The sequence below is a fragment of the Ursus maritimus genome, unplaced genomic scaffold, assembly GCF_017311325.1.
Source record: "Ursus maritimus isolate PB19 unplaced genomic scaffold, ASM1731132v1 scaffold_32, whole genome shotgun sequence".
NCBI lineage: Eukaryota > Metazoa > Chordata > Mammalia > Carnivora > Ursidae > Ursus > Ursus maritimus.
This window is the reverse complement of record NW_024425786.1, coordinates 20,118,612-20,261,387: the sequence shown is the minus strand read 5'-3', so window position 1 is coordinate 20,261,387 and position 142,776 is coordinate 20,118,612. Positions and strand designations below refer to the sequence as shown.

Genomic DNA, 142,776 nt, shown 5'->3' with positions numbered 1-142,776 from the left:
CAGGCTACTCTCCCTTTTCCTCCTGTGGGGTGGGCATCAAAGTAAAAGCAGAGCCAGGATTCAAACCCTGGGGTGGAGGTGGCTGGACGGTTTGCCCCCCTCCGTCCACCTGCAGCTCCCCATTGTACTAGGGTGCCCGAGGAACCCGGGGCCGAGGAGCCCACGTCCCCCGAGGAGAGTTCTGGGCTCAGCCTGCTGCACCAGGAGAGCAAGCGCCAGGCCATGCTGGCCGCCGTGCTGGAGCAGGAGCGGCGCGCGCTGGCGGACGGTCTGTGCCCCAAGCAGGAGCAGGTGGGTGTGCCCGCCGCAGCGCCCCCTGGCGGCGAAGCCTGGACCGGAAGCCGGCGGATGGCTGCCCCACGCCTCCACCCCCACCCGCAACTCTCTTGACTCAGGTGGGAACCCACCCACTGCCAACCCCTCTTCCTCCTCAGGGGCCCCATCTGGGCAGGAATCATGTGGAACAGCTACTGCGCTGCCTCGGGGCGCACATCCACACTCCCAACCGCCGGCGGCTGGCCCAGGAGCTGCGGGCGCTGCAGGGGCAGCTGCGGGCCCAAGGCCTAGGGCCTGCGCTTCTGCACGGACCGCTCTTCGCCTTCCCAGATGCGGTGAGGGAGCTTTCTTACGGTTCGGGCAGCCCAATAAGAGGTAGTGAGCTCCCTGTGCCTGGGAATGTGCAAGGACTTGATATTGCAAGGTTGCATGTCTTCCCTGTAAAGATACAGCCATCAGAAAAGGGACATCTACCCAATCCTAGTTTCCCAGCTCCTCCCTCTGCCCCAAGCCCGCCTACCCGACTTGCCTCTGGCACAAGGCTTTCTAGGCCTTTCCAACTTGAGCCCCACCTCTGAGGCCGCCTCGCCCTTTCTCCCTCTCCAGGTGAAGCAGATCCTCCGACGGCGCCAGATCCGCCCACACTGGATGTTCGTGCTGGACTCGCTGCTCAGTCGAGCTGTGCGGGTAGCCCTGGCTGTGCTGGGCCCAGGTAAACCCGAGAGCGAAGTTGTCCTGCCCGCCGGCCAGGCTGTAACCCCGTTGGGGGCGTGACGTGCACGCGTGGGGCCGGTAGGGGGCGTGGTTAGTGGGGGTTAGGCTTGACCAGGGCAGGAGGGAACAGCTGGGCATCCAGAGCCTTGCGCCCTCTGCCGGGTGTCTGGGGGTGTCCCAAATGGGCGTCCTTTCCCTGCCGGAGCTCACCCCAATCCCTTGGATTGGCAGAGGTGGAGACGGAGGAGGTCCCACCGAGGTCAGAGGAGTCGAGTAAAGAAGAGGAACCCCACTCCAAGCAGCAGGAGACCTTGGTCCAGCTCAGCCGACTCCCGGGGGAACCAGAGCAGGCACCCCCGCCCCCGGTGGTGCAGCTGGGCCTCTTGCGAGCAGAGACTGACAGGTATGGGACGCGTGTGCCCCTGGCCTCCGGGCCAGCTTCACCCTCCCTCCCCATTGCATTCTACTGGCCCAGCCTCTGCGCTCTCCAACAGGCTCCGAGATGTCCTGGCTGAGAAAGAACGGGAGTGCCAGGCCCTGGTGCAACAGGCGCTACAGTGGGTGAACGGGGAGGCCAGGACCTGCACCCTGGCCACAGAGCCCCCAGGTGAGGGGACCTGGCTGGGCAACATTCACAGCAAGTGTGAGGCAGCTTCTGCCAGGAGGTACCCCTGGATTGACCACCTGACTTCTCCTCGACAGCTGCTCTTACGGTGGACCAGGGCCTGGTGCAGTGGCTACAGGAACTGAACGTGGATTCAGGCACCATCCAGATGGTGAGGGGGAGAGTGCCGACCATCCTTGACCCCCACCCACCAAAGACTCCATCTCTGCCCATCTTTCAGCTCTTCTCACGCTTTCCCTCATGCACAGAATCTCAGTACTGGAAGAGCACTTAGTGTACCCCCCATGGTACAGATGAGAAAACAGGCCCCAGAGGGCTGTCACCTGCCCTATCCATACTGGTAGCAGAACAGAGCTAGTACTTGGGTCTCTGCACACATCTTCCTCTGATTTTCTTTTCCACTGTTTCTGCATCTGGGTCTTTGTCCACAACCAGCTGCTGAACCACAGCTTCAACCTCCGTACCCTACTGACCTGTGCCACTCGAGATGACCTCATCTATACCCGCATCAGGTATGTCCTGAGCCCTCCAGGAATGCCCCACGCATATGGCTTCATGGTGGCCAGATCCTGACCCCCGGCTACATGCCTGCCTTGGTTCCTCCCTGGAAATTACAGGGACACCAGGGTCCCCCTGGGGGCAGAGGGGGCATCAGGCAGACAGTGGGGTAACAGAGAGAGCCCAGGGCCTTATTCTGGCTGAGCCACACCGAGCCCGCTCTCCCCAGGGGAGGGATGGTATGCCGCATCTGGAGAGCCATCTTGGCACAGCGAGCGGGACCCACGCCAGTTACCTCTGGCCGACAGGAGGCCGAATGAGAGCTCTGAGACAGGAGGCGGGACCCAAGGACGGATGAATGCAGAAGACACAAGCAGCTTCTGAAACACCTATCCCAAGTCTCAGGGCCAACTGGAGGAGGCCAGGTGGATGGGGGCAGGGTAGGGCCCAGGCCTACCCCAGTGGGGGGAATCATCCATAGAGATGTCCCAAGCATATCAAGTACCACCAGGCAAAGACTATTAAACAGAACACCTTTGTACGCTTGGGCCGTGGCAACTTCTGAGGTATGGGGAGTGGGCGGCCTGGGACCAGCTTTCTGGTCTTTCTGTCTGAGTCTAAAGTTCCTTCACCTGTTCCTCTTCAGTTCCCTCACCCTTTCCTGCCATCACCCTCGCTGCCCAAAACCAGACATCAGCCCTTGCTGCCCTTAGAACAGACTTTATTGGTTTTAGCCAAGGGCAGGCCCTGAGCTGGGGGACCAGAGAGGAGCTGGGTGGAGCTCAGAGGGCAGCTATGTCCTGGGGGTCAGGTTGGTTCTGAGGGGCAGAAGGCCATGCACCCACTCACACGGTCGCTGCAGGAGTGTTTGCCACAGCTGCTTCTCCTCTGGTGTGGAGTCCATCCAGGGCACCTGGAGCCCATAGCTGCTGCCTGGATACGTGCAGAGGGGGGTGAAGGACATGGTCACACTGGACACCCTAGGTCCCAAGGAGCACCTGCCGGGTTCCAGATTAGGCACTGCCACTCCCAGTTCTCAGTGGACACCAAAGCTCAGGAAAGGGTGGAGAAGTACCCAAGGCCACACGCTGAGCCCGTGTCCCTCAGCATCAGGTCTCCCCAGGGCCCTGCCCCACTCACCAGTGCCCAGGCTGAGGCGTGTGCCCCCCAGCTGGCGGCTGGCCAGGGCCCCATGTTCCCAGACGGAGAGCTCAGCACAGGCCTGGCATAGGTCAGCAGGCCCGAAGCCATCATAAACCATGGTGTGGTTGAACACAGGGCTGAGGCTGCGTCGTACCACCCTTGTCCGTTGGCGGCTGGCCCGGCTGTCATCAGGCAGCACTGAACTGTGGGGGAGGTGGGCTGCCGATCAAGTGGCTATCCCCTCACGCTCCCCAGAACCACCCAGTCACCACATCCTACCCATTCTCCCTCACAATGTCCATGTCCTCTGGCTCTTGCCTGGGACCTGGCCTCTAACTTCACTACTCATGGACTCTTGGGCCAGCCACCTCCCAGGACCCCAGAGTAATGTCTCTGAAATACAGTTCTGCTACTTCCCTGCACAGGGACCTTCATTGGCTCCCTGTTGCCCCCAGAAGTGGTTTCCAAACTTTTTGAAGCCTCAGAACCCTTTCTTCGAGATAAAATATTACTCAGCAGTAAAAGCAAAACAACGTCTGTGTGGAATCAGGGCTGGGAACTTACAACCTGATCCACCTAACTTCATCCCACTCTCTGAGTGGGGGGTAGCCCCTGCAGGCACTGAACCGCAAGTTCAGGGCCAAGCCCCACAGCCTGGCCTTCCAGGTCTTTTCACGGAAGAGCCCCTGTGACCTCACAGGTCCCAGCCTCAGCTCTCCAAGTCCTAAGGGTGCCAGTCACTCTGAAATGCAGCTCCTCAAGGATGTCTTTAACTTTCCTGATTCCAGGCTTTTGCTCAAGTTGTCCCCTTCACCCCTGCACAGCGGTCAAAGATCAGACTGGGGCGGGGGACCAAGGGTGGTTGATTAGGGGTTTGTCTGAGGTGGGGAGCTCCAGAGCGCGTTGGGGGGAGGGGCGGTGGCGGTGGAGGAAGGGAAGCCGGGAGGTCCCGATGCCCCTCACCACTGTACGTAGGTATCCAGGGTGCCTGAGCGCAGCGGCACGAGGTCCTGAGCTTCCTTCACCCAGAAGTGCAGCTCCCCGCTGGGGGGCAGTCCCGCGCCTGCCGAGAGGCTCAGCTCAGGCCCCGCCGCCCCACGCCCTCGCGGGACCGTAGGCCCCCTCCTGCCGGGGCCGGTCCAGCGTGGCCCTTCGCGGGGCGGTCACTCACCCTCGGAGCCGGCGGGGACGTACTTGAGGGACAGGGAGAGCAGCCCGCGGCTGGGGAGGTCGTCGGGGGAGAGCGGGACCTGCGAGAGGCGAGAGGCGGTCGGGTCAGGGGCGGGAGCGGGCCCCAGCGAAAGGCGCCGTCAAGGGGTGGGGTCGCCAGACCCGGATGGGCCGCGGCCGGCGGGGAGGACCGAACCGGCCGCCGGGGGCGGTTGAGGTTGCGAGGCCGGGGGAGGCTCGGCGGAAGGCGGAGGCTGAGGGCGCTGGGGGAAAGCGCGGTGGGGTCTCCCCACCCGTGCCGGCTGCCTCACCCGGGGCTGCAGGGGGAGCCACGTGGGCTCAGAGTCCCAGTCCCACGTGTCGAGGGGCACTTCGACTTCGCCCAGAAAGATGTTGCGACCCAGGCTTTCGCGGTGCCACACGGACAGGCTCAGCACGCGGCCCCGGAGCTCGGCCTGCGGGACGGAGTACTGGGGACAGGAGGTGCGCTTTAACGGACCACGGCGGCTGGCCCCGGCTTCAGCGCTGCGGGAGTGTGGGCCGGGGCTAGTCCTACCGCGCTCCTCGCACGAGGGAATCCGGGGGAGCCCCGAAGGGCCTTAATGGGGTTCCGGACTGGCGCCACGCCCACCGCTAGACTGACCCACTGGAGAACGCCCGGACCGAGGGCCTCCCTGCGGTTCCTGCCGCACAGCGGAGGATCCGAGCGACGGGCTACGACCGTACTCTGGTACCCGTGCCACCCGGCCCCCGCATGAAGGGGCGTCCTGTTCATTAATGGGTGGCCGCCCGGTCATCGCAGCCTCACCCTCAGAGTCTCGTTGAAGACCGGGTTCAGATTCCGTTTCTTCACCGCCGTCTTGCGCTTGCTCTGCTTATCCGGGAGGAGGTAGCCTTTGACATAGCTGGAACGTGGGAGGGGAGGGGAGGACCGGAGCTTAATGGGGGGCCCTCCCAGCTCCTACCCTCCTACCCAGGGGGCCTCCCCAGTCCCAGCCCAGAGGATAGGTTCCCGTTATGAAGCGCTTTCCAGGAGTTATCTCATTCGACCCCCATGACTCCCGAGGACGTTGATACTCCCATTCAGAAGACGAGGAAGCCAGGCCAAGAGGAGTGGTGGGGTGGGGCGGTGAGAGCGGGTCTGGCACTCACGGGTCGGAGCGGTGGCGTCGCGCGGCCGCCAGGCCCTGGCACTGGATCACGTGCACGCGCAGCTCGGCGGTGCCCGGCTCGTAGCGCAGCGCGAAGTGCACAGAGCCGCGCACCTGCACCGCGCCCGCCTCGGCCTCCCCGGACAGGCTCAGCTGGCTGCCGCTCAGCTGCGGGCGGGGGTGGAGGTCAGGGCGGGGGTGCAGGGCTCAGGTCCGGGCGGGGGGAGGGTGGCGGGGGGCTCAGATCAGGGGGCGAGGGAGGGGTCAGGCCGGGGCTACGCGTGGGGATATGGGGGAAAGGCGTCCCCCACCCGTCTCCTCCGTCCCCAGGCCCTCGCCCTCACCCCTCACCGTGGAGGAGTTGAGGCTGGACACGGAGGAGCTGCTGCTGAGCATGCGGTCGAGTGAGAGGCCGGGCCCCGGAGCCTCCTCCCCGTTCTCCAGGATCTCGGGCGCCGGCTGGGTCTGGGTCTGGGGGCGGGAAGTGACTGGGCGTCTTCTCTTTTCCAGCCCCTCCTCCGACGGCTCTCAGCCTGGGGCAGGGGCACTCCCCGCCCAGAATCCGCTCCGGGTCTTGGGAGCAGCCGCGGGCCGCGCCCGCCTACCTGGGCTGGGGGTGGCGGCGACTCCGCTCCCCGCGACCGCGGCTCCGGCTCCAGGTCCGCCTCCTTCGCAAAGACCTGCGGATCTCGGGGGCCCGGGGCTGGGGTGGGGCATAAACTGAGCGTGGCCCTCTCCTGCCCGCCCCTAAGCAGATTTGGAGCGACTGGTTTGCCACCCCCTGGTGACCTGCAGATTCAGGCCCCAGTGCTGCGGGAAGCCCCTGAGACCACACACCACACACACACCAACGAGAGAGCGGGAAGGGGAAGGAAGGTGAACACAGGTGGTTGGGGTCACTTAGAGCCCCCTCTGGTCCCTGAGACCTCTCTGTACTCCCCAACACACACCCTCCCACTCACCTTCCTGGGCATGGGGCTCTTCCTCGTGATCGGAAGCCTTTAGGGGGACACATGGTGAGGGGATCTCAGGTTTCTGAAAGAAGCAAGGGGTAGAGGTCACAGTGGGGACTTTTGATGAAAGTCAAAGGTCACGATGGGGTCAGAGGCCGGAGGCTCCAGCTGGCTACCCCAGGTCGATTTAGCACAGCCCTGCAGGCAGGGCTGGCAACCAGCTGCAGGGCCAATCAGTCGGGTCTGTGCTTCACACCCCCTGAGTCTGGGCCTGCCCTGCCTGCCTCCCAGGGTCCCACTGGTGGCAGACAGTAGTATCAGAGTCCTGAACCTCACCCAGCTCAGTCCCCCACCACCCTGAATAGCCGGATTCTGAGATTCCCTTAGAGGCCAGGTCCGTGTCCCCATTGGAGAGAGGAGGATGACAGCAGCGCAGACCAGGGTGTCCAGTCCCCACCACTACTCCAGGGGCATGGCAGGCTCATTCCTTAGCTCATTCAGCCACTTCTTACCTCAGCCTTGCCGAGCGTCTCTTCGGGTGCCTTGTCCATGGGGAGCCTAGGAGAAGGGAGAGGTGGTTGTCAGGGGAGAGGCCCCAGGGGACTGGTGGACACCCTCCCCTCCCTGCCAGGCCTGCCAGGCCTCCTCACCTGGGCTCCAGCTCCTCTTCCGCTTCTTTCTCAGCAGCTTCAGCCTCCCCATGGCTGCCTGGAGCCCGGTGTCCTGGTTGGGGTGCGGGTGGGGGGAGAGTTCTGTGAACCCTCAGTCTCAGGAAGTCTGGCCTTTGGAGATGCTCGCTCACCTCCCGGAGCTCGTGGAGGGGCAGTGCCCGCCCCAAAACACACAGTACCAGGGGCCCTCTCTTCCTGTGCCCTGGGCTGTATGAAGCCCGCCTGACCCCAGGGAACTCCTCTCACCCATGGAGCTCTTCTTTCTGCGGATAGAGGCTCGGACAAGATCAGAGCCAAGGTGGGTGTGGTGGTGCCGTTGTGAGCGTGCTTCCTGGAACCAGTCTCCTGTCAGGATCTTCAGCTGCCCAGGGTCTGCCAGCGAGGCCCGGAGCTTGCTGGAGGATGGGGGAGGGCGTGGCTGTCACCCAACCAACAGTCCTGCCACCTACTCTGTGTCAGGCCCTGTACCTGGGGCCACAGACACAACAGCAAATCAGACTCAATCCTAACTCTGGATCAAGGAGCTCAGGTTGATGGGGAGACTGGATCCAGAGTAGACAAGTACACTATAATGAGGTGTGTACCATGATGGATGTGAGAAGGGCCAGCTTTGCCTGTGGGAATCCGGGAGGGCTTCCCAGAGTAGGTGACATTTGAATTGCTTCTTGAAGGACAAATTGGAGTTCTCCAGGCAGAGAAGGAGAATAATTATTATTCATTAAGTGACTATTGTGCATAATCCCTCCTCCTGATTCTAGGAGGTAGTGCTCCTTAGCCCCATTTTACAGATGAGGAGTGGTGCTGGGGCGGTCAGGTGAGTTGCCCAAGGTTACACAGCTAAGAGGTGTCTTTCTGTCCCCAAACACTACTTGTAAGTCTCATGTTCCTCTGTCACTGCGCTCTTCCAGGAAGAAGGAACAGCATAGAAGTGAAGGGTGTGTTCAGGGACTCAGAAGCCCTGGAGTGGCTCTAGCTGACACTCTGGGTATGTGTGTCAGGGGTGGGGGGTTACTGGTGGAGGATGGAACTGGGGAGTCTGGCAGGGACTACTCAGGGAGGCTTTGCGGAGCACCCTTAGGGGCCTGCCCCGGACACGAGGTGCTGAGGAGCCATGGGCGGCTTCAGCAGTGGTATTAAGGACAGATCTGGGGAGCTCCAGCTGCTGCATGACCAGCGGGTCAAAGAGGGCAAGGCTGGAGGCAGGAAGGCTGGTCAGGGAGCTGGTGCAGCCACCTTGGGGGAGGTGGAGGGCTGTGCTGGTTAAGGGCGGGGGTGACCAATGGGCAAAAACAGGAACCAGCCAGCTATGACAGGCCACACATCGGGAGGCAGCAGGGGCGCACTTGGGCTCCCAGCGCCCGAGACTCGGACTTCCCGGGCTCCCCACCCTGCCTCACCTGACCCGGCCCTCCTCCAACTGGCGAAGGTGGGCGTCTCGCTTCAGAACATCGGCGATGGCCTCCTGCTCCTCCTCTGTCAGGAAGCTGAGGTCCAACAGTCCCTCAGCCTCAGGCTCTGGCTCGTGCGCCATGTGGAGGCTGGGCAGGGCCCAGAGCCCCTCTTGAGATGGGTGGCCCCTCTGGGGCATCAGCTGGGGCAGTGCCCCAGCTGGGCACACGTGGCGACCTGGGGGCAGATCAAGGGGGCAGGTCAAGCCCTGCCCCAACACAGGGCACATCCTGGAGCTGACTGCTCTTTGCCCACATACATGCCCAGGTGGCGGGCACGGTACGGCTCCTGGAAGGCTGAGCTCAAGGTGGCACGAGATACACCCATGGGCCCACGGACCTGCACGCACTGGCTCGCGGACATACGGACACCCTTGAAGATATGCAGAGCCATCCAGGCACACGCACTGACACGTGTAGACACACCCACCCGCAGTGAGATGTCCACCTGGTCACACGGGAGCCTGGATACACCTGCATAGACAGGCGCATGCGAACCCGTCCTCCACCAAGGACCCTAGGCGGTCTTAGTCCCAGACCCATGGCCACACCAGGGGATGGGCCTGGCATATTCTGAAACCTGCACGCGAGGCCCCACAGAATGTACAACTCGGGACAAAAACATGACCCGAGATACACACAAATCACACTGACTTTGGCACACACATTGCCCCTCCACCAACTGGATTGTGAGCTCCTTGAAGACAGGGACAGGGCCTCACCCCAGAAGCCCATACGTTGCCCACAACAGACGGTTGGTAAAAGTTTGATTAACTGAAGGCAGAAAGACACCTGCACACACATGGGGAAGGCACACACACAAACATACACCAGACACACAGGCACACACACACCTATCTGCTCACCGCCCCCCTCCCTCCCTGGGAACCTCCCAATATGGGCTCCCTCCCTCCACCCTTCACCTCCGCCCTGCCCTGGCCCATTTGGCCTTCCTGTCTGAGGCAACCTCCTCCCCAGCCCACACCCGCACTTCCTCCCCCCTGAGGTAACCGTCGTACCCACTCCCACTGAGGCCTCCAGCCAGGGATGCCCCTGCTACCAGCCCTGCCCTCTTGCCTGGAGCCCCTGGGCCCCTCTGCTCGGGCCACATGGGTTCTCCCCCTTCCCCTGAGCCAGGACCTGGCCGGGGTCCCAGCGGTGGAGGCCAAGTGCTGCAAAGCAGCTCAGGCCGCTCAGGTACCATGGTGACCCCGGAAGGAAAACATTTGCCCAGCTCCGAGGGGCATGTGGACGTGGCAAGGAGCCCACGACTGAGCCGTGGGCAGAGCGGAGGCAGGGCCTGAGCCCACTGGGCGCTCTCTCCTCCCCTGCTGCCCCTCCCATCCCCTCCCATGCCAGCTCAGGGCACCAGGCAGGGGAAGAGGGTTCTCTGGCAGGCAAGTCCTGGCTTGTGCCCTCCCGGCTGAGTCAGTTCGTGAGCCCGAGAGCACCTTCTCCCTCTGCTGCCCTCCCCTCGCCCGGGGGCTGGGGTTGCTGTCTCTACAGAGCACCGCGTAGAATCCTGCGTGAACGCCTGTGTGCCCCGTATTAACAGTATTTCCTGAACATCTGCTGTGTTCAAAGTGCTGGGGCCGCGCATGGCCGGGGGCTCTTCTGTGGCCTGGGGCCCAAGGCTGCGTGACATCGTGCCCTGGCGAGAGGCTTGGTAAGGCGCACAGCTCCGCACACCTTGGCGGCTGTGAGGCTGTTTGTTTTGTGGGTGTGAATATTGTGTCACTGCCTGTGTGTCGGTGCATCATGTCACAATGTGACGCCGCGTGGGTGACTGTTGTCTGCGTTCAGTGACTTTCTGCGTGACAGCACGGTGGGGTACACGCCGCGTACTTTACCCTCTGCTGCATGTGGCTCTGGGCTGTCGTGCTGCGTGCTCTGGGGCCCCGGGGACCACCGGGGTGTGTGTGTGTAGAAGTGTGGAGGTGGGGGATGTCCTGCAGGTCCGCCTGGGCTGGGCTGGGGGCAACTGAGCCTAGAGTCCCCAGTAGCACCCCCCGCCCCGTAGTTCCTTCTCCTTCTAGAGGCAGAGTACAGTGTCCGGTCCTCCCCACCCAGGTTCAACACTATGGGACAGACCCATTGGTCAATATGTTCCAGTCCCAGACCCACTCCCACCTCCCCCGACCCCCAAGGCCCCAGAAGGTACCCAGCATACCAGGTGGCAATGTCTGCCCCTTGGGACACTGGCAGGGAACGCTGGCCCTGAGGTGTGTTACCTGTAGGGGTCCAGTATGGATGAGACACCGTCGCAGGGTGACCTGGGCTCTCCTGCACTCCTGGCAGCCGAGTTTCAGAGCTGAACTTGGGGAGCAGAGCAGAGAGGGACTAAGGCTGACTCAACCAGCGGCCCAGCCCCACGAGCTGCCCCGGAGGAGGAGGAAACACCTTCTGAGCAGGGCCTGATGCAAAACCGGGCCTGGACTCCTGGCACCCTGGGGGTGCACCCACTCCTTGGCTTTCAGAGAACCCAGAGCTGATTTGGTGGGTAGGAGACACCTGGGGCTTGGCCCCAGCTCCTTTGCAGACTCACTGTAACTCCTGTGAGCAGCGCAGAAACCAACCCCTCAGAGCCTGGGGGGGACTCATCTGTAGGATGGGCGGCGTCCCACCCCACCTGCTGAGTTGCTGATAGGAACTTGCTTTGAAAGCAAGGTTAGAAATCTTTCTAAGAAGCAGGGTCAAGGAAGGACTGTAGACTTCAGTGAGATGACCGAGTAGAGTTCCTCCTCTGCCACTGTGTGACCTTAGGCAGGTGTCTCAACCATGCTGAGCTGCAATTTCCTCCTATGCAACTATGGGTGGAGGTGTGAAGAGCCTATTCCCAGGGACCAGAAAGTGACTGGCCAGCGTATAGAAGGAAACTGGTGGCCCCTCTCCATCCATCCATTTTGACAACCACTGCTCTTCCCTGTTCACATGCACCTCCGGGGAAGCGCTGGCCACAGCCCAGCCGTGCTGTCCCCTAACTCTGTATCCTCCACCCCCAACCAAATCTTCTCTTAGTTCCAAGTTTCCACTGCTGTGAACAGCCCCCGGCCTCCTGCTGCCTGCTGCCAGTGCCCAGACCGCCCCCCTCCTGTCCCCATCTGTCCCCCATTGCTGGTGCTCCCCTACTGCCCAGGTGTCTGTACTGGGCCAGCCTCTTCTGAAACCCTCCTCCTCCCCGTCTCCTGGCCTCCATTCAGCCCCTCCAGTCTTGCCAGCGCAAGGCTGTCAGAGGGACCTTTCAGTGCCCTACTTTTATCTGTCATTCCTTAGCTCTGGAAGGTGCCGCAGACAACCAGGGTGACCCTCTGGCTCGTTCACAAAAGTGCTCCCAACCAGCCCAGCCTCCCTTAGACACTTCGACTAACTCTTGGGCTGCCCTACTCCTCAGCCTGACCCCCAGATGCCCCCACCCCATAAGTGAAGCTCTGATGTCCTTGTCTCCCACATCATTATAGGCCTACCCAAAGACTCTGCTTCTGCTGGTGCTCCCTAATCCCCAGCTGCAGGAGTGCTCTCCCTACTTGCCCTCCTGGGACTCCCCTGCCTCCGTGCACTGCACTGCGCTTAGGTGAAGAGGCAGGCGCCTGGAGGCCAACAGGTCTGGCTTAAACTTCTGGCTCTGCCACATGGTTCCCCCGTGGACTTGGATCAGTGACAATCTCTGTAAGCCTCACTCTCTGCCTTCATAAACCAAGGGCAGTGACAGCAGCCATCTCCTGGGACTGCTCTAAGGAGTGTCCCCTGGCTTGCTTCCAGCATCCATTGTCCTTCTCTTTGGTCACAGCAGCCAGGCCTTTGGAGAACAGCCCCTCCCCGCTTTACCCCTTGTGCTCCGGCCACAAGCTGGTTCTGAGTGGAGCTCTGGAAGTGGGCTACTGGGCTTGAACACGCTTGCACTCTTCCAAGTTCTGTGCCCTTGAGCAAATCACTTTACCTCTCTGTGCTTACTTTATCGGTAAAATGGGGACGATAGCATCGACCTCCCTGGGCTGTGGTGAGGATAAATGACACTTATTACAAGGCCTAGCACACAGTAAGCACTCAGGAGTCCGGGGATTTTTATGTCACCTCCTGATATCCTGTCTCGCCCAGGCTAAAGTTCTGCCGGGTGGGAGCAGCCCTTACTGCTTTCGTCTATCCGTTTCGCTGTGGTTGTCCTCCACACTGGACCTCTTTCTCCCCGCAGCCAACTCTCAGATGGATCCCGACATGCAAAACGGATTTTTGAAAATGGAATTACTACAAAGAACGGAGGGGGCACCTGTCTTGCCCTGGAGAAACCTCAGCACTGCAGGGTCTGGGATGAGCTGACAGACCCCTCCAGGGCCCTGGGGGCCAGCAGCTAGGGCTGTCCTCAAGGCTGCCATCAGGAGGAACACAAGAGCCTCAGGATTCAGAGACCAAATCCTTTGCTAGTTCAACTAAAATGACACATGCCATAGAGCAAGGTTAGGAAAGACGTCACCAAGGAAGCAGCCAAGCCTTTTAAGCCAAGCCTTGGAAAGGAGGGCCACAATTTCAAAAGGTGGAAAGCTAAGGACCAGAAACGAGCAGTTCTGCTGTCTTGCTGGGGAGCAGGGCAGTGACATGATCACTGGGGGTCAGCACGAGGAATGTGGCAATATGACCGATGGATATGGCACAGGCCAGGGGCTGGGGTGAGCCTCTTGGCCTACCCCAGACTCTGCACCCCTCGTTAAGGGGACAGGTCCAGGGTGCTGGTCTGCACAGCCCCACCTCCCAATGTTGCCACCAGTTCTTCCCAATGGAGTATGAGAGGGTTTCATACTCACTTGCCTTGAGAAAGCTCTGGGATGGTGGATCTGGAAGGGTGGGGAGCTCCCACAGCCTGGGGCGGGGCAGGAGGTACCCAGGGCAGGCGGACGTCCCTGTAAGCTGACTCAGGTAGGCACTGGACGAGGACTCACCCATGGCCCTGGCAACCAGAGCCCTCCCAAGGGGCAGAGGTACTCAAGGGCGGCAAGAAGAAACAAGCTGAAGGGGCGAGGGGCCGCTGAAGGAAGAAAACAAGGACAAGACGCTGTCTGGAGTCAAACTCTTTATTGCCCTGCCCAGGGAGCCCTGTGCAAGGAATCCGCCGAGCAGGGGTGAGGGGCCGCACACGCCCTTCCCACAACTTGAGGTTAAGGGGAGCTGTGGCAGGTGGGAGGAAACAGCTCCCCTCCAGCTCCCTGACGGCGCTGGCTGCTCTGATGGCCCCCGGCATCCTGGACCCACGGGGCGCCGTCACCAGTGTGCCCATGCGAGGCCCATACCTGGGGCTGGAGCCAAGCACTGTTTACATTGCTCTGGTCTACAGGGGGTCACTCTGGGCATGTCAGCATCACTCATCTCCCCAGGCTGGCTGGGGAAGCCCCGGCCCCCAACTACAGGGGAAGATGGGCTCACGTGTTGGGAAGCCGAGGGAGAGGAGGAAGCAGGGGCTGCATGGGCTGGAGGACACCAGGAGATGGGGTGCAAACTGCCCCTAGTGCAGCTTCCGGCAGACATGTGACTGGGGGCTCATCCAGCCCTACTAGACCATTCTAGAGGCTAGTGGTGAAGGTCCCAGGGCAGCTCAGCTTCTGGAGACTTCTTAGTGTACTCCACCCACCCTGGGACCAGAGCCCTGGCAGGCGGATGCGCTCCAAATCCAGCTCTGGCCCCTGTGCTGCCTTGTCCGGTGGTCCAAATGTGCTCCCCTTCCCCACCGGGCACTGGGCTGAGGCAGAGGGAGCCCAGCAGGCAGTGGCAGGAGCAGCTCTACAGAGGGAAGCTAAGGCCTTTCCAACAGATGAACAAAGAGGGTGCCTCAAGGGCAGGGGTCACAAGCCTGGGAAGGAGGGGACAGGGAGCTTCTTAGTGACCGGTGAGACACAACAAGCACACCCCCCGCCCCACACTCATCTTCAGCCCTTGTTCCACCGCATCTAGCCCAGACCCCGGCATCAAAACCAGCAAAGCCATCCCTGCCTTTTGGGGTGAGAAGAAAGAATCTGGAACCAAAAGGGGTGGCGACTGCCTCCTCAGGAACCTGGTGGGTTCAGGGCCATGAGGCGGCCATCACCGGAGGTTGAAGACGAGGCTGACTGTTAGGATGATACCCAGGAGGAGGACGAAGGGCAGCCAGGTCTTCACGAAGGCCCCGACACTGACAGAGAGGAAAGAGGGGCGTCCGAATGGGAAGAGCCCAATGAGTGGGGTGTATTTCACAGAGCCCTGTCTGCCCACTGACCCAGATGGGGCTGCTGCCCCTAAGGAAGCTCCTGGAACCACTCCTTCACCCCCAGACTTGGTCAGTCAAGGGAACAGGCCCAGCCTGGCTCGACACCGACTATGCGGGGCCACCAATTACAGTCCTGGGCAGGGGCTGTTCTGGGTTCCTGGTAGACATGCGACACCTCCCTGGGCAGTAAAGAGATGTGTCCACCCTCTCTGGGCCTCACTGCCCCATCTACAATCACCTCTCTGGGGAGGTCTTCGGTCTCAGTGCAGAAGCCAGGGCTGCCCTCTAACGAGGCCCACTGGGAGGGGACGGATCAGCAAGAGGTAGCGCGATGTGGCAGCTGGAGCTGAGGGGCTGGGAGTCGGGGCTCTGCCTCAGTCTCTGTGTGACCACAGTTATGGTCTTCTCTGGGGACCTCTAAAAAGGCTTTTGGACTTTAAAAAAAAAAAAAAAAAAAAAAAAGACCCCCTAGGAGTCTCTTTTTCAGAAGCTCTTAACGATGCGTGCAGCTGGCAGGAAGCCTGGAGAGAAGGCCCAGTGAGACCAGGCGCGTGCTGGCTCCCAGGTGGGTGCATCACGCAACCTCTCTGAGCTCCCTTTACCTGCGAATTGGAATAATGCCTTTGACCTTACAGGCTGAGGCTGTGGCTTCAAAGGTCCTCCCAGGCCACCGCGAAGGCCCACCTGCCCAGAACCCTGCCTCTGATGAAGGGCGGGAAAGGATCCTGTGGGGCGGTCACCACCCCCTCCTTTGAGAGTCTCCATGTTCACCTGACCTGAGCAGTGGGCTCTGTGGGTTCCCAGCCTCTCCGAGGAGCCAGACTCATCACCTCCATTTTACCAAGGGCAGCTGCAGCTTAGAGAGGCCAAGGCAGGTGGCTGAGAGCGCACAGACCTGGGCTTGGACCCAGGTGGAGCTGGACTTCAGCAGTCACCTTCCTCCCCACCAGGAACTCAGCTAGTTACTCTAGAACCTCCACGGCTCCAACCAGCATCTGCTTCGTCCCTGTTCGCTGCAGGACTCCACAGACGGCCCTGACAGGATCCTTGGCAGACAGCCGCCCCAGGGGTGAGCGGCGGGTGGACGGCTCACCTGACGTACTTCCCATAGAGCAGGCAGAAGAAGCAGAGCGTCACCATGTTCCAGCTGGTGCTGTTGTTATAGCGCATCAGGTTCAAGGCCAACGCCACATGTGAGTGGCAGTTGTCACAGCAGAGACTGTGCTAGAGACGTGGGAAGGGGGCTGGGTCAGGCTGGGCTGCAGGGGACCTCCCACCCCGGGGCCTGCTCTCAGGAGCAGCCCACCTACCATGCGGTGCTTGTACTCCTCAGAGGCATCGTGCACAGCTGTGTCCCACGCGTTGGGCCCGCTAGCGTACACCTGAGCAGGGTCCAGCTTCCAGTACCTGGGGGGACGGAGGGGGTGCTGGGTACGGGCTCTCCTCTTACGTCACTCAGCCTCACAAATGTTCCTGACGCCTGCTCTGGGCAGGGTCCTGAGTGGGTGTGGAGGCTGCAGGGGTGAGGCCAGTCCAGGGCAAGAGCCACACAGTGGACACCCGTAACACAGTATGATGTGCCCAGTGCCACGTGGATGCTGGGGAAGGTAGGGACTAACTCATCTGGGGGGTATGAGAGGCTTCTGGGGTGCCATCTGCGTCTAGTGTGAAGGAAGAGGGGCTGGCCACACACAGCAGAGGGCAGAGCGTGAACAGAGAGAGGCGCAGACAGGGTGTTAAGTGACTGGGCACTGCTGGCGGCGTCCGAGGGAGGAACAGGGTCAGGAGACGCAGGCGGGGCCACGGGGTGGGGGACGGTCACCCTGAGTTTACTCACAAGCAGCATGCTCTCTGTCCCTCCCCCTCCCACACGGGAGACCGGGGTGAGTGGAAGAAAAGCCTTCAGAGCTAAAAGCTCACAGGCCTCAAGCTGGGTGACAGCGGTGGTGCAGAACAAGGGAGGTCCCAGAGGGTCTCCAGCCGGGAAGTGCTGGGGGGGCAGGGCGCCCTCTGGCTGCTCAGTGGGGAATGGCCCAGTGGAGGAGCCTAGAGGCAGGGCCTGAACTGGGGGTGCGCAGGGGCTCCTGCCTGGAAACGGGTGCCCTTAAAAACTGACCCCAAACAGCAGCCTTCTAGCCCAGAGGTCCCCGGCCCACATTCCCACCTGCCTGTGGAAGTCAGCAGGGGTCAGGGAGCCAGCTCCAGGCTGCCTCCGCTGGGCAGGATACCAACACCTCCCTGGGGCGTGACTTAGCCGGGCAGCCTCAGACCACAGGGGCTGTTCTAAGCACACTGATGACTGAAATGCTGTCACCAGGCCCACAGCTGAGTGGGCCCCCAAGACTGAAAAAATGAAGGGGTGCCTGGCTGGCTCAGTTAGTGGAGCATATGACTTTAGATCTTGGGGGTTTTGAGTTCAAGCCCCATGTTGTGTATAGTGATTACTTAAAAAGAAAGAAGAAAGAAAAAAGAAAAGAAAAGAAAAGAAAAAAGAAAGAAAGAACGAAGACCAAAAATTCCAAACACCCAAACATAACCATAGCTCCCAGAGGGCCTGATTACTTTTATTCTAACCAAAACTTTCCAGCCAAGTCCAAGCAGTGCCTCCTTTACATCTTAAATGACTTGTTCACTCCCGCGGGGCAGAAGAATCTAGACTTTGGAATGAGACATCTAGGTGTGAATCTCGGCTCTGCCACTTCCTGTGTGATCATGACCAGCCCCATTTCTTTCCTCATCCTTCAATGGAGCTGAATACAACCTCGCAGAGCTGAGGCAAAGTCTCGATGGTCTGTGGGTAAAAACGCAGCCAAGGGCTGGTGCAGGAGGTGCTTGGCACAGGCTGTCTGCTCTGGTGGAGCCTGCCTATCCTTCCCCTTCATCCCGTCCTCAGGGTGCTGACTCCCACTGTGTCCCAGAAGGCCTGGCCCTAGGGCTAGTCACATGGGTGCTCATCACTTACTTGGCAGGCTTCCCAAAGGCCATGTTGTCTTCCTGTTAAGGACAAGAGCAGGAGTCAGTGGAGAACCTGCATCTAGCCTGGCAGACGGACATGGTCAGTGGTGGAAGTGCAGTGACTAAGAAGGGGGTAGGTCAGGTGGGCAGAAGTGGGGTCTGGGCCCTGCTCTGGGGCTGGCACAGCATCTTTTCTGGGAGAAGGCAGCATCATGGCAGGAGGGCCCAGGGTGCTGCACCCGGAAACCGAGGACTTGGAGTGCCAGCCATGATGGCCCCTCTGTGTGGTTCCCAGGTAATTCTCTCACCCTCTCTGGCCCTCATTTGCTCCAAGTTCTCTGGCCAACCTCTGAGTGATCACAGAGAGGCAGTTTCCTTTGTGGTATAAATGACAACACCCTCTGACCTCCTGACCCAACAGTAGTGGCCCACACGGGGCTCTTCTCTGTGTCTGGCGGCCTGACTGCATCATTCAGAGCAGGCCTGGGGTTGAGGAGGAGGCTGGAGAGGCTTCCGAGGAGGGACATGTTTCACCCAAGCCCTAGATCTGCCGCATAAGGGTCGGGGCAGATTCTGGGTTCAAAATCAGGAAGACCCAGCTGACAGAGCTGGTCAAAGATGAATTACCATAAAAATATATAAGAGTAAAAGACCTTTGTCATGTTAAGATGGTCATGACATTTATTAATATAAACAGGCTGGTACCATCACATCTCTCCACTCCAGCCTTCAATGAAGATGAAGCTCCATCCTGGCAACATGCAGGATGTTGGGGGACAAGGGGAGGGGGATCGCTTAAACAGGGGCCGGGTATTGAGCAGGCCCACTGGAGCAGGCCCACTGCACCCATCTGGGGCACATCCCCAGGAAACAGACCTAAGAACACAGCTGGTTCATCCTATAAGCCCCACCCCCTCTTCTCCATAGCCACACCCTAGGAACCACATCAGCCTCCCCTGTGTCCCCACCTTGTGACTCCCACCTTCTGAAGGTCCAGAGATGTGGTTCCTGGATGGTCTGACTCTCCACTCTTGCCTCTAACCCCTACCCATGTCTTGGTACCCCAGGGGTGGGCAAAGGACTGGGTCAGTTACTTAAGAATCCTTCCGGCCACACTGCCCTCCTGGCCTGTCCTGGAGGCAAGAGAAGGGGGAAAGGGGTCAAAAACTGGTAAAGAGCAGAGGGCCAGGGCCAGGACTGTCTGGTACCTGCATTCTCCTGGGCCTTAGGGAGTCTGGAAAGCTGCCTCAGGCAAGACAAGCCAGCCTTCCACTGAAGCCTTGGAACCCACCAGAGGGGGGTGAATGGGAACTCACCGAGACAAAGTAGGGGCCGGCAAAGTCCCGAATGACTCCTGTGGACGTGCAGATGCCCATGTGGCCAATGATGGGGAAAAACCACCTGGGAAAAAAAGGACAGGGAAGGGGCAGAGCTTAGGGGGTCTTTTAGGCTGGTTAGACGCTGGGGACACTCCTTCCAGTGTAAGAATGTGTGAATATAATGTCATGCATTGAGTGCCAATCAGGGTGGCCAGTGGGCTGGGGAGGCACAGAAGAGGGGCGAGAGCCAATGAACAGCGCAGTGGAATACCACTGCACCCCACAGAATGGCTAAACCCCAAGGACGGTAACATGGAGTGTGGGAAGGATGGGGGGCAACTGGAATTGTTTCTACAGCCTTCAAACCCTGGCAGTTGCTCTGTGCCTCAGCAGCCCCACTTCAGCGTGCACCCCCAACAGAAACAAATGCTTCTGCACACCGACGCCAGGGACAAGAAAATCCATAGCACCTTCGTGCAGCACAGCTGGAAACGTTTGTCAAAACTCACTGAGCTGCACACTTCAAATGTATGCACTTTATTGTATATACATCATACTCCAATAAAGTTGAATCCCCCCCCCAAGTTTTTTTTTTTTTTTTTTAAAGATTTTATTTATTTGACAGAGATAGAGACAGCCAGCGAGAGAGGGAACACAAGCAGGGGGAGTGGGAGAGGAAGAAACAGGCTCATAGCGGAGGAGCCTGATGTGGGGCTCGATCCCATAACGCCAGGATCACGCCCTGAGCTGAAGGCAGACGCTTTAACCGATGTGCCACCCAGGCGCCCCCCCCCCAAGTTTTTATTTCAATTCCAGCTAGTTATCATACAGTGCAATATTAGTTTCGGGTGTAGCATTTAGTGACTCGTCACATACAACGGCTGATGCTCATCACAACACCTGCCCTGCTTAATACCCGGCACCTGTTTAACGCCTCCCTCCCCCCCCCCGCCCCGCAACGTTTCCCAATAAATTTGATTTTAAAAATAACTAGAAATCATCCATGTGTCCAACACTAGTAAAATGAATAAGGAAGTTAGGGTATAGTCATGAAATGAACTAGTACGTAACAGTGAACAAAGAACACATCTCTGCTACACACAACACATATCCTCAGACATTAGACAGTGAAAGAAACTTTCTACGGAAGTCCATGCATAATACTCTGCTTATACAAACTACAAGAAGAGGTAAAACTAATCTATGGTGCTCAAGGGCAAAAAAGGGGTGATTTCTGTGGCAGAGCTAACTGGCACAAGGGAGTCCTTTGGGTACTGGAAATGCTATCTTCACCTGGGTGACATGGGTATATACATACGCAAAAATTCACCGGGCCATATACTTAAGATCTGTCCACTTTACAGTGTATATCTCAGTAGGAAATTTGAAGAAAAAAAAAACAAAAGTGAGGGGGAGGCATTTAAACCAATGTGTGGGGGCGCCTGGGTGGCTTAGTTAGTTAAGCGTCTGCCTTTGGCTCAGGTCATGATCCCAGGGTCCTGGGATCGAGCCTCGAGTTGCGCTCCTTGCTCAGCAGGAAGTCTGCTGCTCTTTCTCCCTCTGCCTGCCTTTCCCCCTGCTTGTGCTCTCGCTCTCTTGCTCTCTGTCAAATAAATAAATAAAATCTTAAAAAAAAAAAAAACAACAAACAAAAAACAACAATCTGTGTGTGTAGAGGAGGGTTTCAGGGCAGGCTGCTTCAGGTAGGAAAATGAAGTAACAGTAGGTAGAAGGATATCAGTAAGGACAAAATCACAGTGTATTCCAGGAACTTAAAGTCCAAATTTTTACAAACCAAATCTCGCTTGGACCCCAATATGCAAAACATACAGAAGCCCCTGATCTATCTGTAGCGTGAGAACCAGCGTGCTACAGGGCCTCAGTGCTGAACACACTGGTCCAGTTCAAGGACTCCGGGGAAAAAAAGGACTCATTCCAGGGCATGGCCAGTGCTGGTTTCAAAGCTGCACCCTGCGCAGGAGGGGGAAGGCAAACCGGAGGTGCAGCTCGAGGAAAGCGATTATTAGGGGCTGGAGCAGTTAGCAAAAACTTCACAGGAGGTAACTTTTAGCCCTGACCCGCGAAAGGACAGGAAGTCATCGGGCAAGTGAAAGCAGAACTCCAAAGCAGCCAAGGCCGTATGTGTGTCTGGAGAATGAGGGACAAGAACGGAAGGAGAGAGAGTCACAGTTCAGAGGCTATTCTGGGAACACTGGTAAAGAGATGATGGTGATCCTAACTAGAGTATCGGTGGTAAGGTGGTGAGAAGCAGATGAATTAAAAGATCTCTTAAAAGAAACACCGGGCAGTTTTATGACCGATGGGACAGAGGCCTTCCTAGGTCTGCTGCCTGGGCATCTGAAAGGATGGTGTGGCCAGAATGGTCTCTGAGAACGTAATCAGGTTCCATCATTCCCTTGCTTCACAGCCATTAATGGCTTCCTGTTACACTTAAAACTCCAACAGTTTGGCCCTGCTTATCCTTCTTGAATCATCCTCACCCCTCCTTCTAGCTACACTGCCTGCTTCTGGTCGTCAAACACACCAAATCTTCCCTCAATGCTCTTCCCGCATTTGCCTCCATCTGGAACACTTCCCAGAGCTCTGCACAGCTGGCTGCTTCTCGTCACTTAGGCCTCAGCTAACTGGTTCCACTTGGGGGGTCTTCCTGCGCCACGCCTTCTAGAGTAGCCCACACACCACCCCACGAACCCCCGGATCTCATTTCTCTGCTTTAATTTTCTGCCAGTATCGACCACTATCTGAAATTAATCTTGTTTACTTACACGGTTACGGCCTGTCTTCCTTCACTAGTTATAAACTCCAAGAGAGTCGGGATTTCTTATTTATTATAGTCCCCAGAAGAGTTCCTGGCATGCAGCTGGAGCGAAGAATTCAGTGACTGATAAATGATGAATGCACGAATGTCCTGAATTTAAGAGGGGGTCAGGCTCGAGTCAGAGCCAGGTTGAGTCTTGACGTGTTCTGAGCAAAGTTACTTATTCCCCAACTTTGTCAGCGAGAGGTGGAATAATTACCCCAGTGGGGCTCTTGAAGATGAAACAGGCTATCCTTGCAAAGTGCTTAACACACTTCCTTTTGCATTTGGTAGTTGCTCAGTGGTTACCATGAGGTGTTCAAGAAATACTCTACTATCTAATTGGCTGACTGGCATAGAATAAGTTGCTAAAGAGCTATAGGTGGCCACAGGATGGACACTCTCAGAATTAGTGGGGTGCTCCTCTGGCTTCTCAGACCTCTGCTCAGAATCATCCCTCCACTTCCCCCACGCCTGACACCCAGTTCCTTTTCATCTTGGTTGGGGAGAAGGTCTGGTTGACCAGTAACCCACATACCACAGCTATCGGAAATTCAGGTAAAGTTCTGAAGACAACAGCAGAGCCCCCTGAGCTTAGGGAAGCACAGAGAAGAAACCTCCAAGGATCTGTCAATCTGAAGCTCCATGAGGCAAGCTCCAAAGCCAGTTCTTTGTGCACTGCTGTCTACTCAGACCTAGTACATATTAGATCCTCAATAACTATCGATGGATGAATGGGTGGACGGAAGGAAGGAAGGAAGGAAGGAAGGAAGGGAGGAAGGGAGAGAGGAAGGGAGGAAGGGAGGGAGGAAGGGAGGAAGGGAGGAAGGGAGGAGAGGGAGGGAGGAAGGGAGGAAGGGAGGAAGGGAGGGGGGAGGGAGGGAGGGAAGGAATTATTGACCCTGGAAAGCTCTACCTGGTAAGGTAGACTATCTCAGTGGAAAGAGCCCCACGCTGGCTTCTAAGCCTTTATTTCCTCATCTACAAAATGGGGATGACAGTATCTATTTTCATTAGGTTGACCTAAGGACTGAATGAGGTAATGAATAGAAAATGTTTAGAACAGAGTCCAGAACAGAGTACATATCCAATCTTAGCTGCTTTTATTAGCAGCAGTAGCTATTATCTGGCTTTTCACGCAGAATTATCAACATCTCTGAGGGGGTGGACAGATCTTTGGATTCAGTTGCCTCCTCTCTGATCTCCTTTCCAAAAAACAGATGACAGTTCCTTGTGCCACATCTATTCCTAGCTCTGCACTCTAGGTCAGCAATCATCACGATGCACTACGATAGTTAGTTCATCTGTCTCCCCTTCCTGCTGGAGGTTTGACAGGGGAGCTATGGCTTATTTATCTGATGAACACATGCACGTAGATGTGAACAGAAATGGGGTGTGAGCTGCTCCTGGCCCAGTTGACTGGGGATCATGGCGCCTCCACCTCATGTTGCTATCAGCTCTCTGAAGAGCAGAGGACTCTATGAATGTGTTTCTGGGAACAAGGAAAAACCGAAGAGATCTTAAGGAAAGAAGACATGTTTTTAGTAAAACCGATATATTCCCTGATTATCCCTTCCAGTTATTCTCACCTTAACATTGTATTTTCTGCATAGCACTAATCACTACCGGAAGTTCTCTTATTAGCTTGTTTACTGTCTATCTCCTTTCACCAGGATTTAAACTCTATGACAGCAAGGATCATATCTGCTTGTCACTTTATATCTTTATCACTTAGAACTACTCTGGGGACAAAGGAGTCACTTAGCAAATGTGTTACAAGAACACCGAATGAATGAATGAATGAACACACTTTCTTAAAATTTTAACTTTTAAAGGATTCAGACTTGGATGCTTTTAAACAAATGCATAAGCATTTGAAAACACAAACAAATGAAGTATTTTAACATAATACAAAAATTAAAGTCATTTTTGGATCATCAACATATAAGGCCAAAAAAATGATCCCTTCTCCACACCACTTGGTTGTTTATGATAGAGGGAACAAATTTATCTCATCAGGTGAAGGGAGGTAGTCAAAAGAAAGCATGTTATGGAGTCAGAAGACTGAGTCTGAGATGCCTTTGCTCATTGGTGTGTGAACCTGACCAAGACCTCTAATAGGACAGAGGAAGCTCAGCTTCATCATCTAAGAAATCCCTACCTTAGAAAATGACTGTGAAATTCAGAGAAAATGGGTGTGAAAGAGCTTGGCCAATTGTCTAGGACTGTGGGGGTGGTTTTTATCAGTTGTCAAGGCTGAAGTAGGAGAGCAAACCAGCTCCCCCGACCCAGGAGCTCCTCCTCCCTGAAAGGCCAAGGGACTACAGGAGCACCTGCTCTCTCTCCCGACAAAGGACGAGGCCATGGAAGGAACACTGCTTTGGGAGACAGATACCCTGGGACCTAAATTCGCTTTGCAACTGAAACAGTGTGTGATCTCCAACTTCATCATCTACGAGACAAAAGGTTGAACTCCCAGATCTCTGGGGGCCTTTTCAATGTTGACATCTCAGGAGGCAGTGTGGTCCCAGCCACACTCCCACTCCCGCCTCTGGACTCAGTCTTGCGTATAGGAAGTGATCAGCAAGCATTTGCCCAATGAATGAATAAAGTACTGAATGAATGAAGAGGCCTCCTGAGACCCGGTGAGGGGCCCCTCTTCGGTACGCCCACAGGTCCCGTGCTTCCCAGCCACAGAACCTTTTCCGCGGGTCTACAATTGTCTTTCTCCCTGACTAAACCAGGTGTGTAACGAGGGCGAGAAGCGTGTCCCATCCGACAACAGAAATCGGCAACGCGTAGGTGGCGGGGTTCTGGTGACTGGGCGAGGGGTGCGGGCGGGACCCGAGGGAAGGGCTTGCAGCACGTCGATGCCGGAGGCTGGCCCGGGGCCGCCCAACTCTCCCCGTCCCCGGGCGGAAGCCGGGGGAGACTCACGTGAGCACCGGGATGGGCGTCCACACCACGCAGTAGGGAAAGCGGCTCCGGTCCACGTCCATGGCGCTGCTGCCCGAGCCGCTGAAATGCTTCTTGTCCGTCTCGGCCGCCGTCGGCGCCTCCACTTCCGCCATCCCGGGCGGGGGTGGCGGCGGCGGCAACAGGAGCGGCGAACTCCCTTCCGCTTCCGCCATGCTGCGCGCGCCCCGCTCCGGCCGGCGCCTGCTCCAGCGCCCCTCGCCCCGTGACGTCACTTCCCGGAGGTGGGGTCCGCCGGCTTCGCCTTCCCCCCGGGAATTGGGGCCGCATTCCCTCTGGGCCGGGCCTGCCTGGCCGCCCGCCTCGGCGCCCGTCCGCCCCGCGCGTTTGCGCCCGCACTGCAGCGCTGAGGAAGGGATGCCCTCAGGCAGCGCGCAGTCTAGCGCGAGACACTGACCAAGACCTTCATAATTCAGTACGCTGAGGCCTCCCAAGAGGTGTGGAACAGTCGCTGTTCATTGAGCACTCCTAGGTGCCAAGCACTTGACATACATTGTTTTTAATCCCCATAGACTGGTACAAAATGCGAATTTAGGTATTTCCCCCAGGTTACAAGTGAGAAACTGAGGTTCAAGAGGTGAGGTGGGTGGCCCCGACTCAAACCCAAGTCTGTGTCCCCTGTCCTTTCCATTCTGTGGTCGCTCATGAGGTAGTGGTGGCAGAGAGGAAGGACAGGCTAAAATGCTGGGTGGTGTGGATGTGAGCATGGGAGACTTGCCGGGAGATAGTTGAGCTGTCTGATGTTTGCCAGGTGGCACGGGGGTGGGGGTGCAGGGATGCGTGCAGCCGTGCAAAGCAAGAAAAGGCTTTGCAGAGCGCAGTGTGCAGGAGTGTGAATATCACCTTGGTTGGAATAAATCACAAACCTTAGATGTGATCCGGTCCCTTCATTGTGCAAATGGAAAAACTGAGGCTCAGGGAAGTTCATTAATTGTCTGACATCACACACAACCAATATAAGGCAGGCAAGCTTAAATCTTGGATTCTTTGAGCTTTTTAAAGGATACCAAGAGAGGCAAAAAAAAAAAAAAAAAATGGAATCCACTGGGATGGGAAGGGGAAATATGGGGACCAGAAGGAAGGCAGCAGCTAAAAATCAGGCTGGAAGGAGGTAGGGACAAAATCAGAAAAATGGGAGCTATGTCTTTTTGGAAACGTCTTTTTTTTCCATTGAATTACCCTCCTTCGACACTGATCTATAGAAAGCCTGCTGTCCTGTTTTTAGCGCTTAATATTTTAATGCATTTTGGGGGGTATGTCTGTTATGGAACTCTAAGCTCCTTGACTTCAGTAGCTAGCATAGTTCCTGGTACAAAGCCGATGCCCACTAGATGTTTCTTGATTTAATGATTGAATGGATGTTTTATAAAGGCCTTACACATATCACAGCTGAAAATGATTCTAACCTACTCAAAATTTTTGAGTAGGTTTGTGCTTCTCCCATGACCCATGTGTAGTATGTAATCCTTGCAGAGCAACAACCAGCACGTAGCACAGAGTTTGGAATAGATGAGGTGTGCAGCATACGTTCATTGAATGAATGCATTATATTACTTCTTGAGTCAATCATGATAGCTAATCTCCGGATCACAGGCTCTGAGAAAGGTCTTTGCCTTAGGTATTCCTCAGTCATCACTGTCAATCCATAATTCTAGCACAGGACTGGTGGGTGCCTATATATATGAATGAATAAACAACCAAACTAAGTCTTTCTTAGGGTCTGCCACAAATTTGGTAGTACTAACACAAGTAGCACCTTTACTCTGACAACCTTCAGCGCCTTCTCATTGTACTTAGGATAAAATAGAGATAGCTTACCATGGCTTACAAGGCCCTGCATCTTGCCTTTTTTCTTACTTGTTCACTACACTACAGCTGCCCTGGCCTTTTTTTTCAGTTCCTCTCATGTGCCCAGGGACTTGGCACACACTCCTGTGCTGAATGTTCCCCACCCTCTTAAACTGGCTAACTTCTATTTATCCTTCAAGTCTCAGATTAAATGTGGCTTTCTCAGAGAGTCCTTCCTAATCTAAATCAGAAAGCCCCTGTTCATCTCCCTCGGGACATCCTGTTCTTTTCCTTCATAGCACATTTGTGGCTATGTATTGTTGGATTCCCCCACTAGGCTGGAAACTACTTGAGGGCAGACACTATACGTGTCTTGTTCACTTCTATGAACCTAGTACCTACTAGTGTCTAGTACACAGCTTCTGCTTAATATCTGCAAAAATGAATGAACAGCATACACTTAGAAGCTTGGTATCATGTGCTGGCTACACACAGTCGAGGGCAGGAGCCTAGCTTATCACCTGCTACCTCTTGGTGTCTCAAGCTTTTTTTAAGTGGCCCATGGTGGTTGCTGGGCACAGTGCTCAGGAGTAGTGTCTGATCAGAGATCCTTAGCTCCTTGGCCTAGGCAGCTACAGAAGCAGAGGCATGAAGACGGCCAAGTACCTGCAGAAAGAAGCCAGCTCCTCTGATTTCTCTGGGGCCTCTCTCCCAGGCTTCTCCCCCTGCCACCCTCAGGCTGTCCACACGGCCCCCTCTCATATGCACACATCACCTGGGTTTTCTCACCCAATGTAAAAGACTTCCTAGCCTGTGCCTCGCCTCCTGCTGCTGCCACCTCGATCACCCACAGACAGATGGGAAATCTCCATCAAAGACTAACACTTCCTTCCAGGCTCAGAGGATCACAGCAGGGTCCTGGAAGAAGCTCCTCTAACAGACAGCTCAGGAAAGGATTGATAGGACTCATAGCTACCCCTCCCCTCAACACACACACCGACCTAAAATAGGAATGGCCATCTGGATCCACTTACAGGGCTGGCTGGGGGAGGAAGGATAGTAGAGCCGGAACTGTCAAGCTGGGAAATCTTCGAGGGCAAGATGCTGCTTGTTTGAAGGGTGAACTCAGGGCACGTTCTCTTGGTGGGAGTCAGGGCACCCCCTCCTTTGGCCCCATTTATGAGTCCCCAGGGCTCACACACCACCTCCCTCAGAGTGTCTCACTCCTCATCCTGGCATTTAAGGCCCCCATGGTCTGGCTGTAAACCCCAGCCTACTTCTCAAGCCTCATCTCTCATTGTCTCCCTCAGGACTTGCTTGGAGTTAACCTCACTGGGATGTTTGCCCTTCAGAGAATGAGCCCTGCACTTCATACCTCATGTCTTTGCTCACACCGTTCCAATGGAATGCCCTTCCCCTACTCTCCTACACTACTTTCAAGGTTTCTGGCAAATATTCCCTCTTTGCTCCCAGAGCACGAAGGCTGTGTTTCTACCTATTGAATATTCATGTGTACTTGCATTAGCATTAGCTGTTTATATGTCTGTCTCCCCTGAGGGACTGTGAACTCCTTGAGAAGGGGTCTGACTGGATCTATTGGTCCCTGTAGCCAAGCACACCGCCGGGCAGATAGGAAGTGCTCAGAGAATGTCACCGTTGCTATTTGTTGATCGTAGATGGTCTCCTTAGGGGCTCTGGGGAAGAATCACCTCAATCAACAACCCAGGGAAACAGTGCCAAGCCAGGGGCAGTCGCCGCTGCAGGCTGGATTCGCTGCTGGGCGTCAGGCAGTGCCTGGAGTGTGTGAGGGCAGACTCCTCTCTTCTTCAGCCTTTCTGCTTCTGCTCCATTCATTACCTTTTCTGGCTCCTGGAGATTGGGATTCTCCCCTTTTTAAACCCTGAACTGTCTTCCAGGATGTCTCCAAACCTTCATGGTAGGGAGGGGACCATTCGAGAACAGACACTGTGACTCTTCGGACTTCAGCGTTTACAAAACAACTTCCCTCTCTGTTCTGTTTTAGAGATGGGCAGACTTGCCCAGGATTATCCAAAGCACAGCTAGGACCAGAATCTAAGTCTCCTACTCCCAGGTGGGCAGTAAAGCATGACGGTTAAACATGTGAACCCTGGAGTCAGCCAGCAAGCCCAGTTTCAACCTAAGCTCTGTCAGTGGTTGTCATGCCTTAGGAAAGTAACTGAGCCTGTTGGCATCGGTTTCCTCATATCTGAAATGAGAAACGATAATTCACATCTTACAGAGTCCTTGTAAGGTTTATTTGACTGGCTATAGCTGAACAGTTCCTGGCTCCAAATAAACACTCAGTGTTAGCTATTATAGTGAAAACCACACAACTGTAGAACTCTTACTCACTTAAAACACACTTGGATGCACATAATCTATGATTTGGGGCCTTCTTATAATGTAGTGAAATAACCAGAACAGGCATCAAAATACCCATTTTACTGATGAGGAAAATGAACCCAAAGAGGTTCAGGAACTTTTCTGAGATCCAAGCACATATTAGACAGAGTTGGGGTTTTGAGCCTTGACTCTGGTTCTGCTGGTGAGCCCTCTTAGGTCTACTGAAGTGTGACAAGGCTGAGACCAGCCTGATATTCTGTAAATCACCACAAAATAGGTGCAGATTATAGCCTCATTAGGACCAGGCTATTTTACATAGAAAAAAGGAAAGGAGTCGAGAGCAGGAGGCAGAGCAAGACCGAAGGAGAGAGTACCCCATACCTGCCATCAGGTCCATCAGATTGCTTTCCTCCCACACCACCCCTGCCAGACACAGAGCCTGGCAAACAGTGGGGCACTCCCTGGCAGAATGTACAGGGGAGGACTCATGATTCCCAGTGAAATCGAATGTTCAGGGACCATGCACAATCCCCATCTCTACCCATCTTCCAGATAATGTGGAGGTTCCAGGAGGGCAGGGATCAGTCTGTTGTGTGCACTTTCATTACGCCAGTGCTAGGCACAGAGGAGCTCAAGAAGTATCACATTTAAATAAGAAAATGAGTTTTTAAGATTTGGACTAGGAATCAGAGATTAGGGATCCCGTCCCAGTTTTGCTTCTAACTCACTGGGGTCCTTGGACAACCCATCCCTTTTTCCCGCCCCTCTTTGGAACTCGTCTCTCTTCTGAAAATGTGGAGTTAGGGCTAGATCAGTGATCCTCAGCTCTGCCCATACTTAGAATGAATCTGGGATGCTTAAAAATAATGGGTGGATGCCTGGGTCCTACCTCAGATCAATTAAAACAATTTCTGGGGTGGGACACTGGTAGTTTTTAAAAGTATCCTGGGTGAGGGGTGCCTGCATGGCTGTCCGATTCTTGATTTTGGCTCAAGTCATGATCTCAGGGTCGTGATATCAAGCCCCAGGTTGGGCTCCATGTTGAGCATGGATGGAGGCTGCTTCAGATCCTCTCCCTCCTTCTTCCTCTGCCTCTCCCCAAACCCTTTTAAAAAAAAAGTATCCTGGGTGATTCCGATGGTGTAGCCCAGTGGAGAACCTCTGAGCTAGATGGTCTGTCGTTGCCGTTTATGTTCTGCAGCCGTTTCAGCATGTGCTGAACAGAGATGGGAGCAGGCCTGCAGGGCCACACCTACCCACCACAAACACAGTGTGCCCAATTTTTTTATTTTTGAAGTAGGCTCCGTGCCCAGTGTGGAGCCGTGTGGAGGCAGGGGCTTGAACTCATGACCCTGAGATCAAGACCTGAGCTGAGATCAAGACTCAGTTGGTGGAGTCTGCAACTCTTAATCTCGACGTTATGAGTTCTAGCCCCACGTTGGTTGGGTGTAGAGATTACTTAAAAATACAATTTTTTTTTTAATCTGGAAAAAAAAAAGGAGTGTTTTGCTATATACATTCACTGGGCAGGCTTATGTGCCCCCACCTCTCTCACCGGTAGGGCTGGTGAGAGCTTTGGGTGAGTCACACATGCAGAAACACATTAAAAACAGAGCACCACTCAACCTTTCCATCTCGTTTTGCCTTTTCTAGAATGTCACATAGTTGGAATCATACAGTGTGGCTTTCAGACTGGCTTTTTTTCATTAAGTAATATGCATTTAGGTTTCCCCCCGTATTTTTGTGGCTTGATAGCTCATTTCTTTTTATCATTGAATAATCCATTGCATGGCTGTATCACAATGTATCGATTCACACCTTTTGCAGAACTTCCTGGTTGCTTCCAGTTTGGGGCAATTATGAAGCTGCTACAAACATTTGTACAAACAGGTTTTTTGCATGGATGTAAGTTTTCAACTCATTTGGGTAAATACTATGGAGAGCGATTGCTGGATGCTACGGTTAGACTACATAGTTAGCTTTGTAAGAAACCGCCAAACTGTCTTTTCAAGTGACTGTACCATTTTGCATTCTCACCAGCAACGCAAATTCCTGGTGCTCCGCATCTTTGGCAGCATTTAGTATTGTCAGTTTTTGGATTCTAGACATCCTAATAGGTATGTAACGGTATTTCATTGTTGATTTAATCTGCAATTCCCTAATGACATAACGCTGAGCATCTTTTTTCCTCATTAGTCCCCTCTATATCCTTTTCGGTGAAGTGTCTATTCAGATCTTTTGCCCATTTTTAAATGGGGTCGCTTTCATGTTGTCGAATTTTAAGTTCTTAGATCTTTATATATTTGGGGGTACAAGCCCTTTATCTGACATGTTACACAAATATTTTCTCATCCTTGGCTTGTCTTTTTCATTCTTTTAACAATGACTTCATGGAGAAGTTTTTAATGGAACCCTATTTATCAGTTCTTTCATGGATTGTGCTTTAGATGTGGTTTCTAAAAACTTATCACCAAACCCAAGGTCACCCAGATTTTCTCCTGTTTATCTTCTAGAAGTTTTATTGTTTTGTGTTTCACATTTGGGCCTATGATCCCTTTTGAGTTAACGTTTGTGAATGGTGTACAGTGTTTAAATCCAGCACTATTTATTGAAAAGACTATCCTTTCTCCATTGAATTGACTTTGCTCCTTTGGCAAAGATCGGCTGACTGGGTTCTCTACTTGATCCATTGATCTATTTGTCTAGTCCTTTACCAGTACCACACGTCTTGATTACTGTGGCTTTATGATAAATCTTGAAGTTGGGTAATGCCAATCCTCCTTTGTTCTTCTTTATTATTGTGTTGGCTATTCTGGCTGTTTTGCCTTTCTATATAAAGTTTAGAATCAATTTGCCGATGTTCTCAAAACTAGTTGCTGGGATTTTGATTGGGATTTCACTGAAGCTATAGATCAAGTTGGGAAGAAATGACATCTTAATAATATTGAGTCTTCCTATACACGAGCATGGAATATCTCTTCATTTATTTTGATTTTCCTTGATTTCTTTCACCAGAGTTTTATAGTTTTCCTCATATAGATCTTGTACGTATTTTGTCAGATTTATTCCTAAGCTGTTTTTTGTTTTGTTTTTTTTGTGCTGAATAGCTGGGGCACGGGATTTTTAGGGCAGTGAGACTATTCTGTATGACAGTGTAATGATGGATACATGACATTATGCATTTGTCAAAACCCACAGGACTATACAATAAAGTGAACCCTATGGGCTTTAGTTAAATAATGATGTATCAGTATTGGTTCATTAATTGTTATAAATGCACCACAGTAATGCAAGATGTTAAAATAGGGGAAACGGAGCCAGGGAGAGAGGGGGAATATATGGGACTCTGTATTATCCACTCAATTGAATGTAAGCCTAAAATGGCTCTAAAACACAAAGGCTATTAAAAAGGCGGAGGGGAGAGTGCCAACTCCAAATGAAAGGGCGCCCCTGGTGAATGAAGTCTTCCAGGGGCTCCTCCGCGCTAACAGGGTCAAGCCTACAGCCTCTCATCAAGCACAGGGAGTCCTCTACAACTGGACTGCCCGTCCAGCCCATGAGCCACTCCACCCTCTACGGTGCAGCTCAACTGAATCACTCAGGCTCCAGGAGGCATCTGGGACTACACTACGCTCTTGACCGGAGACACTGTTCCTCCCTTGCCTGGTCTGCAAATGTCTTGAAGTTTCTGCAGACTTCAACTTGGACACAAGGTGATACTAGTCCAAAGCGCCTGCTTCGTAACGCCACCTATTATGCTTCTGTTTCTGTCAGGATCTCCTTCCTGTCTCCCGAACTAAACCGAGCACACCCTAGCAGACCCTCCCGCCTTCCCATCACCACCTGTGCTTTCCAAATGAAAAAACAGAAGAATCACAAAATTTCAGTAGTGAAGCTGTTGTTCCTATGATACTGAACCACAGTCCTGAAACTGCGCATCAGCAACCTTGGGGGGCCATTACAAATTCACAGGGGGCGTGGTAGGAGATTTTAAATTTGGGAGATACTCAGTATCTGTTGGCTACGGAGAGATCTACTAGCTCAAGGTAGTTTCTAGTTTCATCATTAGGTTGTACCACATTCCTTTGGTTAGGTCATCTTTGAGAAGCTGGGTTTTTGGTGGTTGTGGTTAAAAGCAACTGAAAGTCAATGTGGAAAAGGAAACGAGGGCAGTAGTGTCCAATCTGATTAGAAAGTTTGACAAGCTTTAGAGTGCCCAACAAGCACACAGATCCCATTAGTTATTGTATTTAAGAATGAAATAAAAATAGTTTCTTCTAGTTTGCATGTACTATTTTTAAAAAAAAAACAATGACTTGGTAGGACATAGTTCTTATTATGTGATTTGAGTATAATTACTTGATAAATGTTACTGTTAGGTATTTCTTTTGGTTTAGAGGCTCCATGAGAAAATTACTGAGCCACTAATGCTGGGGTGAGAGCTATGAGCTGAGAAAGCTGGGAACCTCTGGTCTAAGATATCCTCTAATCCAGGACACAATAAAAAAACTGTAGGTTGTGAAATCCATTTAGTGGGTTATGGCCAGCATTTTTTCTCCTTAATAAAATAGAATGATAAATAGAACACACTGCATGTAGCAAGGGTAAAAATATTACGTAAAACTTATGTTCATTATATACACACAAATAAGCATGGGTATTTTGGGTCACCATGTAAAATGTGTATTTCTTGTTTGGGTTGATTTTAGGAGTTTGAAAAGCCACTAAGACTTCAACCTCCTTATTTTAGAGATGAGAAAACCGCCTGGAGAGTGAAGGCTGATTACTGCAATTCGCAGCCACCAGGGCCAGGCTCTGCTGCACTCAGCCCCACTATGCTGGGTGGCCACTGCTCACAGGGATCCTCCAAGGAGGCCTCATTCAAGCCAGCAGAAGTGTGGTTACTCAAAGTCACATAGCGACAGAGGTGAGGGATCAGGTACCCTCACTCTGGTTCCAAGACCCAGCTGTACCCCACAAATGTCAGCAGCCACACCTAGAACAAAATGGTTTTAATCAATTGCGTCACCCTCACTCTCCTGGGAGCGGAGCAACAAAAAGGCTCGGCTCCTGCCCCCAGAGGACAGTAAGGCTTATGTGTCTCTCCACACTGCAGGGCCCAGGCTGGGCAGGCAGGGGGCCAGAGGCAGGGAGGGAGGGCAGGAGTCAGGGAGAGAGGAAATGGCAGGTGGCTCGAACACAGGAAAGCAAAAGGGGCCCCTGCTGGTCCTTGGGCCCCAGGGCCCAGCCCCAGTACTCCTGCTTTCCCCTCCCTGGCTCGAGAAAGGTCATGGAGAAGAGACAGGGGAGAAAGTCCCAGCAGCAGGAAAAGCAGCAGCAGCTGTTTCCTTCACCAATAAATATACTTCATTACCAAGCTAGAAGAGAAGGGTGGGAGAGGGACTGGGTGGGGAGGAGGGGGGAGAAGCTGCCACCTGTGTTGCTGGGATTAAAGCAATGACTAGATGGTGCCAGACCCCCCACCACTATCCTCACCCCCCCTGTCTTCTTAAAACTGTGAAAAAGCTTTTAACATGGCCCTCCTGTCTCCAGGGCTGCTCTGAAGCCTGACTGAGAGGAGGCACCTGGCAGAGACCAGGCGGAGGGAGGGAAGGACAGAGGGAGGGAAGAAGGGAGGCTGCTGCTCCCCAGAGGCTGCAGCTGGAGGGCTGGAGCCAAGTAAGCACTGAGGGGAAAGGGAGGGAGAGGGGAGGAAGGCTGAGCAACTATCAGGAGCAGCTCCCAGCTGAGAGCCAAGGGGGCAGAGAGAGGCTTGGTGAGTGGTGGGGTGACCGCTGTCCAGTGTTAAGCTTGGGGCTGCTGAGGAGGGAGGGGGCCAAGTTAGGGATTTTCCCATCTGAGTGGCTCAGGAGACCCACCCCCCTCCCCCCAGAGCAGCAGGGGGACAGAGAAAAGCCATCACTTCTTTGGTCTTTGTGGCGGCTCAGCATGTGGGGCGGGAGGGCGGGCAGAAAGGGCCCTTAGCGGGAGCGCCACCTCAGCAGAGCAGGCCTGGCTGGGAGCTCTGGCAGAAAGGTCACAGTGAGGCCAAGGAGCCCCCAGAAAGGGGAGTGGGAGTGGTCGTAGTGCAGTGCAGAAGGTTATGGCGTGGCGCCCCAACCTCTGCCAGGGCCCTTGGGAAAGGCTAAGCCCCCAGAGGTGGCCAGTGAGCGCAGGCGCAGGGTCCAGAGCCAGCGCTGGGAGAAGGGCGAGGACCCTCTCCCGCCCAGGCAGGCACCCGGCCTTGCCTACTGCAGGACTCCTCCCACCTTCCTTCTGCTTCCACCCTGACATGGTGGCTCTGGAGGGAGGGTGGGACCCCATCCTTTTTCAGAACCTTCCCTGAAGCCACAGAGGAGCTAGCCTTGCCCGTAGGAGCAAGAGTGGCAACAGGTCAAGGCTAGCCCTTACGGACTGGAATTCCACTCCCCTTCCTGCCGCCAACTGAAGTGTAGGGCAGTCCTTGAAGACAGCTTCGGCCCTTGCCTCCCAACCCCTGGCAGGCCAGAGCCCTCCAGGGACACGGAAGTAGGAGGTGGGGGGTATTCGGAGGGGCTTCCCCTCCTGCTCTTCTGCTCAGAGCTGGGGCCAGTCAAGGGGCAATCTGCCCAAAAGTCTGAAAGCCAGCAAGTTGCAGCAACCCCCCACCCCCAATGCCAAACTAACAAACAAAACAGGGAAATGAAAAAATGGGGGCAGGGGGGAAGACAAACCAAAACAGAACCCCCTGACCTCCTGCCCATGGTGGAGGGTCCAGCCAGTAGCAGGGGCTGGGGACAAGAGTTGGGAGGGTCTAGCTGGGCCGGCACTGAACCTGGCCCTCGGAGCTGTCCTCGTCGTCAGAGGCCCCAGCGCCCCCACTGCTCAGGCCTGTGATCCGGTAGCCCATGTTGAGCAGCATCACCTCCAACGGGTCGGCATTCATGCGCCGCTGGTTGGCCTGGGAAGCACCCTCCATGTCCTCCACAACTCGGCCTGTGAGGTCTTCACTCTGTGGGGCAAGGCACACATCTCACTGGGATGTATGTGTGTGGGGAGGTCGGCAAACATACACACACCGACGGAGCGATGTATGTAGAGGGAGCCGTACATACCAGGAGATGTACATGGGATTTGTACGTATACTCGTATGTGTATATGGGAGCCGGGGAATGCACACGTGGGGATATGTACAGGACACACGCTCACCAGGATATATATGTGAGGGAGACGACACGCCACATGGGGTTATATATATGGGGCCCATATGGTAATATACACTGGGGGACACAATACACATATGGGGGGTGCACATGCTGGGATACATACGGGGGGGCATACACATATCAGGGTACGTATCGGTGGGGCCCCATATCAGGAAACCATGGGGACATACATACCACATGGGGTTATATACATGGGGGGGCCCATACATGGACATATATGTGGGAGGACTCACACCAGAGTCTGTTGGGCACACCTACTAGACACCCAGGGTGGGGGGCACAGAAAACACCCCCCCATCCTACTCTTCTCTGTCATCGCTCCCAACAATCCTTCCTTTATCCTTTTCCTCTCCCCTCATGGGAGAGGCCTGTAGGATTCTCTTTAAAATTCACAGTAAATCGCCTCTGTAATTAGTTACACCACTGACTTCTGTTCTGCTGGCTACAAAGGGGAGGGAAGTGGGCCAGAGGGCAGGGGAGGCCTCAGGCCAGCCTGCCTGGCTACCCACCCTGCGAGTGGAGGGGACCACACCATCCTAACTGTCCCTGTGGACTGGACACTTCACAGGCATCACTTCTTTAGCCTTAAAGGTGGTGCTGTCATTCCCATTCCAATGTACAGATGATAAAAACCTGGGCCAGAGATGGTTAAGTCCCTTAGGCAGTGAGTAAAGGGACCAGGATTCAAACTTAGGTTCACCAGACTTCAAAGCCTGCATACCTCCCATGTAACCAAGGGACTGGCTTTTAGCCAGCTTTTGGGGGACACAACACAGTGGTGTATGAGGTACCCAGGGAGCCTCTGAGGCACTGTTCTCAGGAGGTGGCGCTGGAGCTGCTCTGGTTCCCTCCCTGCCTCCTGCACCCCTGTCCTTGGTTACTGTGTCCTGTGAGCCTCCTCCTCTCAGCTTGCTCAGGGATACGCCTCTAGAAGGCAGGCGCCTACTCTTGCCCCTGCAACTGCCTACCGCATTTGTCACTTTCAGAATTTGATGGCTCCCACCCTGCACAGTGTTGGGCCCTTGGATAAGAGTTCACTCATCCTAGCAGCTTCTCGTCTCTGGGTGACTCATTTCCCTTCCCAATCCTCCCAGGCTCAGCCAGAGGCCTTGCACGGGGTCCAGCCCAATCTTTCTCCCTGTCTAGTTTTGGCCATCTTCTCCATACCCTTACCTCTGGCCGGGGGTTCCAGAGCCGCACAACAGGGTCGATGCCACTGGTGGCCAGGAAGCAGTAGCTGGGGTGTGGCTGCAGGCAGTTGACAATGGACTCGTCCCCTTGGAGCACACGGACCAGGTTGGTGGTCTCCTTTTCCCAGATGAAGAAGGAGCCATCGTCAGAGCCACTGACGATGTACTGAGCGTTGCTGGCAGAGGGGCAAAGGGCAGGGAGGTCAGGTGGGGTACCGCCCTACAGCCTCAAGTAGAGGCTGTGTGGCTTAGGGTAAGGGGGAGCAGGGAAGTCTGGAGCTGTTCAGCCACCCGAACTCTGGGGTCTTCACTTGACTCAGAACTCCCCCACACATGGTAATCCTCTCCATACTGCAGAGTCCTAGTCGCTGTCCAACTATTAAGCTCAGGATTAGGGAGTGCTTGGGTGCCTCCAAGACACTCTCCCTCAATGCACATTCTAAGCTCCCTGGGTACTGGATCAGATTTTGCATCTCTTAGGTCTCTGCAAACACTCTTGTCTAAGCCTTCCCTCAGCAGTCCTAGCCTTCCTGGGTCCAGAAGCCCAACCCTACAGTACATCTGCCCCTCACACACCACTGACACTTAGAGGGGATCTTGTTGGAGAGACTCTTCGACATTCAAGTGTCTCACCTACCCGAAGAAGGAATGCCATCTACAAAGGAGGGCTGGGGGTGATAGGGTCTGAGACATGGGCTCTGTCTCAGGACCGGGGGCACAGTTCTGAGCACACAAGTGTGCCAAGACTGCCAGCCTCTGAGGGCTCTTGCCTCATAACCCAGCAGAGGGAAGCTCCAAGCATCCACATCAAGAAACCAAGCTCTGGGGCACCTGGGTGGCTTAGCTGGTTAAGCATCTGCCTTTGGCTCAGGTCATGATCCCAGGGTCCTGGGATTGAGCCCCAAGTTGGGCTCCCTGCTCAGCGGGAGCCTGTTTCTCCCTCTCCTCCCCGCTCATGATCTCTTCTTGCTATCTCTGTCTTTCTCTCTCAAATAAATAATATCTAAAAAGAAAGAAAGAAAGAAAGAAAGAAAGAAAGAAAGAAAGAAAGAAAGAAAGAAAGAAAGAAAGGAAGAAAGCGAACGAACCAAGCTCTGGCACACGGAGACAGAGGGAGAGGAGGTAGGGATAAAGGCAGAGTCCAGGCCCCATGCTGGATGCTTTGTGGATTATCTCATTAATCCTCATTATGGCCCCAGGAGTGGGGATAGCCGGTTTCATTTTATAGATGAAGAGACTGAGGCCCACAGAGGTGAAGCCATTTGGTCAAGGATACAGAGGCAGAGCTGGGATTTGAGACTTTTCTAAAAGCATTATGCCCCCACCCGCCCCACCCCCAACCTCCTGCTGCCAACCGGGCTGTGCCCTCCTCCTCTTCAGGGCCTCGGACCTGCCAAAGAAATTTGCCTCCTTGATATCCGTGGTGGTGTTGCAGTGGCCACAGTAGCGGAACTGGTAGTCGTAGCTTCGCTCCCGCAGCACCATCTCATCCTCCGAGATGGAGTCCTTGCGGCTCGTGCTACGGAGGCGGACAGGGCCGCCACCGCCACCACCAGCTCCCTTCTTCTCCTCTAGGGGCAGAGAGCAAGGAAAGGTGAGACCTGTCCCTCTCTCCCCTCCCCTACCTCGTGTCCACCCCTGGGGCCCTGTTTTCAGCCCAAGTGCTGACAATGTAGGGCTACCTGCCTCTACCCCTACCCTGGAAAGCTGGGAATGACTGTGAGGAAGAAGCATCTTTGGACCCAGCCCTTGAGGATGTTCAAGAGGGGACCTCGAATGCTAGGAGGGCCTTGGCTCAGGTCCCTGAATAATGTCTGGAAGCCCCAAGGATGCAGAGGCCCACGGTCTGTTTCCGTGGAGATAAGAGGCAGGGAGGGGAAGGTGAAGCACTGCTGAGAGCCTTGAAGGGATGATTTTTCTAAATAGATCTGCAGCTCTGAAGGCAGTAAGGTCCAAGTCCTTCCTCACTGGAAGGTGAGTTATAGATCCCAGATGAGGCAGGCACTGATTGGTTAAGTGCCTTGGGTAAAATCACAACAGTTTTCTCAGTGCCTTAAGAGTGCTTTGATTCTGCCTGCCTCAGGGCCTTTGCATGTGCTGGTCCCTAGGCCAGGAAGTCTTCACCTCCCACAGCTACACTTTGTATCTAGTTACCTCTTCTTCCTCATCCTTGTGATCTCAGATTGAACGTCTCCTCCTCCAGAACCCCAGCCTGACATCAGGCTCTGCCCCATGCACCTATCAGCCTCCCATGGCACTCATCACATTCTCTTTGTCCTTCATTGCTTGGTTCCTTCACTAGGGCTGTAAACTCCATGAATACAGAAACCCCACCTGACTTGTTCACAGCTATACACTCAGGACCCGGCACAGTGCCTAGCACGTGGCAGATGCTTGATAACTATTCAAACAAATGAATCAATTGCATGGTTAGTAAACTGCATAGGAGAGAGTTGAGGATCATGTCTGCCTCCAGTGAGTTCACGTTTCACCACAAATACCCAACTCACTCTCCGATGTTACTGCGGTGAGCTGGACAGGGCTTCGAATGCTCTCTGTGCAGGTAAGGCAGTGGGTGCAGGGAGGCTGTACTTTACATGGTTACCACATGGCAGAGCTGAGGTTGGATCCGAAGGTTCGACACCCCACGCACGAGGCATTTCTACCCTATACTGCAGCCTCTGCTGCAAGCATCCAAACTGGAATGAGTGCAACCCCCAGCTGCTGCCTCTTACTCAGATGTCCAGTGGAACAGCTAAGGCCCTTCTCTGTGAGCAGTGAGAAGGCCCAGCTGGAGCTATGCGGATGGCCTGACTGGGCTCAGCTTACTCCTGTTCTGAGTCCCAGGCATTACCCCAGGTGCTTTAAACATGCTACTGCTAATCCTCAACAGAAACCCTGGGAGGTTTCTATGGAAGGTTCTATCGCTCCCCCTTTACAGATGAGGAAACTGAGTCTCAAAGAGAACAAGTGATTGTCCCAAAGTCACATGATTTCTAAATCAGCATCTGAATCCAGGCCCCTCTCAGAACCATGCCCTCTCCAGCATGTCATGGAGGACCTCAAACAGAAAGTGACAGCAACCCCTCCTCAGTGCCCACTCACCACCATCATTTTTGGAGAAGAGGGCTGCTGTGATGTCGCGGCCCAATGCGTCACAAGCGCTGCTGTGGGCCTGCTCCGGGAACTTCCCTTTGAAGTCATCCAGACACTCCAGGGCCTCAGCCACGTACTTGAGCTCAAAGAGGCAGCGAGCCAGGCGGAAGTGTGCCTTCAGGTGGCATGGGTTTAGGGAGATGGCCTTGAGGCAGTCTCTCAGGGCATCGTAGTGGTCACCATCCCTGGGAAGGCAGACGAGTGTGGCTTGGAGGTGGGGCAGCATGGCAAGCGAGGAGTCTACCCAGTCTCCTCTGCTTCCTGTGGCCACCTCAGCCCACCTCTGACAGATCTCAGGGCGAGGGTACTTGGAAATGAAAAGAACCCTGGCTCAGCGCAGGCCTTGCTCCCCAGAAGATAGAGTATGTTAAGGAGATGAGTCAGGAACCCTGAAGTCTTGGGGGGATGGGGGATGGATGGGTGGGTGTGTGTGTGTGTGTGTGTGTGTGTGTGTGTGTGTGTCTGAAAAAAAACACAGTATCAGGCTGCCCTCTGCTGGGCACAGAGTACAACTGCACGCTGGCTCACCCCAGGCACCCGCAGCTCTGCAGCAGAAGGCCTGGCATCTTGCCCACCTCAGGCTCCCCAAGCCCTCCTTCTCTCTTCCTCCAACTACCTCCTCAAATCCCCCCGGCTGGTCTTCAAAGCCTTGGCCAAGGCAGGGGGCCCTCAAGGACAGTTCTGCGGTCTGGGTAAGGCAGAAGTGCCAGGCTGGGGACTCAGGGTCTGACCAGCAGGCAGCAAGCCCTCAGCCAGACCCCCCTCTGTCCTGGCTGACTGATCCACAGCAGCTGTGGCCTCTACCTCCCGGAATTGAAGGATGGGGCCTGACAGACTGGCAGAGTCAGCTCTCTGGAAGCTGATGGCGAAGGGGGGTGTGCACGCCCAGAACTCCCAAATCATCCCCACTCACTTCTTCGACCTCCCAAAGCATGGATGAAGGGAAGTGGGGACAGTTTTTTGGGTGGGGGGTGTCAAAGGAGAAGTCCCTTGCTCTCCCACCCTGTGCCAGAATATAGGATACACCCCTCCAGCACCTTTCATCTGTTCCCACCTGTCGTTTGGAGAGCCAGACAGGTCACAGGAGCCACTTCTCCTTTGGTAGCTGTTTTTTTTTTTTTGTTTTTTTCCTTTCCCTGCTGGGCTGAGGTGGGCCTAGGCCCCAATGGTGCTAAGCAGCACTCCCCAGAGTTGATGCTCCTTCCACCAAGACACAGCTCACAACCCTCCTGCAGAGGGCCAAAACAGGCCCGACAGGGGCAATGTCCTCCTGACCCTCCCCTCCGACAGCACTCAGAGGGAGCATCCAGCCCTTGCAGCAGCCACGCTCAGATAGGAACAAGCAGTTCGCCAGTGTGGGAGCAGGCAGGGGACAGAGTGCTTTGAAGGCACGACCTGCGTCAGAACGACTGGCTGTGATGAAGGAGCAGGCACTGTTTGGAAACCCAATTACCACCTGCAAAGTGCCCCTCAGAGCTCCTGGAGAGAGCCAGACAGAGACCAACCAGGAGCCAGGGGGTGACAGCTCCCACTGCATCCAGGAGCAGATGGCAGCCCTGGAGAGACTGGCCTGGGACAGAATGTGACATTCTAGGGGTCACTGGCAGGCATGTGGGGATGGGGAGAGAGCAGGCTGGCCCCAGGGCTTACCCATCCAGACTCACTGCCAGATCAATCTCCCTGAAAGGACAGCCCTCAGCACATCCCTCTCCTGCTCAAAACTCTTCAGTAAGCTGCCCATCATCCCACTGAATCCAGGCCAAAACGCCACCGCTCTGCATTCCAAGTCCTTCCCAGGCCGGCCCCAGGCTACCTCACAGACTCATCTCCTGCCAGTCCCTTCCAGAACCCTCTGCTCCAGCCAAATGGATTTGTTGTTCTGCAAACAAGCTCTTCTATCAGTCCCCCACCCCCACGCCTTTGTTCACACCATTCATCTCCCTGGGAATGTCCTTCCCCCATAATTCCCTCCTCCTTTTCATTTTCTTGCCTAAGTCTGCCCACACTTAAAGCCCATCAGACACCTCACCTTCCTGACACTTCCCTTACCCCAGTTAAAGTGACCTAACTTCTTTTAGTGCCCACAGCCCTTTACCTGACCACTCAGACTCACTGCTTCCTGCCTCTTGGATGATGATGAACCATGATCATGTCTTTGTCCTCTGTCCAGAGGCTGGGCACTCCAGAGCACAGGAACTCAAAGTGGAGAACTTTGTGTCCCTGGATCTAGTGCACAGTAGGAGTTCAGAGAACATGTCAAGGGCACCCATCAGCCTCTCTTAGCAAGAATGAAAGAGTGAAACAGCTCTCAGTCTAAAGCATGGATGAGGACACTGCATTCTACCCAACTCCTGAGACAGAGAGGCAAAATACTCAGGATGGCCCGCAAACCATCACCTCCTGGGTTAGGTTGCCATCTGAGCCTTTGGCAAACTCTTGATGCCTGAGAAGGCCTACGGGGGTAGCATCTTCCCAAACCCCCATCTACCATCCTGCTAACTTGGGTGGGTTTCTTAAGCTTCCCTCTCTGGCCTGCCTTGTTGCAGCCAGACGATGGCACACCAGCTGGCCTGTCTGTCTGGGCAGAGCCGACGGATGCCAGACGGAGCAGAAATGGCTGTGGGCCCAGCTCTATCCATCTCCAGTCCTGGCCCCGGCTGGGGGATGGGGTCTGCCTGCCTGCTTGCCTGCTGGTGCTGCAGGCAGAAGGGCTGGGAGCCCTGATGGTCTCCAAAGATAGCGGGTTCTTCGGGATATGGACCCACCCCTTTACCACCAGCCACTATGACCCCACATGACCCACAGCCAGCTTCAGATCTCTGGTATCTTGTTTGTGCTTGGTCCAATGGTCTAAGAGCAAAGGAAAGCACGCCCCAAGGTCAAGGAGCTGCAGAGTCATTTCAGACAGAGACCAACTGCCTCTTTCCTATCTAGCAAGAATCCCACTGCTCCTTCATGGTCCCAGTTCATGGCACAATTATCCAACAGTTGGGATTAAGCATTCTTTCAAGTCTTACTTGTCCAGTGGCCACATCACTTTATAACAAAACATCATGTTGCAGCTACTTGTGAACACGTGCTACTTCACTGTGAGCTTCCTTGGTGCTTGAGACTTCCCGACTTCTAGTCTGGAGGTAGGGAGGAGAAGCCTGAGCCTAAGGAGCCCTAAGAGGCAGTGGGATGTCACTACCACCTTCCGTGGAGGCCTCAGCAACTTGGCTCCATCAGGCCCCCTGCCTTCATCCCTCATCCTGGCCCAGGTCCACTCACCACTTGCGTTTCATGTAGGCAGCAGCTCGGTTCCCGTAGAGCATGGCATTGTGAGGGGCCCTCTGCACGGCTTTGCTGTAAAGCTGAATGGCCTGGGTCCACTGCTGGCAGGCAAAGGCCTCGTTGGCTTGCTGTTTCACACGCTCCAAGTATGGGGGCAGCTCTACCTGGGGGCTAAGGGGAAGGAGAGCCAAGTCAGGCCAGCCAAAGGAGGTCAGAGCAGCCTCTCAGGAAGTCTGCAGCCTTGCCTGAGGGCCACCAGTATTTTCTCGGTCCCTGGGATCTGCACTGTCATTTAGAAGAGGAGCACTTCTATCCTTGGCCTGGGTTACTGTAATAGATAATGGGCACAAGTTCAGATACTCTGAACCAGTGAAAAAGCAGAGGAACAGAAATGAAGTGGTCATGGACAGGTTAAAGGCAATTCTCTCTCTCTTTTTTAAAGTGAACTCTATGCCCTCAACATGGGGCTCGAACTTATGACCCCAAGATCAAGAGCTGCATGCTCCACTGACTGAGCCAGCCAGGTACCCCAAAAGTGATTCTATTCTATTTATTTGAGAAAGGGAGAGAGAGTGCGAGAGTGGTGAGCTCACACACGCAAGCGGGGAGTGGGCAGAGGGAAGAGAGAATCTCAAGCTGACTTGTGCTGAGTGCGGAGTCCAACACGGGGCTCAATTTAATAAGCCTGAGATCATGACCTGAGCCAAAATCAAGAGCTGGATGACTAACTGAGCCACCCAGATGCTCCCCAAAGGCAATTCTTGAACTTCTGGGCATGATAGTAGCTAACCACCTGCCTCCACACTGTGCTGAACCTTGTGACCACCCAAGTTCCTCCCATGAATCTCTTTATAGAGACTTCTGCTTCTCTCAAAGTTTAGAGGATTTGAATACCTCCACATCCAAAGCCCAGCATTGGGCCTGGCAGGGCATAGAATCCAAAAGATGGTATGGGACAAAGAAAAATATAATGGGGGAAGCCCATCTATGTGGAACATCTTTAAGAGAGAGCTCAGTACTAAGAGGCAGCTGGCCCCTGGGTCCTGACCCACTGATACCAAGGGACTGAAGCTTCAGTCTGAGCATGATAGGAATCCTACCAGGTAGGAGCAGTACTGGAACCACTAGCCACATCCAGAAATACTCCATTACTCCATTACATCCCTTGCCCCAGTCCCCAGACTCAGGTATGTGTCTGGATGGAAGGCTACGAGACATGCTTTTCCCTCCAATTATATTGTTAAGGCACCATAATTGTGACGGAGAGGGCTGGACAAGTCAGGCTGGCCTCACCTGACATGTCCCCTACTCTCCGGCAGCCGAAAGCCGTTGCTATGAAGGTGCAGGCCATTGGACACGCCGTTGGATACACCATTGGTGGACATCTTGCCGTTCTGAACTTCTGGCAGGGGTGGGGAAAAAGAACAGCAACAACTCAGGAGTTGTTCCTCATTGCTCCTCAACAGCCCTCCAGCTTCCATCAAGGATCTGATGGTTCCCCTGTGGGCCATTCTCCTGGGGTAAGATCCATTCCCAGAAAGCAAGTTCTGACAGACAGGCAGGCCCAAGTGCATAAAGAAAAACCCTGTGCGCCCTCTGCTGGTTGGAGAGGGACACAGCTGCAACTTGGCATTATCCTTAGCTGGGTGTGGGGGAGGGAGGGAACACAGAGGTGCCTAAATCAACTGGAGGCCCCAGGAAGGAGTCAGTGAGGAGACTATTCCAGGACGAGAAAGGAAGGGCAACTACTTCAGGTCCCCAAGAGACAAGTCACGGAGAGAAATTGCTTTTTCAGAGGGAAGTCTTTGACAGATCTCTCTGACCTGTTAGCTTCCTTCTTACTGTACAGAGAGTGTTCCTTCAGAGAATCTAGTCCTTTTGGAGGATCGCAGCCACAGCACAAGGGAAGGGGCAGCTTTCTCAGCGAGGTGGCACAGGCTCAAGCTCCCCAGCAGAGACCCCTACCCCAAGAGAGCACTTACCCCCTGAGGAGTGGCATTTTCTAGGCAAGAGGAAGGTGTATGGCCGCTGCTTGTAAGTCAGGTCAAACAAATAGACCTAGAGTGGAAGGGTCAAGAAAAGAGACGGAGGCTGTGAGGTAAGAATGTGGCTGGCCAGGAACAAGGCCTTGGTGGCTTGATGGCTCTTAGGAACACAGTGAGTGTTGAGCAGGGAGCCATCAAGCAAGGCCAGGAGGGGTTCCTTTGGAGCAAACCTCAGGCAGGAACATCCTCCCAGTTCCCAGCCCTCAGGGTGGACTGCTTAAAGCACTGTCATTAATTAGAATCACGTTTAAGTTGGAAAGGTCCTCAGAGGTCACAAAGCCAAATGCCTCATCTTACAGATGGGAAAACTGAAACCTCAGAGAAGGGAAGCAATTTGCCCAAAGTAATACTGCTACTTCTCTCAGTAAACATTATTATTATTTATTGTTTATTGAATTCTCACTTTGCTTTATTTTCAGCTCTGCTGAATGTTTTGTATGACTTACCTCATTTCATCCTAGAAAGAGGTACTTGTAAAGTGGTACCTCATAAAGAGGTACTATTATTGTTTTTTAGTTTATTGTTTTTAGTAATCTCTACACCCAACATGGGACTCTGGACTCTGAACTCACGACCCCAGGTATCAACAGTTGCATGCTCTTCCAATGGAGTCAGCCAGGTGCCCGAAGAAGTACTATTATTATTATCCCCTTTATAGATGAAGAAATATGGGCTCAGACTTTATTTACCCAGGGCCATAAAAGCAGCATGTGGCACAGCCAGGACCCAAAACCAAGCCTGGCTGGCTCTAAACCACACTGCCAGACTGCCTCTCTATTCATCCTTATGCTACCTTTAGGCCAGGTGATGCCTCAGCAATCTCAACTCAGGTGCTCGCCTGTTCTCCATCCCAGTTCCTGGTACAATCCACCTTGCCCTGTAACGTCATCAACTGGTCCACTTGCCATGTCTCTCCTGTCGACCTGCACTGGATCATCTGTCTCCTTCATGTTTATAATAATGCTAGTCCCAGAGTAAGTGCTCAGTGAGTGTTTGCAGAATAAATGGATTTAAGCAAGGCTTACTAAAACTCCTGACCGAGAACACACAAACAGAAGGGTTAGTAACCTGCCATTATCAAGGAACGCTCCTACAGCTGGTCTTAACACACAGCCTGGCTCCGAGCCCCAGGGTTTCCTCCTAGGAAAATGAAGAATGAGGAAACTGAAACTAAGAATGAAGACACTCACAGTTCAAACCCACAGTACACAGAAGGCCAGCATTTGAAGACAGGTCTGTCAGTCCTAAGCTTAAGAAAAAGCCAAGGCCGGGGCACCTCTCTGGGCGTTCCAAAGCTGCCATGTTGCTCCTACATTTCACTATAAAGTCATTTACAATAAGGCTGTTGCTTCTTGTCTGCCTCATGGAAGTGGAAGTGAGGTATAAGCCCTGGCTGCGGAATGTGGGGTGGTGGTGGGGCAGAGCTGCCTTGGGCAGCCATACATACCTGCTCCCCTCCCATGTTGACCAGCAGCTCTGTGCCATTGGGGCTGAAGGTCACATAGGTGGCAACCAACACTCTCAGACGGTTGTTGTAATCAGGCAGCTTCACTGGCAGGTGACCTGTGGGGAGTAGCTAAGTTACCCTAATGTGAGGCTCCCCATCTCCCCCCAGAGGGGTAAGGAGATGTGTGAACCCAACCATTATCAATAATGATAGCAATTATCTTCATCATCAGAGCAGCTGCAAGTGTTGAGCACTTACTATATGCACTAGGCTGATTGCTTTATATACTTTATCTCATTTAATCATTATGACACCATTTTATGGAAAAGAAATTAAAACTCATAAAGGGTAAGTAACTTCCCAAACATCACAGGATGGCTGGTCAATGGCAGTCAGGATTAAAACCCACAACTGCCTTAATCTAAAATCCTTGCTCTTGACCACCATGCCATGCTGTCTCCCTGCACTGCCCCAGAGAGAGTCAGCACCCAGCCAAGAATTGGGGGCCAGAGCTGGACTGAGACTTACCTGCTACGTAATACTGGGCTGCACCATCCGGAAGGGGCTTCTGCCGGTCACAGAAGGTGTGGACACCTGCTGAAGGGCTCTGCTTCATGCTCTTCCTGGTGGGAAGGCACACCATATAGGTTATAACCCCTAGCACTACCCCTGGATAGACCAGACCACAATCCCGAGAGGAAAACCTAAATTTGTATCTCTGAAAGGAGGTACCTTTCTTCCTTACCTGAGCAACCCCAAAGTTTCACCAACTAGATAGCCATGGCCACATACATTACAGTGCTTTACAAGTAGATCCTATTGTCTTGGTCCTCATGTCCACCCTATCATCCCCATTTTACAGATGATGAAGCTAAGGTTCAAGGTCCACTCCAGGTCACGTAGTGTGTGAGGAGCAGCAGTGGTCCCCCAAACCCACAAACGAAAGTAAAGCAGGCCAGACATCCCTGCACCTGTCCCAGGAGTCGAATGAAAACCCAGGCTGGCAAAGCCTCTCAGGTCTGGGACTTATGTGGAGGTTCTGAGTATATTCTATGTTGGTTTAAAATAAATAAATAAATAAATAAATAAATAAATAAATAAAGTGTACAAAAAAGAAATTACATGCACAAGGTTATAACTCTGTACAAATACTCAGAGAACGAGCAGAAAATATTATACACAGTGATTTCTTTCAGGTGGTGGATTATGGGTAGTTTCTTCATTACACTTTCTGTATTTTCCAAAACAAGCATGGATTAAATTTTTTTAAAAAATCACAAAACTTAACAAGCCCACCTAAAAAAGAAGAGGGCATGGAATGAGGGAAAGGAGCAGCAGGTTCCCCGGGACTTGCCCACAGGAGGCCGAACTATTCATACCTGTGGTTATGGATCATGCGAATGTCATAGAGCCTCACAAAGGGCCCACTGGCCCCTACTGCCAGGCAGTTGTTGTCCTGGGGGTTGACGGTGAGGCACTTGGCCTCCACCAGCTGGCCACAGTACTCTGTCAGGTCAATCAGCACCTCCGAGTGTTTGCTGTTCTCCCGAAGGTCATACTGGCTGTGAGAGAGGACAGTGTTAGGGGAGGGGGGTTGGGTCCTCCTGTGAGGCAGGAGAGAAGCTAAGGCCTTGTTGTTATACAAAGGGGTTGGGAGCAGCTCTGACCTGTTCCTCAATAATAACAATGTCAAAAACTATTATTTTTTTTTTAAGATTTTATTTTTAAGTAATTTCTACACCCACCACGGGCCTTGAACTCATGACCCTGAGATCAGAGTTGCACACTCCTCTGACTTAGCCAGCCAGGCGCCCTGAAAAACCCTTCCCATTTCTTGAGTGCTCACTGTGGGCCAGGCACCTGAAATAGGCTTCTCACACAATCTGTTTTATTTCTTAATAACTCCTTAAGATAAATATTACTGTAACGTTTTTTTGTTTTTACAGATGTCAGTGATGTGGATATTAGGTACTATTACTACTGATTACTAACAGCGAGAAATTGCTTTGTGTCCAGTACTGTCCTTAAGTGTTGTACATGGATTATCTAATTAAATCCTCATGCCACTCCCAGGTACCATCAGAACACCGAGGCTGAAGGCAGGTAAACAGCCTGTCTGGGATGACACTCCAGTAAGTGTGAAGCTGGGACAGCGCAGGGCTGGGGAGACAGCCTTTCACCACCTGGCTCTGCTCCTTAACTCTACTTCTAATCAGTATGGAGGTGACAGAAAAGAGAATCCAGAGGTTGCCTAAGAGCTATCTAGAAACACTCATCGTCAAGACAAGCCTGAGTCCCACTCAGGGGGTAAAGGTCATGCCAGATATCCCTGGCAGTAGCACACCCCTCACCGCAGTTTGGGGGACTGCTGTGCTGCCGATACACAGGCAGAGAGAATGGGGGATGTCCGCCGTGTGCTCACCCACCTCCTGCCTAGGCATGGGCAATAATCTCCAGCCTGTCCGCCTTACCCTTCTAAGCCAACCTCCCCAGATTGCTCTTCCTAAAATACTTGTTACATCACTCTCCTGCTCAAAAAACTGCAGAGATTCCTCAAAACTTCTAGCATGAGTTTACTGTTAGTTTACTTTTACCAAACTCCTCAGTCTGGTTTCCAAAACCTGATTTCACACCAACCTTGTTCCTCACTTTTCTACCCGCGCCAATTACAACTATTCCCTATGTGGCTTATCTACCCATGCCTTCACAGAGTCTGCTCAAGTTGGGGAGTCCACTCTGCTTTTCCTTGCCCATCCAAATCCTGTCTATTCTGGAAGGCCCATTGTATGCTCACCTTCTGCTAGGACAGCTCCAACCCTAGACGCTTAGCCTCTACCTGCTGCCCTGGCACTTTGTACCTGCCACCGACCAAAGTGCTTTCTGTCTTCCAAGTACTATCCTAAGGTTTTACAGGCACTATCTTGATTTTAATGCTCAGGCCAACAAAGGAGTTATTATGGTAATTCCCATCACAGATGAAGAAACTGAGATTCAGCGGTAAAGTGACTTGCCCCAAACACTGAGTGACAGAGGTAGGACTTGATCCCAGGTCTGTCTTGACATCACTGCCCTGTTTCTGACTGCTGTTTTATAGTTCATGCATGATTTAGGCATCTCTCCTCCTTTGTAACAGGGAAGAGGGCACAAAGTCCTGTAAGAACTCAAGGGAGGCATTAAAGCAGGTTGGGGAGATAAGGAAAAAGTTCTAAGGTCACCTCTGAAGAAAGGAGTTAAGGGCAATGAGACCATTTTAGGATGAAGGGCAGTAGAGGCAAAGGTGTGACAATCTAGGCCACTGGAAAGGGGGAAAGTCCACTTGACCATTTCTGGCTGGCTACCCCCTTCTCACACATATGCCCTCCGAGCAACTATTTGAGAGAAATGTACCAAGCACCTCTACGTGCTAGGCACAGTGTGGGCTCTGGGAACACGACCAGGACGGGAGAGCTGGAGCTGCTCTGACAGTTCACCGTTCGGTGAGTGATACAGACAAAAAGATAAACCAACATGTAAATAAAATTAAAACTACAGATGGTGACTGGAGTTATAGAGGATACAATTAGTGTGCTGAGACAGAATAACGCGGGGGGGTGTGTGTGTGGATATATATACAGGGAACATCAAATGTGAAAGCCCAGAGGAGGCCGACTCCGTGTTGGTGAGAGTAGGCTGCCAGGCCTGAATGCAGGACAAGCAAATGTTCCCAGTTGTATGTTCACAGACAAGCACCCTGGGCAGACAAATGACGCTGGAACTTGCTGAAGGGAAGGAACCAGACCTGTGGAAGGAAGCAGTAGGGAGAGATGGGATGCAGAGCTAACATGCAGTGGGAGAAGGGGAGGCACAGGCCCCCCTCCATGCCTCAGGCCCTTACCGGATAAGCCCATCCTCAGCAGCACTCCAGAAAGTGTTGGGCCACATGGGCGCTGTGGCGATGCGTTTCACCCGGTTTGTGTGGTCTCCAAACATGTGGATTGTTTCCTTTACTGTCAGGTCGTGGACATGCACTTTGGAGTCGGCTGCCCCCGTGATCAAGATGCGGTCCCCAGCATGAGGCAGGAACTGCTCCAGAGAGATTGAAGAAGAGATTGGCAGGCAGTGGGGACAGGGCTGGCCAGGAAAGAAGACTAGCCTGGATGTTAGCACCCTCTTTCCTTCATATTGTGTAAGAAAATGAGCCCATCCAAGACAGTCCACTAAGAAAACTGGATCTCCAGCATCAGCCCACAGGCTTACAGGTCAAAATTGGGACATACACCTTTACTTCGCTGGAGAAGTCCTGACTTATGCCAAACTAGACTACCTAAGGAAACCTCTTCCTCTGAATCTTCCCCAGGTAAGAGCTGAGTGGATAATAGTCATAGCTGTTACCATTTACTAAACATTTACCATGTGCTGGATACCTGGGCACGTACCTTATCCTATTAATATTTAAAATAACCCCCTTAAAATTGAAGTTCAGCACAAGTCTGTCTGATTCTCATATGTGTATTGCCTCATGAGGACTAGCTGATAACCTGAGATTACGTAACGAATTAGCCTTAAAATGAAAGGGACCTCCACCAGTGTTTTAAGAAGGAAGTAGTATTTTAGGTTGGTTCAAATATTTCTGGAGAACAATCTGGCAATAGGGAACAAAGAAAAACTGTTTCTTTTAACCCCAAACTTCCACTCCTGAGAAATAATTCTATTAGAAAAAAGGGACCTGTGCAGAAATGCTCAGAGCAGCATTCCTCATAATACCAAATACTGGAAATGGCTCAAATGTTGGACCCCGGGGAAGGGTGGGGCATCAGGAGGAAACGTCTCCATGCAGCTACTATAAAGAACGAGAACCCCACCATTCAGATGAAGTTGAGAATAAAATATTCCAGATGACATGCGGTAAGAACAAAACAGCCATAAATATAGCTTTGAACAGTAATTTTTAAAAAGTGTGCAGTTTTATCACCTACCTTTGAGGACAAAAAGTATTTGGGTATGCTGTTAGTTGACTTTTTCTCTTCTTTCTTGAGTTCAAAAAATTTAATTGTCTTCTTTCTTAATTGAAAAGTTTCTGCCAACCCACAACAAGGCTGAACGGGCATTTAAAGAGCTCATGTCCTACTTGACTGAATTGTTCATGAAAGAGCAACAATTCACTCTTTCAATTCACTCTTTCAACACACTATTCTCTAATGGCTCACCAGGAAAAGGGCTAGATGAAATAGACAGAATTTAATCCTGTCTGAAGACAGCAATGTACTTCATGCACAACAGAAATGACTAGGCGAGCTCTTGAGGACAAGTGCCACACTCATCACACACTGTAGTTGCCACCAGGGGGAGCTTGTGCGTTAAATAAAAATATGAGTAGTGTTACTACCCGAAGAGAGAAGAATCCTTTTTTACACTTTTCACAGAAGAGGAGGCTGAGGGTCTGTGAGTATAAGTGCCTTGCCCCAAGCCTTACTATTAGCGAGTATCAAGACCATTGTCAAATTCCAGTTTCTGAACTCAACATTTTGTGCTCTATGATGCCGAACTGATGGCATAGGTCCCTTTCCCGGATCCCACTCTACAGATTCAACTGAACCTAACACTTTTCAGGGGAAGAAAACAGTCTCTATTTGCCATGCAAGAGGTGAATCAGCATTGTTCTGTCTCTAAAATTGCAGAAAATCATCTAGGATTGGTCCCTGGAGGTGAAAATCAAAGCTCGGGAAAGAGGCAGAGTTTAGGGAAATAAGTAGGTTCTCAGCTCTCAAATCTATCTTCTTCATGTATCTTGTAATTCTTCTGATATTAGTTAGGAAAATATTTCTTAGATTAGTGAGGCTTTCTCACATACATCCATTATAGAATTTCAGGGCTGGAAAGGTCCTTAAAGGTCATTTCCTCCAAACTTAAACCCGGCAGATAAGTTCCTGGTGTGGAGAGTACCTCAATGCTTGGACATCTACTACATTCTCAAAGGGCCCATTCTACCTTTTCCAAACTGCTCTAAGCATTAGACCCCTCCTCGCTTTCATCAGGTCCACATTTGCTTCTGGGGACTTAGAGCCACCAATCCCACATCTGTTCTCTGGGACCAAAAGGCAAAAGTTTCACGTCATTTCCACTTACAGGGCTTCAGAGGTCTGAAGACACTTGCAAGTCCTGTTCCCACCTCTCCTCAGTTCAACTTCCACCAACAAATCAGTAGCTCGAACACAGAATAGCTAAAAGCACCTGTGGCAGGTGCCTTTTTACAATCATCTCACTGAACTATAATATTAAGCCTATGGACTGCTGCTTCCCTTTTAAAATTAAAGGATTATTTCCTCACTTACTCATGAATCCGGGGGGTTTTCCTAAGATACTTCATATTTAGAGATGAGTCAAGGGGCTCAGAGAGGTCAGGTGACCTGCCTATGTCACACAGCTTCTAAGAGGCAGGTAAGGGGGTCAAACATAGGTCTTCCTGCTATCTAAGTTCATGCTTGGAACCATACCACCCAACATCACCACTCAAATAAATATAAATTCACCTAGAGCTGGCCTTGTGGCTCTAAGTGAGGAAGCAGAACACGGAAAAGAGATGGGGTTTCAGGAATCACAGTCAGATGCTCAGATCACAAAGGTGTCTGTAACCCCAGGGGGTGTGTGGGATACAAGTGGGCAAATACAACCATGTGCACAGGGTGGGAACGGGACTTATAAGTGTCTTCAGACCTCTGAAGCCCTGTAAGTGGAAATCACATGAAACTTCTGCCTTTTGGTCCCAGAGAACAGATGTGGGATTGGTGGCTCTAAAGTCATGCCTTTTACTTGCTCTGTGCCTTATCCTGCTCACCTTGACAGAGAAGATATTTGCCGTGTGTCCTGTGTGCATGGAGAGCAGCTTCTTATGGTGCAGCGGGTCCCACACAATCGTGTGCTGGTCATCGGAACCAGAGGCCAGCAAACTGCAAGCAGAATGAAGGGTTCTGACCTCTCTTCAAGTTCGCAGGCCCCGCTCCCCTACCCCATGTCCCCTGTTCAAGCCACACAGAGTGGGATGAATAGGAGATATCGCAGAATTCAAGGTTATCTCGTAAACATTAGCTGAGTCTCTTCTATTTTGTCCTAAGGATCTCTCATTATTCCTTAAATGCATTAGATTATCAAAAAAACAGGGTTTGGGCGGTCATCCAATTCACTGTTCAACTGTGTGTTGATAATGATGGACTAAACTTAAGTACACAGAAAAGAGCAGCAGTCTCTTTCCCTTAGATCTACTGAGGAGGAGGTAAGTCCCCTCTCCCAGCCTCCCCACTTCCATCTCCAGCACCTTCTTAGGTGCTCTAGCTCATACTCACTCTCCTTTCTCGTTCCACTCCAAACAGTTGACACATCCTGAGTGACCCTGGGGGAGCAAATGGAAAGGGACAAGAAGAGAGCCAGTTAGAGGTGCTCCTGGGGGAACCCAACACCAACAAGTAGAACTAAACAGGTCAACTGGCCTTTTCATCATTAGTGTTTTCCTGGTGCATGTGAGTGACCAGAATTGAATTACACTGCCTAGTATCTTATAATACATAAAGTACTTTCATAATCATGATCTCACTTAATACTGAACACCTGAGCCTGTTTTTTAATTTTTAATTTTTTAAAAGATATTATTTATTTGAGAGAGAGAGAGACAGTGAGAGAGCACAAGCACAGGGAGCGGCAGAGGGAGGGGGAGAAGCGGGCTCCTCACTGAGCAGGGAGCCCGACGCGGGGCTCGATCCGAGGACCGGGGGGCTCGATCCCAGGACCCTGAGATCACGCCCTGAGCCAAAGGCAGATGCTTAGCTGACTGAGCCACCCAGGAACCGCCACCTGAGCCTTTTAGAGGGCAGGTTTCATCGATCCTATTTTGCAGAAAAGTAAACCGAAGTTCAAAGTAAGCGGTGGAAGTGAGATCCAAACAAATTTCTGCTCCTACCACTAAAAGGGACATGTCCCCTTCCAGGGACATCCCCTCAGCCACAGAAAATTTGCCCAGAGGAGTATCTGACCCAAAGGCAGCCAATAAACTAGAAGGCTGATCTTTCAACCATTTGGCATATATTTAATTTGTCAAGCACTCACTGCATGCATATTAGGTATTGTTTAGACACTGGGGATACAGCAGTGTAGAAAACAAAGTCCCTGATCTTCCGGAGCTTACTTCAGGTAGGTGGAGCCTGGTATAGTAAGGTTAATTGGGACAGAGTCTTGAACTTGGGGGTCTGAATTAAGAAACATGGAGAGAGTGAGGCAGTTACCAACAGACACTGAAGGTGAAAGCATGCACAGAGAGAAATCATGGTAAAGCTAGCGCAATGAGGAAACAGAACCCATGAAAAGCAGAAGGTATAAAGTGGCAGAAGTGAGTCCTACATGGGAGAAGGAAGAACAAGTCACTAGGCATTCCTATATACTGTTTTCTGTTCTCCCACCCTCCTTCCTTCCTAATGGTACCTAGATTTTCATTTACTTATCTCCCTGTGTTTCAGCAAGTGTTTCAGCAAGTATAAATCCATTGTCCTTGCCATACTGATAGGTTTAGGAACTTAGGCCTTAGCCAAACTGGATATGGCATTCACTTGGGCACAGCGATTGGCTCAGAAGTAAGCCTGTGACCCCAATCAGATGCCAGGGGCACAGCTGCTGGGAGGCTTCTGGAAAAGGAATTTCTTCATTCTCAGGAGCCAGTCTATGAGAGAGACGCCTTTCTTCTTTCGGATGTTGGGTGTATGGATGTGACAACTGGAATTGCCACACAAGGGCAGCCAGTCTGAGAGTGAGTCCACTCTCAGCCCAGTCAAAGGGAATCATACAAAAATGGAGCAAGAGTGATCAGAGTAACCAATACTGATGCCTACTCTACTGCATTTCCAGTTAAGTGAGACACTCAGTTCATTATTGTTTAAGGTCATTTGACTTGGGCTGTTACTTGTGGCCCACAACATGCTAACTGATTGCTCCAACTCAGGTCCCAGTTTATGGGTACTTCCTTCAAGACGCCTTTCTTGTCCTGTAAATTTGGGAAGGAGGCATACCCTTCCTTGTGGGCTCCTCCTGTCACACTGGATTATGGCTCTGTGTTGACATGATTGTCTGCTTCACTACACTGAGCCCTGAGAAAGCAGACTTTGTGTCTTATATTCATTGTATCCCCAAGGCCAGATACAGAGCCCGGCACATATCTGTTGCCTGAATGAACAAATGAATCCAGCAGGACTAGTAGGAAGGATCGAGAGATATGAACAAATCTAATTCCCCAACTACCTGGTTATGTTTATTTTATTTCTTAAGATTTTATTTATTTATTTGAGGGAGAGAGAGACAGAGAGTGAGCGAGTGTGCACAAGTAGGGGGAGGAGCAGAGGCAGAGGCTGAGAGAAGCAGACTCCCTGCTGAGCAGGGAGCCTGATGTGGGGCTTGATCCTAGGACCCTGAGATCATGTCCTGAGTTGAAGGCAGAGGCTTAACTGACTGAGCCACCTAGGCGCCCCACCCCCCCAACTATCTGGTTAGAAATGCTTTTCTTCTGCTTCTCCTTCCCTCTTACCCTTTGTCCTATAAAGAATCTCATCTGGGTTGAACCACATTTCTTTCCCGGTTCTGCACTTACGTGCATTCACTCTCTTCAGACTTGTCAGATCACTTGCTGACCCGTGCCTCTCTCACATTCCCATGGCACTTGGTTGAAATCCCCACACATGGCTCTGGTCACTCTTTTTGGGTCAGAGTAATTTCTGTCCTCAGTGATTTCATTTTCCTACTAGGATGTAAATCACTGTGCCTGGGGTCACGTCCATAGCTTGCACTCTTGCAGAGTACCAAAGGCCTTAAGTGATCGCCACTTTCTAAGGGCTTACAAAGACCAGGGCACAGTGCTAAGTACTTGTGGTAGGCAGAAAAATGGCCCCGGTGTCTGTGTTCTGATCCTCTGGAACCTATGAATATGTTATGTTTGGTGGCAAAGGGGACTTTGCAGATGTGATTAAAGTTAAGGTCTTTGAAACGGGGAGAGTATTCTAGATTATCCAGGTGGTCCCAATATGATTACGAGTCCTTAAAATCAGAGAACCTTTCCTGGCTGCAGAAACTAGAGAGATGTAGGCGTGAAGGGATTTGTCCTGTGATTGCTGGCTTTGAAGATGGAAGAAGGGGCTTATGGGTCAAGAAATGCAGCACCCTCTAGGAGCTGGGAACTGCAAAGGAACGGATTCTACCCTACAGCCTCCAGGAGGAACACAGCCCTGCCATGACCTTGCTTTTAGCCTGGTGAGACCTAGGTCAGACTTCTGATCTACGGAATTGTGAGATAATAAATTTGTGTTGTTTTGAGCCACTAAGTCTGTGGTAATTTGTTACGGCAGCAATAGGACACTGATACAGCACTCTGTATCCATCCTATTTATGAAACAGGTATCACTACTCATTTCACAGATAAGAAAAGCAATGCTCAGAGAGGTTAGGTAACCTGCTGTGATCCTGTAATTTATAATAAGAAATACATATTTGGTCTTCTTCCCCATTTCTGAGCCCCTAAAGCCCCTGGGATTTCCTAGTGATAACACAGGAAAAGATATCTTGATGTTCACAACAAATCCCTTTCAACCACACCTGAGTTTATGTAAATGAAGTGATTTTTGGAAAGCACCTAAGGATGGGGGCTGGTTGCCAGAGGAACCAACCATATGATTGGGGGGTTAGAACTTTCAGTCCCAGGGGCGGCTGGGTGGCTCAGTTGGTTGGGCATCTGCCTTCGGCTCAGGTCATGATTGCAGGGACCTGGGATTGAGCCCCACGCTGGGCTCCTTGCTCAGCAGGGAGCCTGCTTCTCCCTCTCCTCCCTGATCGTGCTCTCTGTCACTATCTGTCTCTGTCTCTCTCAAATGAATAAATAAAATCTTAAAAAAAAAAAAAAAGAACTTTCAGTCCCATTCCCCAGAAGTCAGAGAGGAGCTGGAGGTTGACTAGATCACCAATGGACAATGATTTAATCAATCATGCCTATGTAATGAAGCCTCCACAGAAACCCAAAGAACAGGGTTCAGAGATCTTATGCATCAGTAAACATGTGGAGATTTGGCAGAGAGTGGCACATTCCAAGAGGGTGTGGTGCAACGGGCGGCGGGGTCTTACAGGACTAACCCTTAACCTGTGCAATGAATGTGACGCTATCTGTCTCCAGACTGATAGTGTCAGAATTGAGTTAAATTGTAGGGCACCCATTTGGTGTTGGAGAATTGCTTGATGGTGTGTAAAAAGAAACAAAACCCCACAAACACTGGCCCTGCCTAATGTGGCACCACTGAAGTGAGGACAGGAAGCAGGATTTTAACTTGAGAGCCTGAGCTCTTAAGTACTGTCTGAGAAATGGATGAACGCCTCTAGAATTACTGTATTTGTCTCCAAATCAGTAACCCATCTAAAGTACAGAAGACAGAGGACAGAGTAGACAAATATGATACTTGTGATTAATTTCCAATGGTAAAAACTAGCTTACAGGTGGGTAACTGAGAGTATAGAGAGAAAGCTCAAACCAGATTCTACAAAAATACAAAGTAACTATTGACAAAAAGTATTAATAAAGGGCTTTATAAGTTAGAACACCTGCTTGGGAAGCTACTTTATAAGGAACAGAGTATTTAAGAGGGGTTATTTTGGCCTTGATAACTAAGGCTGGCTTAGATATATGGTCACAATCTGCAATTACATTGTGGAATACAATGGAAGAAAATATGCCTAAGACATATCAGAACTAAAGTGTGAGTAAAAAATAAAGGGATAAAACCTCAAACTTTTAAGGAAGTGAGAAGAGGGACTGCTTAGATATGGCTCCTAGAGAGGAACAGACCTTTGTGTGCCTCCCCGGACCCTTGGAAATACTGCTATTTAGGGTGAGCTTTGCACATCAGGGACCTAGAGGAAACAGAAAGTGCACAAAGAGAGAACCTGCAAGAAAAGTTTTAAATCTCACACTCCAAGTTACAACCTCTCAGTTTCTGTTTAACTTTGTTAAATATTGATTATAATTACTATTTATTATAAGTCCTTATAATTTGCTGGGAGTGTGGTATATGGGCGGAGGAGGAGGCAGGAAGAAGTATTTTACCCTAACACTGTTCAGAATTTTAGGTGCACAATGCTGATAAAAAGCAAATGGACTTTTAGTGGGTTTTATTACTGCTTTTAAATTCTTTACAGACTGTGTACCCCTTATAGCCTGTAGTACAGCCCACCTTCGTATGCCACCAGTAGGTAGAATGCTAGGCATTAATATACATGATCTCATTATCACTCCCTTTCCATAGGTAAGACTAAGTCTCAGCAATACAAAATAACTTACCCAGGGTTGCACAAATTATAAACATCAGAGCCCAGCTCGGAGTTCAGGTCAATATAACTCCAAAGTACTTCTCTGGCTATGCTGGATACCTCAGATGTCATGCTTATTAGTGCCCATTTAAAAAGAGATCTTATTGCTACCATCACCTTAAAGACTATTTGGCAGTTTCATGTAAAGTTAAGCTTGTATCTACCCAAGACCCAGAAATTCCATTCCTAGGTAATTATTTGAAAGAAATTAAAACATTTGTCCACACAAAGACTGACATAAGAATATCCATAGATGCTTCTCCAGGAGCACCTGGTTGGCTCAGTTGGTGGAGTGTGCGACTCTTGATCTTGGGGTTGTGAGGTGGAACCCCACGTTGGGTATAGAGAGTACTTAAAAATAAAATCTTAAAAAAAAAGTAAAAGCTCCAAACTGGAATTAACCCAAACGGTCATCAACGGAAAAGGGATAAATAAAATACAGTCTATCCACACGGTGGAATACTACTCAGCAATGAAAAGGAATGGACTATAGATACATGCAACAACATGGATGAAACTCAAAAAACATTATGCTAAGCAAGAGAACCCAAACACATGCAAAAATATACTATCTAATTCCATTCACATTAAGTAAAGAATAGGCAAAAACTAATCTTTGGAGACAAAAGCCAGAAAGTGGTTGTTCTGAGATAGGAGGGCTGACTGGAAAGGGTACCGTGAGAACTTTCTATGGTGATGGAGATACTTTACAATTTATTGCAGATGAGTAGTTACACAAGTGTCAAAACTCACCCAACTCAATACTTGAGACCTACGCACTTTATTTTTGTGTAAATCATACCTATTTCAATAAAGAGAGAAAAAAGGTAATAATAGCAACAGTAATAGTTGGTACGTACTGAGCACTATCTCACCATGTACCAGGGACATTACTGTGCCCTTCATATATGCTTTATTTTTATTTATTTTTTAAAGATTTTTATTTGAGAAAGTGAGCAAGAGAGAGCACAAGCAGGGGGGAGTGGCAGACAGAAAGGGAAAGGGAGAAGCAGGCTCCCCACTGAGCAAGAGAGCCCGATGCGGGTCTTGAGCCCAGGACCCCAGGATCATGACCTGAGCTGAAGGCAGACGCTTAACTGACTGAGCCACCCAGGCGCCCCATATATATGCTTTTAGTTAATCTTTACAACTGTCTTTTAATGGAAACATCATTACTGTTTTCATTTTTCAGATGAGGAAACTGTGTAAATAGTGTAGCCAGATTATGAACCCATGTCTGACAGATTCCAGAGACTGGCTGGTAACCACGATGTCAGACTGCCTTTTTAAATTGAGCGGTCTTTCCTAAAACTTAAATGCTTGCTATGTGCCTGCCAGTATTGTACTGGGCTCAGAGAGACATGACTGAGTCAAACAGACACATCTCTTGTCCTCACAGAACTGATGAGGTTTTGTTTTCTCCTCCACTTCTCCAAACATATAATGTTAGCCTTTGCCTATGTTATTATAATCTCCTCATAAGCATCCCTTCAATTGGCTATAGAATATTCCTCCAAAGGTTAAACCATATCCACCTCTACCTTAGTACTGTATATATAAGTAATTGCAAATTTGGTGAGTCGATGTAGTTTAAAATTCTAGTGGGAAAAGAACATTTACAGGTGACTGGTCAGCCCAGACTAGGCCTAATGTCATGGTTTTGGTTTTGGTTTTGTTTTTTGGCATTTGACTGGAAATATATAAAATTCGTTGTTGTTTTTAAAAGATTTATTTATTTATTGAAAGCGAGTGAGCAAGCGAGCATGGAGTGGGGAGGGGCAGAGGGAGAGAGAGAATCTCAAGCAGACTCCCTGCTGAGTGCGGAGTGGGACATGGGGCTCCATCTCACGACCCTGAGATCATGACCTGAGCTGAACCCAAGAGTCAGACACTCAAATAACTGAGCCACCCAGGGACCCCTATAAAATCTGTGTTGTAATGCTGAGTATCACCTGTGCTACTCAGGAGCCTGATGAGCGGGCATGGTGTGGGAAAGTGTATTAAAATGGGAAACATTATTAATAAATACAAGTTAGTAGGGGCGCCGGGGTGGCTCAGTCAGTTAAGCGTCTGACTCTTGATTTTGGCTCAGGTCATGATTTCAGGGTCGTGGTATCGAGTCCCGTGTTAGGCTCCACACTCAGTGTGGAGTCTGCTTGTCCCTTCCCCTGTTCCCCCATTCGTGTGTGCATTCTCTCTCTCCCAAATAAATAAATAAATAAAATCTTTGAAAATAATTAAGTACAAGTTATTAGACAGCAATCTATCAAAATGTGGGATCCACAGGGGAAAAATAAAAAGTCATTCCAGTCATTCATTTCTAGAGGAAAAAAAATAGGAACGAGTGTATAATAGAATAAAAAAAAAAAAGAAGCAAAGAGCTAGGAAATCTACAAGTCAGTGTGTATCCTGGTATAACCAAAGGAACCAGAGAGCCTTTTGTCCAAATTTATTTTTTACAAGCAGCAGCTGAGGCTGGTTAGTGAGAATCAGAATTGTAAAGTGAAAGAATTGTCTGGGTTCAACTCTGGCTTGGCCTCTTCCTAGGTGTATGAGAAGTCCACTCAAGATCCCCAAAACCAGGATGCCAGGGTGGCTCAGTTGGTTAAGCATCTGCCTTCGGCTCAGGTCATGATCCCAGGATCCTGGACTGGAGTACCGCATCAGGCTCCTTGCTTGGGGGGAGCCTGCTTCTCCCTCTGCCTGCCACTCCCCCTGCTTCTGCTCTCTCTCTCCTTCTGACAAATAAACAAAATCTTAAAAAAAAAAAGATTCCCCAAACCTCAGATTTTTCATTTAGAAACAGGGATGATGATCATGTAAACCTGACGAGATCACTGTGAAGATCAAATGATGAAATGTAATGTATGTGAGCACACTTTGGTGAACACTGGCCCCCATCCCTGGAACTAGTCCTCAGGTATACTCTCTCATATACCCGGTATACCTATGTGTGTACCTTCCAGATCTTGCTCTCCAAGACCTCTCCCACATGGCTAGGATACTCACAAAGGGTATACATCTTGAACAACTGATTCCTTCCTATTTACTTACTTTTTCAAAAGGGTTATTTTCTGCTGCTATTAAATTGCTACCCTAAGCTATGACCAATTCATTTATTCAATACCCATTATGTATAAAATACTGGAAAAAAAGAGAATAAACAGTAGGATAAACAAAAACAGGTCTATGTCTATGGCAACATAAGACAAAGCTCTACCATAACGAAGGAGAGAGATACAAAAAACTTAGAAAAAGACAGCAACATCCAGCTTTAGGAACAAGCTTAAAAGATCTTTGAGGACACTGGCTTGCATATCCACATGCAAAAGAATGAAGCTGGACCCCTACATCACATCATACACAAAAATTAACTCTAAATGGATCAAGGACCCACATATAAGATCTAAAATGTATGGACACTCTCAGAAGGAAACATGGGTATAAATCTTTGTGACCAAGGGGCACCTGAGTGGCTCAGTTGGTTAAGCAGCTGACTCTTGATTTCGGCTCAGGTCATGATCTCAGGATCCTGGGATCGCCTGGTATTGTGCTCCCTGCTCAGTGGGGAGTCTGCTCGAGGAAACTCTCTCCCTCTCCCTCTGTCCCTCCCACCACTCTCTCTCTCAAATAAATCAATCTTTAAAAAAAAAAATCTTTGTGACCATGGATTAGGCAATGGTTTCTCCCCCCTCCACTTTTTTTTGGTGGTGAGGCTGTAATTGATGATTAATGGTTTCTTAAACATGACACCAAAAGCACAAGTGATAAAAGGAAAAAATAATTTGGACTTCATTAAAATTAAAAACTTTTGTGTCAAAGGTGCAATCAAAAAAATGAAAGGAAAACCCATAGAATGGGAGAAAACCATTTTAGATCACATATATGATAAGGGTTTAGTATCCAGGATATAGAATTTTTACAGCTCAACAATAAAAGACAAAAAACTCAATTAAAAAATGGTTAAAGAACGTGTGCCTGGGTGGCTCAGTTGGTTAAGTGCTTAACTCTTGGTCTCAGCTCAGGTCTTGGTCTCAGGGTCGAGTTCAGGCCCTGCATTGGTTGGGCTCCACACTGGACGTGGCGCCTACTAAAAAAAATGGGGCAAAGAATCTAAATAGACTTTTCTCCAAATAAAATATACAAATAGCCAATAAGAATATGAAAGGATGCTCAAGGAGTGCCTGGGTGGCTCAGTCGGTTAAATGTCAGCCTTCGGCTCAGGTCATGATCCCAGGGTCCTGGAATTGAGCCCCACACTGGGCTCCCTGCTTACCGGGGAGCCTGCTTCGCCCTTTCTTTTTGACTTTCCCTGCCCCATCATGTTCTCTCTTGCTTGCTTGGCTCTCTCTCTCAAATAAATGAAAAAAATCTTCAAAAAAAAAATGCTCAAAATCGTTAATCACTACAGAAATGAAAATCAAAACCACAATAAAATACCACACTACAGCCACTAGGATGGTTATTATAAGAAAGTAAAATAATAAGTTTTGGTGAGGACACGGAGAAACTAGAACTCTCATACATTTCTCCTGGGAAAGTAAAACGGTGCTGCCACTTTGAAAAACAGTTTGGCAGTTCCTCAAAAAATTAAACATAAAAACAAACAAAAAACATATGATCCAGCAATTCCACTCTTAGGGATATACCTGAGGGAACTGAACATGTATGACCACACAAAAGCTTGTACACAATTCTTCATAGCAGCATTATTCTTAATAGCTAAAAAATGGAAACAACCAAAATGTCCACCAATGGATAAACAAAACGTGGTACATCCATATAATGGAACATTATTTGGTTATAAAAAGGAATGAAGTACTGATTCATGCTACAACATGGATGAATCTTTATGCTACGTAAAAGCAGCCAGATACAAAAAAGCCACATATTGTATGATTTCATTTTTATGAGATGTCCAGAATAGGAAAATCCACAGAGATAGAAAGTAGACTAGAGGCTGCCAGGGAGAGGGAGTAACTACCAATATGGGTAAACGGTTTCCTTTGGGCGTGATAAAAATGCACAACTTTGTGAATATACTAAAAACCACACTGAATTTTACACTTCAATAAAATAAAAAATAAACTAAAAATAAGCTAACAAACTGGTGGCAGGACTGATTTGGCCCACAGGCCATAATTTGCTGAACTCTGATCTAAAGGATATTACCTGAAATCTCTCACAAAGTCAGGTCTCACTTCCATGTTTTTCTTTGTGGGTGACTATTTAATAAACTTGGTATATAATTTACTTCTCTATGAGGATATTATTAAAAAGAACACTCTGACAAGTCTTTGTTAGAATAAGGTTATACTATAAAACTTCCCTGGTCTACTAACTATATTCAAAAAGAAAACCAATCTAGTTTGATATTACTTGTTTCTAGTGACTTTATGATCAAATTATGTAAGAAACAAAACAGGAACAAAAAACAAATCAAGCCAGATTGTAAAGGTAGGATACGTAATGTTTGCAACTTATTTACGGAAAATATTAAGAGAACTAATAAGGGAAGAGAACGAATCCACCAAGCCAAAAACTATTTGTTAAACCAATAAACTAACCAACTAATTCATTAATTAAAGTAAGCTCTACACCCAGTGTGGGGCTTGACCTCATGACCCAGAGATCAAGAATCACGTGCTCTACTGACTGAGTCAGCCAGGTGCTGCTAAAGCCTTTTTAAAAAAGTAGACACATGGTTGAGGTAGAAAGAATTATAAACTGTGGGGCCAGACAGTCCTGATAAAATCTTCTTCATCTTATTTTTACCACTTACGTGACCTTGGAAATTCTCAATTTTATTCTCATTTGTAAAGTGAGATTCCTTTCTCTCCCTCTCTCTACCACGTGTGGAACACTGTGTCAAGAAATCCCGCAAGTGAAAGAAATAGAATGGATCAAAGTATGGTCAAAACTTTCTTTCAAGTGGACTTGGAAGATCCTGGTGAAATGTGCCCCCAAAATGAAAGGTGCCCCCCAAAAAAGTGAGGACTGCAGGCACAAACTGGAATCCCAGGATATTTGGCTCCTGTCCAGTTATGACACTAAAGCTCACTGAGACAAGATGAGCCAGCACAGGTAACTACAGCGGGGTGTGGAACGCTCAGCAAAGATGCCCAAGGAAAATATATACCAGACATCTTAGAATTAATCCTAATTAACGTTATTCTTTTCTGGCTCTCTCACTCAGTTGCTGCCAATATACCAGTTCTTTATATACATATATTTTAAAGATTTTTATTTATTTAAGAGAGAGAGAGAGAGAAAAAGCACAACAGGGGGAGCAGCAGAGGGAAGGGGAGAAGCAGGGCCCCACGAGCAGGGAGCCAGACGCGGGGCATGATCCCAGGACCCGTGGATCATGACCCGAGCTGAAGGCAGACGCTTAGCCGACTGAGCCACCCAGGTGCCCCAGTTCTTTGTATTTTCTTAATGAACATTTTTAACTTTCTTTTTTTTAAGTTTATTTAATTTTAATTTTTAATTTTTAAGATTTAAATTCGATTTAGTTAACACATGGTGTATTATTACTTTCAGTGGTAGAATTTAGTGATTCATTAGTTGCATTTTTTTTTTTAAGATTTTATTTATTTATTTGACAGAGAGAGAGACAGCCAGCGAGAGAGGGAACACAGGCAGGGGGAGTGGGAGAGGAAGAAGCAGGCTCCCAGTGGAGGAGCCTGATATGGGGCTCAATCCCAGGACTCTGGGATCACGCCCTGAGCCGAAGGCAGACGCTTAACGACTGAGCCACCCAGGCGCCCCATGAGCACTGGGTGTTAATATGCAACTAATGAGGGGCGCCTGGGTAGCTCAGTCGTTAAGCGTCTGCCTTCGGCTCAGGGCGTGATCCCAGAGTCCTGGGATTGAGCCCCATATCAGGCACCTCCACTGGGAGCCTGCTTCTTCCTCTCCCACTCCCCCTGCCTGTGTTCCCTCTCTCGCTGGCTGTCTCTCTGTCAAGTAAATAAATAAAAAAATCTTTAAAACAAACAAACAAACAAACAAACACCCAGTGCTCATTACATCAAGTCCGTCCTTAATGCCCATCACCCAGTTACCCCTTCCCCAGCCCACCTCTCCTCCAGCAACCCTCAGTTTGTTTCCTTAAGAGTCTATGGTTTGCCTCCCTCTCTGTTTTTATCTTTTTTCCTTTCTTTCCCCTATGTTCATGTTTTGTTTCTTAATTTCCACATATGAGTAAAATCATATGGTATTTGTCTCTCTCTGATTGACTTATTTCACTTAGCATAATACCCTCTAGTTCCATCCACATTGTTGCAACTGGCAAGATTTCATTCTTTTTTTTTAATAGTTTTTTTTTTAAGATTTTATTTATTTGTCAGAGAGAAAGAGAGCACGAGCAAAAGCAGGGGAGCAGCAGGCAGAGGGAGAAGCAGGCTCCATGCTGAGCAGTGAGCCCAATGTGGGGCTTGATCCCAGGATCCTAGGATCATGACCTGAGCTAAAGGCAGATGCTTAACCAAAAGAGTCACCCAGGTGTCCCATGATTTCATTTTTTTGATGGCTAATATTCCACTGTGTCCATATTACACACACACACCTTCTTTATCCACTCATCTGTTGATGAATATCTGGACTTTTCCCATATTTTGGCTATTGCGGACATTGCTGCTATAAACACTGGGGTGCATGTGCCCCTTTGAATCACTATTTTTGTATCCTTTGGTAAATACCCAGAAGTGCAATTGCTGGGTCGTAGTGTTCTTTTTTTTTTTTTTTTTTGAAGGACTAAATATTGATGTTTTAATTATAGAATTGACAGTCTAGCTCCAGCAACTCAAATTAGGCACCTGGCATTGGCCTGGGAATGGGTTTTATCCCATAAAGATGTTACATGCCTTACCTCTAATGAGTACTTTAGAATTTAATTATTTTTTAATTGTTTTTTTTTACTTGAATTCAATTAATTAACATATAATGTATTATTGGTTTCAGAGGTAGAGGTCAGTGATTTTTCAGTGTTATATACTACCCAGTGCTCATTACATCACGTGCCCTCCTTAATGTCCATCACCCAGTTACTCCATCCCCCCTCCCTCTCCCCTCCAGCAACCCTCAGAGGGTAGTTCTATTTCTAACTTTTTTTTTAAGCTGGTTTTTCTCCAAAAATATCTTTGTTTTTGTTTTTGTTTTTTTGAGGAAACTCCATACTGTTTTCCAGAGTGGCTGCACCAGTTTATTTATTTTGAAGTAATCTCTACACCCAATGTGGGCTTGAACTCACAACCCCAAGATCAAGAGTTGTATGCTCTTCTGACTGAGCCAGCCAGGCACCCCTTAACTTTCTATTTTGAAACAATTTCAAACATATAAAAAAGGTACAAGAATAGTACAAAAGCACCCATATATACCTGTCCCCTAATTCGTTGTTAACATTGCTACATTTGCTTACTCCTTCTCCCTTTTGCTCCTTCTTTCACTACACACACACTTTTTTTCCTGAACAATTTGAGAATTGCAGACTTCAAAACCCCTTACACACTTAACTACTTCAGTATGTATTTCTAAGAACAAGATCATTCTTTTTTTTCCCTTTGCTTTCTTCGAGAGAGAGAGAGAGAGAGAGAGAAGAGAGTGAATGTGAAAACCAGGGAAGGGGCAGAGGGAGAGGGAAAGAGAGAGAATCCCAAGCAGGCCCGACATGATGCTCGATCTCCCGATCCAGAGATCATGACCTGAGCCAAAATCAAGAGCTGGAGGCTTCACCAACTGAGCCACCCAGGCATCCCAAGATCATTCTTTTATTTAACCAGAGCACATTTGTCAAAATTGAGAAATTTGACACTAATATCCTTGCATCACTATCATTTAATATATAGCATATTAAAATGTCACCAACTGTCTGATAATGTTCCTTTGATTTTCCTGATCCAGGATTCAATCCAGGATCACACGCTGGGATGACACAGTGGTCAGCTTCTTTTCAATCTCCTTTAATCTGGAACAGTCCTCAGCCCTTCTTGTTTTTTATGGCATTGACATTTTTAAGGAATATAGAGCTATTCTGGAGAAATGTTTCTGTTTGGACTTGTCTGATTATTTCCTCACGAGCAGATTTAGGTGATGCATTTGGCAGAAATACTCCCGCAGCCATCTTGTGTCTTCGTCGGTGTACATTATTAGGTGGTGGACGTGTACTATTTGTCTTGCTTAAGGTGCTATCTCCCAAGTTTCTCCCCTATAATGTTACTATTTGCCTTTTGTTATCTGTGAGGAAATACTTTTACACTGTGCAAATAAAGGTCCTGTCCTCCATCACATTTCCACTCAAATGGTTTCACTATTTGATTATTCTTGTCTGAATCAATTACTAGGATGATGTAGTATGATGTTTATAAAATGGTGATTTTTCCAACTCTATCATTTCTTCGTTTAAGGAGTCGGCAATCTACTGGAATAAAGTGCTTTTCTGTCTCTCTTCCCCTTCCTTTCTTCTCTCCCTCTCTCTCTCTCACCAATGTAAACTCAGAAATTTTTTATTTAGTGGGTTTTAGTTCATTACTGTCACTATTCATCCTGATGTTCAAACTGTCATAGATTTGGCCAGTAGATTGTCTTTTGAGCTAGCCCCTGTGTCCTTATGATACGTTTCTTTCATTTTTCATATATTTCTTTTTTATCTTCTGCTAGAATATGTTGTAGGCTCATCTCGTACACTCCCTGTCCCAGACCTAGAATCCGTTGTTTTTCCAAGATCCCTGGTTCTCTTTAGTGGGGAATGCTATTTATATAGCTTCTAGTTATTGAGATATTATTACTTTTGGACCCCATCAAAAGACAGAGCTGGAAGTAAAATGTAAATATATATTAATATATATGTATTTGTTGAACTATGAGTTCATTTTTAAAAAAAGATTTTATTCATCTATTTGAGAGAGAGAGAGAGAGAGAGCACGCACACACGATTGGGGGGGAGGGGCAGTGGGAGAGGCAGAGGGAGAAGCAGACTCCCCGCTTAGCAGAGACTCCCCTGATGCAGGGTTGGATCCTAGGACTTTGAGATCATGACCAGAGCCAAAGGCAGACAACTAACTGACTGAACCCCTCAGGTGCCCCTAAAGTTTGTCTTTAAAATACGTATGGTCAAAGAATATACACAAAGTACTGTGTTCAAAAATTACTTGGGTTAGTTGGCATCCCCCTCCCCATTGTTGTTGATTTTATTTTACTTTTTGAATGTGCAAAACCTCAACATGGTTCTAAAAGTAATAACTCTACAAAAAGGTCCAGAAAAGGGTTACTCCCTTTTCCCCACCCTATATCTTCCATCCGCTAGAGGTGACCAATTTCATTAGTTTCTGCTTATCCATTCTACGCTTGTGTTTGCAAAAATATGTAGGTACCTATATAAATTCTTATTCCCTCTCTTTTGTTATACCAAAGTCGGCAAAAATTTATAGCCCTTAAACATATGGAAAAGATATTCAATTTCATTCATAAGAGAAATGTAACTTAAAACTATATTGAGATACCATTTTTCATCTGTTAGAATGGTAAAAAAAAAAAAAAAAGATAAAAAAAATTACAAAGCTTAACCACAGTCTGTTGCTGAGTTGTGGAGAAGCAGGCATTCTCATGCATTACGTTGGGAAAGGCAAAATGGTACAACTCTCGTGCAATGTCTAACAAAATCACATACGCATTTATTGGCCAGCACTACTACTTCTAGATTTTTACTCTGAAGGTACATCTCCAGCAATACTAAAATACGTATACGTAAGGTTATTCATTATGGTATTGTTGTAATTGTAACTATTAGAAACAACTCAAAGAGTCCATACATGGGATATTCACTGAGTAAATCTTGGCTCATCTACATAGCTAAGTGAATAGAGTGTGTGTATATATACATATATATAATCTCAAGTCTTGTCTCACTGATTCTTCATCTTCAAAAAATCCTCAAAGTCCAGTCAACCCCTCTATCTTCTCTTTACAAGCTGCCTCATGTCTTTACTTCTCTATTTCCCTAAGAATCCATGACAAAACCCCAACCCTGGATGATATTCTAGCTCTCCTGTATCTTTAACTTTCCTTTTCTCCACTGATTCCTTCCCCTTCGAATTAAACAAGCACAGTTCTTCTAATCTAGAAAAGTACTTCCTTGATGCCAAATCCACATCTAGCTATGGCCTTCCATTTCTCTTCCCCTTCATAGCCAGACTGAAAGAGTAGCCTGTACTCAATACTTTCACTTCCTTACTTCCCATAATTCCTCAACCCACTTCTATCATCTATACCACACACCACAAAAATGGCTCTTGCCAAGGCTACTACTACTGTAGCTTCCTTGCCCTAAATCAATGGACACTTCTTAATCCTTATCTTACTTGGCCCCTGGCAGGATTTGATAGTGCTGACCACTTCCTCCTCAATGAAACTTTCTTCTTCCGGGTTCTGTGGCATCACCATCTCTCTCTGTTTTCCTTCCTACTCCTCTAGTTACTCTTTCTTGGTACCCTTTGCATATTCTTCCTTGTTCATGTGGCCCTTATGTTGGTCTTCTTTATGTCTCTATCCACTCTACACATTCCCCAAAGGCAATTACAATTCTTTCATTGTTCCTCTCTATGCTGTTCACTGCTCCCAAATCAACATCTCCAGTGTGTACCTCTATCTTAAGCTCAGACCCAAGTATTCCAACTACCTATCCAGAAAGCACTAGGTAACACACAACATACAGCTCCAGAAGATCCATATTGAGCTTATCTTTCCCCTCAAAAGTATTCCTTTTCCAGTGCTTCCCTAACTTAGTGAATGATGCTATCATTCACTCTGCCAGTCAAGTCATAAACTTAACCTTCACCCTTGACTCCTCTTTCTCTAACTTTTCACATTAAGTCACCAAGAATTCTGTTTATTCTGTCTCTTAAATGTCTTTCAAATTCACTGATGTCTCTCTACATTACCATTATCTAGGATCAGGTAACCCATCACCTCTTCCTGAATCACTGCTACAGCCCCTTAACTGGTCTGGCTTTTTCTTTTTTCTTCTCTTTCTTATTTTTTAAAGATTGATTTATTTATATTAGAGAGATCGTGCATGTGCATGAGCAGAGGGAGGGACAGAGCGAGAGGAGAAAGAGAATCCCAAGCCCACACTGTGATGGAGCCCGACGTGAGGCTCGATCCCACAGCCCACGATATCATGACCTGAGCAGGAACCAAGAGTCAGATGCTTAACTGACTGAGCCACCTAGGCGCCCCTAGTCTGGCTATATTTAAACCTATGCAATCTTCATTTTGAAGCCAAGATAAATTTTTTTAAAGCTTAATTCTGATCATATATATTGCTCCTATTGTAAAAACCATTCAATGGTTCTCCACTGACCTTAGGATAAAGTCCACAGTCTTCAACATAGTTTACAATGTCTTTTATTAGGACCATTTCACCCACACTCATCTCACCAACCTCATCTGTCATCCTTCTCCCACTTGTATTTTGTGACCACCTGTTCTCCTGAACTGAGTACTCTCTACTCTCTCTACCATCACTCATATGCTGTTCTCCCAACCTAGCACTTTTTTCTCCCATCAATCCCCAGATCTACCTCCTCCTATCCATCTCTCAGGCATCAATGTAGACTACATTTCTTTTAGGAAACTAAGCTGTGATCTCTACAGCCCATCAAGTTTCACTCATTTGTGAAACTTCTCAGAATAATGGGGGACACATGGAGGAGTAGAGATTGGGGCTGGAGAGAGAACAAACATTTGTTGAGTACTGCTCTAAGAATGAAGGAGCGTAAAAGCAGTATAATTTGGTACAAACTCCATGAAAGAGAATTTTGGTTTTTTTTTTAAAGATCTATTTATTTATTTATTTATTTATTTATTTGACAGAGAGAGAGAGAGAGCCAGAGAAAGAGGGAACACAAGCAGGGGGAGTGGAGAGGAAGAAGCAGGCTCCCAGCGGAGGAGCCTGATGTGGGGCTCGATCCCAGAATGCCAAGATCACACCCTGAGCTGAAGGCAGATGCTTAACAACTGAGCCACCCAGGCGCCCCTTTGGGTTTTTTTGTTTGTTTTTGAAGATTTTATTTATTTGACCGAGAGAGTGAGAGAGCACAAGCAGGGGGAACAGTAGAGGGAGAGGGAGAAGCAGGCTCCCTGCTGAGCAGGGAGTCCGATGCAGGGCTCGATCCCAGGACCGCGGGATTGTGATATGAGCCCAAGGCAGACACTTAACCATCTGAGCCACCCAGGAGCCCATGAAAATTAATTTTGATAATAATTATTTAAAAATCACAAAAGCATGTACTCTCTGACCTACTAATTTCACTCATAGGTTTTTATCCTATAGATAGAAACCAGTATGTGCCAATGATATTGCAAAGAATAATGTATGTACAAAAGACTGTAAGTAATCTACATGTCTGCCAACAGGGACAGTTTAAATAAATTACTCTGAAGCCATGAAAGAATTAGAAATTAGAAATATCTTTATGTACTGATATACTAAAATCATAAAATATTTTTTTTTAAAGATTTTATTATTTATTTATTTATTTGACAGAGATAGAGACAGCCAGTGAGAGAGGGAACACAAGCAGGGGGAGTGGGAGAGGAAGAAAGCAGGCTCATAGCAGAAGAGCCTGATGTGGGGCTCGATCCCATAACGCCGGGACCACGCCCTGAGCCGAAGGCAGACCCTTAACCGCTGTGCCACCCAGGCGCCGCCATAAAATATTTTTAAACTCAAAAACTTAAGGTACAAAGCAGTAAATATGTTAAACTAACATTTGTGAAAAAGGGTGAGAATTTTATGCATAAAATTTCTCTGGAATCATACTATAACTGACTAGTTGATTCCAGGGAAACAAATTACATAGCTGGGAAAGAATGGGAAGGAGACGATCTTTTAAACTTTTAAAATTAGAACTATATGAATGTTTATCTAATCAAAAATAATAAAAAAAGAAAGGACCTAACAGTCAGACGCTAGGTTAAAGAAGAAAACGTTTAAGAAGTATCATTCATGTCATCCATCCAAACCTCCAGGTCAAAGAAGAGATGCTAGTGCTAAGTACTGTGCTAAGTACTTTGATTTTTGATTACAGTACAATGAGCAGTTTTAAGATCATGATTTAGTTAAAAAATTTTTAAGTGCCAAGATTTGGGAGTGTTAAGAACAACTTCTTAATATAAAAGAGAGAGGACTGCAACAGACTGATGTACTTCTTGATTCAGATCTTCCTTAGGAAGAAAGAACTAGGAACAAAATTAATTCAGGTAAAGGTGGATGGAAACCAGTCTTAGAAAACAACATTCAGGAAAAATGTATGAAAAATAAAGAAAATTAGCTTTGCAAGGTAGATTTTTCAGAAGCTTACAGAACTGGCAGGATGAATGCAATAGAAAGAATATCCAAGAAATAAAGTTATCAAAGTTAACTTGGATGCTTTTTAAATAGGTGTCTCCGTGGGTATAAATTCTACATATACAGGAAAGGTAACAAATACCAGACTGGCTGAACTCAAAATGCCAAGTAGAAAGTCAAAAAGTAAAAACAGGGCAGGATTATTAAGCTGGAAGGTAGAGAAATGGTATGGGGATAAGATTAGAAAAGCAAACTCTAATACGGGAAATCAAAAAAAGCCAATCAAACCAACAGGTGTTTAGTGAATATCTACTGAATGTTAGCACTATGTCCTAAGAGTTCTCATTAAGTTTCCTTTTGCATTTTTTAAAAGCATACAAAGTAGTAAATTAGGAAATCCAGGAAAAAAATGTTCCCTAGATAATAAAGAATATTATAATCAATAACCACAAAAAGGCAGGAACTTTTACTGTTGATTTTACCTCTTTTATCTCACCTCCAGCCCCAAATAATCACCTCTTCCTAATGCTAGAAATGAAGTGCTGTTAACTAATATAGATTCCATATGTGACAATGGGTAGGAAATAAAACAAGAAAAGGAAATGACAGTGAAGTGTTTTAAAAAGTTAGATGCTTGGGGCGCCTGGGTAGCGCAGTCCTTAAGCGTCTGCCTTTGGCTCAGGGCGTGATCCCGGCGTTATGGGATCGAGCCCCACATCAGGCTCCTCCGCTGGAAGCCTGCTTCTTCCTCTCCCACTCCCCCTGCTTGTGTTCCCTCTCTCGCTGGCTGTCTCTATCTCTGTCGAATAAATAAATAAAATCTTTAAAAAAAAAAAGTTAGATGCCATCAAATCAGCATCTTAGGAAACTAAGAGCTTTCTACAAATAACAACAATAATACTAGCTAATATTTGAGTGCTATACAACATGACTTTTACAATATGCTAAGAACTATACTAAGTAATTTACATAAATTAACTTGTTTATCCCTCCTCACAAACCTAACAAACAGGATATGGATATTATTTTACTGATGAAGAAATGGGTGCTGGAACTTAGACTTATCCAACCAAGGTCATATGACTCATAATGGTATCTTAATTACTATTTGTCAGGGGGGACAGTCACAAAAAGATATCCCCACCAACCTCAAACTACGAAAGAGGGAAGACAGCCTTTTGGGAGTTAAGACTCTAAAATTCAGGGGCGCCTGGGTAGCGCAGTCGTTAAGCGTCTGCCTCCGGCTCAGGGCGTGATCCCGATGTTATGGGATCGAGTCCCACATCCAGCCCCACATCAGGCTCCTCCGCTGGGAGCCTGCTTCTTCCTTTCCCACTCCCCCTACTGTGTTCCCTCTCTCGCTGGCTGTCTCTATGTCACATAAATAAATAAAAAAATCTTAAAAAAAAAAAAAAAGACTCTAAAATTCATGAGGGCTTCAGAGGGGAGGGGGGTGGGGGATTGGGCTAGGCCAGTGATGGGTATTAAGGAGGGCACGTATTGCATGGTGCACTGGGTGTTATACGCAAATAATGAATCATGGAACATTACATCAAAAACTAAGGATATACTGTATGGTGACTAACATAACATAATAAAAAATTATCATTAAAAAATAATTAATTAAAAAATCGAAAAAAAAAAAAAAAAGACTCGTTAAAACTCAGTACTGTTGAACTTTCCCTCCTCCTTGGCTTCCCTGATACCATGTTCTCCCACCTCTATGCCTATTCTTTCTGGTCCCTGTGAATAGAGGAAGAGTAGTAACAGGCAATCTCTAAATGTTGAACCACCTTGGTTCCTGGTCCTGAGCTTGCTTCTCTCACTTCCTACTTTGTCCCCAAGTGACATCCAGTCATCCTATTTCATGGCTCTTAGAGACCAGCTGTTCTCAAACTTCTTAGTCTCAAGACCCCGCTACACTATTAAAAATTACTGAGGATCCCAGGGGTGTCTGTGTGGCTCAGTTGGTTAGGTGTCTGCCTTGGGCTCAGGTCATGATCTCAGGGTCTTTCTCCCTCTCCTCCCTATTCATGCTCTCTTTCGCTATCTCTGTCTCTCTCAAATAAAAAAAAATCTTCAAAAAACAATTACTGAGGATCCCAAAGAGCTTTTGTTTATAGGGGTTATATTTATTGATATTTATACCATATCAGAAATTAAGATGGAAATATTTCATATTATTTTCATTTAAAAATAACAAAAATGGGTGGCTCAGTCAGTTGGGTGTCTGTCTTCAGCTCGGGTCATGATCCCAGAGTCCTGGGATCAAGTCCCCTGTCAGGCTCCCTACTCGGCGAGGAGTTGGCTTCCCTGTCCCTCCCTTAGCTGGTACTTTCTCTCTCTCTCAAATAAATAAAATCGTAAAAAAAAAAAACCAAAATGATAAGTTAACATATTTTAAATGAAAAGTAAATATATTTTCTAAGACAAAAGAATTTAATAAAAAGAGTAGCATTGCTTTACATAATATCTAACTTAATGGAAGGTAACCGGGTTCTCATAACTACTTTTGTATTGTCTGTTGCAATATGTTATTTGGTTCAAGTATTTAATGAAAATACAGCCTCACAAAGATAAGTAGTTGCAAAAGGGAGGAGGATTTTAATAGCCTTTCCAGATAATTATAGACATCCTTCTTCGATACTGCACCAAAACCCCACAAGTAATGGTTTCTTAAGTTACGATGTAGAATCTGAAATCACATAAATGAACTAGTGGTACCCTGGTGTGTTAACACGCACTGGTCGAGACTGTATTATGAACAGGTCTTTTACACGTGTGAGTCTGTTACATCATACAGTGGTCATTTTGAAAACAGCGACTCACTGAATTTAAAGATCTTCAATGTTAACATTCATTATACAACACTGTTGACATATGTTTATATCACCACAGATCTCGTCAAAAAAAGCCTTGTAAGTACTGAGAAGTTACCAATCTCACTGCAGCAGATACAAGTCTTCCTATAGTCTCTCTCTCTCTCTCTTTTCTTGCCTAGAAGTTCAAGTTTTATCCTTGACAAATACTGTCAATTGTTTGTCTTGAAGTGACAACTCAGTTCATTCATTTTTAAGAAAATGTCTGCCAAATACTCATATTTGAATAACCACGGTTTTTGTCTGGTTCTTTCAGATGGTACTTCATGAATAAAGTGGCTGGTGGGGCTTACAACTCAAACAACTGCGCAAGTGCTCCTTCCTCAAGACAACTATCATAGTGCAGTTCGCAGCAGCAGGACTGTATGGGTACTTCCCATCCCATAATACAGAATACTAAAGAGACAGGTACTTAAGGGTTGAGATTTAGAAAACTAGTAACTTTTACTGCCTCACATCAAGGACATTTTAAGTGAAACCTGCCTTTTTTTTTTTGTTACTGTACGTGCATGGCACTAATAAGTCAATGACAATTTGATGCTATTTGCCTCAATCCATGCTAAGGTAACAGTTTTACTCACTTTTTTTTTTGGAAATTTTATTTATTTATTTTTTAAGACTTTATTTATTTGAGAGAGAGAGAGAAAGAGAACACAGGCAGGGGAGGGGCAGAGGGAGAGGCAGACTCCCTCCTGAGCAGGGAGCCCTATGCAGGATTTGATCCCAGGACCCGGAGATCATGACCTGAGCCAAAGGCAGATGCTTAACTGAGCCACCCACGCGCCCCATTTTTTGCAAATTTTAAATGAATTAATTTTTGTTTTGCAAACAATGTCCCGATACTACTATGAGAAGTAGTTTTGACCTCATGGATTCCCTTGAAAAACTCGTGGGGACTCCCAGGGGTCTGCAGACCACACTTCGAAAACTGCTACTACAGACTATCTCTCTGTCAATGACGCTTCAGTTTTTATTCCAGTCTATGCCTCTCTCCTGAGCCCAGACTCACTAGACCCTGTAACAATGAGAGAAGCGTCTTGGCTTTTATCAAAGGCCTGAACTGCTTGAACACTGAATCCCAGCCCCTCCAGCCTTCCCTAGGACTTTGCTCCTTCAATTACTCTGTACTCCTATACCAGCAAACCTTCCCCTGCCATCGATATACAATCACATGCTGGTATTTCTTCCCATTCTTATAAATCTCTCCCTTGATCCCATAGATCCAGCCACTTCTCCAGTTCTCCACTTCCTTTTGTAAATAAATTTTTTTCAAGAGTTGTCTACCCAACTCAGTAAAGCTGAAAACAAAAACAAAAATTACTTTGAAGGAAAGAAGTGAGGGAATAAAAAATATATCATTCTTCCTCCAATTTTCTAAAATGATCCCCATTGGTTAAAGCCAACTCAAAGGCAGGAGGACAGGACAGCTGAAGAAAGGTGAATAGTAGATGCAGAGGGGTGAGAGAAGATACCTTTTATAGTTTACCCCATTTGCTGATTACATCCTATCGCCTCTCATCTGGGGGAAAAGTTTGTAATTAATAAATAAACAGATAAATTTCAATCACCCTCTTTAAAAAAAAGAGAAAAAAAGAAAGCTGTCTACAATACAGTTGTCACTTTTTACCTCCACTTCACTCTCACCAATCTAGCCCTCCAATCTAGCATCTATTCCCACCACTCCAGTAAAACTGCTCCAGTAAAGACTGCAGTCATTGTTCTGTTCTCATCTTTTTTTTTTTTTTTAAGATTTTATTTATTTGTCAGAGAGAGCGAGCAAGCACAAGCAGGGAGAGTGGCAGGCAGAAACAAGCAGAGGGAGAAGCGGGCTCCCCATTGAGCAAGGAGCCCAACACGGGACTCGATCCCAGGACCCTGGGGTCATGACCTGAGCAGAAGGCAGCTGCTTAACCGACTGAGCCACCCAGGGGGTCCCTGTTCTGTCCTCATCTTACTCAAACTTTCAAAAGCACTGAGTAGAAATGACCACTCCTTCTTGCTTAAAAAATATTCTCGTTACATGGCCTTTACACTCTCCTGGTTTTCCTTCCTTTCTATTTCACTGACCACTCTTTCTTGGGTAACAAAAATGTCTTTAGCTTGTAATGAACTTCGAAAAGCTGGAGTGTCTCCACGCTAGGTCTTGGGCCCTAGTCTCTTGGGTGCCACAGCCATTTGAGTCTTTGGATTTCTCCCTCCAGTCCACAGCTCTCTCCTGATTCGTACCATTAACTGCCTACTTGACGTCTCCAAAAAGCTATCCCAACAGGCTTCCAAATTTAACATGTCCAACCCCTGAAACTCTCCCAAACCTATTTTTCACCCAGTCTTCTCTCCATCTGCTCTCACTTCCCTAAGTCTCACAAGTGGCAAAGCTGGGATTTAAACTAGAGTTTTTGTTTCTTGGTTTCTTTCTTTCTTTTTAAACACTGAAATCTGTACATTCCCTCACACTCTGCACTGCTCCACAGGTTAGGGAAGTGAAAACTGAAACACTTCACCTTAATATAATTTCGTGTTTGAGTTTCAAACTTTGGGAAACAAGAGATGGGATCTTGTTTTGTGTTCATTAAAGTTTCCAAGTCTATTTTGGCCCAAGTTATTTAACTAGGAAGAGATGGAAGAGAATATGGGCTGGGCAGAGGCACAGCTAAAAGAAACAGGCCAGCCAGCCAGTGATCGCTGTCTACTCAGCACCCACCAGAGCAGGGTTTCCAACCACGGCGTTGGGGGTTTGGGCTGCTAGTCCTCTGCTGCACGTTCTTTGTTGCACTGTGCATTGTAAGACGGTTAGCAGCATCCCCACCCTCTGTCCACTATATGCCAGTAGTACCCGTCTCATTTGGACAACCGAAATCGCTTCTAGACATTGCTAAATATCCCCTTGGAGGTAAAATCTTCCATGCCCTGTCCCCAACTGCACTAGAGGGAAGTACTTGGAGTTATGTTCTGAAGGAAATATGGAAAGAGACTCCAAAACAATAAAGGATAAATATATGTATTAAAAATTATGTTGTCCAAGAATGTTCAGAAATCTGGGAAAGCAATCGTGATATAGAAGTGTAAAAGAGTTTACCAAACTGGTTAAATGGTATGAACCCCATTTTGTGGGCAAAAAAATTTATATAAGCCTGGAAAAAAAAATGGAAGACTTTAAGAATCATAATTGTCATTTACTGAACTAGCTTTCTATGATCCAGGCACTGTGTTAGTGCTTCACACAAATCTCATCTAATCATCGCAACAATTCTCAGTTACTGCCCTTCTTCACAGATCGGGAAACCAGGTGAACCTGCACAAGGCCATATAGCTGGTGAGGAAACAGGTTTTGACCAAATTTATCCAGCTCTAATACCCATCTCTTAACTAGTATTCTGCTTTATACTGCACAAAGACAGTATACCAAATGTTAACAGTGTTTATCTCTAGAGAATAGATTTTGAAGTAATTTTGCTTTCTTCTTTATATTTTTTCTATTCCATATTTTCTATTATGATAATATTTATTACTTCTATAATTAGACAAATTGTAAGTGAAAGTTGTGAAGACTACTTGGTAACATGGAGAAAAGGATTATTATATGTTAAGATATTAAAGTCAATGTAAAATAGAAATACAAATATGTGAAAATATGCAGGAGATAAAATGAAGTACACAAAATGCTAATAGTAATGCTATTAGGGAGATGGGACTAAGAAGTAAATTTTTACTTATCTTTTTAAGATCATCAGTTATATTTTTAAATGGATAAAAGTTTATAATTAAAAAAAAGCAGTAACAATCATCCGTAATCTCACTACCTCGAGATAACACTGTGAACACTGAATAAATTTCTTTCTAGTCTTTTCCTAAGATCAACATGATCACTTATAAACACTAACTTGAAATTCTAACTCAACCTGCAGATAACACTAAGTTGAATAGGACAGCTAAAAAAAGTTGCATTTAAAACATGATCTGGAGGAAGGAAAGGGACTGGAACTAATGTTATGGAGTGTCTCTGTGTTGGACACAATGAAAAAGCCGAACTTCTAGAGTGAAGGCCTGGCTTTCCATGGACTGGACAGGACAACACTGGACAAGGGGCTTGACCTTTCTAAACCTTTTTTTTTTTTTTTTTTAATACCCATTCCCTATATACCACCCCACAGCATTACTTTGAAGCTAAAATGAGAAAACGTGTGCATGTGTGTATGTACAAACACTATGTAAACTCTAACTTTCTTTGCAAAGGTAAGAATAATTATTGTCCAAGCCAATAGCAAAAACAGTGGTACATATTTCAACAATCTTTTTCCAAGCACAAAGCAAATAATATGATCAAAAAACAATTTCTGCATGACCATGCCAATCACTAACCTTGATTTACCTGCCTATATTTACCTGCCTAATAAAACTGCTGGCAAGGAGAGGTAACCATCAGGTATGGACCTGCAGAGAAAAACTTGTTTATGCCTTGAATAATGCAGAGAGCTCTCTACAGACACAGAATGGAGAGCTGGCCATCTGCATCTAGTGTGCAAACTGGATTTCTTACCTGTAGCTCTGCTTCCAGGCCCAGCCGCCTGATAAAGGGGTCAGTGACATGGTAGCGCCGCTCAAAGCTCAGGGCACCCCGCTCCTGGGGAACAGATACAAACTCACAGTTTCATTAAGTTAATCCATCATGAATTTACTATGTTCCTGTTACGTACCCAGCACTGTGCTGGGCACCACAGGAGCTAAGAAAGGTAACAAGAAATTGGCCTGCAGAAGCCTGCATTATACTTGGGCAAGGATTAGAGAATAATAAAAGAGTATAAAATTAAGCACAAAGTTGTGCTTGTTGGGTTACAAAAAAAAAAGAAGAAGAAAGAAAAGAAAAAATGAAAAAATTGGAAACAACAAATAGGGAGTTTCCATTGTTAGGCTGGAAAGGGTGAGCATCATCTTTAGGACACATACTGTGGGGGACAGTCATAGGAAAAAAAATAATTTGCATGGTCCCTCCAACTCTGATTCTGTGCCTCTAGGAAATGGTCCTTGCCCTTGAAGGCCATCCAGTCTAATGAAATTACAAAAAACCCCACAAATGGACAAAGCCCCAAAAGGATTCAGGGATGCAGGGAAAATATATGAAACACAGACTGATGTGCACCGAGTACACGGCTCATGCAGAAACACACACTCAACGCTTTCCGATGATGATCACAGCTTATGCTGCACGCCACTTAATTTTTAAAAGATTTTTAATTAAAAAAATTTTTAACACTTAATCTTCTCAAAGAACTTCCTCGTGTTCTTTCAGATTTCATTCTCTATGACCAGCCCAAAGGCAGACATTTTCATCATTTAACAACAGAAAACACAGGGAAGTAAAATGACTCAAGTCTTACGGGTAATTAGGGCAGTGGTTGAGATTGTGCTCCCGACCCCAGCTTGGGGTTCTTACTACAGAATCACATTATGTCTTGATGGAAACTCTTCCATTAAATCCCTTTACTGCAGGTTTCCCTGACAAAGCCTGAGATACCTTGATAGATGAACTTGACTGCCTAGTCATGCATTCATCTTACAGAATGTACAAACTACGGAGGTCAGGTGCAGGAGACCCTTACTTAAAGAAAAGAAGAAAGAGTCTAAGCTCAACTGGGACTAAGACTCTTCCAGGTTCAGTTACATGCACAACTGAGCAGCTGGAGCGACACGAAGATCCCGTATTTTCTCCTGCTTCGGCACCCCCCCCCCATACACCTACATATGCAGAGACAGTGGTGTGTGCGCAAGCACAACACACCGACGGCTCCCTTCCCTCACCAGCTTCCATTAATTTCAGCAGTCCAGGTACAAAGCACTGGGAAGGAGGAGTCTCCATGAATTCCATGTTCCTGGGCAAAAGAAGATGGGAGTCAAGAGACCTTGATTCTAGTCCTGGGTCTGCCATTAGGTAGCTGTGTGACTTCAGGCAAGTCGCCGACTTCAGGCCTCAGTTTCTTCAGCTGTAAAATGAATCTTGAGGAAGAAAGGACCTCATGCTCTTGTTCAAAGGTCTAAGGTGCTTACCTTGATCTGCCTACGGATGAGGTCTCTAGTTATGTTGACTTTTGCCATCTTCTTTTAATGTATTCAACAGCAGGAAGCTATAGAAGGATCTTCAGGACCCTTGAGCATTCCAGCCAAGCCCAGGTCCACAAGACACACATTTAATTACCTGGGGGGAAAAAACCATCAAACCTTGAGGGATGCAATAAGGTGGCTTCAGAGCCCTGGTTCTACCCCTAAAACAGTCCACCAGCCTTCCTAGTGAACTGGCTATTGCCTGTTATTTATGACACAGTGGGCTGGCTGCATAGTGTTGAAGAACGTTTGGAAGGTGAAAGGGTGGGAGGGGGGAGACAATGACCCAGAGCCACAGGAAGTATTGGAACAAACAATGAAGGAGTTATGTATGCTTCACCAGAAAATGGAGGGGTGGACAGGAGTATGAAGGAAGATGGGAGCATATCCTGAAAATAAGAACAAGGCATGTAGCAAGAAAGATGTCAGGTTTCACTTGCTTAGTATGCATCTGTAGCAACCAGTCTTTTAATTATACTTTTAATCCCTGACCCTCATCTTGGCTCTCCCCAAAACCAAATCGGTATCACAGACAGTACTCAACCCTCTAATAGATTCACAGAATCAAAGTGTGGACAGGAAATGTAAAGGTGATCATGTCTAAGAGCCAATCTGATAAAGAATTCCCTCTTCAATATCCTGGTAGACAGGCTTTCAGTCTCACCTCTTTAAGCAACTTATTCCTTTGTTATAAACTCTGATGGTTAGAAAAACCTACTAATGTAATTTATGATAACTTACCATAAGAAAATGCAAACTACAAGAAACACAAGAGTTCTATATCCAAGCATATTCATCACAGACTCTGTTTTTATTTTAAGTAGGTTCCACACCCAATGTGGGGCTCAAACTCAGGACCCTGAGATCAAGAGTCGCATGTTCTACCAACCAGGTACCTCCATCACAGATTTTGTAAAAACAAAAAAAATTAAAAGTACCAAAATTTCCAATGATAGAGAAATGGCCAATGTATAGCCATATGATATTAAGCAGCATTAGAAATGCTACTTATGAGGGAAAAATGCTTACATCACACCAAATGTTTATATGATAACATGATGCTTTTTCAATAAATACTGTTATCAAAGCTATGTTTAAAAAAGGAAATATAAACAGGGCACCCGGGTGGCTCAGTTGGTTAAGCGTCTGCCTTTGGCTCAGGTCATGATCCCAGGGTCCTGGGATGGAGCCTCGCATCAGGCTCCCTGCTCAGCGGGGAGCCTGCTTCTTCCTCTCCACCGCTTGTGTTCTCTTGCATTCTCTCTCTCACAAATAATAAATAAAAATAAAATCTTTAAAAAAATAAATAAAAAAGGAAATATAAGGATAGCCATCTTTGAATAGCAGCGTGATTTCTTTCCTTCTGCTTTGTGGTATTTTCAATTTTTTTCTGCAAAAGCACATTAATACTGCGATCAGAAAAAAAAGAAATGCTAGAGGAAAAAAAACCACTAGGCTTTGTAAGAAAGGTCTGCCCCTGTTATTTCCAACTTTTGGTCCTGGTTCCACCACTGAAGCCACACAGGAAGTTTAGTCTTCCGTCCCCATTATGTCCCTTTGTGCTGTGATGATGGCTTTCAGGGCCCACCAAGCCTCTCTGCTAACCCTCCCAAGCCAGCAGGATTCCCAAGACACTTCTGGATCTCCTGGCCATGGTTTTCCATCAGCTGCCCTCCTACAGATTCCTAGCATACCCTCCTGAAATCATACTCTCTCCATCTGATCTGTAAGCAGACTCTTTCTTTTCCTCTGACATTTAATCACAAAAGAAACTCTATATAAACACTACGTTATTGTAAACCTTTTCTTTAGCATTAGGCACACAGTAGGACAATAAAAATCTTGCCACCTGATTAGATGTTCCCATTCAGCCCGAGTTCTTTGGGGCTTATGCCTCCATGATCTATTTTGGGATCTTAGGCTCTTAAAAGGGCAAGAGCCTTCCCCACAATGTGGAAGCCATCCAGTGAGCATTACCAGGGACATATGGAAGTCACTGGCACTGTTTAGGATCACAAAACCTGTGAACATGAAGAACACCTAGGGATGCCAACTGGGAACAGCTATGGTTTCATGGTAACTTTCCCAGGGGTCTCAGGCCACCAAATTAAAAATGTGAATTTGGACAAATTGGCATAAACTAACACTGGCCTACAATTATGTTTATGGCCCTGGTTTGTGATATAATGGTCAACCCCTTCCACACACACACACACACACACACACACACACAAAAAAACCCAACAGTAATTCCCCTTACGATCACCAAGAATAAAAGGTGAGATTTATCATAACAGAAAGAACACCAAAGTCAGTGAGTGTATCTGGTAATAAGTAAGCTACGTGGCCTTGGTTAAGTCTCAATCTCTCCACATAGGCTCTCATTCCTGTGTTTCATAGGCACAGGAAGAACCAGAACAAAAACTGAAGGGGCCACATATGCCTCGCCAGAAAAAGGCCCATATGCTTCACCCCCAACACCCTTTTTCTTGGAAGACTACTAAAAGGGTCAAATGAAATAATATAGGTACAAGTTTTTTCTTTAATTTTATTTTTAAAAGACTGTAAATACTGTGGCCAACTAATCTTCAACAAAGCAGGAAAGAATAGCCAATGGAAAAAAGACAATCTCTTCAACAAATGGTGTTGGGAAAAATTGGACAGCCACATGCAGAAGAATGAGACTGGACCATTTCCTTACACCATGCACAAAAATAAACTCAAAATGGATGAAAGACCTAAATGTGAGACAAAAATCCATCAAAATCCTAGAGGAGAACACAAGCAGCAACCTCTGTGATCTTGGCCACAGCAACTTCTTGCTAGACACATCTCCAAAGGCAAGGGAAACAAAGGCAAAAATGAACTACTGGGACTTCATCAAGATAAAAAGCTTTTGCACAGCAAAGGAAACAGTCAACAAAACTAAAAGACAACCGACAGAATGGGAGAAGTATTTGCAAATGACATATCAGAGAAAGGGCTCGTATCCAAAATCAATAAAAAGCTTACCAAACTTAACACCCAAAGAACAAATAATCCAATCAAGAAATGGACAGAACATGACAGACACTTCTCCAAAGACATCCAAATGGCCAACAGACACGTGAGGAAGTGCCCAACATCACTCAGCATCAGGGAAATACAAATCAAAACCACAATGAGATACTACCTCACACCAGTCAGAATGGCTACAAGTAAGTCAGGAAACGACAGATGTTGGTTAGGATGCAGAGAAAGGGGAACCCTCCTGCACTGCTGGTGGGAAGGCAAGCTGGTGTAGCCACTCTGGAAAACAATATGGAGATTCCTGAAAAAGTTGAAAATAAAGCTACCCTATGACCCAGGAACTGCACTCCTGGGTATTTACCCCAAAGACACAAATGTAGTGATGTGAAGGGGCACCTGCACCCAATGTTTATAGCAGCAATGCCCACGATAGCCAATCTATGGAAAGAGTCCAGATGTCCACTGACAGATGATCAGAGAAAGACAATTATCATATGACCTCACTGATATGTGGAATTTAAGAAACAATCATATGACTTCACTGATATGTGGAATTTAAGAAACAATGCAGAGGATCATAGGGGAAGAGAGGAAAAAATGAAACAAGACGAAACCAGAGAGGGAGACAAACCATAAGAGACTCTTAACATAGGAAACAAACTGACAGCTGCTGGAGGGGAGGGGGTAGAGGGGTGGAGTAATTGGGTAATGGACACTGGGGAGGGTATATGTAGTAATGAGCACTGGATGTTATATAAGACTGATGAATCACAGACCTATACCCCTGAAACAAATAATACATTATATGTTAATTGAATTTAAATTTGAAAAAAGAATATAAATAATTTTATCTGCTAAGAAATAGTAAGTTGCCAAATATACACTTACTATGTACCAGGAATTGTGCTAAGGGCTTTATATATATTTATTCATTCCAATAAATGAGCACAAGAAGCTTCTCCTATATGCCACGTAGTATTCCAGGCCCACGGGATACAGCAGTGAACAAAACAGGCAAGTTCCTTACTCTCATGGTACTAATATTCCAGCAGGAGGGGATAGATAACAAACAATAGTACAAATAAAATATGAATAAAGTGAAATGTGATGTGATGAAAATAAAACAAGTTGATATTAAAGTGACTGATGGGTTACTTTTAGATGTGAGGTCAAAGAAGATAAGTACACATCTGTGGTGTTTTCTAGCTGCTCAGCATTTGAACCCCTTCCTGTATTTTGGGAATCCCCCATCTAACAGTCTGGCAGAAGACAGAACGCCTGCTACCATGAGGTGGGAATGGTGGAGACTAAGATTTTCTCTGAGGTCCCTTACAGCTAGAGTGCGTGCACATGGCCCAGGCTATTCCAACCAGACACATCAGCCCCAGACCTTCACTGGGATCTGGTATCAAAGAATTAGAGGACCACAGAGGGTCCATGCTGGCAGCAAGGTGTGGCTACCGTGGCCAGTAAAGCCCAGTCAGCTGGTGGTAGTGGTGTAAGCTATATAAGCTGCAGCAGTGACCTCATGGTTTGGTTCTGTGAATGATTTTGGCTGAGAGTCCTGGCTGCTACCCAACTTCCCTTGTTCTAGCCCATTCTTCAAGCCTGGCTTTGTGGCCTTCCCTGGTATTTTGCGAGTTTCCCTAATAACCTTTCAAAAACCAGCCAGAGTTGGTTTCTGTTGCTTATAGCTACAAATCCTGCCTGATACAGAAGAACCCTCTCAGATGGCACTCAAGCTGAAACACGAATGACAAGAAGTCACGAAGAGCTTGGGGAGGGCACTTCTGAGGAAAGAGAACAACCACTGTTAAGGGTGCAGGGGAAGGCTGGTTCAAAAGCTTGTATGGTGGATATTACCATCATCATCTTATAGAAGAGGAAACAGAGTCATGGACGTGAACCAATGAAGCTGGGGCAAGGACTAAAACCTAAAGCTGTACGTCACTCTTAACCACTTTGTATGTGTGAATGAATTACTAGGGTGTGTAATTTCCTAGAGTAATGATCACTATGACAATCCACCATAAGAGTCAATTAATTTGTTACTATTCATTCATTAATTTTCGTAAAACATTAACTGGGTTTGTACTAAGTACCAGGCACTGTGCTAGACATGGGGGAAACACTGACCGGGATGAGAGACATAGCACCTAAGAAAGCAGAGAATCAAAAGCAAGGGACTTTAGCTAAGATGGGTGTATACTCAGAAAAACTAAAAGAACGAAAGAGAGGGAAAAGCAGAGAAAGTAGACCAAACAACAACAACAACAACAACAACAACAACAAAACAACCCTCACTCTAAGTCAGGTAAATGGTAAAATGGAAAGTGGGATTTAAAACAATATCAGACTGGTGGGCAGAGGGTTAAAAATCATAATGTCAAATTTAATACAACTACTGCTCAGTATTTTGGTGAACATTTCTGTTCCCATCCTGAGAAGAAGTGGTAGCACACCAGCAGATAGCTCATTCTAGAGCACAGCCCACCTTCACCCCCTTTCAGGCAGCTGGATTCAGTGCCTTCCACAAACTTTTTTAGGCAGGCAAGCATAACTGGAAACCCTTTTAAGTAGAGATTATTTAAAAGGTTCACATTAGGAGGGAAATACCCCCAAAGATATAAGGGGCATAATTAGTTTCATCCTTAGATTTAGAAGTCTCTCAAATACAAATAATCAAATCAATAAAGGAACAGTTATTTGAATACGAGGAGATTTAATCACAGTCATATTTTAAAAGCATTATTTTAAGGAGTGTTCTGGAATAGTCAATTCTATAGAACAAAGAGAACCCACAGATATAGAATGACATGATGGAGACATTTGGAATGGAAGAAAGGAAGTTATATATTTATGATTAAACACCAGAAAAGACTACATCAAGGGGATTTCTATCTCTGGTGCAGTATGCAAATTATATGTTCAGTTCTGCCGAGATGCAAAAGACTGAAATAAGTGACTTCAAGAATCCATAAGATAACATTTTCAATGCCTATTATGCCAGCACCACACTAGACTTTGAAAATACAGCAAAGAACAAGCCAAACACAGACCCTTCTCTTCAAGCGCACACAATATAGTTGTCATGAATTGAATATCAATGGCATCAAGGCTACTGTGACCTTAACACCATAGACGGACTGAAAAAGGCTAATTTGAATGACCAAAATGAACAGCTAGGACAGTAAATTCAGAAGGAACAACAAGAATAATAAATTAAATCTTATACTCATTTATTCATACATCTTAGAAGAAAGCACAAAAATGACAGTGGGGGAAACAAACTAAACATATGGCAGGAGAGCAAGAAAGGAGACATGGAAATCACTAGCAAAAAACTAGGACTGTAACAGACCACAAGCAACTTTTAATGTGTATTCTTCATTGTAAGGATAGCACAGTGAACTGAGTACACCCTTATGTTCGCACTTAAAGGTCTAATGACATTGAGGGCTAATTTGCAGAACATGAAAGCTCAATAAAAAATCTCTCTAGCTAAAAGTACAAAGGTTTAGGAATGGCATCTGCTGTCATTGAGGATACTGCAGGCCCACTGTAGTTGACACTCAACAAAAGGAGGAAGAAGGAAGCCAGTTTCTGGGACTTGGGAATATGAAAAATATAAAAATGCCTAAGGCACAGAGGAAAACATATGACATAATGTTATAAAGAAAATATGAGGGCACCTGGGTGGCTCAGTCATTAAGCATCTGCCTTCAGCTCAGGTCATGATCCCAGCATTCGGATCAAGCCCCCACATCGGCCTCCCTGCTCAGTGGGAAGCCTGCTTCTCCCTCTCCCACTCCCCCTGCTTGTGTTCCCTCTCTCGCTGCCTCTCTATTAAATAAAAAAAAAAAAATCTTAAAAAAAAAGAAAGAAAATACGAGCTGCCATGCATAGGATACTCCTCCCAAAAGGTATTCTACTTCTAGAGCCTAAAATGCCTAGCATGTCGTCACTTAACCCTATCCCTTCCACAAACTTTTAACTCAGGCTATTGGGAAACTTTCTTCCATAGGCAGATCTCTGTCTTACAAAGGAAGCTAATAAGAAAATTCAATTAACAGCTCAATTTGGAGGAATTAATCTACTTCATAATGCAAAGGGTACCAGTAATATAACAGCCTGAGGTTAACAAGCCTTAGAACAAAGTACACCTGGCAAAGATTACTCACCTGGAACCAAAGATTGAATGGTAATATCCAAATAAACATGAGGAACCACCCATTTCAGGTGTGTCATAGTCCTTGTTTGGGCTCTGGTTAATGTAGCAGAAAGGGAAGCCGACTTAAAATACTTAGGCACTTGGGCCTGAAGCCCAGCCGCCTCGTTGTACCAATTAGTACCTACTTAGGCAAGTTACTCGACCTTCCTGAGTTTCAATTTCCTCATGTGTAATATGCTCATCTACTTCAACTGGTTGTTGTGAGGAGTAAATGATAAAATATATATGAAGGTACAAAATAGTACCTGGATTACAGTAGGTGCTCAAACAGATGTTATTAACCAAATCTGAACTCTAGTAAGACTTGAAAGCCCCTGATCTATGCTCAGTGGCATGGTTACAACATTTCTCCCTCACTTCCTTCCCTACCAGAGCAACAAAGCTGACATTGGTGATTCCATTGTAGGATGGTGGGGCACAGAGAGTGGGATGACTTTCTCACTTCTGCTGGCTTAGAATTGCAAGATCAGGAGGAAAAAGGTGACTTTGTTAAAAACAAAGTAACTCCCTAGGATGGTGTATACAAGAAGGGTTATACAGGATTATTCGTAATAGCTAAAAGGCAGAAACCCAAATGCCCATCAACTGATGAATGGACTAACAGAATGTGGTATATCTACACAATGGAATGTTATCTGGCCATAAGAAGCAGTGAATAGCTGATCCGTGTTACAATATGAACCTTGAAGACATTATGCTAAGTAAAAGATGGCCACATGTCATATACAGGTTTCTCCTGCTACCCAAAAGTAAAGCATTCCTATGAAACCTATCCTACGCTGTAATGACATAAAGTGAAGAAGCAATTACCATTAGTTTATACGGAAATGTTTTTGAGCTTTCCCAGACCCAAAAAATAACCTCTCTTAGGCTTTTCTGATACCATCTTGCTAACGGATAGACAAAATAAATTGAGATAAAGCAGACGCTCGCGGACACAGTTCAAAGCTCTAGTGGCTTGACGCTGAGTGTAGTTCTCCCCAAGCTCTAGTGGCTTGACGCTGAGTGTAGTTCCCAGGGGAGAAGCTGGGAGGTGCCATCCTCACTGCTCAGGGTGTGCACTGCCTCTATAATGGGCTCACTGCTAAACAAATGCTGAACACTATTTCTGATTTTCATGCTTTTCATAAAAGCAAAAATCCTCTTCAGATATCCTTTGGTTAGTGAAAACAGGTACTAATGTAGGTCTTTCGTGAAAGTGAAGTGGCATAACTCTCAAGAATGGAGGGATGCCTATAATTCCATTTACATGCAATGCCCAGAACAGGCAAATCTATAGAAATAGATTTGTGGTTCCTTGGGGCTGGCTGCAGGGATGGGCTATAGAGTAGTGACAGCTAAAGGATATGTGTTTCCTTTTTTAAAAAAAATTGAAGTGAAACTGACATAAAATTAACCATTTTAAAGTGTACAATTCAGTGGTATTTAGTATACTCAAAATGTTATGCAACCATCACCTCTAGGTAGACCCAAAACATTTCCATTGCACCAAAAGAAAATCTCATTAAGTAGTCAGTCCCTCTTCCTTCCTCCCCCCAGTATCTGGCAACCACCAATTAACTTTCTGTATCTATGAATTTACCTATTCTAGATTTTTCATATAAATAAAATGCTATAATATGTGGCCTTTTGTGACTGGCTTCCTTCACTTAGCACAATATTTTGAGGTCCATCCATGTAGCATGAATCAGTGCTTCATTCCTTTCTACAGCCGAATACTACTCCATTCCACTGCTATATCATGCAGTGTTTATTCATTCATCTGTTGGCTGTTGTGAATAGTACTGCTATGAACATTCATATACAAGTATCTGTTTCACTACCTGTTTTCAATTCTTTTGCGTATACACCTTGGAGTGGAATTGCTGAGTCGTATGGTAATTCTATGTTTAACTTTTCGAGGTATCGCCAAACTGTTTGTAGTAAACCAGCAATGTATAAGATAATTTCTCCACATCCTTACCAACACTTGCTTTTTAAAAAAAATTATTTATAGCTATCCTAGTGGGTATGAAGTGATATTTCACTGTGGTTTGATATTTCTTTTTGAGGTGATGAGGATGTCCAAAAATTGGTGATTGTTGCACGTATCTCTGAGAGTATTAAAAACCACTGAATTTGTATACTTTAAATGGGTGAATTGCACGGTATGTGAATTATATCCCAATGGAGTTATTGCATTTTTAAAAAGGAACTACTGATACAGGTAACAATATGGATAAATCTCACAGATTCTGAGCAAAAGAAGCCAGACATAAAAAAATACATACTGGGGGCACCTGGGTGGTTCAGTTGGTTAAGTGTCTGACTCTTTCTTGATTTTGGCTCAGGTTGTGATCTCAGGGTCATGAGACTGAGCCCCATGTCGGGCTCTGTGCTCAGTGTGGAGTCTGCTTGTTCCTCTCCCTCTGCTCCTCCCCAGCTCATGCTCTTTCTCTAATAAATAAATAAAATCTTAAAAAAAAAAGTACATACTGTATGATTCCATTTACAGTTGACTCTTGAACAACACGTTTGAACTATGGGGGTCCACTTATACATGGATTCTTTTCAGTAAACACAGTATAGTACTGTAAATGTATTTTATCTTCCTTATGATTTTAATAAAATTTTCTTTTCTCTAGCTTACTTTACTGTAAGAATACAGTTTATAATACTTAAAATATGTGTCGATTGTTATCAGTAAGGCTTCTGGTCAACAGTAGGCTATTAGTAGCTAAGCTTTTGGGGAGTCAAAAGTTATATGTGAATTTCTGACTGCATGGGGGAGGGACAGGGTTGGTGCCCCTAACCCCCACATTGTTCAAGAGTCAACTCTATACAAAGTTCTAGAATAGGCAAAAATGAACTTGAAAAAAAGTGTTGCCTGGGTGCATGGAGATTGACAAGGAAAAGACACCGGAGAACTTTCTAGAGTGACAGAAAGGTTCTATATAGTGATGGGATTATGGTCACATGGGTATTGAGGGTATGGGTTACATGAGTATATCCATTTGTCCAAACCGCATAATCAAGATTAGTGAATTTTAAGGTTTATAAATTTTACTTAAAAAATAGAATGGAGGTGGAAAGCAGAGGAGGTATAGATAAAATAAGAATAACAGAATGCTGAGTTATTGAAATATGATGACAGATATATAGGGGGGTTCAATATTCTGTTTACTTCGCATATTATTTGGAATTCTCTCTAATAAAGTCCTTTTTTTTTTTTTAAAAAAAAAGATTTATTTATTTTAGAGAGAGAGGGAGAGTACATGAGCAGGAAGAGCAGAGGGAGAGAGAATCTCAAGCAGACTCCTCACTGAGCATGGAGCCTGATGTGGGACTTGATCTCATGACCCTGAGGTCATGACTTGAGCCAAACCCAAGACTCAGATGCTTAACCAACCGTGCCACTTAGGTGCCCCCTAATAAAGTCCACTTAAAAATCTTTCTTTCCGGGACGCTTCAGTGGCTCAGTTGGTTAAGCACCTGCTCAGGTCATGATCCCAGGGTCCTGGGCTCAGTGGGGAGCCTCTGCCTGCCGCTCCCCCTGCTTGTGCTTGCTCTCTCTCTCTGGCAAATAAATAAAATCTTTAAAAATAAAAATCTTTCTTTCCTATTACAGAGTCATTCAAAACATGGAAGAGTGATTAATGAAATAGAAAACCATTTATCATATATAGTTTAAAAAATCAAGTTTAAGATATATCTATGGCCATCTTAGCCTTGAAGGAAAAAAAAAGAAGACAAACCAAAAAGTGTACATATATACAATGTTATAACAAGAAGGATATGCATCGGGGGACGCCTGGGTGGCTCAGTTGATTAAGCAGCTGCCTTTAGCTCAGGTTATGATTCCAGGGTCCTGGGATCGAGTCCTGCGTCTGGCTCCCTGTTCACTGGGGAGTCTGCTTCTCCCTCTCCCTCTGCCCCTCACCCTGCTTGTACTCTCTCTCAAATAAATAAAATTTAAAAAAAAGTATATGCATCAAAAATGTGTCAGTGGTCTTCTCTCTGGTAAGACAACAGGTGATACATACATTTTTTTTCTGTTCCTCTGTACTTTCCAAGTATTTTATTGTGAACATTTATTGTTTTTACAATAATACAGAAATAGCCATTAGGAACCTGCTTTGAACTGAAAGAAACCTGAGTCTGAATCTGGCTCAACTATACACTAGGTTGTGTGATCTTGGGTAAAATTATTTAAGTTCCTGGGTTTTGTTCTTCTTGTTTTTTTTTTTTTTTTTTTTTTTTTTTTTACCTGCCATGTAGGTATTAGTAATAATTTCTACCTCATAGGGTTATTGGGAACATTAATGAGATACTGCATTATAAAACACTTTAGCACAATACCTGGCATGTGGTAAGGTGCTCAAGAAATACTGGCTATTTTTCATTGTTACATGGAGATAATAATAGCACCTACCTCAGAGCTGTTGTGAGAATTATATGGGATAACTGGCACACTGTAAATTCTTATTAAGCGTGAGTGACAATATTATTTGCAGTAAGAAAAAAACTGTTTAAGAAAAGCCTCCTTTTGGACAGCCTGGGTAACTCAGTCAGTTAAGTGTCTGACTCTTGATTTCGGCTCCGGTCATGATCTCGGGGTCGTGAAATCAAGCCCCATGTTGGGTTCCACACTGAGCATGGAGCCTGCTTAAGATTCTCTCTCTCTCTCCTTCTGTCCCTCCCCGCCCCTCTCTCCCCTTCTAAAGGAAGAAAGGAAGAAGGAAGGAAGGGTCTCCTCTCAAAAAGTTAAACACAGAGTTACCATATGACCCAGAAATTCCACTCCTAGGTATAACAAAAGAAAAACGAAAACATAAGTCTAAAGTAGAAACAACCCAAATATCCACCAATGGATAAATGTCCATAAATGGGTAAGTAAAATGTGATATACCCATATAATGGAACATTAATCAGCAAAAAAAGGAATGAAACACTGATTCATGCTACAACAGGGATGAAACTTGAAAATATTGTTATTTGAAAGCAGTCACAAAGGGCCAAAGATTACATGAATCCATTTATATGAAACGTCAAGAATAGCAAAAGCTACAGAAACAGGAAGTAGATGAATGGTTGCTTGCAACTGAGGAAGAAGATGGGAGTGATTCGGGTGGTGGTGATAGCTAAAGGGTATGGGTTTCTTTGGGGCATGATGAAAATATTCTGGAATTGGTGATGGCTGCACAACGTTGTGGATATATTAAAAAAAGGCAGAATTGTATACATTAAAAGGGTAAACCTTATGGCATATGAATTATATCCAATTTTAAAGAAGAAAAGTCCTCAAACCCTTTTCTTCCTTTCTCTGACTCAAAAATCAGAACTTACGAAAATTTAGTTTTCACCCTTTCCTTCACCTGTCTCCTGCCTTGAACTAGAATTATTTTTGTGGCTTCTCTTCTTTAAAAGACGAAAAGCATCCTGAGGACCAGCTCTTCATCTTGATTCATCTGCTGATCCTCTTAGGTCTCCAAGGAGTGATGTGGGCTTAGCAGGTGCCAAGAAGTACTTGCTGAACGAATGACAGCATGACTATCTTGCGTATATACAGTGCTTTACACCTATCAGAGTGCTTTCATTCATGCTTTTACCTTGAACTTCACAACAATCCCATGAGGAAGCTAGAAAGCTATCATCGTCCCTTTTAACAAGAGAGAACTAAAGCACCGTACTATGTGGTACTGAGAAATAAGGACTGGACCAGGATCAAGGGTCTTGTACTCCAGACGAGGTGCTGCCTCTAACTGGCTGAAAGACCCTGTGTGAGGCATTTCACTCTCTCGGGCTATTTCCCCAGATGTAAAATGAGAGGTAGACTTTGAGACGAGCTACAAAACCTCTTCCAGCGCTGGTATCCCATGATTCTAAAGACACACTGCTGGAGAAGCAGAGTGGAACCCCAGTCATCTGTATTCTTTTTCCTCTGAACATGCTGCTTCTCACTGCAGAGACATGCCCCCAGCTCGAGTGACCACTGGCCCTCTTTCAACATTCTGAATTATGCAAAAGATGTATGCAAGTTTCCTTTCACTCTCTTTGCAGTGGTTTACCTACTGGAGCAATCCTATAGAAGAGAAAAAAAATGCACTTCCAAAGCATAAAGGTCACTGGAAGTAGCATAATAAAGAGCTGGGCACTGGAGTCTGACAGACCTAAGGTTCAAACCCCAGTTCTGCCACCTATTTCTGTGTGACTACATTTCTAAACCTCAGCTTCCTTATCTGCAAAACAAGGGCAATAATGCCTACTTTCACAGAGTGAAGAGCCACACATGTAAAATGCCTGATACCAAGCCTGATAAAAATATGTAGTGAACATTCAAAGCATTTCGTAAGTGTTATCTGACAGATTCCTCGTAAACCTATGAGGCAGGTACTATTATTATCCTCACTCTACAGATGAAGGATCTGAGGTACAGAGAAGTTAATTTGCCTAAAGTTACAATTATTAAATGGACAGTCAAACTAGATAGTTTATTTCTAAGACCCAGGTCACTGGCCACTAAAAAATAGTTACTATCTTTAATCAGATCATGTGCAAGCAGTCTTACCTAACAGAAGCTCTTAGCATTCCTCAGGGTTAAGCTAAGGAATCAAAATCACCTTGACTCTGCCAGTCTCAAACATAAAATTGCCCAAGTATATTTCAGGGTCATGGACTAAGCTGGCACAAGGACAGCATGTGGGAAAGGTTTGGCTGGTAGGATAGGCCCATCAACAACGCATCTTTGGAAAAGTTCTTTGCCATCTTCGAGGCTCCTGGCTCAAATGATTCCATATGGCATTGACTAAAGCTTTCTCTGTGGAAGTCTATCCTAAGAAATGCTTCACTTTGTGGGAAGCTCCGGATGAAAACTCACCTTGATGGCTTCTCTACATGAATGGGTTCTGTATTGACATTCGTGCTTTGTGAAAAATTTTTCTTGCAGTACATTGCTTTTCAGTGATTACAGCTAATTTATCTGCTTTCTCCTAGGGCCACAATTACCTTAAGGTAGTGAAAGGGAGCAGAAAGAGGAAAGGGAGCATACTTTGATAATGCTGTCCTCTCCCACTGTATTTATGAGGATCTGCAGTCTTGGATTTTGCCTTTATCTTGCATCTTTCCAAATTCTGCCACAATTCAAAGTACCTCACAGGGAAGCCTTTGAAGTTTCACCCTCTACTTTCCTCCTAGCACAGAGGTTAAGGAAAACCAAGCCAATCAGCGTGGAAATGCTTCCTTTCCAACTCAACTGCAGCTGTGTTACAACCAGATGCCTGCCTCAAGAATGAACCAGGTAAGCCACTGGCACCCAAATACTCAGGTCTCAACTGATGAAACTCCAAGACCAGAAATGCCTGACTCCCATTCCAAGAAAGGCTCTCTAAAGGTACATGGAGAAGCGGTTTTGTGCTTTCTGGAAATAGAATCTGGGGGTTATGAACAAGGATAAAATTTTGCCACCATCCCAAGAGCTACCTGGGTGACGTCTGATCCTGCTCTGCCCCATTCCCCAAGAAAATGGGGTTAATACCTCCCCAGATGGTAGAGCGAGGATTAAGGGTTATTATTCTTGGCATTCAGCTCTAGCAATTGTGACCTTGTTCATTCTAAAACAAGACATTAAATATAAAAATGCAAACAGTGATCCCTGAATCTGACTTTATAGTAGGGTGAGGACTTTTTTTCCACAAGGCTTCTGACACTGCCTCCTATACTCCAACCTATTGGCTGAACCCTCCTATTATTTGGGCCTCAAGTTTTTAAGCTATTAGTCACTAATGCCACAAAGCCCTTCAATGAGTCGACAGCTATTACAAATAGTACAAAGAGTGAACCCCAGAATTCTCAGGGTGTGTCAAGCCTGAATTCACCCTAAAGAAACAAAGTGGTACCCTTTTACCCCAAACCCAGGCTCTCAAGGGCAATCAGTGAGGTCCAGTGAAAAGTGCGTATCGTAGTACTCATAAACCCACTATAAGGAAGGTACTGTCATAAATCTCATTTCACGTATGAGGAAACTATAGCTCGGAGAGGACACATGATTTACCCTATGTTATACAGCTAAGAAGGTACAGACAAAGGTTCAAATATCAGACCTACTACTAGCTGTGTAAACTACAGGTTAGTTTTTTAACTTTCTGGAGCCTCAGTTTCCTCATTTGTAAAGTGGAGATAATGAGGGACGCCTGGGTGACTCAGTTGGTTAAGCGTCTGCCTTCGGCTCAGGTTGTGATCCCAGGGTCCTGGAATCGAGTCCCGCATTAGGCTCCTTGCTCAGCAGGAAGCCTACTGCTCCCCCTACTTGTGCCCTCTTTCTCTCTCTCTGACAAATACATAAATAAAAAAGGATGAAGTGGGGATAATGATAATTCCTACCTCATAGGGGATCTAAGGATTAAATGAAATATTTTAGGAAAAGTGTCTAACAAGTGCCCGGCACATAGTAAATATGCAATATGGGTTAGTTTTTTTAACAGTCAATGTAACGGGGGTTTGACATTATTTCTATATAATAACAGAATTTAAAATACTGAAAGACTACTTAGTCCAATTGCCTATGTAAGTATGAACTCCTCTACCAAATCCTTGATAAGAAGTGGCCAAGTCTCTGCCTGAATACCTACAACGATGAGTAAATCATTCCCTCACAAGGTGGCCCATTTCGCTTTTAGAAAGCCAAATTCTCTACCAAGCCAACGTCTCCCCTCTTGGAATTTCTGTCCCTTGACCACGCAGAGAAAGCCCAGTTCCCTTTCTACATGGCAGTTCTTCAAGTACTTGAAGGCAGGTATCATGTTCCCCCAGGCTCTTAGCTTTGGTCATTTCAGCTCTTCATGTGTCCCATGGAGACAGCCCCAAAGGAGACAGGCCCTGGTTTGAATTCTAAACCTTTCCCATATTTGCTGTGTGACCTTAAGCAAGTTATTTAACCTCTCTGTACTCGTATCTTCATATGTATAATAGGGAAAACAATTTTTGCCTCACAGGGCAGTTATGAGGGCTAAATTATATAAAGTAAAACACTACCTAGCACACAGCCCAACATATACCAGGCCCTCAGCAAATGTCAGTCACTTTTTAGAATGTATTCTAATTAGTAAATATCTCTCAAAGTTAGCCATGATTAAATACAACACCAAGGGATTGGTTTCTGATGGAAACTGCCAGGGCTTGCGTTTTTGAAGCCAAGGAGTTATGTGAGTCCCTCTGCAACTGCAGCCCAAAGATGCAGTGGAATCCGGAAAGGTAAGGATGAAAGAAGGAATTAGGACCCAAAAGAAAGGTAAGTATCACCATATTACATGTTGTTTATGATTCATTCCCTCTTTGAGACCCAGGACTGCACCTGTGGGTCACATTCCCTAATTCAAAAAGGAAAGAAGAAAATAATTAGAAAACAATTTAAAAACTATTGAAGTCATAGTTCTGGGTCTTTGCACCAGTTAGCCCCTCCAAGTCCAAAGATGTTTAGCAGAGAGGTTTAAGATCTTCAGTTGTATGCTTCCAGGTCCTGAAGTCTAGGTGTGTGAAAAAACCCTAATATGATGTCCCATGAGTCACTACTGAGTTCCTTCCAGCTAGAAAATTTGTCAGCTGCATGACAACCCTAATACCCCAAGTGGCAAATCGCCAATGTTAATACCATCACCATAATCATTACACATATTCTCTTTCTTTCAGTAACTCCAAGGGAAGGAGTCTGAGGCAGAAATATGGATTGTTGTTCTATTATTCTTCAGAGTTGATCCAAACCACTGCTTCTACAAATTGACGGGTGGCTTGAACGTAAGTGCCCCCAAATGGGTCAAAATACCCCAGTATTAAAGCAGCAGGATCACAAACTATGGCAGAAAAGGTTTTTCCATCTGCCAGTGAAACACAGCAACCTGCAATGAAGATCCATTGTTAAGCCTCAAGAGTCAGCCCAAACGAGCCTTTCTAGTTACTCCCTGGTCTGGGCTAGAGGATCCAGTTATTATACTCAGCAGACAAGATCCAATTCAATCCAGAAATAGCTTAAGTAGTTCCTTCACTTGTGAAGACACCAGCCACTCAGGAGGGACTGTAAGGTACAGAAAAGCTTCGTTCAGACCACTGGGCATACCTGTGCCCTAGGCAGAGATTTCATAATGTCTCTGAGTCCGAGGTGTCCCCTGAATAGTTTCTTCTCAAAACTGTTTCAGGCTCTGTTAAAAGGGAACACTTAACTGCCACTTTACCCTGATCATCTGCCCCATCCTTGGGAAGAATGGGGAAGGTACAGACACCCTATCAGGTTTCTAAACTCATAAACTTGGAGGAAAACTTCAAAGTTGCTCTACCACTACCTCAGGACGTTAAATAAAAGTCACAGAAGAAAAGGACTTTGAGGAAAACAGTCAAATTAGGCAGTTAGACTTTAGTCATAAGTCCTGATACCTCTTTTCTAGAGACCCTGGTGGTACACCTACAGAGGAGAGTCAGAGGTCACTAAGCAAATTCAATCTGGCTGGCAAGGGGGCGTCCCATTGCAGCTTTCAGGGACAAGGATTGGATCCTGCTGGTTCACAGTCTCTCTTCTATTCTACACTTCCTATTTCCCTTTGAAGTGGGTACTGAATAGCCCGTTCCCAAGTAAAGGCCCTCTGTAAGGGCGTTACAGTCGCCTAGTGGAAACACCTTGGCAGAATTCAGCTTGGTGCCAGGACGGGCCACTGAAGGCATCTGCGGCTGCAAGAAGCCTGGCCACGGACGGGGACGGACACACACACACTCTCACAGAGAAAGAGAGCGGGAGAGCGAGCAAGAGAGAGAGAGAGAGCGCGAGAGCGAGAGCGAGCGAGACAGAGCGAGAGCAGGAGAGCAGGAAACTAAGAGAGCAGGTCAGGTCAACGTAGCCCTCCCGGCATTTCCACCTGCCCCTTTCTTCCTGAGACCGGCGCCTGATCAGATGCCAAACAAAAACTCCGCAAAAAAGTCCCGTGATGGGACGACTTCCACCTCTCCCTTGGCAGAGCCTCCCTGGACTCCCAGAGCCTCCCTGGACTCCCAGAGCCTCCCCCACCACCCACGTCCCGGCCAGCCCTCCATCCCCACCCCGCCCCCGGCCCATTCTGCCCTTCGCCCCAGCGAGGCCTGCCCCCTCTCGGGACACCCCCGAGCCCCGAGGCTGGCGGCCTCAGGCCCCCCGGGCCGGCAGGGTTGGGGCCGGCCCAGAGCGGGCGGCCCGTGTGCCGGGACTGCGGGAGCCGGTTCTCGCTTCGGCGCCCGGCGAGGGCAGGGGGCGGTGGCTACCAGTACCTGTCAGGCCTCTTTCCAGGACCAGCGGCGGCGCAACTTCAGGAGCCCATGTCCGTCCGGGGGGCCCGGCCCCTCTCCCGGGAAGGGGGGGCGCGGATCCCGGGGAGGGGGCTGGGGGGCCCGGGCAGCTCTAGCCCCTTCCCATGCTCCCCTCCCGGCGCCTGGCCGGGGCCGGACAGCGCCTCCGCCCGCCCCTGCGCACCGCCTCACACCCGCGCTCACACACACTCACACTCCCTCGCGCGCTCTCACACACGCACTCCCCTCCCTCCTCCTCCTCTGTTTATCTCCTCCAGCTGTCTGGGGACCCAGGAGAAGCCCAGCACCGCGCCTGCGCCACGCAGTCTCCGCCCCCGCCCCGCGCCTCACAGCCGGCGGCTACGCTACGGAGAGAGCGTCCGGCGGTTTCCAGAATGGCTAGCCGGGCCCCTCCCCCGCCCCGCGCGCCCGGTCAACGTCTGCTGCCGGCGGTGCCTACTAACCTGCTAGTGGGGGAGCCCCGCACCGCCGCGACCAATCCGCTCTTGCGCTCGCCGGACCGGCAGCCAGTGGGCAGGCGGGAAAGCCAGGGTAAGCCCCGGGGCATCCTGGGAGTCGTAGTTTTTCCCCGTCGAAGAGCCTCTGCCCAGCGGGCTCACCCCGCCCAGTTGCCATTAGTTACCCTGACGCACCTCCCACCCCACATCCAAGGAAAATGCTCCCTCATGTTGCTTCTGGGACACCTCTAACACTTACCCATTGCCCCTCAGAGCCCGACACAGTCTCCTAAGAGCCTCACCAAGACTTCCTTAGATCTCCTGAATTGGGAGACTTTTCAGGCTGGGGCCCCAATGCCCCTCTCTCATCTCCCCCCCCCTCCCCCAGTCGAGCTTCATCTTACGCCTTTCTGCCCTTGGGGGTTGCTGAATGGCACATTCTTCACTCTTGCTCCTGGGCCTGAAGAAAGAGGATAAAAGGTAATCAGTACTACAACCGAGTGGCTTGGAAGGGAGCCAACCACAAACTATGGAAACCCTCAGGCTGACCGGGAGAGAGGCAGGTCCTTCTGAGACAACTGGTGGAGACACTACTGTTCCCCCCTCTAAGGAATAGGCAGTTCCAGACTAGTGGAGTGCCAAGTCTGACAGGGGAGACACCGTCTTCTCTAAAAAGTTCCCAAGGTGGCAAGGGAGGTATCATGCCTGACTCCTGAAGGCAGAGACCAGGCCCCACCCATGCGGCGCCTCAGGTCAGAAAAAGAAGAACTTGTCATCTTCTGAGAATGGTAACTTGTCACTCACCGGTAGGGTGGGTGACATTTGTCAGATAACAATAATTCGCTTCTATTTAGTATTTACTGAATACTAAACACACTATTGAGTACAATTTCTTAGATACTCTTACTATCTGTGTTTTGCAGAAAAGAAAGCTGAGGCACAAAAGCAACTTGCCCTGGGTCACATGACTGACAAGGAACCAAACTGGGATTCAAACCTAGATGTGCACTACTCCAGAGTCTGAGCTTTTGAACACTACCTGTCCCTTCAGTGAGAACCAGGCAGCACCTACTCTCAGGAAGGACTATACATATTTAGCATCCATAGGGTTTGTTCCATGTGTATCACTCCATGAGTTGCTTTTTTCCTGCTTCTCCTCACATCAAGTGTATAAATTAGTCTGTGAGCTCCCAAGGGGTGGTTTCTTCCCATTTGGAGGAGACAGAACCTACTTGTGAATTCAGCTTTGCGATATGCTTTTCTCCCATAAATGTGGGTCATTCTTGCTGATCTCTCCCCCACAGATGTTCCACTAAATATGAAATATCATAGACTTTGGGACTAGAAGAAAGGTAAGATTATCTCTCCATAGCCCTCCGGGCTCAGGCTGAAACCCCAGCTAGGGTCACTGGCTCAATTAAACTGAATAATAACAAACACTTATGGAACAATTACCATGAGAGGTAAGTTCTTATCCGTGAATTAAACAATCCTCACGAATTGCATAGCTAGGAAGTAGTACCGTTGGATTCAAACCCAGATTATTTGAATCCAGAATTCCCATTTTAAACCCTTACTCTATGCTGGCAATGTCACAGAGGCTCTTAGAAATACCAACAGGGAAGTGTGGGTGACGTGTCTGTGGCTCCTAGCACAGTCTTTGACACAGAGTAGACAGTAAATATTTGTTGGCAGAATGAACTTTTGTCGGTAAGGAACGGATGATAGTGATGTGGTCTTGGGAATATAGGTGAGGTTCGGTGGGGGGAGGTCCGGAGCCGATGACCAAGAAAGAATTCTTGAGACGTCTTTGGTGCAAACGGTGGTTCTAATTAAACCACAGGAAGCGAACCCGTGCGCAAAAAGAGTTGCAGCACAGGGGTCTTAAGGAATGGCTGATTATATACTTGGGAGTTGGGGGAAGAAGGAAAAGGGAGGTTTTAAAAGAACTTTCATATGCTAAAGAGGACCGACCTACCAGATACCTACAAGATACCAGACAGCCTTACCATTGTCAATTTAAGGTTGTTTTCCCCTCTAGCAAGGTATTTACATTAAGATAGGTGGGAGATTCCTGGAAGAAAGTCACAGGTGTCCCACCCAGAAGTGGGGGATGGGAGGAGGTTGCAGGTGTCAGTTTATGCTCTGTCTTCAGCCAGCCTCTACTCCCTCATCAATAGGATGAAGAATATTAGAAATAGCTGAGGGGCACCTGGGTGACTCAGTCAGTTAAGCATCTGACTTCGGCTCAGGTCATGATCTTGGGGTTCTGGGATTGAGCCCCACGTCCAGGTCCACATCGAGCGCCACATCAGGCTCTGCCTGTCCTTCTCCTTCTCTTTCTCCCTCTGACCCCACTCCCCTGCTCATTCTCTCTCTCTCTCTCAAATAAGTGAAATCTTAAAAAAATAATAGCTGCAGCTACAATTATTTTCTTAAAAACATAAAATAAAAATAATTGATTATCGATTTTCTACAAGGTCACTTGCCCTCCCATGCACTCTCTCTTTTCTACATATATAAATATACATGCATATATGCTATATGAGTATATTGCATGTGTGTACATGTGTATAGATATATTTATGTATACGTGCATACATTTATCTATGTACACACACATACATTCACACACGCACTAACTCATTTGGTTCCTATAACCACCTTATGAATTAGGTATTTTTCTTCTTTTTTTTAATTTTTAATTAAAAAAATTTGGGGGGGAATTAGGTATTATTCTTACTCCCATTTTTACATAGAAAAAACAGGCTCACAAGAGAGTTAAGCTCAGAATCAGGCACCCCTCCCAGCTATAGATGTTTTTAGATAATTTAAGAGAAAACTTTCTAACTTATACAACGGGGCTACTTTAGGAGGTTGTCAGCTCTCTGCTGTTGGTAGTATTCAAGAATAAGATGTATAATCATCTGTCCAGGATACTGTAGAAGCAATCATTCTATTGGGTAGATATTTAAGTGACTAATTCCAATATTCTCTTGTTTGGCTTTTGGAAGAAGACAAGGATTATTCAAATAAGGCTTGTGACAATGCATGTAGCTCCTTCCTCCCCACCGCGAGTGCCCTAGATAATGCCCCAACTGATCAGCTCTGCAGAGCTAGTCACTGATACAACCATTTTCATCTCGGGATTGGACTCCTGGGCAAAAAGAGGCATTTTCGGGGCACCTGAGTGGCATGGGGCACCTGGGTGGCACAGCGGTTAAGCATCTGCCTTCGGCTCAGGGCGTGATCCCGGCGTGACGGGATCGAGCCCCACATCAGGCTCTTCTGCTATGAGCCTGCTTCTTCCTCTCCCACTCCCCCTGCTTGTGTTCCCTCTCTCGCTGGCTGTCTCTATCTCTGTCGAATAAATAAATAAAATCTTAAAAAAAAAAAAGGGGGGCATTTTCAACCTAAAATTGAAGACACCCTTGTTCTACAACCCAGCAATTTTACTTCTAATATGTTAGAGGAACTGTTGCATGTGTGTACAAAAAGCGACGTAACTGTCCTTCTGTAGGGGACAGGATGGATGATGAGTTACTGTTTCTTCATACAGTGAAGTACTACACAATCAAATTATTTATGTGCTATCAAGATAGATAAATCTTTAAAACATAATAATGAATGGAAAAAAGGGAGTTAAAAGATGATGCATTCAGTATGATATTTGTGTAAAATTTAACACAAAAAAATACCACATAGTATAGATATTCACATCACACATGCGGCAAAAGTACACAAATTGAAATGGGAAAGACACACAGCAATTTTGGGAGAATGGTTGCCACTGGAAAAAAGGAAGAAAGAAGAGATGAGGGATGAGGTTTTAGCTGTATTTGTAACATTTTGTATCTTAAAAGAGTAGAAGTAAATACAGCAAAATATTAAATATGAAGCTTTTATCTTGGGGGTTATATTATTATCTGTACTTTTCTGAAAGTTTGAAATCGGTTATAATTATTTTTAAAAATGTTAAAGATTAAATAAGGGGCAAAAACTCCATCTTGACACAGGCACCAGCCTTGTCTAAAAGTTAAAGGTCTATTAAAAAGAAAAAAGTTAAAGGTCCATATTGGTACAGTGGTAATTATTATTATACAAGAATCTCATTGTTTAAAAAAAAAACAGGTACTACCTTCTTGTATTTTCTTTATTTTTATTTCTTTATTTTTTTAAGATTTTATTTATTTATTCGACAGAGATAGAGACAGCCAGCGAGAGAGGGAACACAAGCAGGGGGAGTGGGAGAGGAAGAAGCAGGCTCATAGCAGAGGAGCCTGATGTGGGGCTCGATCCCGTCACGCCGGGATCACGCCCTGAGCCGAAGGCAGATGCTTAACCGCTGTGCCACCCAGGCGCCCCTTGTATTTTCTTTAGAACCTGTAGTTGCAAACATTTAGGGAGTTTAGTCTGGGTCGCTGTAAGAAAAGGTGGAGACTTGCGGATTTCAGCTGGTCCCTTCATTTTACGAAGGGGAAAACTGGCCTACAACAGTTCAGTGACTAGCCTATAGTCACAAATTGCCAAGGGCCCAACCTGTCCACTCCAGTCCAACTGGTCCATCCAGAGTATCCAAGCTCATCTTAAAGACACTGCGCCTTTGTTCAGTCGTTCCCTTTACTTGGAATCGTGCTCATACTCCCATTTATCTAAGCAATCTGTTCTTTCTCTAAAACCCTACTCAGCTAGGCTAACAAAGAATTAGCCAATCTCACTCCCCAAACTGGGGTCTGAATGTTAAAGTGGAGTGGGCCCTAAAGGGTTTCCTACTAGACACCCTCCGTTCTCTGATCAGCCCTTCCCAGGAAGGCAAGTTCTCTCACAGAGCAACACATTTCTGTGTTTGAGCTACTCTGATCATTAGGCAGCCCTTAATAACAAAGTTCTTATTTGTCTCAACTCCGTTCCCCTTAACAACATAGATTTTGTATATTAAATGAGGTGGTATTTGTGTAAACTGTAAAGGCCTAGGCCAGTTTGGTGAGGGGTAGCAAGAGTGGCAGTCATAATAATCCTTTTCCTCTTAAAAAAGCTTCAGGTGTTGAATACAGCTCTCATGTCCCTAGTGAGTCTTTTCTTTTTCCTAAACAAAATGTATCCATTTCCTTCTGATACAGCCAAAAAAAAAACAACAAAAAAAAAAACGGGGGGACAAAGATTGACACTAGTGAGGACATTCAAGAGAATATGTCAAGGAATCGTATAGCATTTCCAAAAGAAGCATTCCAAAAATGTCTACACAAGGATAGTCCCATTAGAAGAGTTAGCAGATTGAGACTGTTTTCAGTTGCAAGTAACGTATGACCTAACCAGCAGTGGCTTTAACGCACGGAGGGTGAGATTTCTCACATTAACAAGAGGTCTTGAGGTGGTTGATTGCTGTAATTAGTTCAGCTGTTCAACATAATTCATTTCTATTTTTTTCTGCTCCAGGATCTTTAGTTTTGGTTTATCACTATAGTAATAAAGTGGCTGCTGCGGCACCAAGCATCTGTCTATGATAAAGGCAAGAAGAATGGGGGGTGGGGGATGGGGGGGAAGCATCACTAGTATGCCTTTTATTAAGAAAGCAAAAGCTTTTTAGAAGCTGCCAACAGAGGGTTGTATCTTACCTGCCAGAACTGTCACTACCAGCAAGGTAGGTTTGGGAAAGTCTGGAAAGCAAATATTTAGCATTTCCAGCCTCTGTACTGCAAGAGGAGGCTAAGGACAAGAGATTAATGCATGGATATTGGGCTCGCCACACCAGGAATATCCGCTATAGAACCTTCCAAGATGAGAGTTTGGGGCATAACTCAGAGTCCAGGGGCCACACCCAGATCTGTATGGTTAGACTCCTGGCAGTGCCAGTGTTCCTAGTGTCCGTCAAAATCAGGGAGATAACTTCTCATAATCAAACTCAGGAAAAAAAAATAGATCAAATATAATCCCAGTGTTGTAATGTACATGGGGAATAGTTAACCTTGCAGACGATAGACCAAGTTTCTTTCCCTAGGGACCAGGTTAGGGCACCAAGGCACTAAACAGCTAAGACTCTGTTACCTTTTGAATGAGCAGGTTATTTAGTCTCTTTATGCTTCTGTAAATAGAGTATACCATATGCCACCATCTACTTGACAAGAGTTATAAATAGAAATTAGCAGTATGTATGTAGAACACATTGAAATTGTGACATTCAAATTTTAAAACACCAATGAATTCGAGGACTAACACTACCCAACCTCAAGACTTTTGATAAAGCTAGAATAATCAAGACAGCGTGGTATTGGCAAAAGCATAGACAAATATATTAATGGAAGAGAATAGAGAACCCTGAAAAAGACCCATACAAACATAGTCAACTGATTGTTGACAAAGAAGCAAAGACTATGTAATGGAGAAGAGGTATTCTCAAAAAATGGTGCTGGAATAACTGGACGTCCCCATACTAAAAAAAGAAAAGAAAAGAATCTAGATACTGCCCTTATAACTTTCACAAAAATTAACTCATAATGGATCATAGACTTAATGTAAAGCATAAAACTATAAAACTTCTTTTTTTTTTAAAGATTTTTTAAATTTATTTATTTGACAGAGAGAGAGACAGCCAGTGAGAGAGGGAACACAAGCAGGGGGAGTGGGAGAGGAAGAAGCAGGCTCCCAGCGGAAGAGCCTGACATGGGGCTCGATCCCAGAACTCCGGGATCACGCCCTGAGCTGAAGGCAGACGCTTAACGACTGAGCCACCCAGGCACCCCAAAACTATAAAACTTCTTGAAGATAACTAAGGAGAACATTTAGGTAACCCTGAATGGGGTGATGAGTTTTTAGATCTATGAAAGAAAAACATGAAAACCTGGACATCATTAAAATTAAAAACTTCTGCTCTGCAAAAGACAACGTTAAGAGGTTGAAAAGACAAGCCCCAGACTGGGAAAAAAATTTTTGCAAAACACCTATCGGCTAATGGACTTGTATTAAAATTATATAAAGATCCCTTAAAACTCAAGGAGAAAGCAAACAACCCAATTAAAAAATGGACAAAGATCTGGACATCTCACCAAAGAAGATATACAAGCAGCAAATAAGCATATGAAAAGATGCTTTCAAGAGGCTTAACACCAGATGTCATTAGAGAATTGCAACTCCGGTGCCTGGGTGGCTCAGTCAGTTAAGCATCTTCCTTTGGCTTGGGTCATGATTTCAGGGTCCTGGAACCGAGTACCACATCAGGCTCTCTGCTCAGTGGGGAGTCTGCTTCTCTCTCTCTCTCTCAAGTAAATAAATAAAATCTTTGAAAAAAGAAAAAGAATTGCAACTTGAAACAGCGAGATATCACTACAAACGTATGAGAATGGCTAAAATCCAAAAAACTGACAATACCAAATGCTGACAAGGATGTAGAGCAATAGTAGTTTTTTTTTGTTAACTAATTGGTTGATTTTTTTAATTTTATTTTTTTTATCTAAATTCAACTAGTTAACACAGAATGTATTGTTAGCTTCAGAGGTAGAGGTCAGTGATTCATTAGTCTTTTATTTTATTTATTTTATTTAAATAAAATAAAATAAATTTATTTGGTGGGCAGCAAAGCAAGGTTAATTGAGTGATAGCAAAGTGATAGTACAAAGCTTCCAAGGAGGGAGGGGACCTGAGGGGGTTACCACCAGAGTTTCTACCTCTAGGGGTTGTTGGCAGATTGGGCTTGTTGGCAGATTGTTTTAATCTGATTAACCCTCCCTGTGCCTGTCACCCAATCACGTTTTTGTGACCTATCATATGGGAAAGGGAGGAGGGTTCGTTCCAGAGTGGCATAAAATCCTTTTAAGGGTGATTTCCTGGGGGGGGGGGCGGCTTGTCCTTCTGTGCCTGACTTCCAATTATCCTTCATCATTCCCCCCTCTGAAGAGGTAACCCTAACTGCTGCTAGGAAAGAAGGGCGATAACCAATCATAGCTACTTCCTGCAGTCTTTTTTTTTTTTTAAAGATTTTATTTATTTATTTGAGAGAGAGGGAGAGAGAGAAAGGATAAGTGAGGGGGAGGGGCAAACGGAGAGGGAGAAGCAGACTCCCCAGTGGGCAGGGAGCCTGATGCAGGGCTCAATCCCAAGATCCCGAGATCATGACCGGCTGACGGCAGGCACTTAACCAACTAAGCCACCCAGGTGCCCCCATCATTCTTACATAATACCCAGTACTCATTACATCACATGGCCTCTTTAATGTCCATCATCCAGTACCCCATCCCCCTTGCCCCCTCCCCTCCAGCAAACCTCAGTTTGTTTCCTATGATTAAGAGTCTCTTATGGTTTGTCTCCCTCTCTGGTTTCGTCTTGTTTTATTTTTCTCCTCTCTTCCCCTATGATCCTCTGCGTTGTTTCTTAAATTCTACACATGAGTGAGATTATTGATAATTGTCTTTCTCTGATTGACTTATTTCACTTAGTGTAATACCTCCTAGTTCCATCCACTGTCATTGCAAATGGCAAGATTTCTCTTTTTTTGATGGCTGCATAATATTCCATTATATAAATATAAATATATATATATATATATATATATATATCACATCTTCTTGATCCATTCATCTGTCAGTGGACATCTGGGCTCTTTCCACAGATTGGCTATTGTGGACATTGCTGCTATAAACATCGGGGTGCAGGTGCCCCTTCGCATCACTATATTTGTATCTTCAGGGTAAATAACCAGTAGTGTAATTCCTGGGTCATAGGGTAGCTCTATTTTCAACTTTTTCAGGAATCTCCATATTGTTTTTCAGAGTGGCTACACCAGCTTGCCTTCCCACCAGCAGTGCAGGAGGGTTCCCCTTTCTCTGCATCCTAACCAACATCTGTCGTTTCCTGACTTACTTGTAGCCATTCTGACTGGTGTGAGGTAGTATCTCATTGTGGTTTTGATTTGTATTTCCCTGATGCTGAGTGATGTTGGGCACTTCTTCACGTGTCTGTTGGCCATTTGGATGTCTTTGGAGAAGTGTCTCTCGTGTTCCGTCCATTTCTTGATTGGATTATTTTTATTGGATTATTATTATTATTCTTTGGGTGTCGAGTTTGGTAAGCTTTTTATAGATTTTGGATACGAGCCCTTTCTCTGATATGTCATTTGCAAATACTTCTCCCATTCTGTCGGTTGTCTTTTAGTTTTGTTGACTGTTTCCTTTGCTGTGCAAAAGCTTTTTATCTTGATGAAGTCCCAGTAGTTCATTTTTGCCTTTGTTTCCCTTGCCTTTGGAGATGTGTCTAGCAAGAAGTTGCTGTGGCCAAGATCACAGAGGTTGCTGCTTGTGTTCTCCTCTAGGATTTTGATGGATTTTTGTCTCACATTTAGGTCTTTCATCCATTTTGAGTTTATTTTTGTGCATGGTGTAAGGAAATAGTCCAGTCTCATTCTTCTGCATGTGGCTGTCCAATTTTTCCCAACACCGTTTGTTGAAGAGATTGTCTTTTTTTCCATTGGCTATTCTTTCCTGCTTTGTTGAAGATTAGTTGACCATAGAGTTGAAGGTCCATTTCTGGGCTCTCTATTCATTTCGTTGATCTATGTGTCTGTTTTTGTGCCAGTACCATACTGTCCTGATGATTACAGCTTTGTAATAGAGAAGTCCGGAATTGTGATACCACCAGCTTTGGTTTTCTTTTTTAATATTCCTTTGGCTATGCGGGGTCTTTTCTGGTTCCATACAAATTTTGGGATTATTTGTTCCAGCTCTATGAAAAAAGTTGATGGTATTTTGAAAGGGATAGCATTGAATATATAGATTGCTTGAGGTAGCATGGACATTTTAATAATATTTGTTCTCCAATCCATGAGCATGGAATGTTTTTCCATTTCTTTGTGTCTTCCTCAATTTCTTTCTTGAGTTCTATAGTTTTCTGAGTATAGATCCTTTGCCTCTTTGGTTAGGTTTATTCCTGGTATGTTATGGTTTTGGGGGCAATTGTAAATGGGATTGACTCTTTAATTTTTCTTTCTTCTGTCTCATCGTTATTGTACAGAAACACAATTGATTTCTGTGCATTGATTTTATATCCTGCCACTTTACTGAATTCCTGTATGAGTTCTAGCAATTTTGGGGTGGAATCTTTTGAGTTTTCCACATAGAGTATCATGTCATCTGTGAAGAGTGAGTTTTACTTCTTCTTTGCCAGTTTGGATGACTTTTATTTCTTTTTGCTGTCTGATTGCTGAGGCTAGGACTTCTAGTACTATGTGTTTTTTTTTCTTCTAGTACTATGCTGAACAACAGTAGTGATAGTGGACATTCCTGCCCTTAAGGGAAAAGCTCTCAGTTTTTCCCCATTGAGAAGGATATTTGCTGGGGCGCCTGGGTGGCACAGCGGTTAAGCGTCTGCCTTCGGCTCAGGGCGTGATCCCGGCGCTGCAGGATCGAGCCCCACATCAGGCTCTTCTGCTATGAGCCTGCTTCTCCCTCTCCCACTCCCCCTGCTTGTGTTCCTCTCTCGCTGGCCGTCTCTATTTCCGTTGAATAAATAAATAAAATCTTAAAAAAAAAAAGAGAAGGATATTTGCTTTGGACTTTTCACATATGGCTTTTATGATATTGAGGTATGTTCCCTCTATCCCTACACTGTGAAGAGTTTTAATCAAGAAAGAATGTTGTACTTTGTCAAATGCTTTTTCTGTATCTATCGAGAAGATCATATAGTGCTTGTCCTTTCTTTTATTTATATAGTGTATCACATTGATTGATTTGTGGATGTTGAACTATGCTTGTAGCCCAGGAATAAATCCCACTTGGTCGTGGTGAATAATCCTTTTAATCTACTGTTGGATCCTATTGGCTAGTATTTTGGTGAGAATTTTTGTATCCATGTTCATCAGGGATATTGGACTGTAATTTTCCCTTTTGGTGGGGTCTTTATCTGGTTTGAGATCAAGGTAATGCTGGCCTCAGAAAGATTTTGGAAGTTTTCCTTTCATTTCTATTTTTTTTCTTTAAACATTCTTTAAATGTTTGGTAGAATTCCCCTGGCCCTGGACTCTTGTTTTTTGGGAGATTTTTGATTACTGCTTCAATTTCCCTGATGGTTATGGGTCTGTTCAGGTTTTCTATTTCTTCCTGTTTCAGTTTTGGTAGTTTATATGTCTCTAGGAATGCATCCATTTCTTCCAATTGCCTAATTTGTTGGCAAATAGTTGATCTTAGTATGTTCTTAGAATTGTTTGTATTTGGTTTTGGTTGTGATCTCTCCTCTTTTATTAATAATTTTATTTATTTGGGTCCTTTCCCTTTTCTCTTTGATAAGTTTGGCCGGGGGTTTATCAATCTTATTAATTCTTTCAAAGAACCAGCTCCTAGTTTCTTTGGTCTGTTCTACTGTTCTTTTGTATTTCATTGATTTCTTCTCTAATCTTTATTAATTCTCTTCTTCTGCTGGGTTTACGCTTTATTTGCTTTTCTTTCTCCAGCTCCTTTAGGTGTAAGGTTAGGTTGTGTATTTGAGACTTTTCTTGTTTCTTGAGAAAAGTTTGTATTGCTATATACTTCTCTCTTAGGACTACCTTTGCTGCATCCCAAAGGTTTTGAACAGTTGTGTTTTCTTTTCATTTGTTTCCACGAATTTTTTAAATTCTTAATTTCCTTGTTGACCCATTCATTCTTTAGTAGGATGCTCTTTAGCCTCCATGTATTTGAGTTCTTTCCAAATTTCCTCTTGTGATTGATTTCAGTTTCAAAGCAGTGTGGTCCAAAAATAAGCAGGGAATGATTCCAATCTTTTGGTACCAGTTGAGACCTGATTTGTGACCCAGTATGTGATCTATTCTGGAGAATGTTCCATGTGCACTTGAGAAGAATGTGTATTCTATTGCTTTAGGATGGAATGCTCTAAATATATCGGTGAAGTCCATCTGGTCTGGTGTGTCATTCAAAGCCCTTGTTTCCTTGTTGATCTTCTGCTTAGGTGATCTGTCCATTGCTGTGAGTGGGGTGTTAAAGTCCCCTACTATTATTGTATTATTATCTGTGTGTTTCTTTAATTTTGTTATTAGTTGGTTTATAGAATTGGCTGCTCCCATGTTAGAAGCATAAATATTTACAATTGTTAGATCTTTTTGTTGGCTAGACCTTTTAATTATGATATAGTGTCTTCCTCATCTCTTATTACAGCCTTTGGTTTAAAATATAATTTGTTGGATATAAGGATTTCCACACCAGTTTCTTTTGAGGTCCAGTAGCAAGATAAATGGTTTTCCACCCCCTCACTTTAAATCTGGAGGTGTATTTGGGTCTAAAATGAGTCTCTTGCAGACAGCATATCGATGGATCTTGCTTTTTTACCCAATCTGATACCCTGTGTCTTTTGATTGGGGGCATTTAGCCCATTTACATTCAGAGTAACTACTGAAAGATGTGAATTTAGTGTCATTGTATTACCTGTAAGGTCACTGTTTCTGTATATTGTCTGTATTCCTTTCTGGTCTATATTACTCTTGGGCTCTCTCTTCACTTAAAGGATCCCTTTTAATATTTCTTTAGGGCTGGTTTAGTGATCACAAATTCTTTTTAGTTTCTGTTTGTCCTGGAAGCTTTTTATCTCTCCTTCTATTTTGAATGGCATCTTAGCTGGATAAAGTATTCTTGGCTAGAGCAATAGTAACTTTCATTCATTGCTGGTGGGAATGTAAAATGGCACAGCCACTTTGGAAGACAGCCTGGCAGTTTATTAGAAAGCTAAACATAGTCTTACCATATGATCCTGTGATTGCACTCCTAGGTATTCACCCAAATGAGTTGAAACTTATGTCTACACAAAAACCTTCACATAGATATTTACAGAAGTTTTATTCATAACTGCCAAAAACTGAAGCAACCAAAATGGCCTTCAAATAGTGAGTAGATAAATAAGCCATGGTACATCCACACAATGGAATATTAATCAATAATAAAAAGAAATGAGCTGTCACAAAATATGGAAGCAACCCAAATGTCCATCTATAAATAAATGGTCGAGGAAGATGTGGTATGTGTGTGTGTATGTATGTGTGTATATATATATATCCATATATAGACCATATATCATGCAGTATTTGTCTTTGACTTATTTCACTTAGCATTATATCTTCTAGATCTGTCCATGTTGTTGCAAATGACAGGATTTCATTCCTTTTTATGACTGAGTTATATTCCTTTGTGCATATATGGCTATATATATCCATATATAGCCATATATATCTATATATGTATACATATATAGATATATGTGGATACATATACATATGGATACATGTATCAAAACCCATATTGTTGTACACAATACATCCATGTGATTTCACTCATATGTGGAATTTAAGAAAAAACAAACAAAAAAGTAGACTCTTTTTTTTAAAGACTCTTAAATATGGAGAACAAAGTGCTGGTTACCAGAGGGAGGGTGCCTGGGGGGATGGGTGAGACAGGTGAAGGGGATTAAGAGTATACTCATCATCATGAGCACTGAGTAACGTATAGAATTGTTGAATCACTGTACTGCACACCTGGAACTAATATACCACTGTTTGTTAACTATACCAGAATTTAAAATAAAAACAAAAATTAAAAATGTGTGATTAGGGGCGCCTGGGTGGCACAGCGGTTAAGCGTCTGCCTTCGGCTCAGGGCGTGGTCCCGGCGTTGTGGGATCGAGCCCCATATCAGGCTCCTCCGCTATGAGCCTGCTTCTTCCTCTCCCACTCCCCCTGCTTGTGTTCCCTCTCTCGCTGGCTGTCTCTATCTCTGTCGAATAAATAAATAAAATCTTTAAAAAAAAAATGTGTGATTAAAAAAAAATGAAACAAGATGAGCGATCAAGCCACAAACAATATGGTGGAAACTTAAATGCATATCACTTATTGAAGGAAGCCAATCTGAAAAGGCTATATATTATATGATTCCAACTATATGATATTCTGGAAAAAGCAAAATTATAGAGCTAATAAAAAGATCAGTGTTTTCCAGGGGTTTGGGGAGGAATTAGAAAGGGAGGGATGGAAAGAGGATTTGGGGGACAGTAAGACTGTTCTATGTGATTCTGTAATGGTGGCTATTACATTATGTATTTATCAAAATCCATATTTCTGTATACAACACAAACAGTGAACCCCAGTGTTCACTATGGACTTTAGTTAATATAACAATATTGGTTCAACTGTAATAAATGTACTATATTAATACAAAATATTGATAATAGGAGAAGCTGTTGGAAAGGGTAGAAAGGGGACATATGGGCCTCTCTGTACTATCTACCCAGTTTTATATAAAGCTTAAATGATTCTAAATAATAAAGTCTGTTAATTGAAAAACAGAGAGAGATGCTTTTTGACACATTTTTTTAAATCGCATTTTGATGCTGACAAAGATGGAGAAGGATGGGCAACTTTGCATACTGCTATAATAAAACAGGGAGAAAGGGGAGAAGATAGTTGCAACATATATAAATGAAAAGAGCTGATGTTCAGAACATATAAGGAATTACTACAAGTCATACACACACACACAGAAGAATTACTACAAATCAGTAAAGACAGATGTCTTCAAAAATAAAGGGCAAGATGGTGGTATGTGGCTGGCTCAGTCAGAGGAGCATGAGACTCTTGATCTTGGGGTCATGAGTTCAAGCCCCACGTTGGATGTAGAGATTACTTAAAAATAAATAAGTAAACTTAATAAAATAAAGGGCAAGATAAAAATGGACAAGATGCTTGAATAGGCACATACAGGAAGAGGAAATTCATATGGCCATTAAACATATGAAAAATTGCTCAGCCTCAGTCATGAGGTTGCAAATTAAAACTACATGAGATCTCAATACTTACCCACAAAAATGTTTAAAACCAAAGATCGACATTACCAAGTTTTGGGAGGTGTGAAGCAACCGGAACTCTTATTTATTACTGGTAGGAATGTAAAATGGTACAACCACTTGGGAAATCCATTTGACAGTATAAAGTAAATCAGAACATACATGCATATCCTTCACCCTAGCTAGACTGTGAGCATATGTTATGTTCATATGTAGAAGAAGATATGCACAAGAATATTCCTGACAGCCGGTAAAATCGTAGCAACCCAAACCTGAAAACAACCCAATAGTCATCAATAGTAAAATAGATCAGTAAATAGGTAGATAAATTGTGATGTATTCATACAGTGGAATACCATATAGCAAGGAGAAGCAGGAAGCTATTGCCACAAGCAACAACCTAGAAGAATCTTATAAACATAACACCATAGAAGAAGCCAGGCATGCTGTGTGAGTCCACTTAAAATTTAGTCAGACTGGGGCGCCTGGGTGGCACAGCGGTTAATCGTCTGCCTTCAGCTCAGGGCGTGATCCCGGCGTTATGGGATCGAGCCCCACATCGGGCTCCTCCGCTATGAGCCTGCTTCTTCCTCTCCCACTCCCCCTGCTTGTGTTCCCTCTCTCGCTGGCTGTCTCTCTCTGTCAAATAAATAAATAAAATCTTAAAAAAAAAATTTAGTCAGACTGACATATCTATCATCTAACAGCTGTATAACAGACCACTGAGTAAAGATGACATAAAGATGTAGTAAGGATGTTGTTTAACCACCATACGTATACAGATAACAAATTAGGGTACTTCCAGTGTCTTTTGCTAGTTTAAACAGTGTTGTAATGGCATTGATTTCATGTAACTTTCCAAACCAATTTCTTGTGAGACAATATAAGGCATTTACATATTGAATAAATATGGGATGTACATGATGTAATATTCAATTTCAGAATTTTAGCTGATGGTCAACAGTACAAGCAAAGGCCTGGCAGTAGAACCGTTTGGCAGACAAATGAGGAGACTATCTGAGGTTAGATCTCCCAGAGGACCAGTTTGGATAGGGAAGTTGAGGAGTTTTTTGGGTTCTTGTGTTTTGTGTGTGTGTCGTTTTGTTTTGTTTTTTAAGATTTATTTATTTATTTGAGAGAGACAAAGAGAATGGGGCGGGGAGGAGCAGAGGGAGAGGGAGAGAGAGAATCCCAAGCAGACTCCCCGCTGAAGCCCAGCGCAGGGCTCAATCCCAGGATCCTGAGATTATGACCCAGGCTGAAATCAAGAGCCAGACGCTTAACCGACTGAGCCACCCAGGTGCCCCTAAGGAAGTTGAAGTTTAATGGAGAGGATTAGAAACCCTTTTTGAGGGGCGCCTGGGTGGCTCAGTCGTTAAGCGTCTGCCTTTGGCTCATGGCGTGATCCTGGGGTCCTGGGATCGAGCCCCACATCAGGCTTCTCTGCTGGGAGCCTGCTTCTTCCTCTCCCACTCCCCCGCTTGTGTTCCCTCTCTCGCTGGCTGTTTCTCTCTCTGTCAAATAAATAAATAAAAAATCTTAAAAAATAAAATAAAATTTTCTGTTTAATTTCTCATGGTAAGTATCAATAGCTATAACCCGCAAAAAAACAAATAATTTTGAGGTTCTCAATAATTTTTAAGATTGTGAAGTAGTCCTGAAACCTAAAAGTCTGAGATCTTCCACTGGTAGATGGCTTTCAAACTCCTTAAGGTCTCACAAAGGGAACTTTTACATCATGACCCGGGATCCACCCATATGCACAGAAGTATAATTGAAGGAGTTTCACAAACCAATATTCTGGCTCCCTATTCAGGATATAGATGGTGTTTTGTTTTTTTTTTAATATTTTATTTATTTATTAGAGAGAAAGTGAGAGAGCGAGAGAGAGCACGAGCAGGGGGGAGGGGCAGAGGGAGAGGGAGAAGCAGGCTCCCCACTGAGCAGGGAGCCCAACTCAGGCCTCAAACCCAGGACCCTGGGATCATGACCTGAGCCTAAGGCAGACACTTAACTAAGTCAACCAGGTGCCCATACGTGGTGTTTTCTATCTCATTTTAAAAATTAAAATGCTGATAAGAGCTCACTAAATTGATTTCATGACCCACTAATGGGTAAAGACCTGCAACTTGAAAAACACTGCTCTAGGGGCGCCTGGGTGGCTTAGTCCTTAAGCGTCTGCCTTCGGCTCGGGGCGTGATCCCGGCGTTCTGGGATCGAGCCCCACATCAGGCTCCTCCGCTAGGAGCCTGCTTCTTCCTCTCCCACTCCCCCTGCTGTGTTCCCTCTCTCGCTGGCTGTCTCTATCCTGTCAAATAAATAAATAAAATCTTTAAAAAATAAAAAATAAAAAATAAAACAATAAAATGAAATAAAATAATTGAGGAAATAACTCAGGCTCTGCTTTGTTGATTGTAAATTCTGAAACACAAGGCAGGTACAACAGCTGTTAAGATGACAGACTCCTCAAGGGCAAGGGTGAGGATTTGGGGGTTTTGACCTCTTAAGTCTCATTTTATACCGGTCTCTTTCTCTTGGCTACGTGCCAGTCTTCCTAGGTTGTGTTTATGTCCTCAGATGGGGACTCAACCTTCTCCCCCTGGAAGATTTTTGCTCAAGCATTCTCTACGCTGTTACCCTCCTCTCACCGGGGCAGAGTGTGTTTTCGACACTGGCCACGGCCATATTTTCCGTCCCGTGGTTATTCTATGCCAATAAGGTTTGGGCGAATTTGATACGCGCCCATAGTAACTAGGATACCTCCTCTGTTTGCCTGGCTAACTCGTACTTCTTCTTCAGCTCTCAGATGAAATGCCTCTTCTTCGAGAAGGCCTTCCCCCGAGCAAAACTAGGGTGGGTCCCTGGTCATAATCTCCCATGGCATCTTCTACTTCCTCTTTTGCGACACTTACCCCATCTGCCATGATTTTTTTCACTGTCAGCTTTTGCTGTGAGTCCTCTGAAGGCCGGGACCATCTGCCCGCAGGATCTCCAGCAGCTAGCCTGATGGATCCCTGCACACAGGGTGCTCTCGGTACTTGCCGAGGGAATTAATGGGTATAGAACTGAATGAGACTGACGACAAGTTGCAGCTTCAGGAGGGAGGCTGAGACAAAGGTTTTTTGTTTTTTTTTTTTTTTTTTAGATTTCTTTATTTATTTGAGAGAGAGCGAGCACGAGCAGGAGGGGCAGGGGGAGAGAGAGAGAGAATCTCAAGAGGACTCCACACTGAGCGCAGAGCCCGACATGGGACTTGATCTCAAGACCCTGAGACCATGATCTGAGCTGAAACCAAGAGTTAGACACTTAACCGACTGCGCCATCCAGGTGCTCCTGAGACAAAGATTTTAAAGGAAAGGCAATGTAGCATGAACAGTGCCAGGCTACGGAAGTGTGAGGAAGGGTACAGGACCAGGAGAGCCTTTCTTTTTTTTTTTTTTTTAAAGATTTTGTTTATTTATTTGACAGAGAGAGAGACAGCCAGCGAGAGAGGGAACACAAGCAGGGGAAGTGGGAGAGGAAGAAGCAGGCTCATAGCGGAGGAGCCTGATGTGGGGCTCGATCCCGTAATGCCGGGATCACGCCCTGAGCCGAAGGCAGACGCTTAACCGCTGTGCCACCCAGGTGCCCCCAGGAGAGCCTTTCTAACCGAGTTTTGAGGATCAGGAAGAATAGGCCACCCGGGAGTAAGATTTGAACCCAGGCTTTCCAGGAAGATCCACAATGTAAGCACAGTATTTTACTTGAATCACACACACCCATTTTGTCTTGCCACAAAATTCTCCAACTCTTTGGTACTTAAAATGTGCTCTGGGACGAGAAACAACGGCATCACCCAGGAGTTTGTTAGAAATGCAAGTTCATAGGCTCCACCCCAGACCTACTGATCCAGAAACTGGATTTTAACTAGATAAACTAGACACCTTCAAGTTGAAGACAGTATATTTTTATTGCAGGAGCTGTGGTGTTTGGACTCAGTACCTTAGGCGCGTTAGAATGTCTGCCCCACGAAGGCTGGATTTTTACCCATCTTATTCTCTTCTGTATCTCCCAGGGCTTGTGTGCGGTTAAAAACTCAGGCTGAGAGCTGGGAAGCCTTATGCATTTAGTCTTATACTCTCCAGTGCTCTCGAAGAGGATCCATAGATACTGAAGCTGGAAGGACCCCAGCTTACCAGTCAATGCTGTTAGAAGTATCTGTGACGGGGCGCCTGGGTAGCGCAGTCCTTAAGCGTCTGCCTTCGGCTCAGGGCGTGATCCCAGCATTCTGGGATCGAGCCCCATATCAGGCTCCTCCGCTGGGAGCCTGCTTCTTCCTCTCCCACTCCCCCTGCTTGTGTTCCCTCTCTCGCTGGCTGTCTCTATGTCAAATAAATAAATAAAATCTTTAAAAAAAAAAAAAAAGAAGAAGTATGCGTGACAATGGAGATGTTCTGTATCTGTGCTGTCAAATACGATAGCCCCTACCCACAACTGTCTATTGAGAACTTGAAAGGCTGACTAGTATGACTGCGGATGGAATTTTAAATTGTAATTAGTTTTTTTTTTAAAGGCCATTTTTTTTTAGATTTATTTATTTGAAAGAGAGACAGAGAGAGTGGGGGGTGAGGCGTAGAGAGAGAGGGAGAGAGAATCTCAAGCAGACTGCCTACTGAGCGTGGAGCTGGATGTGGGGTTCAATCTCATGACCCTGAGATCATGACCTGAGCCAAAATCAAGAGTCGGACACTCAACAGACTGAGCCACCAGGGTGCCCAAAATTGTAGTTAGTTTTAATTAATTTAAATTTAAACAGCCACATGTGGCGAGTGGCTACCATATTGGACATCCCAGGCCCGGACAAATCTTTTGTTCAATGGACAGGAAGACTGAGGCTCAAAAAAACGTCAGTGACTTAAGATCACACTGTGAGTAGATGGGCACCTAGATGTGATTTCGTGAGCATTGAAGGCGAAGTGCACAGAGCTTAGAAAGAGACACACGTAGGTCTCTGGTAGTGGTGTCAGGCCCAAGAAACTGGGCAACTTGGCAAATTTCTCTGGGCCTCACATCTCTTCTGTAAAAGAAGGCTTTTACTTTATTTTTGCTTGCTTTAAAATCCCTTCTAATTACTCATGTTAAAAGGTTCTAGGGGCGCCTGGGTGGCTCAGTCTGTTAAGTGTGGGACTTCAGCTCAGGTCATAATCTTGGGGTCCTAGGATCGAACCCATGTTGGGTTCCCTGCTCAGCAGGGAGTCTGCTTCTCTCCCTCTAACCGCCCCCCACCCCGCTCATGCTCTTTCTCCCAAATAAATAAGTAAATAAATTAATTAATTAATTAATTAATTAAATCTTTTAAAAAGTTTCTAATTGAGTAGTTTTTGTCCCTTCCTTGCACAGTGCCACCTAGTGGTGCATTATGAACCCTGCATCTCCTCCTCCTGGATCAATCCTTGGCCAAGGAGGATGGAAACTCCTTTGAGTGGACCACTCCCTTCCTGTGCCTAATTTGGCCGTGAGATCGCACTTCAGTGTACCCTCCTCACAGACTTGGGCAAGCAGTTCAGTGCTGACACTGCTAGGTGTCCCCGGGCTTTTCCCAACCACCTCTCAGACCCTCCATCCACAGGAACAAGCTTTGTGACTCTGCTCTTGATGGAGCCCTACCTAACTTACATGTCAAAAGTCTGTCCCTGTGTCTGGTCCAGGGCATGGCACCCCCCTCCTCTGCCAAGCCCCCAGTTTGAACTTTTTTTTTCTTTCTCTAGGCACAGCTCAACTGATGACCAAGCAAACAGGCAACAGGTGGAAATCCATGAGCCTCTTAACATCAAGTGGGGGACAGTGCGAGAAAGATTCTCAAGGTTTTTACCTACAAGATCATAACAGTTCTGTGAACTTGAGCAAGTTATTTAATTTTTCTGAGCCTCAGTTTGCTCAGTGGAGATAAAAAAATATCTATCTCTTGGGTAGTTTTGAGCATTAGAAATAATACATAAAGTACTTAGTGCATACTAGGTTATCAGTAAATGGTAGTTGGTTATAATCACAGTAATAACATACACCTTCTATTTGCTTGGGACTGATATCTGAACTCTGGGGGATGCAGAAGGGGTGTAGAAGATGTGATCCCAGCAGGCCTCCACAGCGGTGGTAAACAGCAGGCTACCACACAGAAGCGAGAACAGATCATTGGAGACAGGGTATAATTAAGTGCAAAATGGAGGGTCATGGCCTGAGAGTGCTGCGGGAGCACAGAGCCAGGGAAGATAATAATCATCCTCATGTCTACATAACACTTCAGTGTTTACACTGTCCTTTAACATCTGTAATTTTACTTATAACAACTGTGAGGTGGAAATTAATGTTGTCATCTCCTTTTTACAGAGGGAACTGAGGCTCTTGGAGGCAATGGAACATACCCCAGGTTGCACTGGAAAGTAGCAAAGGTGGGATGTGAGCTAGGGGCATCGTGACTCAGATACACCCTTCTTTTCACTCCCAGGAGGTTTTCTGGATAAGTCTGTACTTGAGATGGGTGTTGAAAGGTGAGAAATATTGGGGAGTCAGTGGAGATTCTTCAAGCAGGGCCACCGGTTAAGGATGCAGGGGAAGAGGGTGTGAAATTGGACCAGTTGACCACTGGGACCCCTTTGGGTGGGGAGAAAGCCCTGATGCTATACACTAATGATTCGTGAACCAACCTGATGGGGCAGAAGGGGTTGGGGAGGGCTTCCTGGAGAAAGCGGCGTCTAGGCTGAGACCTGTAGGAGGAGCAGGAGTTGGCCAGAGCTCCCAGGCAAAAGAAATAGGAGCACATTTAGGGAACTGGAAGTAGTTCAACCAGGCGGCAGCGGAATGCATTAGAAGTGAGGCTGTGGCCAGATGGGGCAGGGCCTTGTAAGCCACATTAAGATCTTAAACTTTATTTCGGGCCGCTGAGAAATCAATGCGATGTTTACCCAGGCAATTTGAGCTTAGACTAATCACTCTGATTGCAATGTGAAGACTCAATGGCAGGGGCCAAACTGGAGGCAAAGATTGGCGAGGAGGCTGAGGCAGTGCCCAGGCAAGAATGGAGGGCTGCCTGGTGGAGGGAGAATTGCAGGGATTGGGAGACATGGCAGATTTGGGAGACAATTTAAGAGGCAGAATGGACTGGAGTTGGTGATTGATTGGAAACTGGGGGTGTGCTGGGGGGAGTCAGGCAGAAAGGAGTTCAGGATGATTTCTGGTTTCTGGCTTGGAGCAGCTGCGTGGGTGACTGTGTCTCTATCCCTGGGCTGGAGAAGAAGAGGAAGAAGTGGTCCCTGAAGGGAGACCAGAGGGGAGGGGCTTCAAAGGGCAAGAGGATTTAGCAGCTGATGGGGAATAGGGGGTCAAGTACTCTTAGTAGAAGGAAGCAGAATTTCTTCTTTTTATTCATTCAATACATTAGGGACCTACTGTGTATCAGACACCAGGAGTACAGTGGTGAACCAAACAGACCAGGTCCTTGTCCTCATGGAGTTTATGTTCTAGTGGGTGGAGACTGGCAAGAAGCAGAGAAATAAGTATGTTAAGGTGCCATGAATGACACAGAGTAAGGGGATGTGGGTGATGGAGGCTGCGGTTTGGATGGGGTGATAAAGAAAGGCCTCTCTGACTTTTATGCAGACTATGAACAAAGAGAGGGAGTGATATGGGGAGCAGCGGGACACCCTTCTGGGCAGAAAGAAGGGCAAGGCTTAGAGGTGAGAGGTTCCCTGTATGCGGTGGCCACTCTAGCCATGGCAGGGATTGAGGTCAGAAACTGGTTTTGCTTCCTCCCAACTCTGCCACTTACCAGCTGCATGACCTTGGCATGTCACTCACCTTCTCTGAGCCTCAGCTTTCTCATCTATAAAATGGGTATGCTAATACAGAGAACTAACTGAACTTATGCATAGCGCCTGGCACAGAACAGATTCTTCAATAACTTCAACCTTTTGTTTTCTTTTTCCATGGAGGGACTAAAAGATACAGGATGGTGGAAATTGGTTTAACAGAGGTGAGGTGAGAATCTGATAATTCTAGGATTGAACTCCCATGGCTACGACTGCTGGAGGGAAAAGTGTACACCAATATATATCTTCCTTCACCTCATTTTCCTCTCCTCTCTTTTCCTCCCCCAGCTTCTGACCTGGACTTATTTGTGTTTCCAAGCAAGCCTGTTGAAGAGAGACTGATAACGGACACTTCTGATGACGCGATATCCTCGGTTCAGTCTTTAGGTCCCTCTTCTGTCCCTGAGTCCCCTGTCCCTACCAATGGACTGGTTTCATTTCACTCTGGGAGTCAGGAGTGAGCAGAGGGGGTGTGGTGGAAAAAATGACTCAACCTGGAGCTTGGTGATTTATATGATGAAGCTCCACCCTGCGGGGGGGGGGTCTCCATGCTGGGTGGGAGGCTCCAGCCCTTATCAGGTGTGTCAATGTTGAGATTCTAAATGCCAAGCCTCTAAGGACCACTGAACGAGCCCAGAGTGGGGGTGGCAGGGTGCGCCATGGAGGTGATCACCTCTGTGCTAATGACTGAGATTCTTGTCAGAGCTTGGCCTCTGCAGGCAAAGAAGGAAGAGCACGTGGAAGGAAGCGGCATAGGAGGGGAGGGGCCTCAGGAAGCTGAACAGTGTGAACTTGGCTGAGTCATTATGTAATCAGCCACACCCTTGCTCAATAGGCTTCTGTGGTTCCCCCTGCCACAGGATAAAGTCCTAAAGACTCAACGAGAACCCAGCCTACCCCCCTCCCATGCTTCCTACAAGACTCTCTGCTTGGAAGAAGCGAGACCTCCTTTTTTTTTCTGATCCCTTTCCCCCATTTCATATATATGTGTGTATATATATGTATATATGTGTGTGTGTATATATATGTATATAAACACATCATACGTAGGATATATGAAAACAAACTTTTCCTTTACTTTTAGATTTAAAGAAAAGGTACATACATGGTCAAGAGAGTTTCCGTGTGCTTCCCCTACTATTAACTTCTGACATTACCAAGGTGCATTTGTCAAAACTAAGAACTCAGCATCGATATATTTCATTAGCTAAACGCCAGACGTTTTCAGATTTCACTTGCTTGCCCACAAATGTCTTTTTTCTGGTCCAAGCTCCCGTCTAGGACACTACACCCCGTTTGGTCCTCACGTCTCCGCAGTCTCCTCAGGTCTGGGACAGCTTCTGTCTTTCCTGTCCCTATGACCTGGAGAGTCCTCAGGAGAACTGATCACATCTTTGGCAGAATGTCCTCAATTTGGGTTTATCTGATGTTTTCCTCAGGGCTAGACAAGGATTATGGGTTTACGGGAAGAATAGCACAGAGGTGAAGTGCCTTCTCACATCAAATCGGGGGCATGTGCTGCCCACGTCACTTATTACTGGTGACGTTAACGTGGGTCACTCCGTGATATTTGCCAGGTTTCCATACTCTATTCTTAAGCAAGTCACCAAGTCCAGCCCACACTCAAGAGGTAGAGAGTGGGATTAAGCTCTACTTTCCGGAAGGGGGAACGACTACATAAATTATTTGGAATTCTTCTTTTAAGATCCGTCTCTTCTTCCTTATTCATTTATTCAATTATTTATTTATATCAATATGGACTCAACTCATATATATTTATTTCATACTTTGGGTTATAATCCAATACTATGTTATTTATTTTATTACTCCAATTGTCCCAGCTTGGGCCATTGGGTGTTCTTTCAGGTTGACTCCTATGTCCCTTTGCCATGCCCCCTTTGTTTTTCGAGCTCTGGCACTACAACACGCTCTGGGCTCATCTTGCCTTTTCTCTGACCCAGCCCTTCAGTGGTTCCCCACTGCCACAGGATAAAATCCTAAAGGCTAAAATCAGCTTCTCCAAAGATCCCTGGTTCTTTTTATTGGAGAATATTTTTTAGAACCCAAAATCTGGATGCTGGATCCTTGCTTGTTGCTACTGGGGAATAGACTTTTTTTTTTTTTAAATGAAAAGTATTAGACCTATGTTTTGAAATTGTGAAATATACATTCACAGAACAGTACATCAAGCAGATAAGTACAGTTTAAAGAATAATTATAAACTGAAGATAATCAAATCTGTTTTTACCATTAATTATGTTCATTCCATTGTATTCTCCTCCTGAAACCTTCCCCTGACCTGCAAGTCCAGGATTGGGTGCCCCTCATATGAGCATTTGTAGACCTGGCACTTACTCCTATCCTGATTCTGTATTCATGCACGTCCACAGTAAACAAGTTGGAAGACGCAGATGTTTAAAGAAGAAATCGAGCCAGCATTTCTACCGTCCAGGGGGAAACTTTCTCACTTACCAGAGTCATCTGAGGATGTAATGGGTTCCCTTTAGATCTGTGTTTCATTCATTAGCCACATGGGGCCAGTGAGTACATGAATTGCGGCTGGGTTTGAGTTGGGATGCTTTAATACAAAAAAAGAATGTAAATATCTCTTCAACCGCTTTTTGTATTGATTACTTATTAAAAGGACGATACTTTGAATATGTTGAATTAACTAAAACATCATTAAAATTAATTTCACCTGTTCCTTTTGACTTTTTTGGGTATTTAACAGAAAAATTTTAATTATATACATGGCCTGCGTTATATTTCTATCAGACAGGGGTGTCCCTATGACCAGATACATTTGAGCACCGATTGGATTTTGGCAGAGTTGTGATGGCATCAGTGGAGACTGGATTAGGTGATATTTATTTATTTGTTTATTTATTTACTGAAGTATAATAACATGTAATGTTCTATTAGTTTCAGGTATACAATATAATAATTCAACAATTCTATAAATTACTCAGGGCCCTTGATCCCCTTTACCTATTTCTCCCTTCCCCCTACGCACCTCCCCTCTAGCAACCATGAATTTGTTTCTCTGTATTTAAGAGGCTGGTTTTTTTGTTTGTCCCTTTTTTCTTTGTTTGTTTGTTTTGTTTCTTAAATTCCACATATGAATGAAATTATATGGTACTGTCTGTCTCTGATTTATTTCACTTAGCATTATACCCTCTAGCTCAATCCATTTTGTTTGGATTTCTTTATCTTCTTTACCCATTCATCTGTGGATGAGCACTTGGGCTGCTCCCATGTCTTGGCTCTTGAGAATACTGCTGCAATGAACGTAGACATGATATCTCCTTTCAAATTCACGTTTTTGTATTCTTCAGGTAAATACCCACTAGTGGAATTATTGCCACATATGGTGATTCCGTTTATAATTTTTTGAGGAACCTGTTTTCCACAGTGGCTACGCCAATTTACATCCCCACCTACAGGACACAAGAGTTCCTTTTCCTCCACATCCTCATCAACACTTGTTATTTCTTGTCTTTTTAATTTTAGCCATTCCAACAGGTGTAAGGTGCTAAGTCGTTGTGATGTCATTTGCATTTCCCTGATGACGAGTGATGTGGGGCATCTTTTCATGTGTCTGTTGACCATCTGTATGCCTTCTTTGGAAAAATGTCTATTTGGTCCTCTGCCATTTTTAATTGGATTATTTGATTTTTTGGTGTTGGGTTGTATAAGTTCTTTATAAATTTTGGATATTAGCCCCTTGTCAGATATATCATTTGCAAATATCTTCCCCCATTCAGTAGGTTGACTTTTTGTTTTGTTGATGGTTTCCTTCACTCTGTAAAAGCTTTTTATTTTGGTGTAATCCCAATAGTTTAATTTTGCTTTTGTTTCCCTTGCCTCAGGAGACATACGTATCTAGAAAAATTTTTTCTATGGCTGACGGCAAAGAAATTACTGTCTATATTTTCTTCGAGGAGTTTTATGGTTTCAGGTCTTACATTTAGGTCATAATCCATGTTGAGTTTATTTTTGTGATTAGTCTAAGAAAGCGGTCCAGTTTCATTCTTGTGCATGTAGCTGTCCAATTTTCCCAGCACCATTTGTTGAAGAGACTCTCTTTTCCCCATTGTATATTCTTGCCTCCTTTGTCATAGATTAATTGACCATATAAGTGTGGGTTTATTTCTGGGCTCGTTACTCTCTTCTTGTTGATCTATGTGTCTATTTTTGTGAGTACCATAGTGTTTGATTACTACAACTTTGTAGTACATGTTGGGATTGTGACACCTCCAGCTTTGTTCTTCTTTCTCAAGATTGCTTTGGTTATTCAGGGTCTTCTGTGGTTCCATACAATTTTTATTTTTATTTATTTTTATTTTTATTTTAAAGATTTTATTTATTTATTTGACAGAGGGAGACAGCCAGTGAGAGAGGGAACACAAGCAGGGGGAGTGGGAGGGGAAGAAGCAGGCTCCCAGCAGAGGAGCCTGATGTGGGGCTCAATCCCAGAACGCCGGGATCACACCCTGAGCCGAAGGCAGACGCTTAACGACTGCGCCACCCAGGCGCCCCAATTTTTAGTATTATTTGTTCTAGTTCTGTGAAAAATGTTGTTGGTATTTTAATAAGGATTGCATTAAATCTGTAGATTGTTTTGGGTGGTATGGACATTTTAACAATATTGGTTCTTCCAATCCATGAACATGGAATATCTTCCCATTTGTTTATGTCATCTTCAATTTATTTCATTAAGATTACACGATCTTTTTTTTTTTAAGTTTTACTTATTTATTTTTATGTAATATCCACACCCAACATAGGGCTCAAACTCACGGCCTTGAGATCAAGAGTTGCATGCTTTTCTGCCTGAGCCAGGTGACGCCCCAGGATTATGTGATCTTTAACATAGATTTTTACCCTTGAGAGTTTATGATTCTACGGCTTCAGCCTTTCTCCTACACTTTACCTACACCTACACTCTGCTTCTACTGCATTGTTCTTATTCCCCAGACATGCCCTTTGGTTGTTTGTTTCTGAGTCTCTGTTTGTCCAGTATGCTCCACCTAGAATGTCTCCTCTCCTATCTCTTCTGTCAGAACCCTACCGAACCTGAAAAGCAGCTCACATGCCACCTCATCCATGAAGCCTTTCCTGGCCCCTCAGAGCCAGAACAAACTCTGAACACCTCCAGCACTACTATGCACCAACCCTTCCATATATTCTGTACTTTGCTAATTGCTATCTGCAATTTGCTAACTTCCCTCCCTAACTAGATTGGGAGAGACTTGAGGGCAGGGATAAATGGTACAGATACTTCCAAGAACTGATGTCCAGATCCTCAAACTTTCCTTGTGCTCTTTTGGAAAATCCATCTGGAGAACACATACTGGAATCCAGGGCCATCTTCTTTCTCATCTCCCCTGTTTATGGTTACAAAAGCCACTATACCCAGGTTTTTAGGGGCACCTGGGTGGCTAAGTTGGTTAAGCGTCTGCCTTCAGCTCAGGTCATGATCCCAGGGTCCTGGGATCGAGTTCTGCGTCAGGCTTACAGCTCAGCGGGTAGTCTGCTTCTCCCTCCCCCCGCTCTTGAGTCCTCCTTGCTCTTATGCTCTTATTTGTGTGTGCGCTCTCTCCCTCTCAAATAAATAAATAAAATCTTAAAAAACAAACAAACAACCCCCCCTAATCCAGGTTTTCACCCACAGCATTGGGGGGTGGGGGTGTTGTGCCTTCAGGGCACCAACCAAAGGTGAAGGATTCTAATGACTGAATAATAAGGCATTTTGCAAATTGGGCAGTTGCTAGTTCCTTGCTTTCAATACAGCTGAAGGAGGTTCTAATTTTGTTGTCATTAAAAATAACTTTTGATGATGGATCACTATGTGATTTTTGGCTTGTAACTCAGAAGGAACTCAAATAATTAGGTGACATTATTTTAACAAAGCTCCTTCCATTCTCATCTTACCTATGGTACATGGTTTCTAATGATTCTATTTATAGAAATAAAAAACTGATATAAAATTGTGGCTGAACCCAGCCTTATTCCAACAATAAGTAATATTTATCCAGAAATATGTGAACTCCTTGCAAAAAGTCTATTTCAATAAGAGATGCATTTCCAGTATTATTTTACTCTTGCCTTAATAATTACTTATATTAAAAAACAAAATTCAACTGAGGAATTCAATCATGAATCGGGTAGCATCCATTCCAGCCACGTAGAGGGATTCTCGCAGGGGTTGTACAAAATGTAAGGCTTTTACAAAGCAACCTTTTTCATGATACATCCCCAACGGTAAGAGAAACAAAAGATAAAATGAATTTATGGGACTTCATCAAGATTAAAAGTTTCTGCACAGCCAAGGAAACAGTCAGAAAAACCAAGAGGCAGCCCACGGAATGGGAGAATATATTTGCAAATGACACTACAGATAAAGGACTGGTATCCAAGATCTACAAAGAACTTCTCAAACTCAATACACAAGAAACAAATAAACAAATAAAAAAATGGGCAGAAGATATGAACAGACACTTTTCCAATGAAGACATACAAATGGCTAACAGACACATGAAAAAATGTTCAAAATCATTAGCCATCAAGGAAATTCAAATCAAAACCACACTGAGATACCACCTTACGCCAGTTAGAATGGCAAAAATAGACAAGGCAAGAAACAACAATTGTTGGAGAGGATGTGGAGAAAGGAGATCCCTCCTGCATTGTTGGTGGGAATGCAAGTTGGTGCAGCCACTCTGGAAAACAGTGTGGAAGTCCCTTAAAAAGTTAAAAATTGAGCCACCCTATGATCCAGCCATTGCACTACTGGGTGTTTACCCCAAAGATACAGACGTAGTGAAGAGAAGGGCCATATGCACCCCAGTGTTCATAGCAGCAATGTCCACAATAGCTAAATCGTGGAAGGAGCCGAGATGCCCTTCAACAGATGACTGGATTAAGAAGCTGGTCCATATATACAATGGAATATTACTCAGCTATCAGAAAGAACGAGTTCTCAACATTTGCTACAACATGGACGGCACTGGAGGAGATAATGCTAAGTGAAATAAGTCAAGCAGAGAAAGACAACTATCATATGATTTCTCTCATCTATGGAACATAAGAACTAGGATGATCGGTAGGGGAAGAAAGGGATAAAGAAGGGGGGGTAATCAGAAGGGGGAATGAAACATGAGAGACTACGGACTATGAGAAACAAACTGAGGGCTACAGAGGGGAGGGGGGTGGGGGAATGGGATAGACTGGTGATGGGTAGTAAGGAGGGCACATATTGCATGGTGCACTGGGTGTTATACGCAACTAATGAATCATCGAGCCTTACATCGGAAACCGGGGATGTACTGTATGGTGACTAACATAATATAATAAAAAATCATTAAAAAAAAAAAGTAAGGCTTTTATAGGAAGGAGGGTGGGGCAAGAAAGTCATAAACAAATGAAAAGAAAGGCAAGTTCATCTTCCCTTAGGGGAAAAGGCAGGGGGTCCCCGTACAGACTACCCACTTTGGGAGACTGAGAAGACCTATGCATGAATTACCTCATTGATACTTATCAGAAAGTTCCTGACTAACTTATTAGGATTTGCATTTCTCAGGGAGGTTGAAGAGCAATTGGATAACCCTGTTTTGGTGACTTGGCCTGGCCCAAGTAATGCCATTTGGGGCCTGTGGTTTTCTTTTTAACATTTATCAAAAGATACATGTTATGGGCATGGCTGGCTGGCTCAGTCGGTAGAGCATGTGGACTCTTGATCTTGGGGTGGTGAGTTCAAGCCCCATGTTGGGTATAGAGATTAGTTAAAAATAAAATCTTGGGGTGCCTGGTTGGCTCAGTCGGTTAAGCATCTGCCTTTGGCTCAGATCATGATCCTGGGGTCCTGGTGTTGCAGGATTTTTTCCCCAACGGTGCCCACGGTTCTTGGTCACGCCACCTGGAAGAATGAAGAGCTAGAACAGACAGTGGTGGGCAGCAAAGCAAGGTTTATTGAGCGATAGTAAAGTGATAGTACAAAGCTCCCAAGAAAGGAGGGGATCCCAGAGGGTTACCCAGCTCTGCGACTTCTGGCCTTGGCTTGGGTTTGGCCAATGGGGAGTCTTAGCAGGAGGCAGAGGGGAAAAAAGAAAGTGAGGTCAGGGTCTCTATTGCCTTGGTTCCTACCTCTGCTGGTCTAGTCAGTCTGACCCTGTCCCTGGACAAAAAGTTAGTGTTCCTTTCAAGCGGAGGAACTGCCCCTCTAGGTCTCAGGTGGTAACAGCCTGGCTGCTGCCCATCCCAGCTTCCTGCATGATCCCTTGTGATTTTCTCTACCTTGACCACACCTTCTAAATTACCCCTTTGTATATAGTATAACCATCTCGAGTTGTCTTAATTTGAGTGTGCCACTTGCTTCCTGTTGGCATCCTCACAAATACAGAAGGGGCGCAGAGTTTTTAAAAATCCCTTAAGGGGTCACGAAAGCAAAAAGTCTGAAGACCACTGATGCACACTATAGCCTCATCCATTCCTTCAGTAAACATGGACCGCATCATGCCCAGGGCTCCACTACAGAGGTGAATTACATGGGGTCCCTCTTCTCAAGTAATAATAATCGAGTGGAACAGAAGATACACAACTAATTAAGCAGAAGGCAACAGAATGGAGTATGATATGTGCTTTTTAATAAGGATATGGACAGTAAGTTGTGGGAGCACTGTGGAGAGAGCAACCAACTAATTGTACTTGGGAGAATTGGGGATAACTTCACCGAGGGGGGTTCATATGTTTTATGGCAGCAAAGATAAATAGGAGCTTGCCTGAAAGAAAAAGGGAGAAAGGGCATTCAAGGCAAAGGGACACCGTGAATAGAGAACCAATGGTTATCAGAGGATTGCTGAGTCATGTCCCGTTTCCAAAGGTGGTTCAAAAAGCACCAAGAATAAAGGAAATAAAATGTAAATATGATTAGGTTAAATAAAGAAGTCATACGTGGCAAAAGGCATTGCAAACAGAGTTAAAATACTAAATGGCTCTGTGGAAGAAGATAATTGCAATTCATATATAAAGAACACCTAGAAATCGGTAAGAACGGAAGATAAGCAAGCGAGTTGAAACGTAGGCAAAGCACAGGAACAGGCAAACCGGTAAGAGGAAGTCCCTAAGGCAGAGAAATGCGGATTAACACAATTAGGTACCGCTTCCGAAGAACAGAGTGTGGCAAGGGGACAAATAATAACTTCACAGTGGAGCAACCTGGAAACACACATTAACCAAACGCTTAAGGGTAATAATCTCACCAGTAGCAAGTCATGTGGGTAGCACGTGCCCCCGATTGGATGTGGGGGGAGCACTTCACCTCCTGCTATTCTTCTCGTAAACCCATAACCTTGCCTAGTCATGAGGAAATCACCAGATAAACCCATATTAAGGACATTCTGCAAAAGATCTGATCAATGCTCCTGAGGACCATTTAGGTCATAGGGGCAGGAAAGACTGAGAAGCTGTCACAGATCCCAGGAGACTAAGGAGACATGAGGACTAAACGCAATGTAGTATCCTAGATGGGAGCTTGGACCAGAAAAAGGACATTAGTGAAATCTGAATTAATCTAGAGTTTAATAGTAATAAACTGGGGCGCCTGGCTGGCTTAGTCGATAGAGCATATGACTCTTGATCTCAGGGTTGTGAGTTTGAACCCCACATTGGGTATAAAGATTGCCTTAAAAAAATAAAAAATATATTAAAATAGTAATAAGCCAATGTTGGCTTCTTAGTTTTGACAAATATGTCGTGGTAATGTAAATGTCAACATTAAGGGAAATTGAGGGAGGAGTGTGAGTCTCTTGACTATGTTTGCAACTTTTCTGTTGCTCTAAAGATACTCCAATAATAAATACTTTAAATAAAAAGTTTATTTTAAAAAAGGTTGAGGGGTGCCTGGGTGGCACAGTCGGTTAGGCTTCCAACTCTTGATTTCGACTCAGGGTTGTGAGACGGAGCCCCACGTTGGAATCTGCACTCCGTGCAGCCTGCCTGAGATTCTCTCTCGCCCTCTGCTCCTCCCGTTCATGCTCTCTCTCTCTCTCTCTCAAATAAATAAATCTTAAAAAAAAATGCTGAAACACTATTTTCTACCCTTCGAATTAGCAAAGAATAAAAAGTCTGACTCAAACTAAGAATTGAGAAGATATGGGAAAAGTAGCTCGCTCATACTTGCAGGTGGGAGGGCAAAAGAGACCTTAGGAAAGGGCGCCTGGCTGGCTCAGTCAGTAGAGCACGTGACTCTTGATCTCGGGGTTGTGAGTTTGAGCCCCGTGTAGGGTGTAGAGATTAAAAAAAAGAGGTACTTTAGGAAGACACTTTAGTCTAGGAAAGCAGAGGATGTACAAACCTTACAATCCGGAAACCATTCTCAAGTATATAGGAAGAAGAATTCTTAAGCATATGCGTCAAGAAATATGTATAAGAGCAGTCGATATGACATTCTTCACAGTAACATAAAGTTAGAGCGACTTGAATGTTCATCACTAGGGAAGCACTTTAAAAATTGAGATATATTGGGGTGCCTGGGTGGCATAGTTGGTTAAATGTCTGACTCTTGGTTTGGGCTCAGGTTGTACTCTCAGGGTCATGAGATCGAGCCCCGCATTGGGCCCTGCACACACTCAGCGTGGAGTCTGTTTGAGATTCTCTCTCCCTCTCCCTCTGCCCCTCCCATTCATGCTAACTCTTTCTCTAAGATAAATAAATAAATAAACCTTTATTAAAGAATTGTGATATATTAATATGATGAAATATTTACTATAGAGCAGGTCAAAGGAAAGAACAAGATCTCTATATATGAACATGGCTAGATGTTAAAAATATAATATTGAGTGAAAAAGTAAAGATGAAGAAGGATAAATATATGATGCCATTGGTATAAATTTAAAAGACACACAAAAATACCATATATTGGTTTTTTTTAATATTTTATTTATTTATTTGAGAGAGAGAGAGAGAGAGTGCATGCACGGGGAGGGGGGAGGGGGCAGAGGGAGAAGCAGACTCCCCACTGAGCAGGGAGCCCAAATTGGGGCTCGATCCCGGGACTCCAGGATCATGACCCAAGCTGAAGGCAGATTCTGTAACCGACTAAGCCACGCAGGCGCCCCACCATCTATTGTTTATGTTTACATGTATCCTAATTCATTCATCTAATGGACCTTTCATGAGTGCCTTATTATGTGCCAAGTGCAATTTTCAGTTCTGAGGATACAGCAGTGAACAATAATAGCTGGCAATTATATAGGACTTGCTGTGAGCCAAGCACTCTGTAATAATAATAATTAATAATAATAATAATAGCAAACACTTATGTAGCGTTTACTACATAGCAGGTATAATTCTAAGTACTTTACATGCATTAGCTCATGGAATCCTCCTAGTAACCTTATGACATAGGTTCTATTATCACTCGCATCTCACAGCGCAGCGCAGTGAAGTGAACTTGCCTAGGGTCACATGACTGGACCGTGGTGGTGAGGGCGTTCAAATCCAGGCGGCCAGGCTCCAAGTCTGTCCTACCAACCACGACGCTCTCTGCCTCGAATCTGTGCTGTCACGGAGCTTACATTCTAGTGACGGCAAGCCAGGCCACACAAATATATAGTATATGTAGTGTGTAGACAGTGACAGAGCTGTGGGGAAAATAATAAAGGGGAGGAAAGAGGGAGAAGGGGTGGGGGTATTACGTTTTAAGGAGGGGATGTGGTGTTCAGGAAAGGCCTCACTGAGAGATACCATCTGAGCAAAGATTCCCAAGGAAGGAGAAAACCATGCAGCTATCTGGGAGTGACTGCATTCCTGACAGATGGAACAGCAAAGTCAAAGGCTCTGAGGAAGCGGTAAACCTGGAGTATTTGCAAAATAAATCGCAAGGAAGCCAAGGTGGCTAAAGCAGAGGGAAGAAGGGGAAAAAGTCAGAAGCGAGTCCAGAGAGATGTGGGGGCTACACTGTGTGTGTGGGGGGAGATGCTTCGAAGTCATAATGAGGACCTCGGAGGGGTCTGAGCAGGGGGTGGCAGCATGTGACTTAGGCTTTAGAGGGCTCCCTCTGGCTGCTTTGTTGAGATGAGGCAGCTCAGAGGCTTTTGTAATAACCTGGGCAAGAAATGGCAGAGGCTTGGACCAGAGCGGTCACAGGGGAAGTGCGAAGAAGTGGGTGGGTCCTGGACATATTTTGCAGCTTCGATTGGCAATATTTGCTGAGGATTGACAGGAAAGAAAGAAAGGAGTCTGGGGTGACTCAGGTTTTTGGCCTGAGTAAGTGGGAAGATGGAGTGACTGTTTCCTGGATGGGGAAGACAGTGCAAAAAGCAGGTTCGGGGACGGGTTGGGGGGGGGAAGGCCTGAAGTTCCCTTTCGGACGTGCTGAGTTTGAGATTTCTGTTGGACAAGCAGGTTGTCATGTGCCGCGTTCCGTTGGACACAGTAGTCTGCAGTGTCGAGCAGAGAAGATAAAAAAATCTGTGTACGGTCTGCAAATGGATGTTATTTGAAACCACAAGAAACGGTGAGATCACCGGAGACGTGAGCATAGATACAGAGTGTGCAAAGGTGAGAACCAAACCCTGGGGCCTGACATGCAGAAGCTGTGCAGGAGGCTGAGGAGAAGGGAGCCAAGAAGGGGAGGATTCGGCAACAGGAGACCGAGAAGGAAGAGCCCGCAGGGCGGAGGAAGGCCAGGGGAAAAACCGGGAGAGCGTAGAGTTTCATCAGCTGATTGAAGAAAGGGGTTCGTTTCATCAGCTGATTGAAGAAAGGGGTTCGAGAAGGAGCAAGCGATCAAATGCGTTGAAGGCTCTGATAGGTAAACGACGATGAGGACTGAGGAATGGCTGATGGAGCAACACGGGGGTGTAGCGGGCAGAGTACGATACCCCGAAATATGCCGCTTTGGCGTAAGGCTTATTTTGAGCAGAAGGCGACTGCTGCAAGGAAGGCTCTCTGTCCTCCGCCTCTTCGGATGAAAGGAGGACACACGTTTCAAAGGGGTCCCTGCTCCTTCTCCACCAGGAAAGACAAGAGTAAATCCCCGAGACAGCTTCAGACCCTTAGCTGGAGCTACTGCCAGAGGGGTCTCCGTAACAAATCACTCACGGGCCTTTCTCTCTCATTAGTTTCCCGTATGTTTGCCTCCCCACAATTTGCTGCCCCTGGAGACAGGTTCTTTTCCATCGTCTTGTCACTTCCCCAAAAATGTATTGCTCCTTTGCTAAGATGGTATATAAGCCCAAGTTCTAACTAAACCTTTGAGTCACTCATCTGCGGGTACACGATACACGTGTTCGGCAACTTCTGTCTGCTTCTCCCTTGTTAATCCATCTTTGGCCGGTCTCATTGACGGGGCCCCAGCTGGAGACCCTAAGATGGGTAGAGAAAGAGCCTTTTCCTCTCCAACAGAGGCCGTTAGTGACATTGACAGGAGGGCTTAGGTACAGCACAGGGAGGTGAAAACCTAACTGGAACAGATTTCGGAGAACAGGAGGAGAGATGATGCGAACTGTCCAGACGGTTCTCCCAGGTTTTGGCAGTAGCTGGAGGGAGCACAGAGTGAGCAGATGTGTGTTAAAGTGTCAGAATAAAGCATTACACTCATGATAGAAATTGCCAGTCATTGATAGAAGTTGACGTACGTTACATTCATGATAGAGGTTGGTGCTAAGCAGGTTCAGAGACTTTTTAAGATTTGACAAAACAGTACATGTATCCTTAAAAAAACCATCACCCACAATAATTGTATGTTGAAAGCAAATATAAGAAACCGTAACAGCTGATAATTCAGAAGTGAAAATTTTGGTGTTTGTTATGCTATCTTTGTACTTTCAAATTATCTTATGAATAATTGCGGAGGGGAAGTTGCGGGCCTGAATGTATGAAATACCTTGTGTGCTCTGCGGAGAATGGGGTATGTAGCTGTCTAGACAGAGGATGATGGTGGCTCAGAAAGTTCTCCCTGAAAGCTGTGTGTGTGCCGGACTTGTGTACAGCCAACTGGAGGTGAGAGTGACACAAAGATTACTTTTGCTTTCTTTAGAGAGGGAGAGAGAGGGTTGGGGGAGGGACAGAGGGAGAGGGGGAGAGAGAATCCCAAGCCGGTTCCATGCCCAGGGCGGAGCCTGACTCAGGGCTTGATCTCACAACCCCAAGATCGTGACCTGAGCCAAAGTCAAGAACCAGACGTCTTAACCGACTGAGCCGCCCAGTCACCCCCAAAGTTCACTTTAATAGGATCAGGGCAGAGTTTTCCAAAATGAGGACAGGACCATCTGCTTCAAAACCTCCCAAAGGCACTTAATAAAAATTCCAACCCTGGGCCTTCCCCTCCAGCCTGCTAAATTTTAACCTTGCCAGCAGGGCCAAGCAATCTGGATCTGGAACATGGAGTGGCAGCAAGCTTGGGGGAAGATGGGAGGCTGTGTTTTGTACCTGGAGATGGAAGCACCCATGGGCTGTCCAGGCGGTGAGTGGATGCGAGTATCAAGCTCACTGATGGGTGTTTATCGGACTCATCATGAAGCTCCCATTGCAAGAAGCACAGGGACGTGCACATAGTAGGTACTAAATGTTACGATCTTAGCTTAAAAGTCCCCTTGCTGAATTCCAAATTCTAACTCCTGACCGTCCTCCCAACTCTCTTCTAGTTGCCCAGGGCGTGTGTTTTTTCACGCTGGCTATCAGCCTAGAGAAAGGGGCTTAGGCTTCAGAGTCAGACAAACTTGGATCCTCATCTAAGCCCTCCCCTCCCTGGCTTGGTGGACACAAGCAGCTGTCCTCTGGGAGCCTTGACTTTCTCATGTACAAATAACATATCCTGTCATGCATTCATTCATTCATTCATTCACTCATGAGGGTTCTTCTGCCCTCCTGGAGCTTACAGCCTATGCGGGAAATGGCAGTAAACAATAAATAGAGTAGATAGGTAAACTATACCAAATGTGAGAAGGTGAAAAGTGCTATGGGGGGAAAAAAGGAGCAGAGAAAGGGCTGGGACTGGGTGATAGTGGCGGTGGTTGGACAGGGGAAACATCACTCCTGAATAGGGGTATCAGGTAGTAGGCCAGGTGCAGAAGGGAGGTTTGTGGGAAGGCTTGGGGGATGTGAGGGAGGGAGCTGAGTAGATATCTGGGGGAAGAGTGTTCCAGGCAGAAGGAAGGGCAAATGCTTAAGGCCCTCAGGCAGAAGTGTCTGAGAAACAGCAAAGAGGCTAAGTATGGTTGGAATGGAGCAGTGAAGGGGAGATTGGAAAACAGGGCTTTGCAGGGCAGTGATATTACATAACAAAGGGAAGAAAGAAATGAACAGTTACTGAGCGCTAACTATGTGCCAGGAACTGAGATTGACATACACCAGCCATTTGATCCTTCAAAGAACCTTCCCCAGCAGGTGCAGGCAGACCGCATTTTGTTGTGCTTTACAGATGTTGCGTTTTTTACAGATTGAAGGTTTGAGGCAGTCCAGCATTGAGCAAGTTTATTGGCGCCATTTTTCCAACAGCATTTGCTCACTTCATGTCTCTGTGCCACATTTTTTTTTTAAAGATTTTATTTATTTATTTGACAGAGAGAGAGAGACAGCCAGCGAGAGAGGGAACACAAACAGGGGGAGTGAGAGAGGAAGAAGCAGGCTTCCAGCAGAGGAGCCTGATGTGGGACTCGATCCCATAATGCCAGGATCACGCCCTGAGCTGAAGGCAGACGCTTTAACAACTGAGCTACCCAGGTGCCCCTCTGTGCCACATTTTAAAAAAGATTTTATTCATTTATTTGAGAGAGAGAGAGCGAGCATGGGGGGGGGTGAGGGGCAGAGGGAGAGGGAGAAGCAGACTCCCCGCTGAGCAGGGAGCTTGACTCTGGACTCCATCCCAGAACCCCAGTATCACGACCTGAGCCAAAGCAGACGTTTAACCAGCTGAGCCATCCAGGCGCCGCTCCGTGCCGCATTTTGATAAATCTCACTGTATTTCAAACTTCTTCATTATTATTGTATTTGTTACAGTGATCTGTGATCAGTGATTTTTGATGTTACTATTGTAATTGTTTTGGGGTGACATGAACTGCACCCATATAGGACAACAGGCTTAATCAATATATGTGTGTTCAGACTGGTCCACCAACCAGTTGTTCTCCCATCTCTCTCCCTGTCCTCGGGCGCCCTATTCCCCGAGATACAACAATATTGAAATCAGGCCAATCAATAACCCTACAGTGGCCTCCAACTATTAAAATGAAAGGGAGTCACAGGTTTTTCACTTTAAATAAGAAGCTAGAAATGATTAAGCTTAGTGAGGGAGGCATGTGGAAGGCCGAGATGGCCATGAGCGAGGCCTCTTGTGCCAGTTAGCCAGATTGTGAATGCAAAGGAAAGGTGTTGAAGGAAATTATTTTTTTCATTAAAGATTTTATTTTTTTATTTGACAGAGAGCACAAGTAGGGGGCGAGGCAGAGGGAGAAGCAGACTTCCCATGGAGCAGCGAGCCTGATGTGGGACTCAATCCCAGGACCTGGGATCACGACCTTAGCCAAAGGCAGACACCTAATCCACTGAGCCACGCAGGAACCCCAGTCTTGAAGGAAATTAAAAGTGCTATTCCAGTGCACACAGAAAGTGAAACAGCCTTCTTGCGGATACGGAGAAAGTTGGAGCGGTCTAGATAGAAGTCAAACCAGCCACAATATTCCCTTCCGCCAAAGCCTCATCCAGAGCCAGGCCCCAACTCTCTTCAATTCTGTAAAGGCTGAGAGAGGGGAGGAATCTGCAGAAGAAAAGTCTGAAGCTAGCAGAGGTTGGTTCATGGGGTTTAAGGAAAGAAGCCATTTCTATAAAATAAAAGTGCAAGGGGAGGCAGCAGGTGCTGATGGAGAAGCTGCAGCAAGTTCTCCAGAAGACCTGGCTCAGGTCAGTGATGAAGATGGTTACACTAAGCAACAGGTTTTCAGTGTAGGTGAAACAGCTTTCTGTGGGAAGAAGATGCCATCCAGGACTTTCATAGCTGGAGAGGAGAAGTCAATGCCTGGCTTTGAAGCTTCAGAGGATAGGCTGGCTCTCTTGTTAGGGGCTAACGCAGCTGGTGACTTTAAGTTGAAGCCAGTGCTCATTCACCATTCTGAAAATCCTAGGGTCCTTAAGAATTATACTAAATCTACTCTGCCTGTGGTCTATCAGTGGAAAAACAAAACCTGGATTTCGGCACATGTTTACAACCTGATTTACTGAGTATTTTAAGCCCACTATTGAGACCTACTCTCAGAAAAAAAGATTTGTTTCAAAACATTACTGCTCGCTGACAATGCACCTGGTCACCCACGAGCTCTGACAGAGACGTACATCAAGATGAATGTTGTTGTCACGCCTGCTAATACAATGTCCGTTCTACGGCCCATGAATCTGGGAGCCATTTTGACTTTCAAGTCTCATTATTTAAGAAATACATTTAAAAATTATATTTCATATGGCTATAGCTGTTTTAGATAGTAATTCCTCTGAAGGACCTAGGCAAAGTAAACTGAAAAGCTTCTCGAAAGGAGTCATCGTTCTAAACGCCATTAAGAACATTCATGATTCATGGGAAGGGGTCCAAATATCAACATTAACAGGAATTTGGAAGAAGTTGATTCCAGCCCTTGTGGATGACTGTGAGGGGTTCAAGACTTCAGTAGGGAAAGTAGCTGCAGATGTGGTGTTAACAGCAAGAGACCTAGAATGAGAAGTGGAGCCCAAAGATGGGACTGAACGGCCGCAATCTCATGACAAAACTTTAATGGACGAGGAGTTGCTTCTTATAGATGAGTAAAAACGTGGTTTCTTTTTTTTTTTTTTAAGATTTTATTTTTATTTATTCGACAGAGACAGAGACAGCCAGCAAGAGAGGGAACACAAGCAGGGGGAGTGGGAGAGGAAGAAGCAGGCTCCTAGCGGAGGAGCCTGATGTGGGGCTCGATCCCATAACGCCGGGATCACGCCCTGAGCTGAAGGCAGACGCTTAACCGCTGTGACACCCAGGCGCCCCAAAACGTGGTTTCTTGAGATGGAATCTACTCCTGGTG

At 46.3% G+C, this 142,776-nt stretch overlaps 4 protein-coding genes and 1 long non-coding RNA gene across 9 annotated transcripts in view; 2 read left to right on the top strand and 3 right to left on the bottom strand.

Annotated features, from left to right (window-relative positions):
* The window catches only part of MAP3K6 (mitogen-activated protein kinase kinase kinase 6), a 13,265-nt gene extending 10,611 nt beyond the window's left edge, over positions 1-2,654 (top strand). The window contains exons 23-30 of the mRNA XM_040645561.1: positions 132-291; positions 435-611; positions 883-988; positions 1,222-1,393; positions 1,485-1,597; positions 1,693-1,766; positions 2,051-2,127; positions 2,343-2,654. Of these exons, the coding sequence (XP_040501495.1) occupies positions 132-291; positions 435-611; positions 883-988; positions 1,222-1,393; positions 1,485-1,597; positions 1,693-1,766; positions 2,051-2,127; positions 2,343-2,433 (970 nt within the window). The 3' untranslated portion in view covers positions 2,434-2,654. The remainder of the gene's footprint in view (positions 1-131; positions 292-434; positions 612-882; positions 989-1,221; positions 1,394-1,484; positions 1,598-1,692; positions 1,767-2,050; positions 2,128-2,342) is intronic.
* Positions 2,655-2,817: 163 nt separating this feature from the next.
* Positions 2,818-11,272, bottom strand: SYTL1 (synaptotagmin like 1). Its single transcript, XM_040619087.1, has 15 exons — positions 10,881-11,272; positions 8,599-8,827; positions 7,448-7,596; positions 7,181-7,253; positions 7,043-7,088; positions 6,540-6,612; positions 6,183-6,280; positions 5,929-6,048; positions 5,579-5,745; positions 5,235-5,331; positions 4,738-4,896; positions 4,428-4,506; positions 4,220-4,319; positions 3,254-3,459; positions 2,818-3,046 (listed from the first exon to the last, which is right to left on the bottom strand). Exons 2-15 carry the CDS (start codon positions 8,787-8,789, stop codon positions 2,907-2,909), a joined length of 1,698 nt encoding a protein of 565 aa, XP_040475021.1. The 5' UTR covers positions 8,790-8,827; positions 10,881-11,272; the 3' UTR covers positions 2,818-2,906.
* On the top strand, positions 8,836-14,443 carry LOC121099790. The gene is made up of 2 exons (XR_005831530.1): positions 8,836-10,315; positions 12,839-14,443. It is a non-coding gene; the product is annotated as an uncharacterized LOC121099790 (long non-coding RNA).
* On the bottom strand, positions 13,699-25,133 carry TMEM222 (transmembrane protein 222). Its single transcript, XM_040619088.1, has 6 exons — positions 24,908-25,133; positions 19,150-19,234; positions 17,841-17,872; positions 16,189-16,285; positions 15,972-16,102; positions 13,699-14,803 (listed from the first exon to the last, which is right to left on the bottom strand). The coding sequence occupies exons 1-6, from the start codon at positions 25,099-25,101 to the stop codon at positions 14,716-14,718; spliced, it is 627 nt and encodes a 208-aa protein (XP_040475022.1). The 5' UTR covers positions 25,102-25,133; the 3' UTR covers positions 13,699-14,715.
* Positions 25,134-34,095: 8,962 nt separating this feature from the next.
* WDTC1 (WD and tetratricopeptide repeats 1) lies at positions 34,096-101,843 on the bottom strand. Of its 5 annotated transcripts, none has more exons than XM_040619083.1 (16): positions 101,602-101,834; positions 83,046-83,193; positions 81,541-81,624; positions 54,734-54,780; positions 54,229-54,340; positions 51,289-51,476; positions 48,794-48,976; positions 47,943-48,037; positions 47,415-47,530; positions 45,905-45,980; positions 45,216-45,321; positions 43,920-44,093; positions 40,599-40,834; positions 38,884-39,064; positions 37,477-37,669; positions 34,096-36,089 (listed from the first exon to the last, which is right to left on the bottom strand). In XM_040619083.1, exons 2-16 carry the CDS (start codon positions 83,091-83,093, stop codon positions 35,892-35,894), a joined length of 2,037 nt encoding a protein of 678 aa, XP_040475017.1. In that variant the 5' UTR covers positions 83,094-83,193; positions 101,602-101,834; the 3' UTR covers positions 34,096-35,891. The 5 variants fall into 5 exon arrangements, with proteins under 5 accessions (XP_040475017.1, XP_040475016.1, XP_040475018.1 ...); XM_040619082.1 differs by having other exon boundaries at positions 45,216-45,324; positions 101,602-101,832; XM_040619084.1 differs by having other exon boundaries at positions 35,879-36,089; positions 38,849-39,064; positions 45,216-45,324; positions 101,602-101,841.
* Positions 101,844-142,776: the final 40,933 nt, after the last annotated feature.

Bases quoted from the DNA above. Each gene is read 5' to 3' on its own strand.
- SYTL1 (XM_040619087.1), bottom strand. From the start codon at position 8,789: ATGCCCCAGAGGGGCCACCCATCTCAAGAGGGGCTCTGGGCCCTGCCC. The intron at 7,597-8,598 runs GTGAGGCAGGGT...CCCATCCTCCAG, and splicing joins TTGGAGGAGGGCCGGGTCAG to CAAGCTCCGGGCCTCGCTGG. The intron at 5,332-5,578 runs GTGAGTGCCAGA...CCCACGTTCCAG, and splicing joins CGACGCCACCGCTCCGACCC to CTATGTCAAAGGCTACCTCC.
- TMEM222 (XM_040619088.1), bottom strand. From the start codon at position 25,101: ATGGCGGAAGCGGAAGGGAGTTCGCCGCTCCTGTTGCCGCCGCCGCCA. The intron at 17,873-19,149 runs GTGAGTTCCCAT...TGTCCTTAACAG, and splicing joins CCGGCCCCTACTTTGTCTCG to GAAGACAACATGGCCTTTGG. The intron at 14,804-15,971 runs GTGAGCCGTCCA...CCTCTCTGTCAG, and splicing joins CTCTATGGGAAGTACGTCAG to TGTCGGGGCCTTCGTGAAGA.
- WDTC1 (XM_040619082.1), bottom strand. From the start codon at position 83,093: ATGGCAAAAGTCAACATAACTAGAGACCTCATCCGTAGGCAGATCAAG. The intron at 81,625-83,045 runs GTAAGCACCTTA...TCTGTTCCCCAG, and splicing joins TCATCCGTAGGCAGATCAAG to GAGCGGGGTGCCCTGAGCTT. The intron at 37,670-38,883 runs GTCCGAGGCCCT...CCCCTCTGCCAG, and splicing joins GAGGCAAATTTCTTTGGCAG to CAACGCTCAGTACATCGTCA.